Genomic DNA, 103,168 nt, shown 5'->3' with positions numbered 1-103,168 from the left:
TTAAATGTCAATCAACAGTTTATCTGCTTGTTTGGACACAAATCCCTCATAGTACCAAGCCGGTTGGGACAAAGGAAAAACTGCTTCAGGCCCCGGTTGTCTCCCAGTTGTCTGACTATTTTGATGGATTTTATTTAGACTCACATGGAATAGGATCTGACTAGATTTGAAGTGAACATAAAGAGGATATCACTGGCTCGTTTTCAGGTAACCAAAACTTTTAATTGCAGTCTCATGTGATTAAAGTTTTAGCCATAAAGTTATTCGTCCTGTGTAATCAGAAATAATTTTTCAGTTATTTTTCATTTTCTTAAAATGCTAGTTACAGCTAGGCTGACATGGAAAGCTTTTCTCAGCTTTTGTCCCTGGTAGTACTCTCCCTGTACATGCACACATAATCTATATTATAATTACAATCCATATTATGGAATATCCTACACAATGTGGTATATGTGGTTTTCCTCACACACACATTCCCAGATTGCTGCTTTGTTGCTTCTGCTTTGTTGCATTTAGTCAGTACCATGTGTTTAACCTTTTTGGATTTTTCTATTAGAGCTTGGCTTTGTTTGTAAAATATGACATTCTGGTGCAGTAGCTGCCAGTGCCCATGTTTGTGATTGGACATGTGCACTGCCTTTTCATTGTAAACATGCTCATAGCTAGATGGGGAAATCCTGACTTTTTGAGTTGATAACCAGCTTGCCGTGACCGCTTAGCCTGATTGTTGACAATACCCCCCACCCCCCACCCCGAAGCTTCCATTATGCCAGAACAAAGACATTTACAAACATCTCAGCTCATTGACATTTCAGCTGTAGAGAAGTGCTATGGTAAATGTTGAAGCAAAGCTTTCACAACCTTTTCAGAGCTGTGTGTTTGGTTGTTCAGAGAAGAATCACGTCTAATCCACTGATGCTGCAAACCTCAGAGTGTCAGGGGTCACTAGTTCTCCCAGCTTGGGTTAGTCAGGCTGCACACCCCCACACAGAAATCCAAGAAATCAAATCAAATCAAATCAAATCAAATCAAATCAAATCACCTTTATTGTCACATCACATGTGCAGGTACACTGGTACAGTACATGCAGTGAAATTCTTGTGTGTGTAGCTTCACAAGCAACAGAGTTGTGCAAAATCCAATAACGTGCAACAAGCAAAATATAAAAATGGTTAATCTAAAAAGTAATAAATATATGTACCATATATAAAGGTATATACATTACTGAATGTGTGTACTAAATATGTTTTTCACGTGTGTGTGTGTGTGTGTGTGTGTGAGTGTGTATATACATGTTTTACAAATGAAATAGAGTAAACAATAAAATAAGATATATAAAATATAAAATATACAGAGGTAGGTATGTGCAAAACAGTGGCATTAATGTACAGTATGGAGTGCATAATGTTGAAGTTCCAGTAGTGAGGGTGAGGTGTCTATGACGTGTTCAGCAGTCTGATGGCCTGGTGGAAAAGCTGTCTCTCAGTCTGCTGGTACGGGACCGGATGCTGCAGAACCTCCTTCCTGATGGAAGTAGTCTGAAGAGTTTATGGCTGGGGTGACTGGAGTCCTGATGATCCTCCCGCTTTCCTCAGGCACCGCTTCCTGTAGATGTCTTGGAGGAGGGAGCTCACCTCAATTATCCGTTCAGCACACCGCACTACTCTCTGGAGAGCTTTGCGGTTGTAAGCGTGGTGTTGCCATACCAGGTGGTGATGCATCCAGTGAGGATGCTCTCAATGGCACAGCGATAGAAGGTCCTGAGGATGCGGGGGCTCATGCCGAATCTTTTCAGTCTCCTGAGAAAGAAGAGGCGCTGCTGCGCCTTCTTCACTGTCTTGTTTATGTGTACTGACCACGTAAGATCCTCAGCCAGATGTACACCAAGGAAGCGGAAGCTGCTCACTCTCTCCACAGCGGCGCCGTTGTAATCAAACAGATACAATATTTATGTTTTGGGGTTGAAGTGTTAAGATTTCCAGCCCTGCCTGCAGACACTCACAGAGTTTGTTGTGGGTGTCATCTCTCAGGAGGAGTTGTGGCATGGTTGGATAGATTTGTGACAGAAGGATAGCTGTAGGATTGAAAGAGAAGTTTACAAGATGGTACTGAGACCTGCTCTAATGTATAGTTTGGGGACGGTAGCACTGACAATAAGCTGTCAGAACTGAAGAAGTGAATATTTTCATTGGGGGTGACCAGGATGGAGCCTTTTGGAGACAAAGTTAGGCAAGGCTGAGATGGTTTACACATTTCCAGAGGAGGGATATTTGGAAAAAAGATGTTGAAGAGGAAGACGACAGAGAAGATCCATGGAGAAGATCCAGTTGTGTGTGCAGCTGTGGTGACCCCTAAAGTGAGCAGTCATCATGTGCTGAGCCATGCAAATCATGTCTGTAATTAAATATTTACAGCTTCCAAAACCTTCAGTAAAAAGGAGGTGAATGAGATTTGATTTAATCTGCAGATAGCCTGTAGTTATTTGCCTCCTCTACATTGAGGTAGAGGAGGCAATGATACACCACTGCCAGTGATACTTAAGTCATTGTATGAATCTGCTGCTGTTTGTATTCTCCTGTGTCACGTCTTAATTATTCAGACCATCTGCTCCTGACATGTCAGTCAATATGCTTCTGAATCATTCACCTCAAGGCATACATCTCTGTGTCAATATCACTTCTTTATTGAACTTCTCTCCAAGCACTGAGTGTTTTTTATCTCTTTGACACCACAGGGAGATAAGGCAGAGTGTGAAATGCCTCTCATCAAACAGATGTGCTGCTGAAAAACAAGCCAACTCCACACTCCCTTTTCCACGCACGCACACACCTCCCTACGTACGCCATAAGTATGACGTGACGGGCGGCTCGCACCTGCTGGAGGCGTTCACAATTAGCAAATGACATCATGGCTAGCACTTTTCCTGAGTGTTTGCAGATGACAAGCAGAGAAAAGAAGCCACAGTTGAAAAAGATCTCTTTGGTGTGACGGTGATGCTGATGTTCAGTGCTTTAAGCTCTGTCGGTAGTCCACGTAATGCAGCAGTAATCAGCATGAATAAAACACCCTGCCAGAATATTTTGCACATGTTTCACACGATTCATGCAATGGAAACATAGCAGGAGGATAAGAAGTTAGTGACAAAGTAAGAGTCTCTGTGGAGCCCGAGCAAATCACACTGCTGAAGGAATGGCTGAATGAACATATGGACCAATGAGGTAAACGAAGAGACTGGCAGAGGTAATGAGTGAATTGATTGGTGCACAGAATAGATGCGCTGCTTACTAGAGCAGAATTTTAATGCTTTATCAGAGGTTGTTAGACAACGCTTCTGTTTTTTCCCTCCATGGTTAAAGTGCTCATGTGTGGGAGTGGTTTGACTCAGAGTTAACTGTCAGAGCGACTGATGATCATAGATTCTGATCAGTTTGAGATATTCAGTAAATAAGTATTCTGCATGCAGCTCTGCTCAGAAACACCCAGAAACAAATCACCAGAAGCTTTTCCGTGCAGCTCGCTGTGTTATTGATGGGCTTTTTCCATAATTCACATGAAGTTTGATGCATTGTGTTCATATATGCCTTAATGGACCGAGTGTTCACTTCAAGTGTGGAGTCAACAAAAAGTGAGAGCACAGTTATACTGCACATGTTGCTAGTCTATGCTATAAAAAGGAAACAACAATGTCAGCAAATGCTTGGGTGAGGTAGCATTAGATTCTTAAGTAACACATAAAGTGTGAACGGCCAAGAATAGTGGTGCTAGATCAGTTACCAGGTATATAAAACCTGAGTTTGTGCCCAACAGTGATGGTCACCTGCTTTTCACAAAAAGAGCAGAACAGGGTCATATCCACAAAATCTGCCATTTACTTCCCTCAAAACTGGCCAATTAGGATTATTCAGATGACTTTGACTTGTGTGAATGCATGACTGCATTTTGTGCATGAGTGATGAACAGTGAAGTCACAATCAGGTAAACAGTAACATTAATTAATAGCTTTATTGACCCATAAAATGCCCTTCCTGTTGTTGTTGTTGTTACAGGGTAGCATAAAGACATTAATTAAAGGCAATCAAAACACAAGAAGACAAGGAAATACATTAAAAGTGCTTCTAATTACAAAATATGCTTGTATAATATTCCCTGGCTCCACAAAACATATTAAATATATTTACCCGTCAACTTGAAAGGCTTGGGTTGGGCGCTGCATGGATGACTGCAACAGTCATCTTAAGGTGCTTTATATTGTAAAATAGACCCTACAATAATAGATACAGAGAAAAACCCAATAATCATATGACCCTCTATGAGCAAGCATTTTGGCAACAGTGGGAAGGAAAAACTCCCTTTTAACAGGAAGAAACCTCTGTCAGAACTAGGCTCAGCGAGGGGCGGCCATCGAGCAGAAGGAAGACAGGACAAAAGACATGCTGTGGAAGACAGCCAGAGTGCACATAGTGCCATAGTGCATTTATTTAGGAAGGATATCACATAGACCTCTCATACTGGTATCTTAGTTGCATCGACAGACAATCTTTGACAGTCTGGAATTCGGCAAAATTCATAAAATTCCTGCATTTTTTTATTTGCAGGTACAATATGTAGCTATGACATCACCAATGTTTCAGTCTTTTGACAAAATGACATGTAAAGCTTTTTCCACAGTTTGCATTCAGTGAAATTTCCTAATGATAGTCACCCTTCTGCTGTCGGATTTTCAGACTGTCGGACTGTATGGATTTTCAAGCCAGGGCACAATTTGATAGGAGGAGCAATGACAGATTTTCCATGTTAATTCTGGGGGAATTACCAAGTCATCTTTGGATTCACCAAGAATTTAAGTGGTAAAAATTTCTTCTGCCAGGAGGCTGAGCAGTAGCACTGACAGCTACTTTTCTTTCTACAATTCTTGTATAAAATTAGAAAATCCTGTCTTAAAGATGCACTGATCCCAAGATGTAATATTCTTTGTTTTGACATCCTTTTTTTAGTGTTTGTGAAGCACACCAAGACAGACATCTCCTTATATTTATACACTGTAGGGTATTTTTTAATAGTAATGAGTGTTTTACTGTCACTCTGAGCTCTCTGGTGCTCCTTTGTCCTCTGTGACAGCGGGAAAATCAATAAAATCAATGGATCCTTACATACAACATATTCTGGTTGCCTGCTGGGCTCTTAAGAGAACTATTTTTATGAATAGTTTTCTGCTGTCAGTCAACCTGATGTCAACAATTTGCCCTGCATTTCTTTTTTCAGCTTCTCAGCTACTGACAGCGTTGCTCCAGACAACCGAGATGCCAAGCAGAGGTTGGAATCAGGATGGTCTCTCGTATGTAATAATGTTGACGAAGACTGCAGGCTTACACAATTCTGATGACATTACAGAGAATCTTTAATTTTATTATCATTTCCCCAGAAAAAATGACACTGTTTTCAGTTCTGGTTGGCCAGTCTATAGCCTTTTTAAAAGAGACGTTACATCTAAATTGGTTTAAAAATTAAAGTTAAAAAGATATATTTTGAGGATGTTATAAGTGGTTAATTTAACCTTATTTCAACCATCTATTAATTCACACAAATGTCTAAATGGTACAGAGCTGAGGCGTTTGCCTCATTTTAAGGCCTACTAAGGACCAGATCATTTTTTTTACTATTTCCTTACAACTAACAGAGGGTGTACTTTCTTTTTCACACGACTCTAATCGTCATATTTACTAATTATACATGCTTCTCTGCTCACTCGACCTTTTGTAAATCCAATATTCCTTCTGCTTGCCTGGCAGACTGTCATTAAGTTCGAAGCAATTCATGCTCTTCAGGCAGCATTAGAGCATGCTTGAAGAAAACCGCCACGAGAAGAAGAACGCAAACTTCATTTTTATCCACACTTGTCAGACGTTCATCACTGGGACTGTTTCTCATTCTGGGAGAGGCAAGACTGCTACCAGTTTTGTTAGAAAATGAAATTTCCCAGTTCCTGCTCCTCTATGGCTTGCCACTTTTTACTGTGAGTTAGAGTAAGTGATGGCCCTGTGGGAAAGCCATTAGCCGCTGATGGTCTCTCTTGTTCTTTCTCTCTTGCTGCTTTTCCCAGTTTCTGGAGAGAGCTAGTAAAAACACACAAATTCTTCATGCACACACACACACACAAACCACTGCAGCAATTCTCGAGACCGTTTGAGGCTGTCAGGGTTGTTTTGTTTTGACCAGGTCCCATAAGGCCAGCGGAGTCTGTAAATCTCTGCAGTCCTGGCAGGAAAGCAATTAGTGGGCGGTCATACTGGGCCAGTTTGTTTAATGCTGTCTTTGAAGGACAGTCAATTTGGAGGGGCAAAAGGGCAAAAGGGGCATTTGTGCTTAAAATTCTGAAAAGCACAGATGTTAATCCATAACTGACTTAATCTTTGTTTCGCATGCTTTGCATCTTCCAGACAAAAAGCTGGAGAGTTTAACTGGTAAAATGAGTGCACTGTTGTCATGGATGAACCAATTTTCCTTTCCTGAAGCGCAAACACATCTTCTATAATTAAGTTTGCATTAAATCACTGGGCTGCTAATGTGATGTGTGTCTCCTTATCTTTTGTACATTCACTTACTATTCAAACACCTTAGCGTGTTGTGTGTGTGTCCGTGCACCAGAGCACACAATCATCATCTTGTTATCTTTCCTTTCCACACATTTGTACTAATTTCCATTGGCAGAATTAATTAACATGGTGATGAACAGCACGCCGACCCAACCCACACTTATAAATGCTGCCCAATTACACACAGCACCATTATCTTGTCTGGGAGACTTCACTCGGAATAGCACATCTACCAAGAATAGCATAAGCTGAGCAGAGCGTGTCATTAGATTGAAGCTGTAGTGAGCTTTGGAAAATGCTGATACACCTAAAATTACCAGTATTCACTCATGACTTTCGTGAGACAGTGTGTGGTGCACACATGCAGACTCACAGTGCTGCGCTGACATGAAATCTGGCTCGGAAGCAAACACCATCAAATGCTGCAGTTTGGAGATCAGTACTCTCTCTTGGGGTGGGCAGCCCCAAGTGTGCATCTCCAGCGTGGATGGTTTAAAAAACTGGATCAAGGCTTGGGTTTTAACACAGTCTATTTATACTGGAATTTCTAAATTCCAGAAATTCCAGTATAATATGTAAAATGTTATACTGGAATGGAAAACAAGGAACCCGTTATCTGAAGTAGCTCAATTTAATGAGGTGGAACAATTGATATACAGGGAGTGCAGAATTATTAGGCAAATGAGTATTTTGTCCACATCATCCTCTTCATGCATGTTGTCTTACTCCAAGCTGTATAGGCTCAAAAGCCTACTACCAATTAAGCATATTAGGTGATGTGCATCTTTGTAATGAGAAGGGGTGTGGTCTAATGACATCAACACCCTATATCAGGTGTGCATAATTATTAGGCAACTTCCTTTCCTTTGGCAAAATGGGTCAAAAGAAGGACTTGGACTTGACAGGCTCAGAAAAGTCAAAAATAGTGAGATATCTTGCAGAGGGATGCAGCAGTCTTAAAATTGCAAAGCTTCTGAAGCGTGATCATCGAACAATCAAGCGTTTCATTCAAAATAGTCAACAGGGTCGCAAGAAGCATGTGGAAAAACCAAGGCGCAAAATAACTGCCCATGAACTGAGAAAAGTGAAGCGTGCAGCTGCCAAGATGCCACTTGCCACCAGTTTGGCCATATTTCAGAGCTGCAACATCACTGGAGTGCCCAAAAGCACAAGGTGTGCAATACTCAGAGACATGGCCAAGGTAAGAAAGGCTGAAAACGACCACCACTGAACAAGACACACAAGCTGAAACGTCAAGACTGGGCCAAGAAATATCTCAAGACTGATTTTTCTAAGGTTTTATGGACTGATGAAATGAGAGTGAGTCTTGATGGGCCAGATGGATGGGCCCGTGGCTCGATTGGTAAAGGGCAGAGAGCTCCAGTCCGACTCAGACGCCAGCAAGGTGGAGGTGGAGTACTGGTTTGGGCTGGTATCATCAAAGATGAGCTTGTGGGGCCTTTTCGGGTTGAGGATGGAGTCAAGCTCAACTCCCAGTCCTACTGCCAGTTTCTGGAAGACACCTTCTTCAAGCAGTGGTACAGGAAGAAGTCTGCATCCTTCAAGAAAAACATGATTTTCATGCAGGACAATGCTCCATCACACGCGTCCAAGTACTCCACAGCGTGGCTGGCAAGAAAGGGTATAAAAGAAGAAAAACTAATGACATGGCCTCCTTGTTCACCTGATCTGAACCCCATTGAGAACCTGTGGTCCATCATCAAATGGGAGATTTACAAGGAGGGAAAACAGTACACCTCTCTGAACAGTGTCTGGGAGGCTGTGGTTGCTGCTGCATGCAATGTTGATGGTGAACAGATCAAAACACTGACAGGATCCATGGATGGCAGGCTTTTGAGTGTCCTTGCAAAGAAAGGTGGCTATATTGGTCGCTGATTTGTTTTTGTTTTGTTTTTGAATGTCAGAAATGTATATTTGTGAATGTGGAGATGTTCTATTGGTTTCACTGGTAAAATAAATAATTGAAATAGGTATATATTTGTTTTTGTTAAGTTGCCTAATAATTATGCACAGTAATAGTCACCTGCACACAGATATCCCCCTAAAATAGCTAAAACTAAAACAAACTAAAACTACTTCCAAAAACATTCAGCTTTGATATTAATGAGTTTTTGGGTTCATTGAGAACATGGTTGTTTTTCAATAATAAAATTATTCCTCAAAAATACAACTTGCCTAATAATTCTGCACTCCCTGTATTTGGGAGTCAGAAGATAGTGTTGATGCCAATTATGGGCCACTAAGGGAAGAAACTGCTAAAGAAAGAGTTCAAAGATTTCATTACCATTATTTATGATCGGAAGAATCAGTACTCTAAAAATGAATACTCAGCCAAAGTTTGTCTGTGTGTTTTGTGATTTACCCTTATCGTTACCTTCATCTTTTCTTCTGAAGATTTATATGGAATACCAGGAAAGCTACATTAGATCTGTCTCTGTTATATCAACCAACCTTTTGACAGAGGAGGCGTGAAATGTTCAGATTTTATGCTGTACTTTTGAGCAAAACAATGCTCTCATTAAAAAAAATTAAAAACTGTCCTTCCTCAGTTCCCAAATCACACATCTCCTAGTTCCTCTCCTTGCGTCCCTCCCACCCGAGATGCGAGCGGAGGAGGCAAGGCAACAAGCGTCTAACTTGATGAGACGTCTTTCCCTCGGAGCTTAGTTTTAAAGCAATGCCAATTAAATGTGACATTTGATACAACTGTATCAGAAACGGTTTTGTTACCGCCCAGCTACAGCTGTACTCTATGATCTGAGATGTGACAGGATTCGTGACACGTTCTATATTTAGGGCCAAATTTAATTAAATTCACGACTTGGTGAAATGTGACAAGATGTTATACAGACACACGCAAACAGGAACAGTTTAAGGGCAGAAAGTCTGATCATCTTAAATGACTGAAGCAACATGTGGGTAAATCTGAGAGTTGCTTAAAGAATCCTCCTGCTGTGATTTGCGTACTCTGGCCGAGTGTCATGCTATTTTTATCCGCTGAAAGTAAAATCACCTGTGGATCCTTGATTACAGCTCTTCTCTCCTCTGTACGCCAGATGCATTTTTTCACACTCCACCCTGCTTTGGTTTTGAGTTACCCCTGGAACCAGACCAGCAGCTACCATCCTGTCAAGTAAGGCAGTTCTGCGAACCTTCAAACATACCACTGATTCCATTGTACTGCCACTCTGCCTCAGTCCCTTCAGCTGCTGACCCTGAGCCTCCTCTCTCAACCAATAGATCCCTCCCCGTTTGTATTATTTCCTAATAGAGCTCTCTGTTGTGTTAATAAAGTATGTGAACTGCCAGTTGCTGTCTTCTGGGTCCTGCTTAAGTATCCACTTGGTAACTTTGCCTCTTAAGGCCATATCGGCATGGAGGCAGAGGAGACGACGGCACAAATGAGAGAAATGAAAGAAGCTCCTTGTCTTTCCTTGTGCTCACTTCCCATGTTGTTTTCCTTCTTTTGTGACTGCCTGCTCCGCCCTCATTGGTTGCACCTGTGTCAACAGTTAATTGTTTTCACCTGTGTCTAATCAGCCCAGCGTATCCTGTTCTGTCTTATGCTTTGTATGTCCTTGGTGTTTTGGATCAGCCGTTAAAGATTTGCTTTTTATTTACTGAACCTGCCTCTCTGTCTTACATTCCTTTCTCCAGGGTTACGTGACAGCGTGAGAAAGTATGTGTAGTTGTCAAATTATTGCCACAACAATGACCTCACTGTCAGTCTGTGATATTTAAGGATTTTCATTGTTTTATTTCAAATGAAATGCAAATATTCTTTAGATTTACTTGATTTCCTGTGCAGGATGTCAGACTGAGTGATGCTATTTCTTTGAGAGGAGAACATTTACTATGTAATTGTAGTACATAAAGTTGATGATAATCACTGCGCTGTCTATGTAAGCCTGGATCCACACACACACAGGTATTTTCAAAAAAAAATTAATTCAAAGTCAAAAACTGTGACAACTGATATTTTCAAATCAGGCTTGTTACTTTACCAAAAACACATGAAAGACAATCCTATTAGTGTAGGTGTATCTATTACTTATCACATACAAAGAGATGGAAGAGGCAAAACCGTATAATTGATAGCAGAATACTCAGTGGTTAAAGTGTGCTGGAATGATCCAGAACAGCACCTTTGGGGTATATGTCCATAAGCTGAGGCCACAGTACTTTAGTATCTAGCAAGTACTATATTAATATATGTGCTATATATGAGTCCTCCTCTACAGTTAAAATGAAAAAAAAAAACCTTCCAAACTATTTCCCTGTATCTTTTGTTTTTGTACATACTGTTTGAGTATTCCCATTAGGTTGGAGACACTTTTCAAAGCAGCAGCAGATGAATAATGCAAAGGGAATAAAGGGCTTTTTTCTACATTTTAGCTACATGAGCCATAATACATCAGTTGTGCAAGTTGAAAAACTGATCCCAACACAAACCTGCTTCACTTGTGGCGTATCTACGAAAATCCTTAAGGACCTCTTCAGTCCTTACAGTCACGTTGAATTGACAGAGCTTATATGCTGTGTCTGTTGTTAGTTGTGCTGATGGGTGAGCTTCACCTAATTCAAGAAAATGAAAGGCTGAATATATGAGATAAGATTGCAAGATTTATTATAATGCACTGCTCTGAAGGATATATTCATTCACAGAAACGATTTAATGTCTTTTAAATTAAAGCTATAACTAGAACATGCTAAATTAGGAATAATGTATTATACATTTCAGTCATTTGTCAGTTTTCCTCTCATTTCCTTCATCTTTTTTTATTCCCATTTGTTCTTGTTGAACTTTGCACACAAAGCCTTTCTTGTCCTCCTTTCATAAAACAGTCGGGTCTTTAATGTATAATCTCAGCGCATGCATCATCATTTCTGTTCCCGATCTTCTCTAATCTCTACTTCCCTCCGTCTTTGTCAGCAGAATATTGAATCGAGCTCGTGGTGCATAATAAGCACGCCTACTTTACAGGTCAAATGCGCACATGCATATAAATACAGTGCATGCTGTGCACAGTGCAAAAGCAATAACAAGAAGGGGGGGCAAAAGATACAAATCGAACTTCAAATCATGAATAACTTAAAGCATGTTCAGACTCTGGCTCTTCGTTTTCGGCGTCATCAATCACGGCTCAATCTTTTTACTCCGCTACAGCTTCATTAATCTCATAATGGACTCTGGGCTGCATATCATCTAGGTAATATCTGCTTCTATTCAAACTATGATTAAATAACCTCGCCTGAAGCACATTTGACAGCCAGAGTCACTGGGTGTTAAATGTGCTTCATTGTTAAGAGGGTGTTTACTGGAAACCACTAAACCAGGGTCCATCCTTCAGTCCTGACTACAAATTCTTGGCTTGTCTGCTTTATTGTCATTTGAAATATCAGGTTCCCATGCCACTACCTATCAACCATCCACTCATGGTACACGGGATTTAAAATTAAAAGCACTGTTGGTTCTTAAGCCGTCAGTACAGCTGCTTTCATGAGGCAGAACATGGACCAGAGTTCAGTGGAGAGACAAGAGAAATCTTAGCTGAAAATAGCAACACGTCACATGAAAGATCAGTAAGTAATCTAAGAAGTTGTGAGAAGCTAAGTGGGCTCAAAGTTATTTTTACACAAGTCTTGCTTCAACCGTATAATTTATTAATAATTTATTAGCTTTTTAAGTACTTCAGCATGCAGACCATAATGTTTGACTAATGTAATTAAAACTGTGCAAGTTTACGGACTGCTTGATGCAGAAAACACTGATGAAGCGATGAAGAAAACTAAAGAAACCTAAATACAGAGACAAAAGGGATGTGGAGACTGGGCAGAAGCTTAAAACGATCCAATAGAAGATGAAGGTGAGGAAAACTGATTCAGAAGTTGCAAAGAAGACAGATGAAACACACTAAAAAACATGATTCTTGCCCTCATAAACATGAAGCAATGAGCTTGAGTAAACATGCAACTAAAATATATATAGTCAACATTTTATTTATTCAAAAAATTGATTCATTAGAGAAAATATGCTTGGCATTAACTGAACATTTATCAATATATTAAATTTAATTTGACGATATTTCATTAAATGTAACTGTGTACATTTAGTTATGTTTAGCTATGTAACAAAATTTATATGTAGAATATTTATATGTAATTATATGTAATAAAATTAGTCAGTTTTTGCACATAGTGTGCATGCGTGTGTGTGTGTGTGTGTGTGTGCGTGCGTGCGTGCGTGCGTGTGTGTGTGTGTGTGTGTGTGTGTGTGTGTGTGAGCTAGTATAGCTAATGTAAGGTAGCGTTTAATACCCACCCTTTATTTTACCACTACTAAAACATACCTTTGATGTCAGAATCATGCTCAGAAATATAGACGTTAATAACTGCATCCGATTTGTTAGGTGGTTGAGTGTGAGGCATTACATAACCAACCAATCTTAGCCCCTACCCCTCATCTAAATCAGGACCCCATGTTCTTTCAGGTGATAAGCTGATTACCAAGATGACAGCCTCCTGTCACAGACAAGCACAGCAGGAGGTCTCATGAAGCGGAGCCAAACCCCTGTCTAAAATACTGATTGATTCTGCTGTCACGCAGAAGTCAGAGTAAAGATTATTCTGCTTGCAGGTTTTCCAGATATAATTTTAATGTTTCGATATTCCTGAAGATCAGAACAGAACGAGGTGATTCTCTCTGTCACCATTCTTGAAATTAGTATTTACTGCCTGAATTCTCAAAAATCTGTGAAGAGAAACTACATGTTGTCTCTATTTTATATGACATATGTCATGACCCAGTTAATCACTTGAGGTAATTAAAGCTAGCTTTGATGCACATGTGATAAAATGTGATAAAAGACCAACTGTGTTGTTGTACAACCACAGCTCAATAACTCTGTTAGTCTAACAGTCACCATTTTGTACTTGTTTGATGTCCACATGGGGCATAGCGGCCCTTCACATCTTTCCGTCACTCATACTGGAAGTGCCACATCAGCTCCCTAGAAAATACCTAAACTGTAAAAAGCAGTGACATTTTGGTAAAAGACTGGAAGTGACATCATTAAAAGCAGCTGTGGGACAGACCTGTGATTTGAGGTTTATAAATAACACTTCAGTAGTACTTATCTGCAGTGTTGGAGAGTTTGAGTGTTTTCTTTCCTTTGGCACACTGAGTCTGGATCTCTTAGTGCGCTAAATGTCGAGCATGTTAATAGTCAAAGAGCTCAGGTTTTTGACCAATCGTTTTTTTTCTGGCAGTGGTCATAATATTTTTAATAGAAGTGGCTGAGACAATACTTTTAGATTCTTATGTCCATTTTGATATCAGGCACAAAATGAACAACCAAGAATTGAGGTGGTTTATCTACACATCTAATGTTGCGCTAAGCATTAAGGGAGTGTCCTATCACTAATGCTTAACCAGCCAATCAGCTAATTTGATATTGATGCTGTATTAAAACAAACCTATCTATGATACTTACACACTAACACATGATTAAGGGAAATATTGGTGTTCAGTATCATATCCAAGGAATCGTTTAGAGTGTAGTGGGCAAGGATTGTATACTGGAAAAATGTGAGATGTAACAATGAGTCACAACACCAGATCACTGGCCATAAGACCAAGTTCTACCATAAGCCCGCCCTAATGGTATCCTGGTCGTCAATATTAAAAAAAAAAAAGAATCACTTTTTTTATGTCACAATACAAGTAGGTCAAGTAGGTTCTTCCTTGCATTATGATCTCAGTCATATCATCCCTATGACATGAGTCAAATATGGCATGCTTGGAGCACGCACCAACGTACTGCTGTAGCAGGGTCCACCCAGAGCTTCTGAGTGCTCAAAACTGGAGTCAGTTGCAGAATAAACTGTTTGGCATTGACACAGAAGATCTGTGAAGTTCTTCATGGGCGCAATCCACGAACTATGCATTACAGCATTACTCAGTTTGATGTAGGACATGTACATGTACAGTGTCGACAAAGTTAATCATAATCTACAGCACTCTTTCATCTCCTACACCCCAGCATCATTATGCATTCATCTGTCTTTGTCCCTCATAGCTTCATCATTGCCCTTTCCTCCTTCTTCCTCCGTTCATTTATTTCCTCTGACGTACCCACAATATCTCTTCAGTTTCATCTCTCACCCTTCACCCATCTGTGCACTCATCCATCCATGCAGCTCAACCTTAATCATCTGCTTCACCCTCCTCTTCATCACACTTGCTCTCTCATGCTTTCGTACCACTGATGTTGGATTCATTCGAAATTCTGCAACTGTATAAGCTGTAGTAAGCAGTAACATTTTTCGACAGAAATTGGCCTGCGCTTGTGAATTCAAAATCACTCATCAGCTTCACTTTCTCTTTGCACAGCGCTCCCACTCTCTCCCTCTGTCATTATCATCATAATCCCACCCTTGCTCCACCCATGCATGCCAACAGTCCTTTATCATATTGAAGGTTGAAAGCTAATTAATGGGGCTCATGCTTAATACGTGCTCAGCCAAGATTGTCATGTCATGCAAGCAGCAGCCGGGAGCTGGACAGCAGAGGAAGCACATAGTGCAGCAATCAGCCTCTCTTTTCATCTGTCTCATCTTCATCTACTGTGTCGTATAATCTTCTGTCTATCCTTCCGTCTATCCTTCCTTACTTGCCTGTCTCTCAAAGTAGAATTAGATCTGTGCATCTTTTCCCCGCTGATTTCCATAAATCTGAAGAAGTAACTGAGTTTTGATGAAGCTCAGTTATTTGAGCTGGATGAGCGTGAAAAAAACAAACACATTTGAAAATAAAAATGCATGGACAGAAAAGGTGCAACAGGGGTTGTTTTGTTGGTGCCATCAAATCATGATATTGAACATGCATTGCCGTGGTTTGCAGCATTATGTGTGTGGCTGGGTACACCCAAGTCTTGGTCCATTCCTGGAAAATGGTGGTTTGCTCCATCAAGGTTTAGAATTACTTCTACATCAAGAGATCAAGTTTCTGAATCTTGTTAGGATTAACATTAAACTGCAAGAAGACAGAGGAGAAAGGGTTTCTACAGTAAGGAACAAAACCAATAAACTGTACTGTAACAGTGTGGTGAGGGTAAGAGGAATGCAGAGCATTATGTTTGCCGTTTGATTTCTACTCTAGCCTTCACCTTTTGGCAGGAACTTCAAGTATTGAAAGAAAGATTGAGATTACAAAAAGAAGTGCCAAAATGTGTTTGCTCCATCAGGTGGTGTTGGGTTAACCCACAGGAGCTTGAACTAGAGTGGAGTTTCCTTTAGAGAGCCATTTGAGTTTTTACATCTGGAATATCTGGAGTACATTTTTTTTAGACTGTTGCCACTGGGGATCTGACCTTACTTATGGTCACATGCTCTGGGTAGTGACCGAAAGCAGCAGAAATTAGTTTCCTTGTAAGGGTGGCTAGGTTGTGCCATAGGGATAGGGTGAGGAGGAGCTCCATCATTGAAGAGGGACTTGGAGTAGAGCCTCTGCTCTTCCACATAGAAATAAGCTAGTTGAGGTGGCTTGGGCATCTGATTAGGATGACTCCTGGATGCCTCCTAGGCCAGGTGTTTCAAGTATATCCTACTAGGAGAGGGACCAAGGGAGACCCAGGACTCGCAGGAGAGATTATGTCTCTTGGCTGGATTAAGAACAACTTGGTGTCCCTGGATGAGCTTCAATAGGGGGCTGGGGTGAGGGAAGTCTGGGCTTTTCTGCTTAAACTGCTGTTTCCCTGACCAAAAACCTGGATACGGGGTACAAAATGGATGAATGGATAGTCCGTTTACCTGATGTCATCATTGGCCTTTTGAAGACCATTGGTGGTCATGGGTCAACTTCGAAAGTCAGCAAAACCTTACACTGATTACGATTACTGATTGAAAATCCTGTATTTCCAATAAAACTGGACCAATATGATCACTCTGAAGGCATAATTTCATCTTTGTTTCAGTCTGCCACACATAATGCCTGAGTTTTTTTTCACAATCACTTTTACCAACCACCTCCTTTGGTATTGTCGTCACCAAGCCAGGCGATAACTTGAGGTGACATAGGATTTTAACATTTATGCAAAAGATCCATCTATTAAAAATCTGGGATGTCAGCGAATTTCAGTGATCTTGACCTCAACGTCAAGGCTAGAGATCAAGTTTGCTGAAAACATTATAAATAAATAAAATAATATAAAGAATTCGGAACACAACATCTTGAGAACAATGCAAAGTGAGATTTTCAAATTCCTCCCATAAATTAAATTACCAAAAATCTTGTGTACCTTTGAATTCCAGTGACCTTGATCTCAAGGTCAGAGGCCAACTTTTCTGAAAATCACCTAGGATTCTCAAATTTATACCACAAGGCTACAAGGCTGAGGGGTAACACTGGTGGCCACCAGTATTTTCATTTTTCCTCTCCTCTAACCACAGTGGATCACACAGTATAATGGGTTGTATAAGTGTTTAGAGTGAACTGATTTATTATTTATCCTGTTTGTATTCCTTTCAGAGGCTGAGCAAAATACAGACTTTTCTGCAGTCTGTAATAAAAAACTCAAATTTTGGACCTTAATTTGGCACATTATCATTGGCACATTCACGCCCTACTAAAGGGTCTTTTTTTTGTTTATTGATCTTTTTGCTTTGTAACTTCTGTTTCTATGACCCCCTTTCGGAGATGCTGCCACCTTGATCATACTAGATCATGCAATTATGGAAAAATATTTCATCTGCCTCAACATTCAGATGGCAGATAGTGTGTATTGTATTGTCTTTTTCTGTTGTCATTGTAATTTGAGTAGATGTTCACACAGTCTGAACATTAGAAAAACTTGTGCCAAAGCAGTCGGTGCAACTTGTTCACCGTTGACACTGTTTAATAGACCTCATTTATTAGTATATATTTGTACATACTTTGTAAATACTCATTTGCATATACATTTTTAACACATATACTATAGAGTGGCTTAAAAATGAACCCGGCTGGATTTTAACACTATGAGTTGTATTAATAATGCATGATGAGGTGAAAAAAGTTAAAATCTAATGTAAATGTCTAAAATATTAATGACAAACTCATAATATAATAATAAGGAGAAAACATGGCACACATACATACAGACAGCTCATATTGTTATAGGCATCCACGCATGCAAACCTACATCTCCAGCGATTCACCACCCACACACACCACCAGCTCAATGAGCATAGCCAGGCCAAAGTTGTGCACCAGCGACTGACAGACTAGTCACACTGTGGAGCTTCAGTGCTCCTGCTAACGGGCCACAGTTATTCAGGATGATTCAGAAGAGGTGTGGAGGCTTCCATATGGAGCAGACTGCAATATGGTAGTCATTTAATACTGTTACATGTCTGTCTATTAACACATTTCTCCTATATAGAGAGTTTTAGTGTAATATAACTACAGTACATTTTAATCCACTCTCCTTTTGCTTCCAAGATTAACACACATTGGGAAATGAACCAGTATGAATGTGCAATTTACACAGAGGGCATAATGACTGACTTAGATGGACTCTTTTCACCTTCACCTCAGAGTTTAGGTCAACTCCATCCAAATCTAATTAGTAGTTCTGCCAGTTCTTCCTGACATTCAGCTTTTTTTCCTGTTGAAGAGGCAGCTGACTCATCTGTCCATCTGCGTGCCTTTCCGACATCTAACAGCCTAAAGGGGAAGAATTATTGATGGCACTCTGGCTTATAGCTACATCCAAAGTCAGATGACTAACTGCTGATGCTGACAGACCTACTATGAAATTACAGAAAGGGAAAGTGACAGCTCAGAATCTTACAAGTAATTACCAGCAATGTTAGATCTGGCTGACGCAACTCTGCAAATCTCTGACATAACTAGATAAGACAAAAGCTTACTCAGTTTGTAATAATTTTGTAATAACTGTTTTTTCACTCAACATGAAGAAACAAATATACCTATACAAAAATGTGGCTGTACAAAAATTCATGAAGCTGGTTTGGTCTGTGTCCGTCTATGTACAGTGAATTATTATACATGGATGACGATCATAACACTTTCTCAAGCACCATAATTTACTTGCACAACAGAGCTGATCAGGACAGAGGTACCAGCACAAGGGTTTTCAAAATAGTACTACACACGTATTTTTTATTTATTGATTTATTTTTTGCAAGGCATTTAAAGGGCATGAAAAGCAAAGAAGTAGGTAACAGTAATGTGAAATCACATGAAGAGCTTTAGCATCTATTGAGATCTACTGACTGTGGAGGCCATATCAGTACAGTGAACCCATTCAGCTGAGTCTCTTCCTGTTTTATTTTGGTGATTGTTAATCTCTGTGTTTAGTTTAAATTCCTTTATGTGTGTTATCCCCAGCTGTGTTCCCACCTGTTACCAATCCCGTTATTATCCTCTGTGTGTGTTTTTATATTGTCCGAGTCTCCTCCTGTCCATTGTCGTGCTGTCTCTCTTGGTTGTGAGTTTTCCTGTCCCGTGATTTCCTAAAGACTCTTTGCTTTTGTATTTCTTGCTCTGCAAATACTCAAACTTTTGTATTCTTTTGAGTTAACAGCTGATTTTTGAGCTTACCGTTGTTTTCTGAATCCTGCATCTGCAGCTATCACTGGCATTTAATGAGTGGAACCTGGTGTGGCCTTCTGCTGCTGTGGCCCATCTGCTTCAAGGTTCGACGTGTGCATTCAGAGATGCTCTTCTGCATTCCTTAGTTGTAATGTGTGGCTATTTGATTTACTGTTGCATTCCTATCAGCTCAAAGCAGTCTGGCCATTCTTCTCTGACCTCTAACATCAACAAGGTCCAGCGAACTTCTGCTCACTGGATATTTTTCTCTCTCTACAAACACTAGAGACGTTGTGTGGGAAAATCCCAGCAGATCATCAGCTTTTGAAACACTCAAACCAGCCCATTTGTCACCAACAAGTCACTTAGATCACCTTTCTTCCACATTCTGATTTTCAGTTTGAACTTCAACAGGTCGACTTGATTATGCCCCTATATGTGTCAGATAGTTGCAATGTGATCAGCTGCAACATGCAGTTGAACAGGGATACCCCCCCAAAAAGTGGCCAATTTAGTACAGACAGGATCAATGATGTTTTAGAGAACCAAAAGCCAGAATACAAATGGCATCATAGAAATTCTGGATTGACAGGAGGAAACAACTCAAACAGCTACAAAGCTAAAGGTAAAATCCAAATTGTAGACACAATTTATTTTGAGAAAGTTTCATTTAACTTTATATTAAGGACACGCTGTCCTAATGTTTACATCCTGAAATGTTGCAAATGTTTCTTGTCAGAAGCAGCAGCTGCTTCTGTTACATTTGCAGGCTCCTGTGATTAGTTTTCAGTCTATCAGAATGTAATGTGTATGCAGCACTAAAAAAAGACTATGTAGAAGTCATCTGATTGGCAAGAGCCTCTGCGTTTTTAAGGTATCGATTTCCTCTGAAGTGTTAAATCTTGTCTAACATTTGTACAAGAAGGACTGTTTCAAAAATAACATTGCCCTTGAAAATACTTGTAGGCTACTGAATAAAAAACAAAGGCTTTCTTAAGACACGGTGTGCTTCAAAAGGATTTACTTTAGAGGTCCTTGAGATGTAAATGATGCAATACTGTTGTTCGCTGCTGTCATGCATTTGCCATTTCCATGTCCCATTAAAACTATCTCTCATATTTTTTCAACAGCCTCAACAATACAACATTTATGAATTTGGTATAAATTAAGTTGGAGCTTTTGCTGTGGAGCCTTCCTCCTGTTGGTTTTATGCAGTCTCTAAAAGGACGTTGCAGTAGTTTCAAAAACAGCAATTATATCACATAATGGCTTTTATGCTGTAGGCCAACAACGCTCCTTAATTCCCAAAAAAAAAATGCAGTTTAAGTCATTTGGTTTCAGTGCTCCACATCCATCCTGCAAGCAACATTTCCTGGCATTATCAGGAAGAAAAGAGTTTACTGTGCACTTCTTCATATGTTCGTAGGCAATGCATTGCATTGCCTTTGCTGTCAGCCCCCACACCATATCCTCTGAATGCTGAGAACCCTAGTTTCTGAATCACCTAATATCCCAAGTAGAACAGTTTTACCACAAGCAATAAAGCCAAGGTTGGAAGTCTTCTTTTTAACAACCATGGAGGTGGACAAAATTGTTCAGGAAGACATCTCAGCTTGTCTTAAAATAACTTGGCACCTTCCTTTACAAGAACTGATCTGTAGCGGCACATCCTCGGCACTGGGGATAATTGATTTCTTTCACACAGTACTAGTGCAAGGTGGGCTTCTTTCTTTGTTATCATCACTGGTTGTCTGGCAATCGCAGCCGTTTCCCAGCTGCAGAAGTTCTTTTTGTTTTTCTTGTGAGTACTTGCAGTTCTTAGATCTACTGCCATTAAATCCATTTCCCATCTCCTCTCTCCAAAACTTCAGCTGTATGAAATGTATTACTTGTGGGTTTAAACATATCATATGGGTCCATAAGCATGTGCATCTGGTGTGTTTTATCATTGTTGTTGTTTTATCATCTGTAGGGAAGAAATTAGGCTTTGTATTTGTTAGGAACCAGTTTCTGGTTTCAAACATGGTCAATCAAGTTGGTGAGATAATTTGAGCTCCAATTGCATTAATTTAATATCTGCTTTAGCAAAAGAACGACGGCAACAACATTCAATGTGCTAACGAGGAAGCAGGCAATAGAACTTATACTCATTCAGAGACATGCATCTGAATCTGAAAAGATGCCAAAACGATCTGTAAATACTTTTACAAAGTGGCAAAGCTACATGAAACTTGTTCCTGGTAATCCATAAACTTTTTCAGAGAGTAAAACTTCAGCGTAGTTGCAAACTTTCATTGAACAGTTCTGTGGAACATATCCAAAAGATTCCATATCTAAAAGATCTGCACATTCATTTAAAAATAGCATTTTTTTCAGAAAAAAAGGATAAGTGCGCTTTTATGCTGACTGTTCACCCCCACTGCACATGTGCCCCCGTGTGATGAAACTGATGTCATCTTTTGGTGTCGCTTCGGCCGGTCATGCACCTCTGGACACACATAAAGAGACCAACAGATGTTATATAGAGCACGACGGTACTTGACAGAAAAATTAGCTATTTCAGATTATGAAAGCATATTTGTTTGTCATTACATTACTTTATATTATATGAGCGCAGTCAACCAGCAAGAACATAGTCAGTTTTAGTGCCACCTTGTATTTGAGGGCAAAGGTGTCACTTCTATGAAGCCAATACCATAATACATGCTTTAAAATAAAATTTGCTCATTTGTGTTTTCATGATTTTTTACACACTAAAATTTCAGTCCATGTATAATGATAATTCCTTCAACCAAACTGACATATGAATCCATAAAATATGTCTTCAGTGTTACCTGTGGCCATATTTTGATTAGAGTCACATTAGTGATAGTAAAAAGCTCCCTGCGCGCATTAATGTGAAAGTGTTCAATCCTGCAAACACTGACTTTAAACTTAAATGTAATCTGAAAAAAATGTAAAAATGTGACAGGAAATATATTTTTTGTCAGCTTTGATGAATTTGAGGACTAAATCTCCTGTACGCTCTGCATGTGACAGCTTACCTGTTTAATAAATGTGTGCATGAGGATACACACATGGATCTTGTGGGTAACCCATGAAGGTATAATTAAAGCTATTGCAAACAGCAGATGCAACAAAAACAATTTCAGTTCCTTTTCAAAATTTTGCCAAACCCAGATTAGGTTTCATTCATTCTCGGTCAGTCTCATTTATAACTTCTTACAGACAGATCTGTATGTTACCTTCATATGTCAAGTTGTGAAAAAACACCCTTCAGGTTTCAGCATCACTGTTCTGTCTCTGCACCACGGTGGCTAAAACTACACCATGTGTGTAACTTGATGAGAGCAATACCAGTACTAGCTTCCAAGATATTTTGCATCCCTCAGCTTACCATAAACAGAGTGTCAGAGGTCCGGGATGCAGTTAAAGTGACGGATTGGAGCTTCAAAGCCTGGGTAATGATCCGTAGTGATGAGGATTATATAAGGAAAGTGTGTTGTACGGATGGATAGTGAATATCTGTGGTTTGCGTACACGTGCAGGCTGGTAGAGTATGTATATATGTATGTGTGTTTGATTGAATATTTGTGTTTGTCAGTGTGAGTTGACCTAACGCTGTTCCCCTGAAAGCGCTCAGCAGACATAGTCCAGTCCTGTAAAGAGCTCCTGTCTAATCTCCACTGTCCCTGTTCCTGGGCATTTGGAAACACTCATCTATAAAACATGCTCCTTGACTCTACCCAGCATTTCACAGTGCAGTCATTTCAACAACTGCAGAAACAAAACTGGGATATCGAAATATCATGTAACATATTATCACTATTTTTCATTTTTTGATGTATGAATTTTAAAAAGTTAAAATAAAACTGGGAGCACAGCGTAACGTTACAGTATGTGAGTTTTTGGGAAATGCTCCTCTGGCAACAGTGAAGGAAGAAAAGAGATCAAAGGCAGTGGAAATGCCTACTATAAAGGATTTTCTTAATTTAGCAGGTAAAGCTGTAATTTGTATTAGTGGTGTGCTTTAAATCTCCATCACACGGTTTTAATGATTACTTCAATGATGGGATCTTGGGACTGATTTTAATGTTAAATGCGAATTAGAGCTGTTTTATTTTTTTCAATGATGCCAGGAGTACTGAGCCACTAAAAAGTAGAAATATCACAGCCAGAACAATAGGCAGACTCCTTCAGATACGCTAAATAATTCATAGATATATTCAGGGATGAAGTAAGTCAGGGACATAGGACAAGAGAAATTCTAATTTCACACATTTTTTTGAGCTGAATTATAGATCAAGTACCTTTTGTTCCAAAGCAGCATTGTAATTTTTTCTTTTACCTGTATGTCACTGCAATTCTTGTTATTCCTAACTTAAAGAGTGTGTTTGCTAGTAAGTGGCTGCTGGCAAACCAGGCTGCTTTAAAAGGCATGTCAGACTGAATATGCCATGTCTGTGCAAAGCATAACAACATGCCATGTTAAGCCTATATGCGACATCATCCAGCACACATGAGATAGTAATAATATACCCAAGTGCATGCCAGCTTTCATACACAAAGTAAATGTTGTGACAGGCTATAAAGTTTACAAGTTGAAGATTTAAATAAACAAACTGGAATTATAGCATCAATTATTAAAGTCACGTGGTTGCCATGGGCACAGCGGTGTGCGGCGTTCACACTGTTTGAAAGGTCTTATGGCTCCTGGCACATGGTTCTGTTTACATTGAGGTTCCTGCTCCATGACAAACAGGCCGACCTATCTTTATGACTATTTGTTATTCTGCTGGAAGTTATTACAGTTTATCACTGCCAGCAACAACTTCCTTTAGTTTATTCTTCACTCTCCAACAAATTCTTTGCTATCACATCCCCATAATAAAATATTTGTAACTGTGCATGCCATTCTCGACTTTATTATGTATACATGAATACAATCCCACAGTGGATATGCACTTATTAACCTCTGGGAGGGTGTGGTGTTATTCAGCATCACGCAGTACAACGTAGCTGTTGCCTTTTTCTTTTTTTCCTCACTGGTTCCAGGAATTCAAGATGCCCTATATACACAAGTCTATAACGATGGTTTTATTTACGATTGACCGATAGTGCCAGACATGCTCAGATTAAATATACCACAGTCTAGTGAGAATATGCTGCATTAGTTATTATCTATATGAGACAAGGCAGACAGGAAATTTCACTACTGTAGCAAAGTGCCTTGCCAGAAAATAATTCCTCTCAGTTTCACACGGGCACACAAAAAGAAATCATGGCTCACTTAATATGAAGTGCAGCCTTTATTTATCTTAGCTACCCCTGTGATTCTCTTGTTTTGATACGTCAAGAGATCTGACAGCATCTAGTTTTGCTTTATTTGAACATCTACTGGTGATTCTTAGTTTGCCTTGTTTTTTGCTTTATGTTTTTGTTTTTCCTTAATTCTTGCTTCTAGTTTTGGTTGTCTGTAGAGTTTAGCTCCATCCTCTTGTGTCACTTTCCCTGCATTAGGTTCATTCATGTCTGTGTTCCTCCATTTAGTCCATTTCACTTCCTGTTTTATTTTGGCAGGTTTTTTGTTGGACTATAACCCCAGATTAATATTAACAGTACATTTTAAGTTTTTATTCTACATGCTTGTGTCTTGGTCTGCATTTGGAAGTACCACATACATCAACATGACAGGAAGAAAATAAGCTTTAATCAAAATAATGCAAATGTTCACCAAAAAATCAAACACGCACTAGATCAGATTTAAGCTTTACTGTTAAAAGACGAGGTAACACACTACCCCATAAAATCTAACATGATGATGAGAGTTTTATTTAAGGGTCCATCATTTAGAGTGCACCTATAAGGTTTTGTTCACGCTTCGGTTATACATCATATCACTCTCTAGACAATAACTGTCAGGCAGATAGTCAATAAATTAGAAAATCCATAATTTACATCTTAAAATGAACATAACCTGTAAATTTATGTGCTATACATGTTGATTCCCTCCAGTCTGCAAGCCATCATCAGCTTTACTGGTCTATATTAATTTTAGCACCAAGTATATAAAAAATAAAACCAGTGCCACAATGACATGTAGCATTCTGAATAAGCAGTTTTACCACACAAATGTTAAAACTGATAGTTTTAAGTTATGTTTTTAATCAGATTTCAGGTCCATATTGTCATATTTTAAATATTTTTTGCTTGCTTTCTGAACTTTAATTTTATTTAGTTTTATTGAGGTCTGGGTTTCCTGTCAGTTTTTCAGCCATTGTTTATTATTGGGGTTTGGATTTCTGGATCACTTTGAAGACTGAACATTCTGCTGTTATGTTCTCTGTGCCCGTGGCCTAAAATTGTGCAATGAATTGATTTTATTTGCCTGTGGCGAGCTGCATTTAGGTCTTCTTCTCTGAACCATCACATGTCTATCCTTATTATTTTTATTCCTTGTACAGGCTGTAATCATCTTACATTTTCCTGGAGCTGGAGTCACTAAGCCCTTAAAAAAAAACCAAAAAAAAAACCCAATCCAAATTAAGAAAAGGCAATTGCTGTAAAAATGTACAAATACAACCAATGTCATTCTGTCTTTCTCTCTATTCCAAAACCTAACCTGAAAAAAACAAAAGGCATCCTTTCTGCTGTCTCACAGGCTCTGATTTCCAGTTCTTGAGCCCCTGTGGTGAGTTAAGCCCCTAATGTGTGAAGCCGTGAAGATCGAGTAACTCATAGTGCCAAATGCCACTTTGCTCAACGAGTTAAACAAACCTGAATGAATTTCAAACCATTTAAAAACAATCAGCAATTTGAAGCAAAGTGTCATGCTGACACTAAGAATTGTAATTGGGCTTGTACAGCAGCCGTATTCTTCACCGAAAGAATACAACTGTTCTTAAAAATTAAGCCTCAGTTGTTCACTTTTAGTCCCCATTTAATTCCCCAAAACGGATGTTGGGCTACAATGTCATTTAAAATATAATATAAAATCAGACACAAATCCTCTATGTGGTTGCATACAAAAGTCATCCAATGTAAAAATTCAGCCAAATCAAACAAAGCTACCTGATTTGGGGACCCTTTGTTAATTAAGGGAGCAGCCAAAAATGATAAAGTATGTTACCATACTACCATTCCCCTGGGGGAAGGGGGATATATACATATATCCCTCTAGATATAGCTATACAGTCATCTATATGTAACGACATTTCCAGTCATTACCTGAAAGATGGTACATTTCTCTAAAGAATTGCTTTGCAATGACCTTCTGGAGTGAAATCATCATAATAAATGTTGTTCCAGGTTCAACATTGCAAGTGACCAATCACATTGTTGTAGACTGCAGTCTGCAATCTACTGACATCTAATAGTGAGATTTTACACACCATACCTTTAAGATCCTGAAGTTATTTTCACAAACTTTAAGAAAAACACACATTGGTGGTTTGAATATAAACAGGAAGCAGTGTAATAAAATAAACTATATAAATTGAAAAAACTTAAAATAAATAAAGCAGCAGTGGCCAAGACAATTATTCATTACAACATGAAATTGTCAAGGATTAATAGAACTGTTAAGTGTACCTTGGCTTTAGGTGATTAGTATGTGAATAGTATGTCTGTGGTTGGTATTAAACAATGCTCAGGACAGCAAGGACACTCATGCCTTATCTCACAGGAGGACAGGAATCTAAAACATTCACAGACTCCAGGATACCTTCCCAATGCTACATTGGGATACTTACAGTACATGCTGAGGGGAAGTATCCAAGGGGCCACTATGTTAACTCTAATGGTGAGTGTGAAGGGCTGACATGAACCTGATGGCTACAGCTGTGTTCATCTTGTGGTTACTGATGCTACTCCTAAACCATGAGCTAAATTAACTTTGCTAACAGGGTTAACCTGCTAGCTTACTGTACTAGCACCTCTCCCTCTTTTCCTTTTTTTGATAGTTTGTTGTGCAAATCAAGACAGAGGTAAAGAGAAATTTTGTTCTTACTATTGGCCCCACATACAACAGCGCTGTTACATTAACATAAATAATGTTGCTAATTGCACCCGCTGAGGTTTATGTTAGCTTAGCTATCTGCTGGTTTGTTGTTTTTAGAGCGCCTGCTAAATGCTAAGTAAGTTGAGATTTGTAGGTGGGTAATAACGCCACTGTAATTTTATAATTTTAACACCAGTAAAAATGCGGCTTTATGTAAGTGTTGTCATAAGTTATTTTTATTCAGGTTACTGCGAAAGATTTATATGGCAACTGTATGCTTAAAAACATGAATAGCTGAGCTGATGGGTGTGAGTATTCAAGATACCACAGGTTTTCATATGTTAATAATTAGAGGGTTTTTCTGTAACTTTTCCTGTTACATTAAACTTGAAAACCTCCAGTTAAGCTACAAAATAATTATATGTTTGTTAAATATTATAAATATATAAATAAGTACTATTTAAAAAGTCATCTTTAATGAGCTTGGGGCCTCCATGATTTAACACTCTGATGGGCCTGCAAAATGAATTATTAGATATGTTTATTAAATGTCGCTTGTAGTACTTGCCTGGTTTATTAAGAAGAATTATGAATGCTTTTGCAGTATTAGCATTGCTTTTACTTAGAAATGTCTGAATGCTGTTATTTGAGGAGTTTGTGTGTGTGTGTGTGTGTGTGTGTGTGTGTGACAGAGAGAGTGAGTGTGTGATGTATACTTGAGTTAAAGCTTCTTACTGTATGATGCACATCTCATGTCATGGCTCCAGTATTTTCCATATACATAGCATGTTAGAATATGCATTGGCTGGTGCTTAATGAAATGGTCAGACGTTGCCTGGACACTGTCTCATGCCACTGAGAGCTTGCCAGGTGAACCTTGTGTGTGCCTTCGTGCTTGATCCCTTCATTAAGCTCCTGCCGGTCCTAATTTTTGTGTATGCATGTTAGATGTCTGTTCAAGTAGGTATAAGCAAAGTGGTCCCAGGACCGGCTCCAATGCTTTGTAATTTGTTTGTGTGTGTGCACGTGTTGGTAGTATATGTTTGTGCTGGCGGTCAGAGAGGGCGCCTGGGAGGACTGGTGTTTGATTGGCGCATGCCGCCGAGATCTGCTCCTTCCTGTTAGCGTACGCATCACTTCCTCTCACCCTGCCCAGAGCTACTGCCTCGCCGTCTCACAGTCACTCTGACACGATTCCTTTCCTTCTCCTTATTTTTTCTTCTTCTTCTTTTTCCTCTTCCACCCTCCTTCATTCCTCTTCTCTTGTGACTTACTGTCGTTTTTACTCATTGTGTCGCTGTCCATTAGTGGTTTAAATGCCTCCTGATTCTCTGGTCCCATAACTCCTTTTTTAAGAAACTTTTTCTCTTCTCTTCATTTCTTCCCCTCTTATCATAGCACTCATTTCCCCTACAGTCTCTCTCACTTCACTCACTCTCCCTGTTAACTCTCAGAAGGCCACTTTTGTTGTAACAGCATGACTGCCGCTTTATCATCCTCATCACCCATTTCTTCACCTGTTAGCCCCTCAAAAAAATCAACACTTTCTGCAACCTATTTATCTTTCCCTATATTCAGTCTCAAAGCAATCGCTTACCCTCGTCCCTCTCTTCCTCACCCCCTTCTTTCCCTCCTCCTCAGCTGCTCTCCCTGAAGACAGAGCAGGGGCAGCCAGGCAGAACAGCCAGCATGTTCGCATGTTCCCTTACTCCAGCTCTGCGGCTGCAGCAGCACTCTTAAACCTCTCTGCCCTCGCCTTACACCACCTCCCCTTCTTGCTTTCCTTACGCATTCTACACAGCATTCTCTTTGTCACTTTTTAATTTCTTGTGTCTTCTAACTTTGTTAATTTTCCATTCACCACCTCCTTCCTTCCCTCCTTCCTTCCTTCCATTATGCTTCACTTCACCCTGAGCCTCCATTCCTTACCCCTCTAGGCTTTTCTCTGGCCTTACCCAACTCCTCTATCTTCTCGCACCCTTCTTAACATTCCTCTAGGCCATTTGTTTCTCTTCCTGCCTCAAATCTTCATTTCATTCCCGTTCTACATCTATCATTACCAGTATGGCTTATCAGCTTTCTTCTTTCCTATCATTCGGACAGACTTGTTTTATTTTTTTGTACCCCGTGATTCCCATCATTTTTTCATTGCTTTCTTCGAGACTTTTTGTTAGTGTGTCCACATGTGTTCATGTTGCCGTTTTCTTGCTTCGCCATCAGCCATGGCAAATCATGTTGACAAGAGTTTTGTGGTGAGATTGGCTTGGTTTAAAAAAGAAGTTAGACGATTTCATTTAAATAAATAGACATACTTATTGAGTCTGACCGCTACATATTTCTGTCATACTGATTCAGCTCTCAGCTAACTGCTTCAGTTGCCTTTTAGCTCTTTGTGTCAGGAAACACTCTTCATTAACTACTGGTTGTCAAGAATTAGCACATTAGTTCAAATGTGTATGTTATCAAATTGTTATATGTGTTTACGCATATTATTTTTATAAATAGTTCAGTGTTTCATTTTTTTAAATCATGGACTTAGGAATACTCAGTGCTGAAAGCTTGGGGAAAAAGAAAAAAAGTGTGTGCTGGGTTATTTGCAAGAGTTTTCCTCATTTGAATCAAGAGTCTAAGAATAGAGGTTGTCATATGCTGTACAGATTGTAAAGACCCCAGAGGCAAACTTGTGATATTGGGCTACGCAAATAAAAATTGAATTGACTATTAAGTCAAAATACATAAGAAAATGCAAAGAGCTGTTAGTGTTGCTTCATTTTTGACAAAACGGGGGGTACACATTAACAGCTTAATTTATTTTGGATGCACCAGTTCACTGCTGTTGGTCAGTAGCATAATTCTGTCAAATAGACCAAAAATAAAGGCTACACAAAATCTTTAATGCTGACATATGTGTGTATTCCTGTGTGGAGTTTTCATCCTCTCCCTTTGCTGTCCCTTCAGTTCAAGGACATGACATGTTTTTAATTTTTAGCCTCTGATTGACTGGCAACTTGTCCATGGTATAGTTCTGGTTACTTGTTTTGGTGATACATACAGAAGATACACGCATCATGATCATAAATGTTATAGTAATTTGGGGCTTTTAATGATTTCTTTGAACTGTTGTTTTTCCAGGGTGGAATAATTGTACATCTTACATCTTTATTGACTCTAAAAAAAAAAAAATTGGATTTGAATTTATTTTGGACTTCTTGGATCCGCACATGGTCAGAAGTAAACATGCAGACTCACATGTATACATACATTCACTTAAATGTTTTGATGTTTTTAATGGTGCTAAAGGTTCTACACTGTCTTTTAACTTGACAAAGCCAAAGCCTGATAAGTTCTCATTAGTGATTATGATTGGCTACAGCTGGTAGTTTCACGTTGTGAGCCTGAATGGATTTGTTTGACAGCACTTTGGATTCACCAGTACACAAAACAATAAGGAAACCTAAGAAACTGAAGGTGTATGTTGTACTATCATTCCATCCTGGAAAAAGAAAAGCGCAAATAAATCATAAAAAACCTGTAAACTGTAAATAAATCTGCAGCACACAGCTATCCCTATTGACCCCATCTCACGTTGTCCTGTGTGTTAAACACCTGGTTTGGCTAGTATGATTTATTTCACTCCCAGATGTTTGTAAAGGCTTTTCTGAGAGGCCATGAAATATGTGTAGAGTTCACTACACTAATTACTGATAAAAAAGCAAGTACACCTCAAGTTCTGTAATTTGCCCACTGGTGTTTAGGTCTGTTAGAGCATATTCCACCCCTCTCATATTTTTGGTCTGTCTAATCTCCCTGTGTTGGTATTGCATCACAAAAATGTTTGTCCAGGATCAACATTGCAACTGATCAGGCGTGTGATGTCATAGCTTTGCAATGTGGAGGAAAAAGAATAAAAATGCATTTGTTTATGTCAACATTATTATGAGGATGAAGGAACAACACCAGCACAGGGATATCAAATCATGCTACATATTTGGGTGAGATGAAAAGATATCAGCTAACACTGCACACATATATATACCTGGTAATTAGTGCTAACATCAGTATAGATGGATAAAATACTACAATTTAGTGGCCAAAACTAAGGCAGAGACTTTCTGGGTGGCCTTTGGTGGAAGAAGTCATGCTATTTGTCAGGTTCAGCAACTCTTATTTAGTATCTGCCTGAGTCTACACTCACCTGTCACATGCCTAATGAAGTCATGGATTATTAGGCATGTAACAGATGACAGCAGATGCACAAATGCATTTTTACTTACTTTGGTGAGTTAAAAGATTCATCTCCCTGACACTTGTGTTGAAGGAGGAAATTTGCTTAGTCTGCACATATGTGCATATGGTACACTTTTTATTATATGGACATGCATTTATGTATTCACCATCCATTCATTTTCAGGTTGCCTTACATATTCATCTTTCTTGCAGTGTGTTGCAGATAAACCGGCTTTCCCAGATGCAGCAGGCAATACTGCTATGACTGTCTTTACAAATAAATTCCCCCAACTTTTGCTACGTGATGCTGAACTGATTCCACATGGAGAACACACAAACTCTCCAGAGAAAGTGTCCCCACCAAACCAAAAGGTTTAAACTGCTTTTTCACTGCTTACATCTGCTCTACAGTGTTCTCTGAAGCTGTGTGCATGACATGTCAAATCTCTGAACTGTGAACTAAGGTCCTGCTTCCATTTTCATGAGGCCATGGTGATGAATAGAGAGGCACACAAGGTGATTTAACTTATACCCCATGTATTGATCCCTTGAGATGAAGGCAGTTTCAGATAATGGCCATGGTCATTCATGTGATAGAAACAGTAATTTATGACGGCTCATCATCATAATGTAGATGAGGAGAAATGATGGTGATGATGAAAACTCGTAACCCTGGTCTTACAGTCGATGCAGTAAAGGTGGATGGCTTCGATGTTGATTTTAGTGGAGGAAATTGATGATGTATATGGTGGCGTCCCAGCGGAAGCAAAGGTGATATGAAAGGATAAGAGGACAATAATGCCGAGGATGATGATGGTGAATATGAATTCTGTGTATGTCTGTGTTTCAGGAAGTGGTGCTGAGCAGCCAGCCATCTGTCGGCAGATTAATCCTGGCTGTGCTTAGAGATATTACCGGCTGGCTTATCGCCGTGGCAACAAGCCTTCAATCCCAGTCCAGCACAGCCACCATGTGACCTTGCTGAGGAAGGTGGATGGGGGTTGGTCACACATGCACACACAAATAGGCTCTCTCACACACACACACACAGAAACATGCTACATACGTGCAGGCATTGTATTTTTTGGATGCACTCTGTTGCATGTAGTGTGAAAAAAGCACCGCACAAACGCACACATACACGCACCCTGTCCTTTCATCATAAAATCAGGTTTTAATCCTGCTGTCACCTATTGAGTTCAGAAATATCATTACACCAGCCAGCTGTGCTGCACGCAGCTCTTTTCAAATATTGTTTTCTGTCTGCTATAAATAGACCTGTATAAATATGAATTGTGGCCACCTTTGTTCAGTTTCCTTCACACCACAGAAAGCTTCCCCCCCTAAATCTCTTCATTCCCACGTGGTCACATATCCACCCACTCACGTTTTCTATACACACACACCACATCGTTCAGAAAACGACCTGATCTGTAACACACAAATGGACGAATACATTCGCTTATAGGTCATAAATCAGCAGGCTGGATGCCAGTTCAGGCTCGATGTAACATTCAAGGTTTTATTCAGTCTTTACATACAGTACACCAGTCAGAAATATACAGTGAACCTTCAACGAAGGTCCGTCACGTACATTGTAAAATCAGCAGTCAGAAACGACAGGTTCTCCGATCACGGTTACAAGTGTGAGCGTGTTTCAGCGTGTAGTCCATTGTTCATGTGTTCAGTCCATGTTTTTTACATCTGGAGATGTCACAGATGACTGCAAAGGTTAAGCTTACAAATGATGATTGCCTAGGGCTAAATTTTTCTAACTATATTCTCTATATTATCCTTTAAATATTGATCACCACTAATGGATGCCAAATATTGGCCATGCTTGACATTGCTCCCCCATTCCCCTAAAACACAACAATTCTGGTTTCATCCCTCTTATTGTAACATCTGTTTAAAGACACAGCGTGGTCTGAGCTCATGAAATGCTGGTCTTAATCAGGAGGATGGAAAATAAGGGGCTGGAACTGATGTATGTTCCACTTGTCCTGCACCTCCTTTTTTCCACTAAATGTTACAACCTGAAGCTATCCAGGTAGTAATATCACATCAATGGCACTGTGACCACTGCTGTAGGTGGTGGCAGCACTGGTTAAATTCCATCCTGCCTGGATCTACCACTCAGTCGAATTAGATGAAGTAATTATAACTGAGAGGTGCATTCCTGAAACCTGAAATGGGTGTTATGCACCTTGTAGGGTGGCAGCACCAGCATCACCCAGAGCTCAGAGGAGGAAGAGGGAACATTTTGTTTCACAATAAAATGAAGCGGAACATCTGGTAAAGGAGTTTTATAACTTTCATTTCATTTAATTAAACTGAGTAAAAAGCTTTTCGTTTGACACAAGTTGTCTAATTTTCAATTTAAATGCAAAAATGATTTTAATGCCTAACTGACCATACTATATTAATCTTGGCCCATGAGTGCACATTGTCCATGCCTAGTTTGAATTTTCTTTTCTCTTTTCTATGGCTTTTCAATTTGTAGTAAGAAGCCCTTTAATGTATGAGAGGGGCATTTTTCAAAACTTGCTCAGAGGCCACTACTAGCCCTTAAAATTGGCTACATAATGTGATTAAGTTAATTTAAGGTCTTTCTGGCAGCAGAATAAAGAGTTATGTAGAAGTTCAATGAGCTCCGTGTGAGTGAATGAATGAAACAGCTCATTTACAGGCTGCGTTTCCTGAGGAATCAATTTGTTTGCTACTTCTCTGCATTGTAAAGTGGAGAGTTAGGGAAATGATGTCATCAGGCTGTATGCTTTTGCACACGTGGCCATCTGTTAGTAACAGTCAAGAAACGGCTTGATTTTTTTTAAGGAGACCTGCACTGATCTGTGGTACATATGTGGGCAGTAGTGTGCTGGACATTAGGGAATGTGGCAATGTATCTGAAATCCAACCTCAGTAGCACCAACAGGTAAACAATCAGGCTTGAGGACAATTTTCAATGTTGGGCTTTACAGTACAAGGTTAGATTGAAAATGGAAGGTATGCTGACATGCATACTGTTTTTTATAAAAGCAATCTTTTGTGTATTTGTACTAAAAAAGAGACTGGTGTAAAAGATCACCAGTTTTCTTTCCTGAATAGGTTGTCCGTAGGGAGCTTCACTGAGGATTCAATCATCGAACACTAAAACACTGGAAACTGTAGGTCAGTTACACATTGTGCTGGAGGCTAAACCCTGGAATGTTCTGACATCTGACATCTAAATGGTGCCAGTCTTTTACCTGTACGTTCATATTCCTGTGTACCCTGTGGTTTTTACAGTACAACATTTGAGCGACTGGCTTACAAAGCTCAACTAATTATAAAGGTATATATCTATGTGCAAATTTCTTGAACTAGAAGATTTACCGTATGCAGTGGTTTTTCTAGCCTTTTGGAAATTCAAATGGCTAAAATGTAATAGGTAGTTTTAACATCACTGAGTTGGTATACTCTGCCTGGCTCTGTAGTGTCTGAAAACTGGGTAAATTATATACACACTTGGCATCGAGACGAAATAGCTTCATTTCATATTTTGGACTTTAAAAAGCCTTTCTTTTAAGATTCTGTTGAAGAAAACATAGAAACATGCTTACTCTAGCAATTACACATGCATTTAAAATAAAACATCTTTGAAAAATAATTCAATTTTGCATATCACTTTGGCAAGGGAGGAAATATAACATATTTTCTGCTAGTCTTATATTTCAGAACTCTACCCTTGATTTTACACATATAGTTTTTTTTTGTTCCGTTACATAGAAAAAACATTTCTTTTTTTTTTGATATGTCACTGCACGAAAAGAGCAACAGACAACAAAATGAACCCACAAGTCAAAAAGAGAAGCAAATAAAAAACAAAAAAATAAATTGCATAATTCATTTCACATTGACAAATAGAAAAGCAGACGGTGGAGAGTAGTGGACTGCTGGAAGAACTGAGGCCTGCTTTTACTTTTGGAACGTGATGGACCCACTGACTGGCTGCAAGTCGCTAATGAACTCTGGATAAATGTAAACCGAAGAAAACCAGGACACGTTTATGGCCTTCCACATCCTCACACTGCGTGCATGTTTGTGTTTCTGACCTGAATGAAACCAGACATAACGACAGAATCCAAGAGCTCTAAACTGAGCTCAAACTCCTCTTCCTACTTTCGCATTTGCTTGTTTTCGTAGCAGAATGAGTGTATGTTGAACATGCATGCACGCCATTCAGTAAAAGTAGTCCTCACACCAGCACTGACCTGTGCTCTGCAGGGATTAGATCAGCGCTGTACTGTGCAGTGACTCTTCAGCCGGAGCTGCATATAGTACAGGACATTGGCTTGGCTTTTAAGCTCAAGGTCAGCATTTAAGCTTTCACTAGAAGTACACGCTCACAGTAAGTGAAGGCCAAGTGGTTGCTCAACCCTTAGGCATTCTGGCATGGCCTGTCAGCACATTTGTCCCTCCTAGTCCACGTAGTAAACTTTGCTGATTTCACCGAGTCCCATCGGCATCCTCAGAAGAGACTAAATCTGAGGATAATCACCTGTAAGAATCACAGAGATTATGAAAGTAAGAGTGAATGTAAAAATAGAGAGTTGGGGGCTTTTCATCTGCTACATCAGCTGCTGCTTAAGCTCAAAGGCCAACTGCAGATCTAGGGCCATTACTTAGCATCATGTCATATCCAGAGTATTTCCACTATAGCTTCAGTATCATTTTGTGGCACTGATTTTTCTTTTTAAAATGATCCGTGATCATTTATATGTACTCTGCATGGTTTTTATGACTTAACATGAAATATAAGTTAAATGCTAGCTTTGTAGAAAATACACAAGATTAAGAAATGTTGCTGTAATAAATTAAAGAAATCTATCAGTGCGACTCTTTGGGGTTAAATTGTAAGAAATAAATGTGTCAGTAGCTGTAACTCATTAACTCTCTTATAATTACAATTCTGAAAGTTTATCCAAGTCACAAGTTTCTTGTTTCTTGTTTCTTGTTTCTTTTCTGTAATTTAATTTTTTATGCATTACTGAAATACTTTCTTGTAGCATGAAGGGCCCATGAAGGTAAAGCTGTAAAACTAATAAATAAAATGCTGTTAAAAGTCCAAAATCTATGCCTTCCTTCACCATTTCCAAAGCTGTGCAGTATGGCCGGATTGGAGTCTTTACCCGTTCTGGCCCATGGGTCATATGTATGTAATATGAAGCATGTCTTCACTTTGCAGCCATCTTTTAATGCCTTATTTGAGGGTTTATGTCAATCACCTCTAATTTCAGTTGTCACCAGGACATAAAAACAGAGCTTTTTTGGCTGTAAGTTATTCTGCCATCTTCTCTTCTCTCATTTACTAGATGGGGATGAATGCATGTAGCTGTGTGTTTCTTACAGCCTATCTGCCATTTGGTATGTATTTAAAGGATCATATAAGCAAAGTGAGAAAGTTGCATTAGTGCAAGGATGGCCCCTTTTAGAATCAAAGTCCAAATGTCTCAAAGAAAAGCCACTGCACTATAGAGCTGCATAGGGCTGATCAGTTTGCAAATGCTCACTTGATACTCCTAAATGGCTAAAGCACAGAGTGTTGGTCTGTAACAATTACCTGTAAACTGATTTTGGCCTCTGCAAAAAGACTTAAAAAGACAAATTGTGAGTTTGCTATATACTTGTGCCCATGTCTCAGTCACCTGGGCCTCCTCCCCACAGAGTTACAGGAGGAAATCATGCTGGTGGAACTAAAGTATACCCAACTGTCTCTATATCTGGTTCAGTAGGCACACAGTGTGTTCCCTCCATCTTTTGCATCATAAACTCGTGCATGTCTGTATGTGTCCAGAAATACAATCTTTTTCCCAGCGTGACTTCCTTCAGTCTGCCACTCTTTCACTCGTCTGCAATAATCAAGGTGCAACATCTCTGTCATCTTTATCTTTTTCTGTTTCTTGCACATCGTTCTCTTTTCTGTCACCATGCATGCATGCTGAAATCCAGTAAGGAAAGAAATGCAAAACGAAAGCCACTGAAATTAAAAAAACAAACAACCTACAACTGTCCCTAGAGAGCAACTACGATCAGTTACACAGCTTGATCATTCAAGAAACACCGCATTGTGTAAACATGCCTTTGTCTAATGGCTCATAGGCCTTAATTACCTGAAGCTGCGGAGCTGATTTTTGAAGAAAACCAAGGCTCTATAAAACACATAAAGGTGTAACTGCATTTTAAATGCAGATAAGTAACAATAAGTGTTTCTCTAAAGAGCTGCAAAAGAATTTTGAAAAAATCAGCTGCACATCCTCAAAGCATTTTTCATATCAAAAATCACAAATCTCTCCCCTTCCTACACCGTGCATGTCATTAATCAGGACCTACAGTGACAAATGCTTCAAACTCAACTAAAATGAAAAGAAAAGACAGACAGTTTATACATAAAAAGTACAGCAACAAGATTTCCCAACCCGCCCCATAAAGATAAATAAATCTATTTGGATATACTCTAAATGGATAAATAATATTACCATGATATACTCTATGTAACGTTTCAGTAATAATTAAATATCTCAAGGATGGCACCATCGCTTTCTCAAAAGAAGAAAAATCATTATTCATTGTGATGTGTTTTATAAAATCTGTTTAAAGTTGTAGTAAAGCGATCTCTTCTCAAGCTCTTTCGTTATCTTTCGCTCTTGTCTTTTTGTTTCGTCTCTTAGCACACGAAAAAGCTGGAGGGAGCGGAGTTTGTGCTTTAGCAGAGACTGACGCTGTCTGGCCGATCATCCGTTTGTTCATTAGTTCCTCTCAGATGTTTACGCAGCAGGAGAGCAGCGAAGGTCACTGCTGTCGTTCGAAAAACCCCTCGGGTCTGTACAGCTGTACAGGTCTGTACAGTGGAGCAGAGCAAGAGTAAGGGATAGGGCAGAGAAGGAGAAGAGGGGGGGGAGTGTTTATTGTACTCACTGTGTTTGTGTTAAAATCAACTTTTGCCAAGAGACAAAACATAAACATCGTCAGTCTTGCTCTCTTGGTTTTGGCTTGTAACGGTGTTCCAGCAGAGGCATGACACGCTGTTGGGAGGCAGCGCTTTCTCTCTTGGCGTCGGTCTACCTCAAAATCTCAGGCAGGCAAAGAGAGGAAGCAAAAGAAGAACGTTCTGTCTCCCCCCTCTCTTCCTTGGTTCATATGTTTTCCCAAAGCGTGACGTCTCCCTCCTGCTCTCCCTCACTCTCAAACTTGCCTTCATTCCCCAGAGTCTGTCACGGCTTTGACAGTTCTTCCGTTCCTCTTTTTAATAATGTTGCTGCTGCTCATCCTCCCTGTCCCATCCCCTATCCTGCCCCCCCTCCCATTTTTTTTTTCACTGAGGCTGACACAGTCCAGAAGAAAAGCACCATGGGATGCATCAAACAACCATGTCGCCTTCGAATATCCCCAGAGAACACAAAACAGCCTCTCATCTGTTTTCCTCCCTCTTCCCCTCTTACTCTCGTCTCTAGATCAGCCCCGTGAGGATTTAATTCTCCGCATAAGAAACGAGAAGCAGAGAAGGTCGTTAGTTAAAAAAGACAGAAGTATAAAATGGCAGTTGGACTATCTCCTTATGAGATCAGCATGTCTTTATTATGTATGTTTGCAAAACGAAATTTATTGTTCTCTTTGATGCTCTCTAATTTTCTTCCTTTTCAAGCCTCTGCTGACTTTCAGCGCCGCAGAGCCTGAGGTTTGGTCCTTTTTTTTTTTACATTCTGTTTCATTCCGTCATAGAGGAGAGGTCATCTTGTTTGACCTCCACACCATCTTCATTAAATTGAAATCAGAATTTGTTCATTCTCTCTGTTGCACATTCATTCCGCTCCCCCTCTGTTGTCTCCCTTTATCGTCAGACGTAGGCCGATTCGCTGGATTGCGTGCGTCCCAGGTTGGGTGGCTGAGACAGATGTGCCATGTCCTTCTTCCTGATTTCACAGATAGACTTCCTGCGGGCCTGGACCCCCCTGATGGCAGCCTTGATCTTGCGCCAGCCGAGATGATTGAGTTCAGCCAGATTGAGCACCACGCAAATGCCGCTCACGGCAAACATGAAGACCAGGAAAACCGTTTTTTCTGTGGGCCGGGAAACGTAGCACTCCACCTCCTTGAGACACGGGTAGCGGTCACACTCGAAAATCCCAGGCACACTGAAGCCGTAAAGGAAGTACTGGCCCGCTAAGAAGCCAATCTCTAGGGCGTTTCTGAACACCACCTGAATGATGTAAAAGCGGGAGATCCCTTCTTGCCGGCGAACCTTGGAGCTCTTTCCATGCGTGAGGCCCCGTGGGGCATTGGGGATCTCCTTCACCTCCAGACAGTCAGGTTCTTCCTTCCCTCCTCCACTATCCCCTCCGTGCTGAACTAGAATTCCATTTATGTTGCGGAGCTTCCGAGCCCCATCCCTTCCGCCGTAGTCCCTCTCCATTATTGGATAGAGAAAAGAGTAGCGCCGGTCTCTCTGCTTGGCTGACTGATGGACAGAGTAGGTGATAAAGCAGAGGCTGGGTGTGCACACCAGTATGATCTGGAAGACCCAGTAGCGGATGTGGGAAATGGGGAAGGCTTTGTCATAGCAAGCTTGGTTGCAGCCCGGCTGTAAAGTATTACAGATGAACATGGTCTGCTCATCCTCGTACACCGTCTCTCCGACGATGGCCACAATCAGAATACGGAAGATGACAACGACAGTCAGCAAGATCCTAAAAGACAAACAATATAGAGATAAATGGGGTTAATACAAAATTTTCCTATGGAGAATGCACTGAATAACAATACTGTGCATTTCATCTCACCAGTTGTGTTCATCTACAAGAAAACTTCCCTATCAGAAAGGTGATGAGGGGATGAGGGGATGTCCTCTCCCTAAAATACATCAGCATCTCTAGCTGGGTTATGGTAACCTCATTCCCTCCAACAGAAGTTATTTTTTTAATGAAATTATGTCCAGTCCTTTGAACAAAATGCTAGCAGGAAGTCAAAGTAACATTAGAGAGAAAACAGATGGCAGCTCACAGAGCTATTGTGACTGACTGGTACCATCATGTTTCTCTTTACTCATGTGTTAGGTGCATGGATACATTTTGCTGTACCATTTCACCCTGATATGAGGAAACTGATGAGAAGAACGTAGCTACATTTATTTTCTGGTCTTCAACTATTTTCATGAGGAGGGTTAGCTATCAGGGCTCTCTACTATGGAACCAGCTCCCAGTTTGGATTTGGGATACAGGCACTCTATTTACTTTTAAGGTTAACCTTAAAGCCTTCCTTTATGATAAATCTTCCCATGCTGCTTCTCATGATGATTGAACAATTCAACCATCTCTTTTCACTCTTTGTGTTTATACACCACTACTATATTTAATCATTAGTCATGGAAAAAACTCTTTCTCCCATAGTGTGTCTTTTGTCATATCTTTCTCCCCTGAACCCGAACCAGTCGTGGCAGATGGCTGCCCCTCCCTGAGCCTTCTTCTCTCTGAGGTTTCTTCCTCTTAAAAGGGAGTTTTTCCTTCTCACTCTCACCAAGTGCTTGCTCATAGGGGTTGTATGATTATTGGTGTTACCTTCTAATATTGTAGGGCCTTTGCCTTACAGTATAAAGTGCCTTAAGAGGACTGTTATTTTGAATTGGCAATATATAAATATGACTGAATTGAACTGAAGGGTTCAGAACTGTCAATGGCTGACTCATTATAAGGAAAACAAAGCTATAAAGACCGAAAGGCACTAGAAACAACTTAATAAAGGGTACAAAGTTAAGAGAGGTGACTTGACACTGAAATCAAATCAGGGGGTTTAAGGAAGAAAGCTGAAGAGAAAAGAGAAAACCTGTATTAACGAGAGAGAGAGAGAGAGAGAGAGGCATTGTGTCACTGTTAAGTCACTGTTCCTCCGGATAAGAACCAGAGAAGAAGAGTGCTCCAAATGTCATTTATCAGCCAGAGTAAACACTCCAGAAGAAAAACATTTATGTGCAGAGCATTGCTAACGCTACTCGTCAGTCCTCATAAGTCAACCTGCTACCTGTATCTTACAAACAGAGTATGTGTGTTTTGTGAAGAGGGGAAGCAGTGATGACATATCCACATCTAAATTTAGTCTTTCTTTTTTTTTTGCATCTTTAGGCCCAGCTAGCATAGCAACCACAGTTTAGACTCACTTAAGTTGGAAATGTGATTAATCTTGGTAATATCCAAGCACCATCTCTGTGTTGTTGGCTTTCTTGTTAACAATACACCCTCTCTCCTTTTAGTTCCATAGCAACAGGTGAAAAGGAGGTGAGCTTTGTTTGCAGATTAGGTGCTATTCCTGTGTGTGGTGTGGTGAGACAGAGATTATTGCTCCTGAAATGGGTTTGCTTGCATGTGATGACTTGGCATATCTGTACACTTTGTGAGTCTGTGTGCCTCCATTATGTCAGACACACATATTAGGTAGACTGGATTCTTATATTCCTCTCTACCGGTCTGTTTTCTTTCTTGCCAACATCTTTTTCTTTGTTCTGTTCTTACTTTAGGCATCCTTCATTTATTTTTCAGATCTTAGACCGAGCAAGCACTTTAGATAGCAAGCTTTTTGCACGCTCTATGAGCTGATGGCTGTCTGGCACTGTATTCTGCGACTATACTTGTCTAAAACGAGATTGTGCACCGCAGACAGGCTCAGCAATATTGTTAGTGTGTTGATCAATTGTTGCCTTACAGTTCAATCCCATAAATACAAGGTTTGAATTCTGTGTAAGATGTGCTCTCACCAATCACCAATGTTTAGATTAATGAAAGTGTCATAAATGATAATCGCTGTTGTTGCTTCACATGAACCCAGAGGACACGCCATTCACTGGCTCATCAAAGCCTGACCTCATTACATTTATCATGGACTTGTGGGTTTTGTGCATGTGCGAGTCATTAGATTTTGACATATAAAAATAGCCATGGATTTAGTGCTAACAGGCATTACAGTATGATGAATGAAGAGAAGCTCATTCTTGAAAAAGAACTTCACAACAAACAGTTGGAGTGTTTTGGGTGTATTTTAGACAGCAGTAGTGAATGATACACTTCCCAATTTTACATGTTAGTGTTATTTTCGTAATTGTGTTTGCATTAATTTAAATGTGTCGGTAATATTGCATATATTACATAATGCAAGCCACTAAAAAGGGGCAAGACTTGAGGCTCCTAGGTGCTGCTCCTTCATCAAAAGATTTTTTTAAGCTAAAAACATTGTGTATATATACTTTATAACAGGTGTCTGACACAGGGAGCTGTACCTGTTTGCTCTGTTAGGTCTCATCTCTGATAACGACAGTCACCAAACTCGATCTCTCCCCTGTATTGTGTTTGGAGCGTTTTCATAGAATTGCCTACCAAATAATGGGGCTTCCTGTGTGGTACAGTTCTTCATTTTGCAAGTAAAATTTTAGTATTTTTTTATTAGTCTGCACTAATTACCAGATTTGTGTCTGCGTGTGGCAGCCTTACACTTTAAGAATGCAGTTTACTAGTACTTGCTTAGCACTCAACCCTCCTGTCCAATTATGATCCCAGAATGCATATTCCAAAACCATCAGATGATGCGATGGTGGCTATATACATCTTTTAGACACAGTCAGTGTTACTATAATACATCACTATTAGTTCATTGCTGATCCTTTTATCAAATCAGTTTCTATTTAGCAGTAAAATCTAACTTTTGTGAAACGAAATAGTTACAGCATTTCATCAACTCAGTATGTAAAAGGTAAAGTACAAAGCTTTCTCAGATTTATCATATCAGTTAGAGGATTTGTTTATCTGGACACTGTTGGGACTAGACTGTGAATCCAGGGGGAGACCCATGGTGCTGCACCTGAGATCCTGCCAGATAATCATTAGATGGCATTTGGCTGTGTGAACAGTAATCTACCAATCGCACAGTGGCTTCGCCAGTCTTGCGTGGCGCAGATGTGAAGTTGAAGGGCAGAGTTAATCCTTTCCAGAGTCCAGCGGCATGCAGCTCACATGTAACTCCTATCAAAACGACAGGTCACCAGTGATGGCTTCCGAAATGAAAAATAAAAGACTTACTGCCAATCCTTTCACCTGTGATCAGCAGCAGGGAGAGAGGAATGGTGGAGCGAGGGGGAAAGGAATAGATGCAAAAAAAACAACAACAAAAAAATGTTTTTGCCCTTGTAGTGATTCCATTAAGGAGCTTAGTAAGCAGGGAATTCACAATACAATGGTGGAGAGTGTATAGCAGTAATTGTGCGCACACAAACACACATATACTGTAGCAGAGGAACGTCCAAACGGGGACGGGAAACTGTTGAGTGAACGCTAACAGAAGACATCAGCTTTCTGTTGAAGATGAATGAGTTCCAGACAGGGATAAAAAGATTATAAAGTCACCAAAAACGCAGTGTGGCTCAGACATCTTCAACTTAAATTAAAAGAGGTATGTGCCAGTAGTGTGACGGCGTGCGAGAGATAGAGAGGGGTTAGTAAAGGAAACCAGCAATGGAGGAAAATCTCATCGTAGAGAATGAATTATATAATAGCTTCCACACGCAAACCCAGTTCTGTAATCTGTGGCTGGGCCAAGGGAGGATTCTTGCATTAGGGTTTTTTTTGTTAATGCCATCGAATAGCTTTAGATTATCGTACCGCACAGAGCAAGCCCCACCTGTTTTTTTCCCTCTCCTTTTCAGAGCATTATTCTTTCTTTTCTTCGTTTTATTCACTCTTCATGCAGCTTTGGGCCCCCATTTATCTCCCTTGCACCACAACACTAGTCATCGGCCCCCTATGAGGAATAATCCGGAATAATCTTAAAATTTTGTCTGTAGTTTTCTATGTAAAGCCTTGTTTCACAGGTGATTCCCACAAAAAGAAGAAAAAAAATGAAATTCCACAGAATAAACTTCCTTCTTATCTCATGTGGAGAAATGTGCAGATTCACAATAACATGCACAATGAAATGAAGCAAAGATTTTTACAAAAAAGTTGAAATCTGCTTCATTTACATGAATTTTGTGTTGCCTTATCACCGAGTGTCTAGCCAGTGAGCATATTTATACACCGGGTAATTTATAAATATGCTTGAACGATATTACGGACACGTTTCTCAGCACACTCACACCCTCGGTTCCCAGCAGACAGTGTTTGTTGTTCCTTTTGACTAATTTATTGGTGATTATGCAAAAACATTACACCAACTCCAAAACGCCTCCTCTCCTCCAGCAACTGCGAGTCCCTGACCCACCATCTTTTTTTTCTCTTTCTCATTATCTGACAATAGAGCTCTAGCGCTAAAGGGGTGGTTGTATGTTTTGAAAGCTCTCATTACGGGCATGCAGTTAATTGTAAAAGAAATTGAACATGTACAATAGCATGAAAAAATTATAGCTCTGGCATGTGACTGGAGAAATCTTGTTCCATCTGTCTCTCCATATGTATGCAGACATACATGGACACAAACACACGCAATGCTGCTGCTGCTGCTGCTGCTGCTGCCCTGGTAATCAACACTATTCAACATTCAGAGAAATTAAAATGCAATTCACAGTGCAACCTCTGTGGTATTAGAAATGATCTCTTTAATCTATCTTTAATGTCAGTCTTTTCCAATTAAACTTTGCTGAAAAATGATAGAAATCGAGGTGATGTGGGAGTTGTTTTTCATTATGCGCTAGAGCTGGAGCTGAGTTTCAGATAATAATGAGGCATAGCAGATGAACAAATGTAGATCTCTGTGTTATGATGTTTGTGGAAAGGCATTTTTGAGTGTGTTGTATTAGACAGGGAGAAACATTGAGATGTTAATATGGTGGAAAAACATCACAAAATTCATTAACTGTGGATGAATGCGATCATGAGAGAGCTGAGGCTCTCCTAAGCTCATATTGAGGCGGATATTGAGGAAGAGGAGGGAAAGGACAGAAAATAAGTGGCTCGAGGGATCAATAAGGAACACAGGATTGTAGATTGGAAGATGTGGCAGTGGAGATAAAAAAAAAAAAGAAGAAGAAGAAGAGGGAGGAGGAAGCGCAGCAGTGGTTCCTTTACCCATAAACCCAGCAAACACACACACACACACCCCTATCTTCCCTCTCTCCCTTCAATCTCCCCTCCACTCAACTTCCCTCTGCTAGTTACCACGGCAACAGGCAAGGGGCAGAAAATGAAGGGAGATGAAGAGAAAGAAGTGTGCAGACTAGAAGCTAAGTCAACTAAAGAACAGCGTGTTTCAGCCGAGCAGGGGAACGTATTTGTCGCACCAGTCAGAGCAAGGCTTAGGTGCCTCAAAGAGCTCGATGCGAGTTCACTTTATGCAAAAAGTCCAAAGAAGAGTTCACTGAAAGAGCAAATTATGCCAGCAAGGCGCAGCAAATTATCCAGTGTTGAAGTTGTTTAGAAGTAATTCAGATTTTCAAATCCAGAATATACTGGCCCTGCTTTTAAGTGTTTGTGTGTGTGGGTGGGAAAGGGGGGCTCGGGCTCCGCAGTTATTGCATTTTAAGGTGAGAAGATAAAGGAAGTGGGTTGTTTTAGAAATAAGATACAGTAACTATTTTAAAATATGGATACATAGTCTCGACTATTAATGCTACAGTTCCAGTTTATGAAATCCCCAGTGATATTAAGTCAAAGAGAAAGCTCTGAGCTCTGTCTCTGCAGGCTGAGGAGTCCATTAGCTGTTTCAGGTTGTGATGTAAGGCTCATTGATACGGCTAACCTGCTAATCTTTTTCAGACTTTCACCTTTGGTCTCCTTAGATACCTGTTGTTTCAGTGCTTAGCTCGGCTTTTGTTTTCAAGTCACAGCACTACCTCCACTGTCAACCCTGCATCGCCGCTGCCACTCAGTTTCTATTAGTTACATCCCCAACCCGCTCGTTTCTTTATGTTATCCATCAGTTTTTGTCCCTCACACACTGACCAGTCAGCTCCATCTGGTGTCGTCTGTTTCACCTCAGATTTGTCCCTCACTGACCCTGATAATCGATCTGAATTGCTTTTTGACTTCAAATGGAGAGCAGTGGAACAAGGTTATCTTCTTGCTGTGCCTCCACTACAAATTGAATTTCCCGACATGAGCGGTCCTAGAGGAGCTGGATGGTTGCATTCATTTGAACTGTCTTTCAAAAATGCCTTTCAAGTGTCACATTTGATAGAGAGCAACTGAAAATGACCTCATCCATTATCACAAAGGAAAAACTTACTAGAGACGGGAAATAAAAAAATGACTCTGAGTTTGTTTCAGCTACATGCTGGCTAGATAGCATAACATAAAATAATATACATTGACAGCTAGCTGTTAGCATCCTAAAAGAAGACAATGCTGAAGCTGCATCATGGCTGCTTTAGGATGTCAGTGGGACAGTTTGAGCTCTTGTTGGCAGAGCTGGGGACACATCTGAGGAGTCAGAGGAATCATTTCAGAGACCCGTTTGGCCGGGTCAGAGTCTTATCTCACTGTCTGAGGTAAAATCGTATTATTTTACTATTTGTATATTCAGTACCGATGCATATTTTGAGCTAAGAGTGCACTTGTTGCAAAATGCAGTGGTTTGATTTGCCACATCTGTTGATTCGGATCAGAAAAATTGGGCTTGGTCAAAAAAATAAATGCCGCAAATTAGAATTTAGGCGCTTGGTGTGAACACTAGCATCAGGAATAGGTGCAATATGTGCAAGGATGTTACGCGTCCAGTGTGTAAAGGCCTTGAGGGTTGAGTTTTTAGTAAACTTAGGCATTAAGGGTCTGCCATAGAGGTACCATAGTGGAAAAAAGACATGTTTAACAATCTGGGAGCCCTCCATACACTGCTCTTTTGGGGTTTTGTAGTGTAGTCAGTGAACATCCTGCTGATTTCCTGTTCCACACACCAGCTATAGTTTATACAACCACATATATTTTTAAAAGCTAATAAAAAAAGCTGTGTTGTCGTCTGACAATAACCAGTGATTCTGGTTTGCATTTCAGTAAATGTTTTGCCTTTTCTACATGAAGTGTTTACCTGCATGCATCCAAAACTTGGTCAGATGTAACTGTGTGGATTACAAACAGATCCCACAAAAAACTTTGCATATTCATATGCAGATATCTGTTTATAGAGATTAGTCATTTTAATATTGCTGTATTTTGAATTACATTTTTTTACTAAAGACTCATAATCCTAAGATTAATCTCTATACTGATTTCATAGTTGGGCAGACAGTGATTCATCTTTTCTGAAGCATTAAAATATTGGTGTCTGGGACACTGAGAGCCTGAGGGCTGTGGTGTACACCGTGAGTTTTTAAAAGCTTAGCTTAAAGGCGGGCTGCAGATGAGTGCTAATAAAAAGCTGTAGAGGGGTAGAATAAGAACTGAGTAGTTTTTGGGAGCCGTGGCGCTTCAGAAAAAGAAGGGACACAGTACTGCAGCATGTTGAAAGGACAAGTGCCTCAGCTGAGGCAGTTAAGGCTTGTACCCAGAAAAAAATACTTTTCAGAGGGTCACAAAAAAGTCATGTAGGTCACTTTGGAGACAGTAATTAGGTATATAAGCTCTTAATGATGTTCAGCAATAAAACAGACACAATATTGCAGATTTTTTTTCTTGCACTAGTACTAAAAAATCTCCCCCATCTCCACCCTTTATCCTGCTTCTCTTTATTTCTGCTTTTTCTCTGAAAGGTTCAACTCTTTATCTCTCCTGTGTGTCTTAAGTGAACCAGTTGTTAACCCAAATCCAACCAACAGCACGGACAGATTTAATCCTGTCACATCAAATATGGATGGACACTTGTCGCACACTCCCTCTCACAGTCTGTCTGTTCCTTTGCCAAGGTTTATCAATAGCTCGTAGTTCACAGCAGGTCATCTGGCACCAGGTTGGATCCAGCCTCATACAGGAACCCTGAGACCCACACACTCTCACACACACACACCCAGGGGGATGTTCCGGTGCTTCAGGCCAGCGACAGAAGGAGTGAGGGGGCTGCCCTCTCCCCTGCTGACAGACCTTTATCCTGCATGGCCACCCACCTCACTACATGCACACACACACACATATATAATCACATGACAGACACTCTAAACTAACTAAACTAAAATACCGAGACCTGTACCACCAGCGATTGCACTGAGCACCAATTCTGTCAGCTCACCCGGGCTAAGGACACCTTTTCATGCACATGTGCGTGCACACACATAGACATTTAATCAGATACACACACTCTTCCAGCTGTTACAGGGCATCACAAAGCCGATTGTGACTGACATTGCTGGGTCTGTCATCTCAGGAGAAGATGAATTTCTAATACAGAGACCAGTGATAATAGTTACCGGACCTTTGCTCTCGAGTCAGATGGCATCAGGGCTCCGTAGCGGTTTACTAACATTTTGCGGTTCTCTAACATGGAAAACTGACTATTCACCTTTGCAGCTTGCTAAATTGATTTTCTCGTCTTTCTTGATATCTGGCAAGACATGAACTTTGCCACGATTTTGCTACTACTTTCAAGATTGACAAACAATGATTTTGGTCTTGGTGGCCTGTTGGACGGCAAACCTTAAAACGTATCTTTGCCTTACAAACACTCAAAATTTCATCACACACACATGAAAATCAAGGTCATAACACATAACCATATTAAATGAAAGCAGTATAAATACATAAGCAAATTAATGAATTGACTTTTACGTTTTCAGACATTTTTCCGTTTGCCAATGGAAAAAGTAAGGTGTTAAATTTAATCAGCACACACTAGCTTGCTGGGGTTTTTTTCTCAAAGGCATTTCCATCTGCAGTACTTAGCAGTATTCATAGAACACTACAGTAATTTACAAAAATGTCCTGTGTTTTCCAGCATAGTGGTGTGACTACAGTTTTGTATTCTGTTTTATCATTAATGAAGATTAGATTAGTATACTATTTTCTTGCCGATGCTCAGGTAGATCTACCTTGGCAACAGAGCATGTGATAGAGTTCAATGGAAGAACACGACATTAAAAATAGACTTTCTAAAATTTACTCACTGATCATTCACTCTGTATCAATGGTGAGACTGAAAAAAGTGAAAGGAGTGAAATGAGTCACCATGGCAACAGAGCAGCCAGTGGGAGCATTGGTTTTTTGGGGGGTAGGTTGTAAGGTCGTGATGGAGGAGTGAGGCACGAGCAGGAGAAAGAGCAGCAGGACAGAGGAAGCGAGCGATTGCGTGGGCGGGAGACGAGGGATGGAGCGGGGGTGGGGGTGGGGGTCACTGGAGGGAAATAGAGAAAGACAGAGAGAGAGAGAGAAATGATGGCTGTAATCCGGATTAAATCAGTGGGTTTTGGACAATCCCGAGCTAGGACTGTCCGTGCCAACTCCCCACCCACCGCGGCAATCCCGTGCCAAGCCCCAGCCCAAATCAGCCTCTTTGGCACATGCAGGGAGCCTCCATGACACACAAGCAGACAGCACATGGCCATGCAGGGAACATCCCAAACCCACTCACACAAAACACACTCCAGAAAAAAAATATTACTAATACCTATTTTTATACAGTGTTTCTACCATCACACAAATCAATGACAAATATGAATGACTGAAAGACACATGACATAAAAAATTTAAATGACCTTAAATCCTGGGTTTTATATATAAGTAAAAGATCGACATAAAGTATGAGAAGAATAGCTGCCACTGTAGCTGGTTTAAAGACACAAGCGTGTGCTTGCTTCGGTTTTTACCACAATTTTAATGATATTCTAATCAGTGTTGGGTAAGTTACTTTAAATTAGTAACTCAGTTACATTACTAGTTACTTCTCTAAAAAAGTAACTCAGTTACTTCAAGTTACTCGTTACTTTCAAAGTAACTAGTTACTAGGGAAAGTAACTTTGGTTTTACTCAGAATTCTCTTGTTAATGTGTTGCTTCCGTAACTGGATACCCAGCAAGATTGTCAGTCTTCTAGCTTGCTTACTTGCCACAAGTGCACTGTGCCACCTACCAATAGAAAGGAAAAAATAATGTGCACATTTCCACGAGAGAAATCCCACGCCTGGACCGTCGTTGACCGCCGCCATGATTCTAGCCTGCTTTTTACATCCAACACAAAAACTGCAGTCGTGGTGCTTTTGATTGTACTCAGAACTTGGAAATTCTGCCTTCTGAATAGGAAGATGTAGGTAACACCAGACTGCAGATGAGCTGCATACAGAGCTGGACTGGGACAAAACAATCATCCCGGGCATTTTGACTAGAGACCGGCCAACCATTATAGGAAAAATCATAAAGCCTTTGAATGAAAATAAACACTGTTGTGACAGTGATGTACACTGTTCTGATGGTATATATGTATCAAGCTATCAATGGTTTGTTGTAAGACTCAGATAATTATTTTTTTAAAAGCGAGACATTTTAAATGAGAATAATAAAGAAAAGTATTTCCTTGTCCCCCCCTTTCCCTGTTAATGCCCTACATGGACCCCTGGCAAAAATTTGCTAGACCCGCCCCTGCACAGTTACCAGCTGTCACCTACATAGAAAAGGATCCTGGTGTTATTTGTCTCTCAGAAACAGTTCATAACTTCCCTTCAACTCATTCATGTCACCTAAAAGGTAAACCTGTTTCTCCATCACCTGTTCAGCTCTGATGATTCAATAAGGACATCTCCTGGTTTCATCTGCATGTTTCCCTCTCACCAGATAACCAAACCGATATCATGACCAGCAGCTGTACAGTTGTGGCTCCAGCAAACATCAGCTGATACTAGAAATTAATATTAAATAAATTCTAACAACAGCTGATCAAGCTTAAACGTGCTGCTGTTGTTTAACGCGACATCCGCTGGTTTCCTCTTTCTGGCGCAAAGTGGGCGATAAATAAACAAGAGAGAAAAGCCAATCAGCTGATCATTGATCAGTTTCATGATTGAAGTAGAAACAGGAGAGGGAGGGGGAGAGAATGAGAGAAGAAGAGGCAGCTGTGCAGCAAAGACATAGAATAACTCCAGCTTTGTGTCTTTTTCATTGTAGCTGAAGTCCGGGACAAACTGTGTTCCTTTTCACCTCAGTACGAAACGCGTAATATTTTCTCTGAATACGAGACGATTCTGTTTTTTACAGGACGGTTGGCAACTCTAATAATTAACCATATGAACAAAATAAAGTTCAACATCAGTAACACATAGCACCCACCCAGCTGTATAGAAACTCCGTCATGCTAGCTAGCACGCAGTACGAAAAAGTCATCATACCGAAAATAAACTCCACCTAAACTTGGTTTATATCTGACCCAGATAGACTGCAGGTCATAACTTCTTACCTGAAGTTCAGTTCACCTGACACTCGGACCGGCGGCCGCTTCGGGTCTCTCCTCTTGCCTCCCTTTTCCTTCATCCACCTGCTGGCCTCCACCACTTGCTAATGTTATTGAATCTGTGGAAGCTCCGCGATATCCACCACACGGCAACGAGTAACGAGCCTATCTAAATCCCAGTAACGAGTAACGCGTTCCTGGTTTTGGCATAATAACTAGTTACCATGCTCGTTACCACAATAATAACGTAGTTACTGTAACGCGTTACTTAATAACGCGTTAGTCCCAACACTGATTCTAATACAGAAGCTCAGAGATATACAGATATACTGAGCGACATGTTGGAACATTTTGAAAAACTGAGTTTGTGGAAAAAATTTTGCAAAAAAAACAGACAAAGTCGATGAGATAGAAGCAAGTAACTATGAGATGATGTTGCGGCAGCAAGCAAAGGGACCATTGCAGTGTATACTGGGGCCTTAACACGGAGAGACAGACAACCATTCACACTCACACCTATGGCCAATCACTAATTAACCTAACTGCACTTATTTGGACTGTGGACGGAAGCCAGAGTACCTGGAGAGAACCCACACTAATATGCAAACTGCAGATAGAAAGAGCAAGATGTTTATTTTGTTTTATTTAGCTTTTTCATTTAGGAATAAAATATAGTGCATGGCTGCCTTAAAAATGGCAACAGACAACTGTGTCCATCTTTCATATACAGTCTATGGTTTTATCCTGATTTTCAGAGGTGTGATCACAAACTGCCTGTAGTAAATACATATGTTTTCTTAGCCTTTCATTTAAATAGAAATAACTGAGTGATAATTGCCTAGAGTTAACTATTTCTTTCCATTCCCTGCTAAGCTCTCCCATTAAGATTTCACATGCTATTTGTTGTCAGAAAGCTTGAAGTGAAAAGCTTCTATCGAAACCATGTGATGTGATATGAATGGAGCCTTGATAAATGCCACACAGATGCCTGTTGGGAGACACAGCTTTCTCCAGTAAATTGCAGCCAGCATCACAAGTCTTTTCTGCTGTCATTCTACAAGTTGTGAAGTCTAAATTTATCTGTATTCACCTCACAACACTGTCTACCAAGTATCTCTTTTTTTATAATTAGCTACGAGAGTGGTGCAAATGCAGCCTACTGCTGAGAATAAAGTGCGCTCCCTGCAGCTCTGCCTCACCGCTTAATTGAAGAATCTGCAAATGGGATTGTGTTTCGTGGAGTGTGTGTGTGCCGAGGTGTGAATGCATTGTCACCCCTTATCTGCTTGCTGATATGATCAGCTGCAGACATGGGGACTGTGACAGTTTTGGCAGCATGTACGTTCGTGTGAGAAAGCGTGTCTATGTGTATGCTCCTGCCCCTGAGTGATGAGTAAATATAGTAACCGCACTGCAAGCTTACGCACATGTTTGTATATTTGGATGACCATCTGGTTATGAGTGCGCACATGTGTGTGAAGGGGCATTTGTGTGAGAAGGCAGTGAATCAGATGGTGCAGCATGTTAGTCCTGACAGAGATCGTGTGTGTCTTAGCAAGGTGTAAGGTGTGTGCACTTTCGCTATTTGTTTATTCGTGTTGAGTCAGTCGCACTGTGCAGAAGCTGATACTGCCTCTGAGGAATAGTCATCACAAACACGCACACTATAAACACCAGAAACAGATGGATCGACCACAAACCAAGTGGTCCTAACAGTAATCTGAGTGAAGTGTTAAGATGCAGTTGAAGATGGGAGTTGCTGTGTGGGGTGCAAGGGGGATAAATCAGTGTCAGAAGAATATCCTTTTCATCTTCAAAAAGCGAGATGGGATGAGATAACAGGATACATGGTGATGTGTAGAGGAGTGGTTTTATCTGATCAACAGACAAACATGATGATCAATCAAATAAAATGGAAGACCGTCTTTACAAAACCGGCATGATAATGCTCTTAGTCGTGTCTCACAAAAGCATATTGTATAAATAAGACAATAATCTCACAGCCCCAAGCTCACAAAAATAGACCCAAGTGAGAGAACATCAAAAGCTGACGCTCTGCTTTGTTCCAAACAAAGATCAAAGATAGATATTTGTTGTAATTTTAGCCCTCATATTTTATGTAAGTTGCTTTTTTTCCCCTGCTCCTAACCTTTTTATAGCACTGAAAACAGCCAGGCAAGGATGAGTTTTAATGACATTTCATTATCATTAAATCACAGATTCACTGTGTTTTGTAAGCGCTGCGTGCACTATACACTTACAGATATTCTGGGTGGCCCTACACGGGAATTTGTTCCACTGTAATCAAATGTTTAAATATTTCAAACACAACTGTCACCCTTGGTAACAGCTGTGTTTAGATGCATAGGAGTGCCTTAAATACAATCATGTGAAGAAGTAAGATTTCACAGGACTTTTATGTCCAGTCCTGGACAACGTTAAGTACAACCTTACTGTTTCCACAGGAATTAAGAGTAGAGGTAGCAGCCAAGTGCTGCTAATCAAATGCATTTGATTTACTGATAATTAGAAAGCGTGACCACTGCTGTAAAAGCAGAAGCCTTGGCAGTTTGCTGGTCTGGAGCATTCAGGTATGTGTTAACACAATGCCGCAACCTCCCCAGGATTGGACGTGGCAGCAAATTCACTCCGAGGTCGGACCGAGTATTGCTTAGGGAAAATGCAAAAGCTACATCTCAGACTCTAGTGGCCTCAGTTAACATGTTAAATGTTAAAGTTAATGACAGAACAATTAGAAAAAGACTGAACAAGTGTGGCTAGTTTGGAAGCGTTGCCATTAGACTTTTCTCTCTACAAAGAACATGGCAGCATGGCTTAGGTTTGCAAAGTTTATCTGAATAAACCAAAAAGACTTGTAGAACAATAGTGACTCAGTCACTAATATGCATAAGGAAATGTTCTTATCCTGCACAAAAAGTAAAAAAAGTGATGATAAAAAAGTGAATCAGACTTTTTGCAAATCCTTGGGGTCATGCTCACTGCCTACAATTCACATACTATCTGCTTACCACTATACTGCCATTTATTTGTATAAGGAAACAAGTTCACCTTGAGGTGGAAAAGGTGGTGACAATGTTGTTATATACGCAGGGGTGCACATAAGTGGTCCGCAGGGGCGCATTCGCTGTCAAAATAAAAGACGCACACCAGATAAGAAGTTGCAACGCGCGTTTGCGTACATATAAAAGGCACTGTTTTTGATCGCTAGAGTGGGATTTTCACAGCATATTCTGCACCACATCTCTGTGCATTCATCATTTGTTTGAAGCCAGCTCACCTCCTGCAACCACTTTTTCGAGAATACGCGCTTCTTTTGCAGTTTGGACTCCTTTTGACATTTCTTTGGAGGAACACCAAAGTAATTGCTTAAAGGAGTTTGCTTCTTCGACATCTTTAAGAGTTCTAAACAAATGTCTGTCCTCCTCCAGAAAATCTTATGTACGCAAACGCACGTTGCAACTTCTTATCTGGTGCGCGTCTTTTATTTTGACAGCGAATGCGACCCTGCGGACCACTTATGTGCATCCCTGGTTATACGAGACAATCCTCCAAAAAAGGTCAAAAAGATTTAGCAGGACAAAGTCTGACTTAAGAAAAGTAAATGGCTTCTGAAACGGAAGCCAAAAAAGGCACAACTTTCCAAAGGGTTTCCATGGACACATCATAGAAGCTGTCAAACACTGTAGTAAAGGGTAATAATTTGGGCTTGTTTTGCACCCACAAGACCCCCCAGCACATTAGCGTTACTGAGTCGTCTATGACCTCCTCTGTACAGCAAAGTAGAATCTGAAAAGCATAACCTGAAACTAGGTCATCCAACAGGGCAATGAGCAAATCTTTGTATCTGTCTATGGATGCAGCTTTCTGACTAGGATAGCTCACATTAGCTAAATAACTTGGCAGTCTAAATATGGTCACTTCTGGCCCTGAAAAACCAACCAACCATTTGCAGCTTCACAATGAGAATCCACTAGAGGATTACCTCATGGTCCATCATCTTATCCATCTTTTATTTACAGTCTGTGAGTTACATCAACACCCCAAAACCACATTTACTGTGGGTAGAGGTGATTTTTGTAGTTTAAACTCATTGTCTGGCTTTTAAAAAAAAATAAATCAGGGATCCAAAAGGTGGAATGTTTGCTTTACTTTGGATTCAGCTTGTGCCGATAAAGCATGAAAACCAGCATGCAGTGATGTGAAGTTTGTTTATGATAAATAATTCATTACATCACTCTGAGTATCATGCAGTAATACAGATGAGCACAGGGACTGCTTTTCTCAGGTGGGTTTTCAAGTATTGACTTTGTGACAACACAATAGTGGATACCGGCAGGTGGTTCTTAATAACTGAAGGTGAATCAGAAGTGCGTGGATGCACCACCAGGGACACAACTGGTTCTGCTTTCCACTCCATTTTGTAAAAAGTAGAGCAAACCATATGATAACTGCTATGGATTCAGTTGCAAGTTGGATTTACACTGCTGTTGGCAAAAATGATTTTCACTGCACTGTTCTCAAGTGATACGAAGCTAATGACTGCCTGGAAGGCTAGAAAAATGTATCAGTCTAGAGCTAACAAGCACATATATGATAAGTAACAATAAAGCCTTCTAGATATTTCAACTATAATTACTTTTTACAGCAGGGTACCAAAGTTAATGTAGCAGTGCTTTAAAAAGAAACAATATCTTATAAATGAAGATAAGACTAAATTGCCTTAGATAGCCATTTTTCCAGGGTGGATCCCATGTTTTTGTGTGTGTGTGTGTGTGTGTGTGTGTGCGGTATTGTCCAGGTTAAACTAACCCTCCAGTATTATTCTAACACTGACCTGCTCCGTCCTCCAGTGAGGTGCTAACACTAAACCCATAAGCCTTGCTGAGTCACCCCAACAGGGACAGCTTCCCTATGAGGCTCTGCAAGGTGAATTCTTTCTGAACTTTGACCCCTGCTCTAATCTTCATCCCCTCCACCCTTGAGATGTTTTTATAAATTGATGCCCTCCTAGATGCACAAAGCAGATTGGCATTAATGTACAGGTTTATCATCTACCTTCAATGATGTCTTACAGTGTAACCAGTAAGCTGTCAGCCTGTAAATGTCATGGGCAGCTGTGAAACCCAAATCCAGTACACAGTATTTAAAATCAAAATCATCCTTTAATGCTGTTTAGAAATGTTTTTTTAAACCCTAGCTGAACTGAATCCAAATATTCAAAATCACTTGGAATAAATTCCTCAGAGAAAACAGAGCAAGAAAGTGAACAGCAATCAGGGACAATGCGACAAAGGACAGACACAATCTGAGCATTAAAATACACAAAGGCTGATTAGGTAGTCGGTAAATAAAACAGGTGTAACCAATCAAGCAAAAGAAGATTTAACAAGAAACAAAAGGGAGTTAGAAACAAATTGAAACTCAAGGAATGCAGAATAATAAGACTATATTCATGAACTACGAGCTTGAGACTAAGTACGCTAATGAAAATACTAGAGATGGCACGATACCACTTTTTTATGTCCGATACCGATATCATAAATTTGGATATCTGCCGATACCGATATCAATCCGATATAGTGTGTTTTTAATCAATAAAACTGTTTTTTTAATATCTTGCTGCATTTTGTATAAGTTCATACTCAAGTTTAAATAAACAACAACACTAAAGCTATTCTGTTATACCTGTGTGTAAAAAATACACTGCACCCAAAATATTTCATAGTTCAGCAATACTGATCAATCTAGTAAACCTTACCTAACTTAAAACCTAACTTAAACCTACTCCATCCTCCCTATCCTGGTATTTTAAAGAGTACTTAGCAGAAATATTAAGCAACCTAACTAATAGGGTTGCAAACTCCCAAAAAAAAAAAAAAAAAAAAAAATAGGGAACCACCCCCCACCCTCCACCTCATGATGCTTAATCGATGTAATCAACTTTAATTTGATGCAGTGTGAAAAAAAATGCACAGAAACAAATTATTTTTCAAGAATAATTAAATAGATTCAACATCTTTCTTCAACAGAATTGCAGAATTCACAGATGGTACTTTCCCAAAGGAAAAACTACTATAGCTTACTAGGGTATATTAGACTTAACAGCTACTATATACAGTAATGGACTTCTATACATTTTACATCAGATTAAAACTTTGGGTGTAAGATTCAGATAATTATTTATTAAAAGCTAGACATTTTAAATGAGAATAAGAAAGAAAAGTATGTCTTTGTGCCCCCTTTTCCCTGTTCATGCCCTATCAGCCCCCTGGCTAAGCTTTGCTAGATCCGCCCCTGCACAGTTACCAGCCGTCAGCTACGTGAAAAGGATCCTGGTGTAGAAAGTAATATTAAATAAATTCTAACAACAGCTTATCAAGGTTAAACGTGCTGCTGTTGTTCAGCCGCTGGTTTCCTCTTTCTGGCGCGAAGTGGGCGATAAACAAACAAGAGAGACGGACTCGCAACAGAAAAGCCGATCAGCTGATCATTGATCAGTTTCACGATTGAAGTAGCAGCAGGAGAGGGAGAGAGAGAGAGGCAGTCGCTCCATATATCGGTTGTTAAGCTTAACATGGGAACGCTTTACAAACATTCAGAGATGAACTTACACACTTGCTTTACTTCTCTCTGGGATAACTTCCTCAGAGATGAATTGCTGGTTTGGTAGCGAGGCTACAAATACACACAGCCGCTCTATCACGTGACGCATACTGCTGCAACGTGCTACGGTTATGAGCCGAGTTACGCCGTGTTGCAAGTTTTGTGAGATGCTTTTTTGATATTTAATGGATCGGATTACATTTTTTATTTTTCGCCGATATCCGATCCAGTAATTTAGGTCAGTATCGGACTGATACCGATACCTAATATCGGATCGGTCCATCTCTAGAAAATACATTAAGAAAATATCAATGTTAAGCACGCAGTGTGGGTGCTCGGTCAAAGACCCAGGACCATGACAGTAAATGCCATGTCAACCCTGACCTTAGCATATGTGGAGCGTGAGATTGAAGCAAGGAAGAATACGCAGCTGGGGTACAGCGAGAGGATGGGGGAGGAAGTAGATACGAGGTGTAAGCAAAAAGAAATGAGAACACAAGCTGCGTAATTACATGCAGTTGCTCTCTTTTTCTCCCCCAGCTACAACTCTGCCTCTATAGTAATCCCAATGGAGGCTGGTTGTAGTATTCCAGCCATGAAAGGCTGTGAGCAGCTAAAGAGCAGCTCTTTCCTGCTCTGAGGGCTCATTTCCAGGATATTTGTATCTCTAGAAGGAACACTAATGCATACTTGTGAGGCACCTTCAATAATAAACTTTTGTTTGACATTTCATTTCCAGATGCTGCATGTAATTAAAGTTTTATCAGCAGCTGTGTAGGAGCCATCTAATGTAGCAGGAATGGCACGAGTCTTACTCCCATCAGTAATTCATAATCTGGCAATATAACATGTGAGGTCATTTTAATAAGTGTTGTGTGGTAGCACCGTGAAGGCGCTGACATTACAGCCGGCAGCATCTCAGGGGTCATTACATATGAATGGAAGGAAGTGTGAAAGCAGAGACAGAGAGGGATGGAGGGAATACATGTTGGCGGTCTCACTTGGCTCCCTGTTAGAGTGTCTTTTTAACAGTCTCGCAGGGGAATCTGCCGCAAGCGACACGATATCGCAGCCTCTTTCCTTTTTTTCCTACAATATAGCATCATTTGTGAGCTGAGTCTAATTATGTACAAACAAAATCGAGCGTAGCCTCCATGGGGTTGCGAGTGCTCCACAGGGACTTGCTAAATAAATGCACCATGATCTAAAGGTCATGTGACGACAGAGCTGCAACTTGCCACCAAACAGAGACGCATCGAGTTGCAGTTAACAAAGGTCACTAATAAATATTGGTTTTAGCTTAATGCATGAATTGGACTGTGCTGAAAAGTGGCATACACACATACATGCACACATATATATGGATGAGCTCCCTGAGTAAACTCTCTAGAGATTTACAAGAGCAGTGCTGAGGAATCCCACTGAGAGAGCAGGCCTTTGTCAAGAACGAGATGGAAACCTTGACTGGAAACATACAGTATTGATAAGCACCTGCTGAAAAGTCTGCATGTGCACAGACACGCTGAGATCAAATGAAATCCTCCATCATCTTTTCTTCTTAAGGGAGAAGCTAATGAACTGAAGCTGCGAGGCCTACTTGAAATGCACATCTAAGCAGTTTGAAGGCTTCAAAATGCTCTAGACAAAGTGCTCGTCAGATCATCTAACAGTGTCTGAAAACCTTTGGGTGCATTTGGTCAGGCTTACAGTAAATGCTTTACATTTTTTTAAAGCAGAAACAACGAGAGCTGAACGAACTACAGTTTGGGAATTTAACCCTTTCACGCATAGTGGTCATTATAGTGGACAGCTATTCAAAGGCTGTTTTCTTGTATTTGTGTCAGTGTTGATGTTATACTTGCACATAAACCACTACATCGGACACTGATGTGTCACTCCACACCAAATTCATAAGTCAAAATGTATGTTGTCCACCTAAGTGGACATGTAACAAACTCTTAGAAAAGTACATGTTTAAATAATGAAGTTCAAAAATCTTTTTTTCATGCCTAAAGATGAATAAAAATACTTGATTGAGGTTGTCATAATTCATCCATGAAAGGGTTAAACAGATTAGGACTAGAAATGTAACTACACATCAGGTCGATGCACCTCGCGACTTCTGGGATTGTTCTCTTCAGTACTGACAGTTCCTCCTTTGCATTTGCATCTACTTTTCACAGAGTGAGAATAACCATCATCATCTCAATGTAAGGTGTAATAACCATAGCATCAATATGAGGACTCACAAATGTCAGCAAATTCCCAGAAGTGGACTGTAAAAACTATCCAAATGAATGTGAGGAAATGTACAAAGAAGTGGAAAAACTGGAAGGACAAATATGTTTGCCCCCAAAATAAACAACAAAAAGCAGGAACCAGCAGGGAAAAACGTCCCGGCATTTTATTCGTTTATTTCAGCCTGCACTGCATATAAAACACCAGGACACGACCACATGGTAATTAACACATTAATAATGTAGCAGCACAAGCATAAATGTCGGCAGTAACATTGGTCATAGCCTCTACAAAGATTCCTCACAGAAGTCTAAATCCGGCCTTAGATCAGAATCAGAATACTTTATTAATCCCAAAGAACTATGTGGTCAGAGTTGCTTAAAGACAGTAAGTACCAAACTAAATTTAAAAATACAATATATTACAAATGATATAGTTGATATAAAATTGATTAATATTGTTATTTTCTCTATAGCTGATGTGCAGATAACAGCATTAGCCTCCAAATATGCAAAAGAGTGTAATTTTCTGTAAAAATGTGAAAAGTCATGTTGTATTTGAAAATTAGATATTTAAATATTCACTTTGAGAGCAGCTTCTTCAGAGTGCTGCATTATCTGTTGATTTTGCTAAGCTAAAGAATTTACTGAAGTCATAGAAGTAAATTATTTATGAGAAAATTAGATCAAATGCAACTTCTTTATTCCATAAATACACGGCAGATCGGCTCCTCTGTCAGGCAGCCAAGAGCGAGCAGTGTCACCTAAAGAGGCTCAACATAAGGACTGAAAATCAGCCAGAAGAACTTATCCTGATGGCTCCAGAGAGTGAATGTCTGATAGAAAGACATGCAAATGCTTGATTAAGGTTGTTCTTTTTCCCAACAGATTCTGAAAAAAATTGAAAGATGAAGAGGATCATGTTTTTGAACTATTAGTATCATAGAGTCATGTTTTGTCTCTTGCTTCTAGATATTTTTATCTTATGAACTTTCATTTTAGTGTTGGTTTTTTCAATTTTTTGCTTTTATTCTGGATCCTTTGAGGTCGGCGCTTCTTTCTTGTATTGTCTCTAGTCATGCCTATTAGGGCTGTCAATGGACCTGTTTAACACTGCAGCTCATAAATGGTGATGCTGATTGTGAAGAGACACTTGAACTTTTATTTTACTGTCTTTGGGGTGGATCATTGAGAAAGCCATTGTAAGAATAAATATTTGGCCTGCTAATTAATATCAAGGTTTATGTTAACAGGCAAAAAGTCAATGAGGTACTTAGAGGTTTAATCGCTCACTTAACATTTCAGTCAGTTAAACCCATGAGGTCATTTATATTGCAAATGGACAGGCCTGAAAGTCTGTTTCATTAAGCAACCTGTCTTCTATCAAGCGCCACTTTCCATTAGATTATTGGAGATCAATATTAGGAGGTGGGAGGATGGACTTGCATGTTTAGCAGTCCCGCGCTGGCCAATGGCAGCTGACAAATGAGACTTCCGCATATGGAAGGAGGACCATAGCGACAGAATGAGTGATGTGTTGACAGTAGTTAAGTGGCGAGTGTTATATCACAGCTTGTGTTCAGAGGCTGTGTGTACCAAAAGGCAGTGCCACAGTCCATCGTGTGATCCCGGAGAACTCGATTTACACCTGGGCCGCTGCTCGTAATGGGAAGAATAAATCACTGCTAGCAGGTGAATACACAAGAACACACACACTCGCAGGCAGAACTAAAGCAAGCGCACATGATCTGCTCCCAAAGTACACCAGAGCTCATGTTTTACGTACAGCCTGAATGTTTCTGTAGACACACACACATATAAACCCTGACTGTAGAAGGGACTCTACAGTCAGGGTCGTGTGTATTCTTACACGAAGGAGTGTTATATTACCGCTAATGGGTGCGTGACTCATGTATGACAAATCGACTCAGGCACACGCTGGCATCGCCTTAGGGACAGCAACCTGTCCAGTGCTTCCTTTCACAGGACGCCACCTTCAGTGACCAATGAGATGAAGGAAAATAGCAGGGGAGAGACAAATGGGTTTAGGACTGATGGAAACAAGCTTTATTAAGAGACTTAAGTCCATGATTACACAGAAAAAGCACAACATAAAAAAATAATTTAAAAAAAATATATTTAAAACATGAAACAATATTCTAAATATAATCTACAATAAATACAAATATGACATTACACATAGCGCAATTATAAGAAATCAGTTTACACAAACACTTCAACCATTGATTCATTAGACTGGATGAGTAACAGGAAAAATTCATAGTGGGATTCATGAGCGCTGAAATTATACTGTTAGCAGAACCATTCAAACTTTCTATAAAAGTGAACATTAACTTCCTTAAAAGTGCTTTAAAAGTACAAACACCTACAGTTACAAACATCTGACTTGCACTTCCCCCTCTGGGTATTTTAAGGAGGATTCTCATTGCATCTTTGGATGCAACATGCACCTTCTGGATCTACTGATGAGCATTCCAGTAAAAGAGAACCCTCACAATGTACCCAGGAACCCACTGTTTAAATTTACCAATAGTTTCCTGTGGTTTGCTCAATCAAAAGCTTTACACACATCAATAAAACACATGAGGACTGATGAATTTTTGGTCCTATACAAGTTCACTGTTTTCGTAAGTCCACATATACACATGTTGATACCATACTTGAAACTAAACTGATTATCCAGAGAAGATATATACACACTTTATCAAGCAGGATTCTTTCTAGAACCTTAGATAAAATACTGGCTAGTGTGGTCGGCCTATAATCATCCAGTCAGCTCACTTTTCCAGCTTTGTCCTTAATAACTGGGAAAAGCAAAATACACAACGTTGAGTTTGGTATGGATCACAAAACCAGTGAAACAGAGTGCTAAAAGAGCTTAAACTAGCATTTTTTGGATGTGCTGCAGTAATGTGATCCATAATGCAGTAATGTAATGCTGTCTCCATAATGCTGCAAGATTATCTGCCCCAGAAACATCTTCAACCAAAAATCTGTGACTTTGTTACTCAGCATTGTCCTGGCTATAGAGTCATAATTTTTTCATTTAGATATAAAACGAATAGCATACTTATATCTGGAATTCCCAAGTTTCTTCTGTTCAAACTCTGGACCTTGTTTCCATGGCTGAAAGAGTATAGGGAGTATAAACATTAAGGATAACAAAACTATTGTTATTCTGTGTATATTTTATACTAATACACCAGCTGATCATCCAGTCTGACTTTATCACAGCATCATTTTTTTTTTGCCCCAAAGCACAGTCACACCCTGCTATTCTGTCTCTGACTATTGCTGTGCTGACATCAAATTTTGGAAAGGTAGTTAAGTTTTTCCAAGCCTTTTTTAAGTAACCATGTCTCTTGCAAACATAAAATGTCCCATTCTGCAAGCAAACTGTCCAACGATATGTCGAGCTTTATTCCCTGTTCCAAACGCAGGCCACCACAGTTGTGAGACAATACCCGAAGAGACATCATCATGCTAATATGTTAACACCAGGTGACACAATTATCTCCCCTGCTGGATGCACTGTTTGACCAGAGCCCCTTTAGGCCAGATTTCAGGATTGTACATTTCACTAATGTCATTACATTCAGCAGTAACCTTGAAAAAACTGAGCTTGCTGCATATATTGGCAATTTTCTGGTGGGTGACATCTCAATTAAGTTTCTCTTTAAGATACAGAGAACGCGTTTCTAGATCTGTGGCAAATTTAGTGGCGAGCACAATTACTAATTTAGTCTTCACAGTTTTTATAGTACTCACAGCTGCAGTACCAATGATAGATACAGTTCCAGGTCTCTTGTTGCGTCCAGTGGTTGCACATCCATTGCCGAACCTGAAGCAGTAGCAGCCCCAGCCAGCAAGTTAAACTGACACTTAAGAGCAGTCACATGGTGGTTGACTTCCACAGCGCCAGCCCAAACTTGCTCACAAACACCCACCTGAAGTGTGACTACATATTTCAAAGCACCCAAATCATTACACTGCTGGTCAATTTGCCGTAGTAAACAACAGACATAATCCCCATGTTCATCCATTTTTTAATTGGACAAGTTGCTAAAATGTCCTCCACTATGACTGAGATAAACAGCAATGTGTTTGAGATTTCCGATAAACAGACTGTGTATCTCATGATGAGTGAATAAATATCTGAGTCACTCCCACCAGAAGCAACGAAAATAAGCGGTCGGTTGGCAAGACTGCCTGAGAAAGGCAAAGCTGTTTATCAATCAGCTGGTCATTACACAGTCTGTCAGTATGTCAAACAATGTGAGAGTGGAGGACAAAGTAGTTCCAAAAACACTTCTACAGTAAACACAGACTGATGTCACCCAGTGTTTTCGGTTTGGGGTTGAAACTTTAAATTGCCTCTTTATATTCACATTGATGCCATCGTAGACACTATAAAAAATGGACATTGCTTCCAAATTACAAGAGTGGAAGTGCCTGAAACCTGAAACTTTCTCTCCACCAGATAGCAATATCTGTCTTTGCAAAAATGTCTATTGGGACATGGCTTTGTGTCTTGGGATTGGAATTCAAATGCTGATATAACAGCAGCCTTTAACCCACTTCTAACCTGTGCTCAATCCTAGGGCATCAAATACTGCCGTTCTGTCAAAGTCGCTGGGGTCTTGCACATATGCACAAGGTGTTCTTTGATGTCAGTGCCATTATGTAATAACTGCTGCAATGTTAGATGCCAACAAAAAAATGTTCCTGATTGAAAGAACAGGAAGGTGCATTTAAAGCCTTAGTTATACTTGGTTGCGGACAGCTGGAGACCTGACAGGCGAGTAGTCGTTCCTATACTAGTTTGAAATCCGCTGCCTGGCCGCATGCATAGTTGTGCATTGTAATGTAAATTCTTCGCAGACGAGTCCACGCAGCCACAAAAAACAGGCAGGCATGCAGACTCTCGCATGAACCCTCTCGCTAACTGTCTCATGATGACATTGACATCACTGGGACCCAAGCAGAGACTAGCAAACTCACAGAGAGAGAAAACATAATCCCCACTTTAGGCATTAGTGGTGACTGTCTATCAGAAGACTGGAGTTCATATTCTGAGTGGGAGCCCTCTTTTTGCTTACTGTTCACTTTTGCTTTTGTTAGCTTCAGGAACCAAAAGGGTTGGGTTTAGGAAAAGATCGCCATTAGGTCCTGCCACAGCATGAACTCTACATATTAAAAAACTAGTGCTAATGCAGGGGTGGGCAACTCCAGGCCTCAAGAGCCAGTGTCCTGCAGGTTTTAGATATCACCCTGGGTCAACACACCTGAATCAAATGATTAGTTCATTACCAGGCCTCTGGAGAACTTCAAGACATGTTGAGGAGGTAATTTAGCCATTTAAATCAGCTGTGTTGGATGAAGGACACATCTAAAACCTGCAGGACACCGGCCCTTGAGGCCTGGAGTTGGACACCCCTGTGCTAATGTGAAGTTATTGTGTTAAAAGGGGTTTTCCAGTTTCATCGTCAATTCACAATGTAAATTTCCTGCAGAAGTCTAAATCATACATAATGAGGCTTGCCCAAATTTCCATTAGTGGCATTTTGGTAGTTAAACCAAGCACACCACAACAAGGAGAAGGACCCCTTAGCTTGGATAGTGATGGTGGTGTATTCATGATAAAAATTTCTTTATTAAAAAAAGTACCACCTCAGTTTTATCAGAAAGATTTTGTTTTAACTTTTGTTGTCTGTAGATATGTGGGAACTTTTCAGGTGCTATAATTTGCAGACTTGCTATAAATATTGCCATAAGGGTATCGAGAGTGAGTGTACTCATTGAACCAGAGCAGATGCAACTTAAGTCAGAAAGGTCTGCTGGTGAGCCCATGTGAATGTTTGGCTATTTTCTTTTTGAACTTCTAATGGGCTCTTCCTGTGTTCTGAACATTTCAGCTGTCTGTAGAATAGATATAATCTGTGCAAAGATGATCTGAGCCTCTGGGTGTCCTGCTTGCTCTGCTTAGGTCATGACATGCAGCACCATCTCGTGACGAGACTCCTCTTGGCTTCCTACCAACGCCCTGCAGACTGAAGCCATGTGTCTGCTCGCTTGTCTGTGAATAAGCGCTCCCCGCTGCCTTCGCCTTCACTCGGTCTTTTTACTCTTTCTCCGTCATCTGCTTCGTGTCTCCCACATCTCGCACTCCGCTTGTCGGTTCTCCTCATCCCCGTTCTACTTCGTAACCAAGTTGTCTTGCTCTGCTTTTTGATTTGTTTAATTTTTACCCTTTTCTTTGACTGCCTCTGTAGATCTCATTGTTCTTTTTGAGAGTTTCTCCTTAGCTACCCTCTCTGTCTCTTCTCTTTCCCGCTCTTTCGCTGAGACCCCGCAGCCATTATGACTAGCCTAGATGATGAAGGACAGTGTGCTCCCAGGGTCTCATGAATGAGGGAAAGCAAATGCTGACAAACCGTGTATCATAACACCAAAGGAAACGACTCCGACCAGTCTGACTCTCAAAATCAAGCTTCAAGTCAACACGACAAACTTCACACTCAGTTTTGTAAGCAGAAGAAGACTCATCCAGAAAAAAAACAAACCCCACGCATCGTTTACTTTATAAACTGCCCAACATTCATTTGCTCAATAATTCAAGAGTACCACTAGCAAGGGTGAGTCAGTAGCTGGAGGGAATGGGTTTAAACTGCAAATTCAGATGGTTTCTCATGAACTTAAGTTGAACTTGCGGTTTCACAGATACCCTGAGAAGCCTTCATACTCAGGAATACGTCCTTTACTTGATGTTAAGACGTGCCTAATAATGTTTACAGAGCCAATGTGCCCCGGTAGCTAAAATGCTCATGAATAATTGCTCGTCCTGCGGCTGCTGAGAACGAGTTACTCAAACTAAGATGCAAGACATCTCGGCATGTTGGAGAATGCATAAATCATAACTGCTGTGATCGGCTGTGACTCGTGGATTTTTTTCTTTTTTTGGGGGGGGTGGGTAAAGATAAAGAAGATGACCTCATACTTGACAGAAAAAGACGAGGTGAAAAAAACTGTGGTAAATTGTCAACTGAGTCACGCTTGTGTAGCGTGCTGCCTTCTGAAACCAACTTGATGTTAAGACGAGGAGGAGGGCATCAGCGTGGAGAAGCACATGGCAAAAACTGGGAATGACAGAATTGTAAATGTTTTAGTCCTCTGTGTGGACAAATACCAGTCCTCATGGCTGCCTAACCCTCCCATCGTATCACTCAGACGGATTAAAGAAACTAACCCACCTACCCCCCACAACCTGCAACCCGTCACACTGGACCTGAATGTGAGCACCGAGGGACTCACAGTCAGCATGCACACACTTACTATACTGTAGAAACACATATAGATAAGGACACATGCACATAATTTCAATTAAAAGATAACATTCACGTCTTCAACAGCTTACCTTCCAATCATAGTAGAGTGCTGCTGCACAGCGGCCTCCAGGAGGCGCTCTAGGATGGTCCATTCTCCCATGGTTGGAGTCAGGAGGCATCCACTGGGCACAGAAAGTCAGGACTGACCCCACTTCAGGTGGGCTTCCCAGACAGCTGGGGTTCAAGTCCTTGTCTCTCAGTGTTCAAGTCCACTTGTTGGGTTGAGTTGAGGTAGGGAGTGGCTTCAGGTGGCTGGTTTGGTATAGAGAAGTCAGGAACCCCGGAGAAGCTCAGTGACACCTCATTGTAAACTCCCTGTCTTCTATTAAATGTGCTGTCCACCACGCTTTCCTCACACCACTAACTGCGACTCTGAACCGGTTGACTCCGCGTGTGCGATTCGCCTTTCATGCACTTCCTCACGTGAACGTGTCTTCCTTCTTCTCTCCTCTGGGCTACCCCGGCTCTGTTTACCTCCTAAAACAGCTGGTGTGTCATATGTTCTCACACCGACACTCGCACACACCTGCTCTGACAGAGACACGAGCCTCTCGTCTACTTCTGCTGACTTTTGCGGAGCGGCCGTAGTTTGTGCAAACAGACATCCATCACTCGCACACTAACACTCCGCCCTCGCACGCTCGTTCTTTGACAGCATCTTGTAGTAACTCCGGCCGGGCACAGGTCCATACACTCATGTGAGCCTGAGCACCCAAGGGTTTCTGCGTGTTCTCCTCTCCTCCATCCTCTTTCTCTGTCCACTCTTCAGGCTGTTTTTCGAGGGATTCCTTCTCCTCCTCTTCTCTGTTGCTCCTTCCTTCCCTCCTGCTTTGGTTCAGGCAGAGCAGCACTGTAGCATCGCACTCTTCCTCCTCCTTCCCTCTGCTAGAAACAGTGCCGGAGTCGCTGGGTTATCCAGTTCCTCCCTGCCTCTCTCTCTCTGTTTGTTTCTGTCAGCGTGCTTTACGAGAGGCAGCGCTCCTTTCCTTTCTTCCCTTCATCTTGTTTTTTTCCTTCCCATTTGGTTTCTCTCTGTTTGCGCCCTCCACCTGCCTCCGTCTCTCTCCCTCTGTCTCTCTGAGCCAGTAGGCAGCCAGACCGAGCGTGTGTCTAGAGGATTAGAGCGAGGAATCATCTCTCTGCTCCTCCCCCCTCTGGCTCCCTCTCACTCACTCTCCATCACCGTGTTTATCCCCCCCCCCCCCACCTCCCCATCATACCACACAAACATTTTTTCACTCTTCCACCACACACGATTTTCTCCTGCATTTACATTTTTGTCATCCATTGTGTTCTCGTGTCTGTGCAGTGATACCTACTGTACACTGCAGACGGAGACATTAGAGGCAGTGTCACGCCGAGGCTATGCAAGGATACTGAGGCGACACAGGGGAAGTGTGTGACAGAGAACACGATGGAAGCGCTCCGTGTGTGTGTTTGTGTGTGTGTGAGATACTCGCTCTCACTCAAACACACCATCAGTAATCATGCGAGAAAATCACGCATGACCAAACATCTAGGTGTTTTCATTATCAGTGATTCTTCCCGTTGTTGCTCTTTTTTTTTTTAATGAATGCATTAATCATCATTAAATGTCACATCGTAGAGAAAAAAGCCCCACAGAGCAGATGTTGCAAAGAGGCACTGTAGTAGTCTGTTTCATGATCTACGGTGATAAATGATAATTCGGATATTATGTAATATGCTGCTAGTAAGGCTTTTAAATACTACCTGGACAATAGTCTACAAGAGATATACATTAGATATATTTTGCAGTGGTAATATAAATATTAATGTGATATAAATATTAGTCAGTAATGAGGAACTGATGGGTATATTGGCTGAATATCAGTATTTGCAAATAAGATGTCACATCTTGCTGTTACCTTCAATATTTTTATTACATCCATTTTCCACAGGCTTAATGAAAAAATGAAAATGAAAAAAAGAAAAATTGTGTTTTTAAGCACTTTTAAAGATGATAGAAAGCCAGAAAAAAAACAAAATCAAAACAAAAGGTGTTGATATTTCACATTCAGGGCATCCCTACTCAGTGTTACAGAAAAAATATGAGTCCTGAATCTAGCACAAATGATAGGGTCCTCCTTTTTGTTCTAACAACCCCACATTTACTTTGCAATGACATTAAAAACAAAAAGTTAAAAATATTTGACTTTTTAAAAAATGTTTAATATCAAAATCTTTGACTTTCAACTCCTCAGGACACTTTGTCATTTCCTGTAGTTTCAGAGACAGTGCTGAAAATTGAAGCCAATGTCGAAGTGGCAAAAACTGTAGTTCCTCAAGGCGCTATGCTCCCATAAACTTGATTAAAAGGTATATTTACATTATGGTACAAAAAGCAATATGTTTCTATGGCTAGTTTTCCCTTCAGATTAAGTGAGTACTGGGACTGAAAACACCTGGATTCAAAGATTGATAGATGTGGACTTCGATCCATATATTTTATGTGAATTAGGAGCGCGTCTGTGTTGATTTGATAGGTGCTCTGACACACAGATTGTACATTCTAAACATTAATGATTCATCAACTATAAAAAAAAAAAACTTATACGATTTTTCAGCACTGCTTCCTTGTCTGAATTGTATCTTGTTTTGGGGTCATTCTGGGATCTTTATGTCCCTGTATCCTGCATGACAGAGCTCAGTGCGTCCACGTGCCTCTGCGTGTGCTGCGTGTACGCAAGGAGGGGGACAAGGTGAGACAGGCAGGAGGACACTAGGCCGCCCCCCCCCCACAAAAAAAGAACGGAAAAAAGAGCATGAGAGAGAGAGGGGGATGGAAAAAAATGCCTGTCACTTTGCAGCAAACAATCCTGAGATCACTTGACAACATTGACTTACACACACATATACACACTGGCATCTCCATGCAGTGCAGCTGAGTGTTTTAGAGGCTTCCACTGTTACTCGCTGGCTCTGCAGACCGGAGTAGTAATCTATTCTGAAGGAGGTAATGAGTGACTGCGCACACACGTAATCCCTCCTACTCCTCATGCCAACACAATCTGGCAGCACCATGTCTCACACGTGAAGAGAGGAGGACAAACGGGAGGGGTGCAAACAACTTGGCTGCAGTTGGTCACTGGCATGAGTGCAGGAGAAAACACTAATATCCTTATATGGCAATGTGCGCCCTTTTATTTTGACTAAAACAATTAGTTTGGAAACAAAGTTTTTTTTCCTTTGTCACCGAGCTAACGCTGATTAGCCTCTGTTTATAACACTGTAACTGACGGTATGTTTATATGCAGTTGATGATAGCGTTGTGGAGCTGCAGGCCTCACCATAGGCCTGATTTATCAAATCTCAGTTCTCCAGAGCAGTCATCCTCCATGGAGTCCTACAGATTTGGTGTTGCACGTCAAAATGCTTCAATCTTTTGATACAAAGCCCACAAAGTACTTAAGAGAAAAAAAAAAGAAAAATTCACAAAAATATCTGTACAACAAATTATTTGATAAAATTACTTCTGGCCCAGTATCTCGTATGTGTTGTCCAGTAAAAACTTTAAATATAGAACAAAGGGTTGGAGACGGGCTGTGGCTTTATGAGTCACCAGGTTAATTCATCAGCAGGTAATTTGGCGTCATCACCATTAATAAGTGCTCAAACGAGCATAGTCCAGGATCAGGTGCACACTTTGTCTTGAGAGGGAGGGACAGCTCAACTGACTAGCATGCATGTGGTTGGGAGCCCTTTTGTGGACACTGAAGGTAAAGACTACAATTTCACACTGATTAACAGATAAGAAGCTTTGGAGCAACTCCAGGGACAATGGGGCTCAGGGGACGGGGCGTGGGTGTCTGTGTGCGCGTGCAGGTCCTTGTTCACGCCAGTGGGACACCGAAGGCAATTATGGTTTTAAGCCAGCGGGATGGAATCAATTATCACATGCCAACTTCCTCAAGCCCATCTGTTTGTTTTTTAAACCCAATATAAAAAAAAAAAAAATGCATTAATCTACTTCAGTTAAGCTCAGCTTAATCAACTAATGTTACTGAGGATTTTAAAAAGGCATACTGTTTCTATTGTGTACTCTTAACTGCTGCATATTGTTATATAATGTGGGCATCCTAGCATCTAAAGCAGAGTGTGTATCAACTGTTTGTGAAAACGGATTAAATGATGGCATCTCATTTGAGCAGCCTCTATGATGGACTTCTGTAATCAATATATAAAACAAAGAAGCAGAGAATATACTAAAATATTTAGGTGTGTGAAGATGGCATAATCTTGAGAAACAATGAGCTGACATATTGTCATTACCACTGCAGGGTTTAACACTTCATGTGCCTGCTCAAGTTTACTCGTATATGAGCAGCGTAGTGACACACTGACAGCTGGACTCGGCCGTTTACTACAAACCCTTTGATTGTGCCCTAATAGGCATGACATTATGTAACACAAACACACAATAATACAGTAATCTGTATTTAACTGAAAGAAATTATACAAACACTGCATGGCAGATGCACTACAGGAAACAATCAAAACTCATATCCGGCACTCTTGGTCAGAGTTTATATATCACTTTTGCAGGTGACATCAGTCTGAAAGGGCCCAGCAGGCCCTCAGCAGTCATATCGTATATACACAGTTCCATTATTCTGCACTGGTGGTTTAAAAGTTGCCCAGCTTCTTGCGCTCAGTCCCGTGGTGCGTAGGTCGGCATCAACTAATCTCCTTGAAAGCCCTCTTCTCCACATACTTCACCTTGAGTCTTCTCTTGAACCTAGGAGGGGGGGGGGGGGTGGAAACTCATGTTATTCACTATGCACCTTATGAATTCACACATCACTCTGGGCCTTTGATTAGATGTTATGTAAGAGCGAAGCAGAGGTCCTTACTTGGCTCTTTCTCTGGGTTCAATAAGGTTTCTCTTCTGCAGACTCTTGAAGCGGTCCATGAGCACGCTGCCCTCTGGCTGTGGAGTTGCAACATTACACAAAGAGAAAAGTCAAAACAAAGCCATGTGACACAAATGTCACGCTGCTCTCACTGGATATGCAATTCCCACGTGCATCATAAAATCCTATTCTCATCACAAAGACCGATTTAAGTATTATTCAAAGACATAATTGGGGGAGATAAGAGGGAAGAACTGGGAATTTTCCACCAGCAATTACATCAAATGAAACTAATGATCCCTGTGGGGAAAGAGTCAGCACAGTATGAGAGAATGGGATAAAGCTTTGAACAGTGCAGAGTGCTGAAGATAATACAGCAGCCAAATTAGCCAAAACCCATTACAGATAAACTGTGTCCTTGCTCATGGAGGTCAAAGTGCTTCTGAAGTACCTTGAGTTGTCGCAGGGAGCCAGCTAGCTCGTCGCTCAACTGAACCTCCATGTCCTGAGGCTGGAACCTGTGAAGAAATATATAAAGCTAACATTAAAGACGTGGAGAGAAAAGGCTATTTACAGCCAAAAATGACCACTCAGTGACCCTGATTTAATCCCAACCACCCACCTCTTTTTCACCACTGTGGAAATAAGTACATCTCCCAAACAGTTGGGAAAATCCTTGCTTTGACTGTTACCAGATGACTTGTCATGCTAGTTTTGTTCAGTTAAAAACAATATTTTGATTTCATAGCCAACAGAAATAGCAGCCATTACTAGAGAGTGCACTGAAGCTGTTGTCCATGTACAACTTTACAGCAGAGAATTACAATTCTTTCCCCATTAGCAGCTGTGACTGAAGGAGAAAAAACACACAATGACTCTTTATTGTTCTTTTAAGTGTTCAAACTTCCCTTGTCATAATCAGATTTTTTTTTTTTTTTTTTTTTTTAGATTTCACAACAACAGCTGTCAAAGAAAAAGAAATAATCAAACTTTAACAAAATAAAAAAAAAATAAAAAATCTGTAATCACAATTTAAACCCATTTTGCACCTCAGACTGTATGAAAGTCAAAATTCTGGAGTGCGCAAGTATGAGTGTGGAAAAAAACAAAAAACAAAAACATGTTAGGGCTTTACTTGAGTTTGCCGAGTCGCCTGGGCTGAGCTTTCTGGGCCTCCTCCTTGGCCTTGCGTCGTTTCTGTCTGACCTGGGTCTTCTCTTCCTGCTGTTTGATCGAGGTCTTTATGGAGCGAAGCTGGAAGAGCTGCTGTTGCTGCTCAGTCTGTCGCCTCTCTGCCAACCGCTGCTGCTCCTATATTAGGGTTCAAAAGAGCCATCAGTGGACTGTTACATACACACATTTTTATTCCCTTCAGATTTCAGGTTAACCATTTACAAGTGTTGAAGTCATCAGATCAAGTTGGAGCCATTTGTTCTGACTCTTCTTTAGGCTGCCTATTTAGGGGGTCACCACAGCAGATCACCTGCCTCTCACTCCTTCCTCTGTCACACCGCCCCTCTGCATAGTCATCTTTATCAAATCCATGAATCTCTGGTCATCCTTTGTCCAATGTATCCACTATCCCTCCTCTGTACATGTCCAAACCATCTCTGCCTTGCCTCTCTAACTTTGGCTCCAAATTGCTCAACCTGAGCTGCCCTCTGATGTACTTACGTCCAACCCATCTGTTCTGACTGGTGTGTTTATATCAAGTACTGTTATACTGTTTAAGAGATACTGTATACTTTATAAAAATGATTAATTTGGAGTCTTAGGCAGTGAGATAAATGTTTAAAATGTGAGTGGAATGATAATATGGGTATTAGGAGGTGAGCTTGTTAGACTAACTTTAAAACTTCAGTTTCCATTAGTTTTTTTCTACTCTTGGCCCTGTATGGTTTCAGGGAGAGCAGATATTGCCAGCTGTGTCCGTGAGTGCAGAAGTCCCACCCACCTACTGTTTAAACCTTCTCTCTGATGGGGGCTCTAACTGAACTAAAAATTCTTACACAGACATCAATGTATCCTCCTGTGAAAAATCTTAATACAGTAAAATGCAATTAATGAGTTTTCAGTGGAACTTTTTGGCTTTTCACTGTAGGCACACATTCATCAGCCCAATAGTGACTCCATTAGGTGCCCTTAATAAGCCATGAGAGTGAGGATGTATACAGAAGTACCACCCAAGTGGAATGAAGCAGTCATTAACAAACCCATCCTTTACCTACAGTGGCAAATCAAATGTGCTGTGAAAATGCTCACTGCACTTTGGGTTCAGTGCAATCTTTTTGAAATATATAAAAACTTATGTCAGGTTCACTGTAATTTGGGATATTTTAAAACTTCTTGTAGCCGTACCTTCATTTTTTCTGCCTTCTCTCTCTTTCTCTGTCTTTCAGTCTTCTTGTCGGCCACTGCGATGGCTCCCACTGCCACTTCCTCCCCATCCTCTTTCGGAGCATCTTCTTTTTCTTCCTCCTCTTCACTCTCCTCTACCAAGCCTTCTACCTGCTCACGGAGGATCGTCTCCTGAAAACCACAATAACACACAATAGAATTGGAAAAAAGCCAAAGACACATTCATCAGCAGCACCAAAAACAAAGTGAAAGATGAAGGAGAGCTACAGGAATCGTCAGCTGTACCTCTGTAGCTGTGTCTTCTTTGTTGTAAGCCAGCTGTCTCTCTATTTTGTCTTCTACCTTCTTCTTTTTCACCTCTACCTCATGGGCTTCCCTGAGCAATTCCTGCATTCAGAGGAGAAAGATGAACATTTGTTAATTACCAGCTTCAGCTTTCTAATAATCTAAGTCAGTGGTTGTTAGACTGGGGCCATAGTTTCAAAGTCACCTTGCTCTAAATACTGTTTCCATTCAAAAATTTGCCTACATAAAAGTTACCATGTTTATTGTTTGCACCAAAGAGCACTCAACTGTTAATTTCATATATGTAACACTTTAATCTTTTTCTGCAATTACATTTCAATATGTAGGATCAGTAACTACACCTAAAGATGCAGGTTTTTAATTTACCTGGTGGGAGAAAAAGTCTGGGTTGTAGGACCCTCCCGGAGCGATCACCTCTACAGCTGGGAGCACAGACGGCTTCTCGTTCAGCTTCTCTGGACGCTGAAATATCAAAACACCACACTTTAACAAAATCAAACACATACATCACACATACATCACACACACACACACTGATTCGAATCAATTAAACCAGCCCTCCCTCTATCTTACATGTAAGGGTTCTGAAAAGTTACACCCCGTGCCAAACAGTTATCCCTCCCCCCCCAGAAAACACTGCTGTAGTCAAGTTACACAATTATTTATCTACATTGCCATGTAACACACTGTCATGATGTCAAACCAGCATCTCTGCACACAATGAATGAATGGGCAGCTTCCTCTAATACAACCTTAATACGTTCTGTAATTATATGAAAGAGTGAATACATGCGTCCATGCATATCTATGCAAATTAACACCAAGCTGATGGGATCAACCTCATGACAGTATGAACGTTATCAGCAGGTGTCCCAGGATTCTGTCAAAACAAACTCTTTGTACATATCATGAGAAAAATGTTTTTATTTACACTGAACTATGTAAACCTATTTTAACCCTTTCAAAATAAGGGCACTTCAGACAGCATGATTAATCTTAGTCAACTGTTATTCTCACCTTGACAAGTTTCTTGCGCGTCTGTTGAAGATACCAGGGTTCGCCTAAATCTTTGGCTGTAATTGAAATAAGGGGAAAAAAAGTTTTTATACACAACATTTCAATAAAATGCGTCAAAACTACCATATTTTCTAAATTAACTGCAGATATTAGGAAAATCAAGCCAGATCCCTGTGCCAGTCTTGCAAGTTGTCAACACAGCTGCAGGGAAAACAGCTGTTAGACAGCAAAGCAGCATGTCAAAGTATTCCTCCACCTCAGCTGGAACATTTGCTTTGGCTGACCTAAACTGGAATTCCATAATATATGTACAATAACACTGGCATACTGCAATCAACTCTAAACAAGCCAGCACTAAAACCTACAGCTTCCTCTTCTGGGTTCCCCTAATCACATCAGCTGGTATGGACAAACGTTCTGTGCCACAGAAATCTTTAAATGAGCATTCACCCACACTGTGCCCATATCATTTCAGGTCTTTTTTTTTTTTTTTTTTTTTATAAACAGAGCTTATCCTTCACATATAAACTACCACAATGTAACAAGATACAGATATCCACAGTTCTGCATGAACCCCGAGTCTCTGAGCCACGTAAAAGTGTTAAATCACTGCTGAATCCGTCAGAGATCAATGAAGTGCTCTGCCACCTTTACCCCTGAAGCTACTAACAACTTAGAGCTGGGCGATAGAACGATAACGATATGGATTGCGAAATAACTTTTTCTCGATAGAAAAATTAAACTATTGCGATAGACCTCATCTCTCTTGTCCTCTTAAAAAAAAGAAAACAAGAACAACCAATCCAAATTAAGTAGCGCAGAGCCGAACCAATCACAGCCGCAGCGTCACGTCACGTGACTTGTTACGTACAGCACAAGCGCCAAGGCGCACATGTGTATTTGTTTTTGCAGCCGTGCAGCCCGGGTAATGAAGGAAATGAGTTTGCCGACTAGAGAAAAATCAACCGAGAGCGTGAGCGAAGGTTACCGAAGAAAAAACAGATGATGGTTCCAATGCTGGAGAGCTTGTCGAACGGAAGGGCCACAGAAGTTCCGTAGTGTGAAGGTATTTCGGCTATTTCAAGTCTGACAAAAAAAACAGTAGCGCGCACTGTAAATTGTGCCGAAAGCAAGTCTGGAAATACAATAAAGCGGTGCATGCTCAATCTCTGACTGAAAGCGCTAATTCGTCATTCGGCTTTTAACAGTTACTTTAGTCTGACAAAACTGTTTGAAAAGCTAAGCTATACAACAAGGAGAGATTGAGAATTTCCTTTTAGTTCTCAGTTTATTTGATATTGACAAAAGTTAGTCAATTTTGTCTGTTCTTCTGTAAAACAAACTAAGATTTATTTTTAGAATTAATATTTTGTTTCTAAGTGGAATTGACAATTTAATAGTCTGTTTTGTTTGTTCTATTTTGAAACTTAAACGCTTTAGCGGCTGCCTTTTGTGTAGTTTGCAATATTTGCCTTTATTTAGCTGAAACTGAAGTCTCATGTTCCTTAAGTACATCTACCCTGTTGAACTTATTATGGGAAATAAATATTTTAATTAAAATAAGCTGCTAATTATTTCACATTTTACTTGTGAGCAACGGCACATTTAAATCTTACAAATATAGTTATTTGGCTTATATCGTGATATATATCGTTATCGCCTGAAATGAAAAAATATATCGTGATATGAAAAAATCTTATATCGCCCAGCTCTATAACAACTTCTAGAAAATTATAGAACCCAGTGAACCATCAAAACATGTCAGGTGGATCTCGTGCTGTAGATGTGAGTAGAAGCAAGAAACACAAATAGAACTGACAGTAACTGCATCACTGGCTGCACCACTGCGAGAAAATCTCAACCAAAAGACTTTTTTTTTTTTTTTTTTTAAATCTCAGAGTAAACAGTAGGTATACTTTGATATGTATAAGATGTATCCTCAGTTCCCAGATGACTGTTCACACAACAATCAGCTGAGCTCCATGTTAGTCTTCACATTCCCAAGAAGGAAATACTGGGAGCGCAAGGATGGGATCATCATTGGATGTACATAAATGAACACAAAACTCACTCTCTTGTCCCCAAATGTCATAAAAATCTCTCTCTGGGTTGTTGTTGGCCTCCGTTTCTGTTTTTTTGCTGGTCCTGTCGACAACGGGTCTGTTCAGCAGACGCTTCTTGCTCCGTGGGACCACGCCTTTGGCTGCCAGCTTCTCCGCTCTCTCGGCAGCGCGACGAAGTTTCTTGGCATTTGGCTTCTGGTAGGCCAGCACACTAGTGGGGGGGTGGAAGAGGAAGCAGAAGAGATGATTATTTGATTACATGCGGAAGAAGGATGCAAAAGAAATGGAAGTGTTAGAGCAGAATCTCCTCTCCTGGTGTGTTTTTATATCCTCAGATCCCAGGACACTGTTCACATAACAGCCTCCTGATCTCCTGTGAGCCGTCTTCACATTCCCATGAAGGAAATACTGGGAGCGCAAGGATGAGATCATCACAGGACACACACAGTCCTCCTCCACATTAAGCTAAATAAATATTCTTGATAAATATAATATTCTTAAAATATAAGTTATGTTCCAGATGCACTACAAACATATCCAGATATAGCTCTTTATTTAAGATCAATGTATTTTTCAACATTGACTTTTGATAAGAATTTGATAGAAAATCCATTTTTGTCACACTCATGCAATAAAGATGCAAAAAATGTATATAGAATAAATATTTGTTTGTCACACTTAAATATTTCAGATCAAACAAATGTAAAATTAAACAAAGATAACATAAAATGCAGTTTCCAAATGAAGGTGTTTATTATTAAGGGAGAAAAAATCCAAACCTACATGGTCCTGCGTGAAAAAGTGATTGCCTCCTTAACCTAATAACCGTTTGGGTCACCCTTAGCAGCAACAACTGCAATCAAGTGTTGGGGATAACTGGAATTTTGGCCCACTCATCTTTGCACACTTGTAACTGAGCCACGGGGGGGTTGGAGCATCAATTGCCTTTCTAAGATCATGCCACAGCATCTCAATCGGGTTCCAGCCAGGACTTTGACTAGGCCAATCCAAAGTTGTCTTTTTGTTTTCCTTAAGCCATTCAGAGGTGAAGTCGTCAGTCCACAGAGTATTTTCCCAAAAGTCTTGGAGATCATCAAAATGTTTTCTTGCAAAACTGAGACCAGCCTTTATGTTCCTTTTGCTCAGCAGTGGTTTTCGTCTTGGAACTCTGCCATGCAGGCCATTTTTGCCCAGTCTCTTTCTTATGGTGGAGTCATTGACACTGACTGTAACTGAGGCAGGTGAGGCCTGCAGTTCTTTGGATGTTGTTCTGGAGTTTCTTGTGACCTCTTGGATGAGTCATTGCTGCGCTCTTGACCAGGCACTCCTGTGAAGGTTCACCATGGTTCCATGTTTTTGCCATTTGTGGATAATGACTCTCAATGTGGTTTGCTGGAGTCCCACAGCTTTAGAAGTGGCTTTATAAAATTTTCCAGACTGACAGATCTCAATTACTTTGTCATTTGTTCCTGAATTTCCTTGGATCCTTGGCATGATGTCTTTCAAAGATCTTTTGGTCTACGCCACAAGCAGGTCCTATGTCAATGATTTCTTGATTGAGAATAGGTGTGGCAGTAATCAGGCCGGGGTGTGGCTAAAGAAATTGAACTCAGCTTTGCAAAGATGTAATACACCAATTTATGTTACAAAAGGAGGGGACAATCACTTTTTCACATAGGACCATGTAGGTTTGGAATTTTTTTCCCCCTTAATAATTAACACCTTCATTTAAAAACTGGAATTTGTTCATGTGCATCATCTTTGTCAAATGTTCACATCATCAAACAAATTTAAATATTAAAGTGTGACAAACATACTAAAAACAAAAAACAGGAAATCAGACAATTTAAAGCTGTGCATCATCTTCTGTGACAGAGTTAGGTCTAACCATATAACAGATTCAGGGGGTCGCACAGAGTGAGTAGGACTATATGCAGCTGCCAAGACCTTGATCCCAAGGCTCTTTGCGGTGTGTCTTCCCTGACGCTCCCACACTTACTTGTCTACTATGCACTACTGTGCCACCTAATAAAGGCAAAAATGCACCCCCCCCCAAAAAAAAAAATTACTGTTGAACGACAACAGATTCAAGGATCAGAAGAGACTAGGATTACTGACTCTTTAGGCGGTGCAACACGGGAGTCATGCTGAAGGATCAGGTCTATCCTCAGAGGACGCGATGATTTCCCTTTCCTCTTCTTTCCTTTGACTGGTTCTGCAGCTTCTTCTCACAGAAGAAATAAAATTTCTAATTTACCAACTTGTTCAGGTGCATTTTTTAAACAAAATAATATAAATGAGAGGACAGAAATAAAGTGCTTTAGATGCCAGGAAAACAAGTTTACCTTTCTCTTCAACTTTTTTCGGCTGTCCAACATCCAAAAAGAACAAACTGTCATCTGATTTCTCAGACAGCAGACCCCTGAAATCCAAAAAGATGCCATTATGTCATACGTATACAGTAAACTTTCACATTTCAAGACCACAAACCAACACGTCTGTTTATTTTTGCCCGACAGCAGGTTTGAAACTGTATCAACTCATTACAAACCATGAGAGTGACAAAAAGTCCCACGCATACACACACGACAGAAAAGCAACTTCATCCTAGTAATGTTTAAACGGAGATGTTCTGATATCATGATTATTATCAACTGAAAGGTAAACATAGCACATTTTTATATCCCCACTATAAACCTGGGGGTAAAGGTGAGCAGAAATACTAGTATTAGATATAATAGTTGAGAATTTCTGTTTTTAACTTTATACTTAAAACATAAATTTTTAACACGTCTCACTGGCTGCTAACTCACCCCGTGGTCCTCTCTTGATGCCTGACGTCTTCTAGAAACTCCTCTACGTCCTGTACGTCGCTGTATTTGTTCCAGTTCTTCTTCTTATTCTTGTTCACACGCTTTCTCCGACTGCTGACCAGGTCTGTAGGGCCTACTTTGGGGTTTAAAGTTAAAAAACCTGGCTGTGAGACCGCCACGCGCTTCAACCTCCTGGCAGCCGCCATGTTGGAAAAAACACAAGCGCGTTTCTTCTTCTTTTGTATGCCGGAACCACAGTGTTGGCGCCACCAGCCGGACTGGCAGAGTAAATTCTATTAAATTGCTTTTATAACTAACTTAATGAAAAAGTAGTTTTGCTTTTCACTGCATAGTTTACAAGATTAAGATGAGATTTATTTGTATATTGTACAAACTCACCATATTGTAGGACCTTCTCTTAAGTAAAACATATATATATTTATATTTGTATATATTAGGAATTTAATTATACTGTTTTTATTTTTTTATTTTGAGAAAAAAAATATAAATTAAACAGCAAATATAGCTCTAAAGGGCTGGGAGACTGAGTATCACTCTTTCTGCAATGACTCTTGAATGCTGATGGTGCTTCAGCCTCCCTTTTCCTGTAATGGGCGTTTGGTTTAAACACTTCTCTAATAATTACTTTAACCAACAAAGAGGTCAAAAACCAGCTTGGGGAAAAACTTGTTGCGGGACGTTGCTGGTGAGGGTGATGATGCAGTTGTTTATCATGTTGCAGCATGTGTGAAATATGTTTGTCACAGTTGCATCATGGGAAACGTGTCTCCTCTTGCTTTCATATGTTCTTTTTTCTTTTTTTTCCTCCCTGCATTTTATTGCGAGAACAACGCTTAAGAGTCTCAAGAATACATTCCCAGTTTTAGGCGGCAATCTTTGACCAAGTTTTCAAAGGTGAGTATCACTATTTGAATAAAACTCCACTCTATCTTTTAATGTCAAGTTAGTTTGGAAATGATGTGTTTTTTCGTTTATTTTCGACGAAAACGCAGGGCACTCGAGCTATTATCTGCCTGCTCGGGGAGAGAGGGACCTAAAAAGCACTTGTGATCCGGTCGAATTTGACTCGGAAATGCGCCTAAAGTGAGGGGTCATCTGACACAATAATTATCATCAATCGATCCCCTGACATGTCTAGTGTCGTCCTCAAAAAGTATATTCCACTTTCACGCCGCGGTTTTTATATTCTTCCGTCGTTTTTATCGTCACCCTCTTCGTTTGGTACAACGATTTTTCCTTCCCGTTTACATTCTTCAAGCCAACCAGCCAGCCATCATCTTCGGTGCGCTAGATTGCCTTTACGAAGCCGCCGGGGTGGGCGGGGTGGACTGGTTTTCCTTTAAAATAGCTCATTCTGAATGAAAAACACTGGACTTGTGAGCAAGCGGAGAGCCCAATATGAAGAAACGAACGAACCCACGTTCAGTGCGCAAGGGGCGAGGTTTGTCTGGGAAACCCCGTGCCGTGAGTGGTTGGCATGTTGATTACGTCCCGCCCCAGAGGCGCTTATCCAGCATGTGATTGGGTTATCTGATAAAGAGCTCAGTTATGATTGGGTGCCTATGCTGCCTATTACTGGTTTTTTTGTGTGTGTGTTTTTTTACAGCAATTGCATAAGCCACCTCGGGTATTTAAAAAAACAAAACAAAACTCAGGCTCCTGTGGAAGAGTGGAGTCTGTCATGTTGATGTTAACTTCTTCCAAATCATTTTAAATACAATACGAAAGTTAATTTTCATTCTTTACAGCCTGTACACATATTTTATTCTGAGCCAAACTTTCCACAAGTGAAAAAAGAAACCCTGTCTGTTGATCATCTAACAAATATGAAACTACATTAACATGCAGTCACTTTTTTTTAATTATTGCTGTAACGAAAAAGATTGTTGTAGATATGGGAAAAAGTATCCGTATTTATTATTAATGTTGTTATTATTTTTATTAATGCAGCCTTTTACTTGTTTTCTTCAGGTGATCTGTAGTAGCCATGGCCCGTACCAAGCAGACTGCCCGTAAGTCCACTGGAGGTAAAGCTCCACGTAAGCAGCTGGCCACCAAGGCTGCTCGCAAGAGCGCCCCTTCCACTGGTGGTGTCAAGAAGCCCCATCGCTACAGGTGAGAGGTCACCTAGCTCTCCTGGAAAGTATAGTATAATGTAAACTTCATGTGCTTGAAAAGAGCAGGCATCTGCTGTTAGTCAGTCTTCTTAATTAGGGGCCCCTGTTGTATTGTTGCACATTCTCACTCTAAGATAAGACTGACTCACTGCCAGTTTAATTTCCACCTCTGCACTTCAGGCCGGGTACTGTGGCCCTGCGTGAGATCCGTCGTTATCAGAAGTCCACTGAGCTGCTGATCCGCAAGCTGCCCTTCCAGCGTCTGGTGAGGGAAATTGCCCAGGACTTCAAGACTGACCTGCGTTTCCAGAGCGCAGCCATCGGAGCTCTGCAGGTCAGTAGCTCTCACTGATTAAATTTTTTTTTTTTAAAAAGCAAAAAAACATGCTATTTTTCATCTATTCACTAAAATGCCTCTAATGTTTAATTTTTCTGCCACCTGCAGGAGGCCAGCGAGGCTTATCTGGTGGGTCTGTTTGAGGACACCAATCTGTGCGCCATCCATGCCAAGCGTGTCACCATCATGCCCAAAGACATCCAGCTGGCACGTCGCATCCGCGGAGAGCGTGCTTAAAACATTTTGATTTATTATACTCTGTCCTCTCGTCCCTTCGCCACTCATTTCTCCTTTTCCTTCCTCTATACTTAGTAGTTTGGTTTGAGGTTCTCTATATATATCATGATTGTGATAACCGTAAATGTGTGATCATGTCTTCTTTGGTGCTACCGGTAGCAGATTTTTCTTAGCGGTATCTTCATGTGCTTTGAAATCACATTCATCAGTTCTAATTAGTGAGCCACAGGAATACCTTGTGACCTCCATGAATAAGATGCTTTTGCGAACCAAGAATAGTGTATGATCTGAACATGGGAATAGAAATTAGCGTTAAGGTTGAGTTTCATCTTCAGACAGACACACATTGATATAATGAGTCTTCTGAGTTTCTTTAAAAAAAAAAATCAACAAAAAAACAAGTAGAAATTTGTTGTAAAAGTAGTAAGTTTTCTTTTGCTTTTTTTTTCTTTTTTTTTTTACAATATGGTGTATTTCTACTGTTGCTGTTTGATGTATCAAAATTCAAAAGATCAATTCTGGTTGTCAATTGGAAATGTCATTGTGCTATGATGACACTGCATGGTTTGACAGATGATGAGCGGCATATATGTAGCAGACCTTTGTTGATCATATTTTAATTTTCAGCCACGTTATCATGTCCAGGTAATATTATGACTTTTTGTTCCTCTCTCAGGTTGATATGGTAACCTTTTTTTTCTACTGTGTTCTTGATTTATGTTTCAGTCATTTTTAAGAGCAAAATATTTGTACTCCAGAATTCACATACAAACATAATAAACAGATTCTTGTGGTTAAATGAGCTGTTTAAGTGATTTTTATCTTGAAGCAAAGTCCCCCAGTTGTGTATTTTTGACATACATATATAAAAATTAACCTAGTAAGATTCAGTTCAGTTGTATTTATATAACACCAAATCACAATAACAGTTGCTTCAAGGTGCTTTATATTGTAAGGTAAATACCCTAAAATAATAGAGAGGAAAAAAGAGGACCATTTATAAGCAATTACTTGGTGACAGTAGGTAGGAAAAACTTCCTTTTAACAGGGGTTGAAAAAAGAAACTCACTCCAGGGACAGGGATAACTTTACTTACTTTTTTATTGTAAATTCATAAAACAGCAATAGTTAGCAAAAATACTATTGAAAATGTTGGAAGAACTACTCCAAAGTTCTTGTAATTTTTTTTTTTTTTTTAAATTAGTCCTTATAAAACCAAATAACAGCATTTCGGATATGAGACATTTTGATAGTAGGAAAAGCACAGCTGGAAATTAAAGTCCGGTTTTATATTATATTTGTTACGCCAGCATTTTCCAGACTGCTGCGAAAAAGCACTTAAAAACAACCTTTGAACTGTCACTGCATGAAGCCAACTTCTAAATGTCTTTCAGTTTGACCCAAATGTTAATACTTTAATTCGATAATAAAGAAGTAAAGGCACTCAAAGGCAGCGCGGGCACTTCCGTATTCTACATTAAGCTTTACCGACATTTAAAAGCCCTACATGTTCGATTAAAAAAAAAAAAAAACCCGTCAAACTAACTCCCCAGTTCCGGGCAGCACCTGTCACGGTAACCACAGAAATGTTATAAACGCCGTTGCATTGTGGGACACATGATTGACGCGGCGGCCATTTTCCCGCTGGACGCTGCTTCCCATTGTGGATACGAAGAAGAAAATACAGACAAGCGACACATTTCTCTCCACTTCTCTTCACTTTCCCTCTAGGTAAGCGTCTCGAAACGTGTCACCTGGTTCGTGGCTGAACTTTGTATTTTTCAGTTGTATTATTTACCATTTACAAGCTCGTTTGAGGGAGAAAAAACAGTGTTTTCGTCGTGTGAGAAAATAAGACACACGGCTGTCGAAGCGACGGTGAAATGCAGTCCTCTCTGCAGCCGTTCAGATGAGCGGAAATTCTGGTTCAAATTATGCGCCGGTTCAGCTCGGTTCTACGCAGCCGTCAGGGGTCGTTCAGCATTCCTGTGTTCACCTATGAGTTCCTTAACATGTACTCTCTCTGGTTTTTTCATTTTCCGATTCGCTGGAGCGTCAGAGAGTTGGAAAATTGAAGTTGTTTATGTGCTACTCGCTTGCTCTTCTGCCCTGGGTCTTTATCCCGTTTGCGCATCAAACCGCCGCCATCATCAGAGCGAGGTGGGCGGACCTAGTACAGTGGAAGGTAGCTGGAGAGCCCGCCCATTTTAGTTTCTGTACCCTGGTTGGCTCATGGTTATATTTTTAGCTTTGCCAGCCAATCATGTAGTCGTTCAACTTTGATTGACGTATGTCTGGCTGATCGTCAACGGGAAATGTCTTGTGTGTTTATTTACTAGAAAAGTTGAGTAAATCCAAGTTGTCTTCTCCAACCTACTAGCTGCGATAGCTGTGATTAAATAATTGCCTCATTTTAAATTGACATTATTGAGCATATTCGACACAGCAGTAGCATTACATCAATGCTGTTGCTGTAATAACACAAAATAACACAAAATGCAATTAAAGGTTTTCCTGTTATCATATTTTAATTATTGGAGCCTTTCAAGCAAGAAAAAGAAGGCATGCAAAAAAATTCTCCTATAAAATGTCAAATTCAACCTTTTTATTCACTCTTTTTCAGGTGATCTGTAGTAGCCATGGCCCGTACCAAGCAGACTGCCCGTAAGTCCACTGGAGGTAAAGCTCCACGTAAGCAGCTGGCCACCAAGGCTGCTCGCAAGAGTGCCCCTTCCACTGGTGGTGTCAAGAAGCCCCATCGCTACAGGTGAGGCAGGCAAAAACTAACTTGCAGAACTTTTTCTTTCCGTTTTAGGCCAGGAAGATTATCGCAGGTTATCTGTTTTGTAATTAGAGGGACACATGTCTTTTTTCCAGTTAGAGATCTAAAAACAAGAGAGACCTAGCCAAATGTGTGCGTGTATTATATATGTATATATAGGAAAAGTTTAAACAGAGACGTAATTTCTTTTTTCAGTTTACTGTAAGGGTTTTGTGTTATTGTGTTTTCTTCAGGATATCACTGATGTCTCTCCTCTTCTAAATGTGTTTATTGTTGCATATGCACAGTGTAAGTAAAAGCCAAGTTTAAAGTAAGTTTAATTTCCACCTCTGCACTTCAGGCCGGGTACTGTGGCCCTGCGTGAGATCCGTCGTTATCAGAAGTCCACTGAGCTGCTGATCCGCAAGCTCCCCTTCCAGCGTCTGGTGAGGGAAATTGCCCAGGATTTCAAGACTGACCTGCGTTTCCAGAGCGCAGCCATCGGAGCTCTGCAGGTCAGTATGAAATGGGGCTTTCAGGAGGAGTATCCCTCTAAAAAAAAAATTCTCAGCTAGCTTCAGCGATTTCCTGCCCACACACGACTTTGGATAAGGTGTCTGTGCCTGACTGTTTCCACCTGAAACAGCCTGACTGCTCGCAGGGTTAGCTTCTAAAGCTGGCCAGACACTGTGCTGGTTTGAATAAATGTGTGTGATGTGTTAACTCACACAATATGTTGATATATAATCGGGGTCAGAACCTGCAGCCTCTGTGCTCACACTGTGCAGATCCATCATCCTGCCACCATGTGAAGCTCAGGGTTCTTGAAGCTGTGTGTTCAGTGTTGACACAACAAGAGAGAGGCGTCATTACTTTATGCATTTTTTTTTTTTTAAACACTGCCGTCTTATTTTGCCTTTTTTGTGCTAAAAATGTGATTTGAACCGACATTGCTAGAGTGAATTTTACAAACTGTTGTGCTCCTAAAATTTACATCTAGATTGTATGTCAGGTGTGCTGAAGACTTAATACAGTGTACACACACACATATCTCTAGTATGTAGTTTAAACAAAAAAAAGCTCTCTGCGCAATTTTGTTCAAGATTTTTGTTGCAAAATAAATGATGAACTCCAAAACTGTAATAAATATACCAAATTCAAGTGATCATTGAAGTGATTGTTTCAGCTCTGCTGACAACTGTTGCATTTCCTCTTTTCTGCAGGAGGCCAGCGAGGCCTATCTGGTGGGTCTGTTTGAGGACACCAATCTGTGCGCCATCCATGCCAAGCGTGTCACCATCATGCCCAAAGACATCCAGCTGGCACGTCGCATCCGTGGAGAGCGTGCTTAAACGCTCTCGTTCTCCCTCTTGGTCTTTCTCCTCCTCACCTCTTCCTGTCCTTCCTTCACCTTTCTGCCTCTCCATCCCTCTGCCCCTCACCCGCCGTCCCTCCCTCCCTCCCTGTGTTAGTAGTGTGTAGAGGAAAACTGATTATATTATAATTAAAGTGTATAGTCGTGTTTTTCTTAGTGCTCTTGGCAGCAGACTTCTAGGGTACTCTCTTTTTGTGCATGTACCAAATCTTTGGTGATGAGATCTCCTCAAGCACACATATCCTGGTTTGCACTGTTTCTAACAGGCTCTGTGAGAGAGTGGGTAACATGGATAAAGTGAGGAGAGAAACAGACTAGAACAATGCAAACGTGGGAGGGACAAGCAGGAGGACAGGATGGCTGTTTTTTTTCTGCTGGGGGGACTCTGGTCTCCTTTCTGCAGCAGGGTGCTAGAAGAACTTGCCGGGTCCTCTCGTCCTGCTTCCTGTCCTGCCAGCCTCCGCTCAGCAGCAGTTTGTTTCTGCTCCGGAGAGCTGAGCCTGGACTTGGTGTCCTGTGTGTCTGCGTGAGTGTTGGCTCTGATCACCACAGCAAATTGTATACAGTCTATCAGCATCTTGGGGAAGTAGTTCTATGATTACTATACGGCTCATTGCTGTTATTCATTGTGTTGAGTTTTGTCTTTCCAAATAAGTCTCACACTTGTGATTTTTTTTTTTTTTTTTTTTTTTTTTTTTTTAATTTTATTTTTGAAACTATTTGACACAAAGTTGGGGGGATGAAACAGATTCAAACAAAACAAATACAAAAAGCAGATTTGAAATATTTTTTTCTACTGAAATGTGATGCTACTGACTCTCAATGACACCAAAGTTTGATCCTCTTCTACACGCTCTTATAGAGTTTAACCTCATCTGTCTGTTTGTTGTGTTCAAATTGGGTTCTTCTAATTATTTAAATCCAAAGCTTATGAGCTCAAATGGTGTCAGAGATACTTTTTTAGCAGTGGCATGTTTTTTAATACCAAGACCTTTTTATAGCAAAGGCTCATCAAGGTTTGTAACATTCTGTAAAACCAAAAGTTCTCAAAGTGTAAAAATGATTTTTTTAAGAAAAATAAAACAACTGATTAAAATGTGAAGGATATTCTGAATCAGCGTTTAATGACTAATAATAGTCATTTTTTCTGTATACGTCCCCCCTGTACTTTTATTTTCTTCACTCTGGATCAATTGATCATCCGTATACCGCTTCTCAGGTTGACTTGTCACCCCTTTTAACTTAAATTTGTTTTTTTTGCTTTATTTGAGTTTCTTTTTTTTAAATGTTGAAGATAATGTTTCAATTAAACAATGTTTGTAATTTCCAGATTTGTCATATAAGGTGGTAATAAATGGATGTTACACACACTCTTCTGTGTCTGTGCTGCATAAATAAATGCTCTCAGGTGGATTGGTTATACCTGTTAAAGAAAGACCACTGTTCATTTACCAATAACCTTTTACAACAGTTTAGCAGCATTACAAAAAAGAAGTCTAAAATATAGTAAGAATTTAGATTTCAGTTCAGTCTACATGTAAATGGTTGCTGACCTGCATAACTTTCGTTTCTGTAGCAGCAATAAATAGCTAGAGTTGGCGCTGTAAGGATCCTGTTTATTGTGAAGAGTACTTTGTGCTCTCTGTAAGCTTTAAATATTTTAGGCTCTTCATTTTCACACACTTACAAACTGCTCCCAACTCATCAGAAACAAAAATAAATAAAATAGTTTTTGTGACTCAACATGACCCCAAGCTTTAAAACTTGAAGCTAAATGAGATGCACATACAGTAGGTTCGAGAGTACCTGGGACTTCCTTAAGTTCCTTTTATTATGTCTTGATGCATTCTCAATCATCCAGGAAAGTAAATCTCCAAAAGTTGAATCTGTTCATCTAGACGTAGCGTTTTGTGGGAGAAACGTTTCGTCACTCATCCAAGTGACTTCTTCAGTCTCAGCTGACTGCAGGTTTCCCCAAACCTTATAAACAGGACATTTGCATAATGACTGAAACCAGCCCACTGAAGGAACAATGGGCTGTGAGGTCAGTTCCTTAATCATAATTATGCAAATTCCCATGACCATTGATCAACAATCACTGACCAAAACCCACTGATCAAAGAACACTGATCAATGGCCATGAGTACCATTCACAGAGAGTTGGGGAATGGCTGCAATCACAGCGTTGTAAGATGGCGAAAGATGTACCCTTAGGCCCCCTCCTCGATTCAGAGATGGTCTTTCCCTTTTCACGTAAATGGCCTCCTTGACTCCGCGCTCAAACCAGCGTTCTTCCCTGTCCAGGATGTGTACATCCTCATCGTTGAAAGAGTGTCCACTGGCCTGTAGGTGTAAATAAACTGCAGAGTCCTGACCTGATGAGGTTGCTCTTCTGTGTTGTGCCATCCGCTTCGCTAGAGGTTGTTTGGTTTCCCCGATGTATAAATCCTGGCAATCCTCCTGGCACTTAACAGCGTACACTATGTTACTCTGTTTGTGTCGGGGGACCCGATCCTTGGGGTGGACCAGTTTTTGGCGCAGCGTATTTGGGGGTTTAAAAGCCACAGAGACCCGGTGTTTAGAAAAAATGCGTCTCAACTGTTCCGATACTCCGGACACATACGGGATCACTACAGGTTTTTGCCTGGGCAGCGGTTGTCCTTCTCTCCTGGATCGGCTGGAGCTTTTTTTAGGTGCCTTCCCAGCTTTGACAAAAGTCCAGCTGGGATAACCACATTTACTCAGGGCCCATTGTTCCTTCAGTGGGCTGGTTTCAGTCATTATGCAAATGTACTGTTTATAAGGTTTGGGGAAACCTGCAGTCAGCTGAGACTGAAGAAGTCACTTGGATGAGTGACGAAACGTTTCTCCCACAAAACGCTACGTCCAGATGAACAGATTCAACTTTTGGAGATTCCTTTTATTATATTAATGGCAGTGACGCCACTAGATGGTGCTACAACACAGTGTTTGTGACTTGAACTCATAGCTCCTCTACACCAAGAAATTAGTTATTTCTAAAATCACAATGGGCTTTAATTTAGAAATATATAGATATATGTATATGATTGTAATTGTATGGATGAAATCAAAATGTTTTTCCATCTTTCTTACCACTAATGTGGTTAACCAAACTTAAGTTAACCTTAAGCTCAACTATAACATTCGATTCTTTTTTTTCTTTGTCCATTAAACTTTGCCTTTTAATATTTTTATGCCCCTCTCTCTAACACACACACACACACACACACACACACACACACACACACACGGGAATGCAGGGATACAGACACACAGAGATGTGAGACTCCCTTCCTGGGTTGACATCATTCCCCTCATCAGTGTTTCATTTCATCCTTCTACTCCCTTGATTAAAAGGGATAAAGCCATGCCCTCAGCCATGCTCATCACAATAAAACACACACATTTGCCCATGTCGCTGCATGTCTGTGTGACCTCAGCTATACTGATTACAATGAAACACATACAGACAAACAAACATCTAATCAAACACCAGCCTTTAATCCTTTTGTTTTGACCAACCACTGTTCATTGGTGCAGGCTTACAAACATGTATGGATGTACACCCACATACCCACAGACAAGCGATTGCTTCTGGGAACCATTTTTCTGTCTGATGTCACTTCTAATCAAAAGCTCACATGACTTTATTGAGTCAATACTGGTTTAATAACTTTCATACAAGACACAGTCTTTACATATATATTTTTTTCCATGAGATCTGCATTCATACAACTACTGCAGCTGACAGGATTCCCATTTTTCCTTTCCAGTCCAGTTGAGTCAGACTAAATGTAACAAGTTTTTGTTAGTTAATAATAAAATAAATGACTAAATGAACTACCTTTCAGTGTAAAAACAAAAAACCCATCCTGGTTAGGAAAACCTGCAGTGCGTATAATGACTAATTGTCACAGCTTTCCTTTATATTATTCTATTTTCTTCTATGTCCATCCATCCATCCTATGTTTATCCAGGACCATGTTGCGGGGGCCAAGGAAGAGAATCCTAGACCTCCTCTCCCTGGACACCTCCTGCAGCTCATCTAGGGGAACACCAAGGCATTTCCAGGCCACGCAAGAGATGTATACTGTCCAGCGTGTCCTAGACCTACCCCGGGGCCTGTTCGTGGTAATACATGCCTGGAACACCTTGCCCAGGTGAGCCCCAGGAGGCATCCTACTCAGATAACCAAACCTACTCAGATCCCATGACCACAGGTGAGAGTAGGGATGTAGATTGCATCACTGCAGACACTGCACCAATCCGCTTATCAATCTCCCGCTCCAATCTTCCCTTACTCATGAACAAAACCCAGAGATATTTAAACTTGGGGATGCTAATTCTCATTCCTGCCTGGTCAAGCTTGAGGCCACCACCTTACAAAGCCAACAAAATTGCAGTGTTCCACACCTAGGATGAAAATTACATTGTTACATCCTCGACTGGTACCAACCATCTTGTGACTGCAGCTCTGTGCAGCATTGTTTATTTGGACTCAATGTTCCAAAGCTTCCATCAGAAGGATTTTTGAGTTCCTCTCTTCACCTAAGTGTCCAAGACATGAGATCATGGATCTCATGAAACGATTACAAAAACAGTCATCAACTTGCACCACATGCTTTTATGTACAGCCTTATACTTGAACATCGTGCTTGTTATGACAAATTGTGATTAGCACAAGTTCAGTAACAGAATAACATTCAGGCTCAGATCAGGCAGATCTGGGCACTCTGAAGTGACTAACAACAGTCAGGACCAGTTCCCCGACCTGAAGGCACAGGCACACAACCCTCTTGTCCACAATGGAAAATCTGAAGGTACAGATAGCAAACCGGGCAGATACAAGAATAGCCACCCAAGCCTGCCACTGCTCACTGCAGGCAACTCCAGTTTGAAGCAAAGTCCAGTCCCTTTCAAGGACACTGGTTCCAGAGCCCAAGCTCTGAAGTTGGGCTTTGAGGTGATCCCTATTATATCTATCCAGTGTCTCTCAACCTTATACGCAAAGTCAGGCTCCTCCCCCACATGAGATGTGACATGCCATATCCCAAGATCCAACATTCCAACAGCCAGGGGTTGGACCGCCAGAGCCTTTGTCCATGAATGCCACCCAACAACCCGTGTTCTCATTTAAATTCCACCCTCAGTCGTGAGTTCAACTGACCAAAGTGCCCTAGCCTGTATAGCAGCAGGTGTTAGGTGATTGGGGGGGGCAAATATCACCTGATCAGTAAGTTTGACAAGCTGATTTTTTACATCATACTATTTACGTTTATATGCTTTGTCTCGCTTCATGTATTTACATTTTTTTTAATGACAGCTCAGCAGATAAATTTGTACTGGATTATTTGAAATATCCATACCAGGATCAGACTTAAGCATCCTGCCTCGGTGGCACAATAACCCAGTCTGTTTCCTGTCCCAAACTGTTGCGCATTTTCCCAGATTATACTGAAAATTGGCTTCACACACTTACCCAGTTAATTATACACGAAATAATTTCATGCTCTGGATAAAAGGAAGACCCTACTAATTGTCAGTTGCAGGATTTCATGGCAGAATATGAAAAGAATGGTCTCTTTCAGGATTTGGACCTGAAGGGTACCATGGTGGCAGCAGGTGAGCCAGGCCTTTATTGTTCTGAATAAGCTGCAGTAACGAGGAATTACTGTGTGAAATATTTGTGTATAGTTTTTGCCACTGATTGGAGCCTCTCTAGCTTTTCTTTGCTCTTTAGAAACATTCAGGCCGAGTCTGCTCTTAAAGCAAAGAAGCATCATGTGAAACCACTACAGCTCTAATAGCTCAACATATAATGGACTCTGCACGTCAACACATTAAAGAGGTATGATCATAGTTATTCTTCTTTCTGTTTCATGCTTTTGTCTATGTGTGTGTTTCAGTGTGTATATGTGTGTGAATTTGTACACAACTGTGCGTTCACCTTCCCCAAGGTCTGCGTAGTGGCACTCCATCTGTGGCACTCAGGGGATTACAGCCAATCTGTCTGTCTGCTGCTCAAAGTGCTGACCGTCAGACCAGCAGCAGATTAACACAGTGCTGGGATTGGGAGGAGTGGAGGGGGGGAGTGGGCAAATGAGGGAAGTGGGTAGATGTTGAGGAAGAGAGAGAGATGAGTGTGTGTGTGTTGGGGGAGAAGGGGGCAAGTTGAAGGGTCGACCCCAGATTAGAACAGAACTGGTACAGTGCGTATGTGTGTGTGTTTGTGTGTCTTATCTGGGGGAGGAGGGGGTGTATACATAGGACAGAAGGAGAAGAAGGAAGAGGGACAGATGTATATGGTGGGGGGAACGGGTGGGGGCCAAAACTGGCATAAAACTCTATGCAATCAGGCATCTCTACTGTTTAAACCAGTTGAAACAGTTCGAACGGATTGATCTCTAAAATCTAAAATCTAAACTCTAAAGCATTAGAATTTGTCAGACGTGAAGGTGAAGGTGAAAAGTCTGATGTCATTTGTTTATTTGTTTATTTGTTTAATAAGGATCCCCACTAGCATCAGCCTTAGCTGTTCTTCCTGGGGTCCTTGCTCTCAATCCAACATCCACCACACATGAATAGAAACGAGCAGGTTATTCTCATACAGACGGCACTGCGTTTCAGAGAGAGAATTAAAAAGCTACCTTGTAACAGGACATAAATCCATCTTATTCTTTATTATTTCTAATTGATTGTGTTACTGCATGTCCAACTTACATCATTATAATGCGGTTTTAAGATCAGGTTTATGTTTGCGTCCACATTCACCTAACATATGTACCCTGTCCCCATCATTATCCAAACAATTATAATCACAGTTTTTATTGGATTATATTTAAAGTGTTCAATTGGGCCTCGATGTGTTGTAAAGGAGCCAGACGTGACCTTACTTGGATGAGAGTGTAGTATGCTAAGTTAAGCTAAGAAGCTAGGCAGTTTATTTTCCCAAGGGGCCACATGATAAACTGGCCACACCAATAAGGTGAACTCAGTTCTGATCTGTATTCATTTGATCTCTTTATAAGCTTATTGGTGTGACCCTCAACAACAGTCTCATGTGGCACCTTGGAAAAATTAATTGGTTAGCCCTGAAATGCTAGCCAGGTTGGTTAGCAAGATGCATTCACAAACCATACATGCTTGTAAGCGACAGATTAACCAAAACTGGAGCACAAGCTTCTTGGATGGGCAGTACCTCAAAGAAGGACATATTATTTTTCAGGTGACTACACCAAAAATGCTCTTGGAGGTCAAATTGAGTGGATAGTAGCGATAGCAGCCTGTTCTGGCATCCACCCATGGCCCTAACCTCACAATAAGTAGGTGAAATCAAACTGAGACTGAGGTGGGTTTAACCTCACTTGTCTTGTGAAGTCCAGCTGGGATGTCTGGCAGAAGATGGAAGTAACATTGGGTTTTTGGGGTTGTTTTTTTTTTTTTCATTATTGTATGGTTGCAGCATTTGGGGATGTAGTCACTGTGGGAGGGCGGTGAATGGGTTAAGACTACAAGAGTGGACCACAGAGATTACTGTAATGTACCAGTGCACCACAAAGAGACTAGTAAGTGGGGGTGATGAGGAACTGGTGGTTGTGTGGGGTGGGGGGTGGCTGGAGTTGGGAATTGCTCAGAGGGATTAACTGTGTTCTCCTGTTAACACAAGCTGGTAGTCAGCTAGCAACACAGCAGGGTTCAGAGCAGTCCCACACATGCTGTTTAATAAAGACTGTAGCTGTTTGTACACACTGTGTGTGGACAATGAGGGGGACATAAGAACAAAAGAAAAAGTAGCTGAATGCTAAGGACTACATGTGGGGTCAGGGCAAGTGATGGTTTCATATAGTGTAGCTTTTTAATCCACTTAATGCTGAAGTGTGATTCCACTGGTCAGTATATATGTGGTCAGAGAAAATGCTGTTACATTAGAATAATAAAGGTATTTAGGTTAAAATTAGGTAACCTGCTGACTGTCTATAAAAAAATCCCTTTGTCTGGAAAACAAAAAGGGAAAAGTGATGCCAAGATTGGAGTGCCTTAAAAATGCATTCTTACTGATTGCCAGCAGGGGGTGACATTTCTTATTGCAAAAAGAAGTCAGATTGTATTTAAGGCTATGAGAAAAATTGCCCTTCCCCTCACTTGATTTATGGCCTCAGTAAAAACCTTCTTGACCAGCTCTTGTCTTGATCAATTGTTTCAAGTCTTATTTTTATACAATATGATATTAATATGGTGAATTGCTCATACATTTATTTCAGAAGAAATAATAAAGTTGTGTTTTCTTGTGAGTGAAAGATCTTAAAGATCAACACAAAGCTTTGAAAAAGGCTTTCTTTCATTCAGGGAAGACTGCTGTTAACCAGAAAGACTTACACACTCATGGCTATCTAAGAATCACCAATTAACCCAGCATGCATGTGTCTTTGGACTTTTGGAGGAATCTGGATAACATTAAAAAAAAAAAGCCCACACAGTCACAGGGAGAACCTACAGGCAGCACTAAACCCTGCTCATACAGCAGTGCAAAGTTAAGATCAAACACTCAAGTGAAACGAGTGAGTAAATGTTCATGGCTCCGAGTTATGTTGCTGTGCAGCACTAGTGTGTCCCTGTGTGCATGTGTGTGTCTGTGCTGGCTTGCATCGCTTAGGCCATGTGCTTCTCTAGTCACACTGCTACCAGAAGCAGGCGAGGAGGGAGGGAGGGAGAACATACAGTCTGCAGACACATGGGAAATGCTCGGCAGCCTCTCTACAGCGCCCTCCATTGACCAGTTATGAACTTCAATTTTGTGACTGACTGAGCAACCCCCCTGGTCACTCTCTCCCTCTCCTTATATTTCCTCCTCATGTTGTGTCTGTTTTTTCAAATTAAATACAACTGCAGGACGTGTGCATGGGCAGTGAAACAGAAACATGGAAAGTAAGCAGTTCCCCTGAGAATATAGTGACTTCACACATTTCTTTCTTTGCTTTTCACTACTTAAGAACAAAATAATTGATGGTTACAGCAGGACAAAGACAAATATTGCGTAGATTCTATTTCCCATGTACAGTCAAAAGTGATCTTTTAGGCCTTTGCGTGTTTGCACGGCACAGACTGCAGGCTCGATGCCCATGATTTGGCACTGAATAGATGCTGTTTCTTGATGAATTCTTCATATCGTCACAGTGACACACAGTAAATATTTGTGTGAGTGTGAGACTGCCCGCCCGTCACAAACAGCCTGGCTGTTGATGTGTTTTTTTGGCAGACACACTGACGTGTAAATAGCCACCGAGTCACAGAGACGGAACAAACATGTTGACTTGTTGTTTCCAGAAGGAGTGTGTGTTGTTGGTGTGTGCTTATGTGTGTGTCTGACTGACATTTTGTAACTTAATGGAGGCACCCCTGACCCCCACCCCTCCCGCTCCCACCCCACCAGTTTGTGATTGGTCTGCAGCTCCGGCGTTGGGGATTAGGCCATGTTTCCCCACTTTACGTCCCCTGTTCCTCTCTCACTCTCCTCTTTTCTATTCCTCTCTCCCATCCTCCCCGCGTCACATGATCCATTACATCACGGGATTGAGGTCAGAGCTGGATTAGGGCGAGCTACGTGAGCAAGCGAGCGAACGAGAGAGGCAACGCTGGAATTACTGAAAGTGAAGGAGGAGAAATGGGTAGGTAGTCGTTGTTTATGGGGGGGGGGAATCAGATGGCCTACAGATGACGAGAGAGGGGGAGAAAGAATAAACAGGGATGACTGAGACAAAGACAGAGGAGGAAGCATGGGAAGGCGAAGGGGGACAAAAACATGGAGTGGGGTTTTAGGCTAAAAAGCAGGACTTTTGGTCCTGTGTCATGTAAAATGCTCTGATGCAGCTCCATGAGGGTAAAACATGTGTAAAGTATTCCAGGATATGAAAGAAGTATTCATACTGAAGTAAGAAAACACAGGAGGTAACATAAATGTGGTGGAGTGATTGGGGCAAAGGTCAGCGGCTCTCAGGCTACACTGGATGCTATCAGACACAGAGGGCAGTGACGAGTGATGAATTTAAAAAGACACTATTACCAGTGTAATCCATAGAAAATACAGCATATGTAGTGATCAAACTAGAAACACTTTGAAAATGAGAACAACTGTAGGTAATAAAACACTGATAACTGATACGTGTTTGAGCCACGTGTAAAGGCCAAGCATGTCAGTAAGTGAACGTGGAGATTGTAACATGTTACAATGAAGAGATTGTAACATGTAGACTTTTTGTTTTTAATTTCATTTACTTTTAGTGTTAGTTTCAGTCTTTTTCATTATTGCTGCATCAAGGGCATATGTTAGAGGCAAGGTTTAGGAAAATCAGTACAGGTATTACAACAAAAGCGCAAAACTTTTTGAAAGCAGTTGACTCACAGTTTTGTATACATCCAAAGTCTCAATAAACACGACCATCAATGCCTCATCAGGCAAGGTTTGATACAAATGTATCAATTGTAATGCAACTGTAAACCCTTTATTAAAAAACCTGGCCTTGACTCTTTAGTTTGCTCAAATTTTAGGCCCATTTCAAAACTTCCATTTCTTTCAAAGTTATTGGAAAAAATTGTTTTTACCCAACTGAATACGTTTTGAGATACTAATGGTATCATGGAAGTTTTTCAGTCTGGTTTTAAACATTTACACTCCACTGAAACAGCACTTTTACAAGTTTTTAACAATATCTTTTTAGCTAATGATTGTGGAAGTGCTGTGATCCTTGTGCTTTTAGATATTACTGCAACGTTTGATACTGTTGACTACAGTATTCTTACCTCCCGTTTGGAACACTGGGTTGGCATCAAAGGTGCAGCACTGGATTGGCTTCGTTCATATTTGAATGGCAGAACGTTTAGTGTTAATGTTGAAAATTTTGAGTCCACCTCAGCCCCCCTTTCTCATGGGGTGCCCCAGGGCTCAATCCTTGGCCCTCTTCTTTTTTCATTATACCTGCTCCCTTTGGGGTCTATTTTCAGAAAAGACAAAATATCCTTTCACTGCTACGCAGACGACTGCCAAATTTATTTGCCTTTAGCACCAAATGGCCCAGGCTCCATCCAAATCCTTTTGAACTGCCTTGATGATGTCAAAGCTTGGATGGCTCTGAACTTTTTGAGTTTCAATGAAAGTAAAACGGGGGTGATTGTATTTAGACCTAATAATATTTCATGCAACCTGCTTGGGAATTGTGGTTGGCTAGGGTCTTATATCAAACAGCATGTGACAAATTTGGGAGTCATTATGGACTCTGGTTTTAAATTGAACAAACATATTAGTTCTGTGTTGCAAAAAAGCTTTTTCCAGTTGAGGCAAATAGCAAAGCTGAAGCCAGTTTTGTCAAGACATGACATGGAGAAGGTAATACATGCCTTTATTTCAACTCGGCTTGGCTACTGTAATGCACTGTATGTTGGAGTCAGCCAAGGATCTCTTGCACGTCTTCAGCTCATTCAAAATGCTGCTGCCCGCCTCTTGACTGGTACCCACAGGCATGAACATGTGACTCCTATCCAGTCCTCTCTTCATTGGCTTCCTGTTCATGACAGAATTGATTTCAAAGTCCTAACGCTGGTTTATAAATGCCTTAATGGTCATGCTCCCCCATACCTTTCCAGCTGCTGTTGGTTGTCCCAAAATCTAGGCTAAAATGTAGAGGAGAACGAACCTTTTCAATTATGGCCCCCAAACTTTGGAATACGCTGCCTTTAAATATTAGACAGGCATTTTCATTCCCTGTTTTTAAGTTGCTTTTGAAAACACACATTTTTTCGATAGCATTCAGACTGGTGTGAGTTGATATTTTTATTATGTGTATTATTATGTTTTTATGTGAGTGTCAGTTTTATCTTCTGTTTTACTCTTTTGTTTCTGTACAGCACTTTGGGAAAACTCTCTGTTTTTAAATGTGCTATATAAATAAAGTGGATTTGGATATAAGTGTTGTACATACAGAGGGAAAGCTACAAAATGTCTGTCTGAAAACTTCATGGTGAATAACTATAACAAACTTAAATGGATTGGTTCTTATGCTTATGTAGCATTTTTCTAGTCTATCTGAGCACCCCATGTGTTTTATACAACATGCCCCATTCACCCGTTCATACAAGCACGTTTTCTCTACTTTTTTTCTCTTTTTCTTGTCCAACATTCACACACATTCATTCTCTGAAGAATCCATGGACGAGCAACTTGGGGTTAGATATCTTACCCAAGGATACTTTGACACGCAGACTGAGGAAGCCAGAGACTGAAGCACCAACCTTGTGATTAATAGCTCACCTGCTCTACCTCCTGAGCCCGTATCTGTTGCATACTGCGTGAATTCCAACAGAGTAGTGATGTCTCAAGCCAAATGCTGCAACGTATGCACAGAAATTATGATAATAAGATTCTTCTTCTGCAAATTAACTGGTCTGGCACTCCCACACTTTTGGTTAATGCAAAATTATCTTTCAATTTGTTTTCAAAGACGACTCTGGGGAAAAGAACGTAACACAAACTCACTGTTGAAATGAGTCATCCATAAATGGTAACATTTCCCTTGAGCTTCAAATGTATCCATCCATCCAATCTCCACCGATGGAGCCTACTTATCCCACCTGCCATAGGTTGAGAGGTGGGGTACACCCTGGACAGGTAACCAGTCTGTTACAGGGCTAACCTAACCTTATTTAGAATCACCAGCTTGCAGCAAGGTGGAGCAGGGGATAGCACTTTGGTCTCACAGGCCTTTCTGTGTGGAGTCTGCATGTTCTCTGATGTTTGTGTGGATTCTGTCTGGGTACTCTGGCTTTCTCCCACAGTGCAAAGACATGCAGTTAGTGGGGTGAGGTTAACTGGTGATTCTAAATTGGCTCTAGGTGTGAATAGTTGAAAAAATGTTATGAATACATTTAAGGAATCTCGCATCTTCCTCGTCTCCTGCCCTATCTGTTTCACACCTTCTTTCTTATGGATGCGCTACATAGACACACACCCTGCTCATTAGTACTAAGTAACAAACTAATAAAATGGTCCAACATTTAGCTCTGGGTCAAAAACTGAGTAATTTGTAGGAAAGTCCTACCTAATCTAGGTAACAAGACTAAAGTTCATAAGTACAGGATGTGAGACAGCTTGTGTATATGTATGGTTAAAATAATATTTTTATAGTAACACCAACATCTCACATTTTTTAAGAAAGAAAAGGGATTCTGACAAATTTAGTGTTACCACAGAGTTCGTTCTGGTAAACAGGACCTAAGTTGACCCTGCAATTACACAGGAGAGATCAGGGTGAAGCTGTGGGAGCCAGACTGAGGATTAGACTACTGGCACAAAACTGGATCTGGGGTTCCTCCAGCATCCTGTGCAATCAATCCCAGTCACACAGTTGAGAAACGTGGTTCCAGCAGTGCAGCCTGCACTGGAACGAGGGTGAGCGGTAACCCTGATCAGCAGCATCCATGTTCATACAGCGCTTTCCTTGTAATATCTTCTCCCTGTTCTACTTTGACATGCTGATGCTTGATGGACTTCATCTGTGTTATGTCATGATTTTATTTTTCTATTTGCAAGAGGTCAAAGTTTAATTAACGATACTTAATGTTCCACGATGGACTGGACCTGCGACAGCATCTGTCAGCAGGGGGAACATTGGAACCAATTTGTCATGTGGAGAGGGAGAAGGCTTTAATCCCGCCGATGAAAAGAGAAATGTCCACAGAAAGATGGACATAGAGATGATGAGCGAGAGTGATGGCGTGGATGGAGAGGAAGAGGAGGACGAGAAGGAGGAAGAGGAGGAGGTGGAGGAAGAGGGAGACAGTAATCCCATCTAATTCACTTAGTGTTGCGCTGAGGGAGCAGGACACTAAGAGGATTTGGGACATTCTCTAAATTAGATCAGCAAGAATAACAAACTGCAAGGAGAGGTGGAGCGGAGGGAAAGAAGGGGCACACTGGGAGAGGTGGCGGGGAGGAAGGGTCAGACGAGGGGAGGCGGTGTGAAGGAGGGAACATGTGAGAAGAAGGGAGGAAGAGAAGGGTGCAGAGGGAGAAGAGGTAGGTTACATGCAGTGGGAAAGAAATCAAATGAAACCTCTGATGGGAGGTGGGACATCAGAAAGAGTGGCACAGGCACCAGAGAGGTACTGAAATGGCCACATAAACCACTGCTACCTGTTGCCTCAGGTTCAGTCACTGGATACATACCCTCACTAGCTCCAAATGCCAAGTGCCTCCATAATCCAGACACTGTTTCAGTGAAGCATATCATTAATCTGCGGCTCTAAAGTCTGACTTTTACTATTAGTGATATTAACTAGGTGTTAAGTTGTAATCTGCAGTAAAGCCCTAAGCAGAAGTGTATGCTGAGGCTGACAGTGGCTGGTTGATCCATTCATAGTGTAATACTGATCCTGTTACCACTGTTAGCTGCAGATCACTCACTACTTACACTGCAGTACTATGTGATTTAGAAGTATTACTGGACCATTACAAATCTTATTTAAATGATTGATACGAATTATTATTTTTAATGTCTCTTATGTAATCTGTGCAGATTTCAGACTAGGGCTATGCTATGCTACGATGTTGAGGTATGATAAATAATATCTGGTGCTAATGACTGACAAATGAAAAGGTAACTTTATTGAGGAACAGTTGTGCTATGATAAATAATTAAATTTTAATACTGTATGTATCGCCTCTTTGGCTCTCTCATTGAGAGTTCCAGTGAACAGCTAACAAATACAAGTTTAACACTTGGATTCAATTTTTTGATAACCAAGGAGCACAAAATTCAACATTTATTTACAATAAAACAATTCCCGGGCATTTAAAAAACTAAAACCAAGC

At 40.6% G+C, this 103,168-nt stretch overlaps 4 protein-coding genes and 1 long non-coding RNA gene across 5 annotated transcripts; 3 read left to right on the top strand and 2 right to left on the bottom strand.

Moving 5' to 3' along the window:
- The first annotated feature begins 26,845 nt into the window (after positions 1-26,845).
- Positions 26,846-32,865, top strand: LOC120443499. Its single transcript, XR_005615463.1, has 3 exons — positions 26,846-27,010; positions 31,649-31,807; positions 32,286-32,865. It is a non-coding gene; the product is annotated as an uncharacterized LOC120443499 (long non-coding RNA).
- A 5,955-nt stretch (positions 32,866-38,820) lies between these two features.
- On the bottom strand, positions 38,821-69,063 carry LOC116321622 (gap junction delta-2 protein). Its single transcript, XM_031741520.2, has 2 exons — positions 68,041-69,063; positions 38,821-40,161 (listed from the first exon to the last, which is right to left on the bottom strand). Exons 1-2 carry the CDS (start codon positions 68,109-68,111, stop codon positions 39,312-39,314), a joined length of 921 nt encoding a protein of 306 aa, XP_031597380.1. The 5' UTR covers positions 68,112-69,063; the 3' UTR covers positions 38,821-39,311.
- A 3,108-nt stretch (positions 69,064-72,171) lies between these two features.
- nop53 (NOP53 ribosome biogenesis factor) lies at positions 72,172-81,691 on the bottom strand. Its single transcript, XM_031741552.2, has 12 exons — positions 81,440-81,691; positions 80,972-81,048; positions 80,745-80,850; positions 78,635-78,837; positions 76,564-76,619; positions 75,913-76,008; positions 75,526-75,627; positions 75,241-75,411; positions 74,018-74,193; positions 73,334-73,400; positions 72,883-72,959; positions 72,172-72,767 (listed from the first exon to the last, which is right to left on the bottom strand). The coding sequence occupies exons 1-12, from the start codon at positions 81,643-81,645 to the stop codon at positions 72,707-72,709; spliced, it is 1,398 nt and encodes a 465-aa protein (XP_031597412.1). The 5' UTR covers positions 81,646-81,691; the 3' UTR covers positions 72,172-72,706.
- A 509-nt stretch (positions 81,692-82,200) lies between these two features.
- LOC116321651 (histone H3.3A) lies at positions 82,201-84,950 on the top strand. The gene is made up of 4 exons (XM_031741557.2): positions 82,201-82,354; positions 83,432-83,575; positions 83,758-83,911; positions 84,023-84,950. The coding sequence occupies exons 2-4, from the start codon at positions 83,448-83,450 to the stop codon at positions 84,149-84,151; spliced, it is 411 nt and encodes a 136-aa protein (XP_031597417.1). The 5' UTR covers positions 82,201-82,354; positions 83,432-83,447; the 3' UTR covers positions 84,152-84,950.
- Positions 84,951-85,669: 719 nt separating this feature from the next.
- Positions 85,670-89,658, top strand: LOC116321652 (histone H3.3A). Its single transcript, XM_031741558.2, has 4 exons — positions 85,670-85,882; positions 86,775-86,918; positions 87,274-87,427; positions 88,136-89,658. The coding sequence occupies exons 2-4, from the start codon at positions 86,791-86,793 to the stop codon at positions 88,262-88,264; spliced, it is 411 nt and encodes a 136-aa protein (XP_031597418.1). The 5' UTR covers positions 85,670-85,882; positions 86,775-86,790; the 3' UTR covers positions 88,265-89,658.
- Positions 89,659-103,168: the final 13,510 nt, after the last annotated feature.

The sequence above is a fragment of the Oreochromis aureus genome, linkage group 14, assembly GCF_013358895.1.
Source record: "Oreochromis aureus strain Israel breed Guangdong linkage group 14, ZZ_aureus, whole genome shotgun sequence".
Taxonomy (NCBI): domain Eukaryota; kingdom Metazoa; phylum Chordata; class Actinopteri; order Cichliformes; family Cichlidae; genus Oreochromis; species Oreochromis aureus.
This window is presented reverse-complemented; position numbering and strand designations above follow the sequence as displayed.

Coding starts and splice junctions, on each gene's coding strand:
- LOC116321622 (XM_031741520.2), bottom strand. CDS start 68,111: ATGGGAGAATGGACCATCCTAGAGCGCCTCCTGGAGGCCGCTGTGCAG. Junction 40,162..68,040: donor CACTCTACTATGATTGGAAG/GTAAGCTGTTGA, acceptor TTTGTCTTTTAG/GATCTTGCTGACTGTCGTTG.
- nop53 (XM_031741552.2), bottom strand. CDS start 81,645: ATGGCGGCTGCCAGGAGGTTGAAGCGCGTGGCGGTCTCACAGCCAGGT. Junction 76,620..78,634: donor TGACATTTGGGGACAAGAGA/GTGAGTTTTGTG, acceptor TTTCAATTACAG/CCAAAGATTTAGGCGAACCC. Junction 73,401..74,017: donor AGGCGACTCGGCAAACTCAA/GTAAAGCCCTAA, acceptor ATTTCTTCACAG/GTTCCAGCCTCAGGACATGG.
- LOC116321651 (XM_031741557.2), top strand. CDS start 83,448: ATGGCCCGTACCAAGCAGACTGCCCGTAAGTCCACTGGAGGTAAAGCT. Junction 83,576..83,757: donor AAGAAGCCCCATCGCTACAG/GTGAGAGGTCAC, acceptor TCTGCACTTCAG/GCCGGGTACTGTGGCCCTGC. Junction 83,912..84,022: donor CAGCCATCGGAGCTCTGCAG/GTCAGTAGCTCT, acceptor TGCCACCTGCAG/GAGGCCAGCGAGGCTTATCT.
- LOC116321652 (XM_031741558.2), top strand. CDS start 86,791: ATGGCCCGTACCAAGCAGACTGCCCGTAAGTCCACTGGAGGTAAAGCT. Junction 86,919..87,273: donor AAGAAGCCCCATCGCTACAG/GTGAGGCAGGCA, acceptor TCTGCACTTCAG/GCCGGGTACTGTGGCCCTGC. Junction 87,428..88,135: donor CAGCCATCGGAGCTCTGCAG/GTCAGTATGAAA, acceptor TCTTTTCTGCAG/GAGGCCAGCGAGGCCTATCT.